Here is a 144,179-nt window from a genome sequence, read left to right as displayed (position 1 = left end):
GTAATATTCTGAAATATTAACTTACAGCTATAAAACATTAGACTATTATATACCAAGAGTTATCAAAACAAATACTGATCAGCCAAAATTATCCCTGCTAGCATATGAATTTGCATCAGACTGGTAAATACATGTAAGTCTGAAAACTGCTGGTTTTGCAAAGCATGAGTGGCTTAAAGGTCTTAATCTGACATCAAGCAGATTGCCACTGCACCTTGTGGTACAGCAGCAACAGTTAGGATGCCACCCATGCAATAGGAATTAAGGTTTAAGAGCCAAGGACTGCACTTCAGAAATGGGGTCCCTTTTGCATCAAAACCCACAGGTTCTCCATCTTTATAAGAAAGAAATTAGTAATGAAAAAAGAATAAATTATAATATTTAATTGGGGGTAAAAGGATTTCAGCAAAATTTCTTCATCACAAAGGCAGGGATAAAGGAGAATTTAATTACAAAACTTACTAATCATATGTTAGCTTTACTATTCTCCCTCTTTCTGTCATATTTCTCCATTAAGCATAACAAAAAGGTTTGCAGACCAGATACTGAAATGAAAATGGCCATTTATCAATATATATAAGCTACTGAACACACTGAACAGTAATTTTTCTTAATTCTTCTTTTGTCTCAATGAGCAAATTATTTCTACCCACACTTACATTGATAGGCTAAGTACTAGGCTCCTAAGCATTGCAGCTTATCTTTGGGTCTGGTTTAAAAGGATGCTTTCAAAGGAAAATTTTCGAGATTGCTTTTCATCTTATATCCTTTCATTAAAATTAAACAGTTAACTGGTTCTAAAAAGTAAATGCCTTCAAACATGAATCTCTGTTCAGTAAGCCAAAGGCACAGTTATCAACCTACTGAGATTATCAGAAGCACCAGGAAACCCCACAGAGGCACCAGGACCTTTGAAAGTTTGAACAAAATGCCACTGGGGGACATCTGAGTAGGAACAACACCCAGAGCTCCCTAATTCTTGGTCTTATGAAGATGGCCATGAGCATGCCCCATTTGTTTCTGTAAAACTACAAGTGCACTGTCAGTTAAGTGTGTACTTACCACAACACCACGTTATCCATTGGGAATGCCAGCAAGTGGAACAGGCTGTCCAGGGGGGTTGTGAAGTCTCCCTCTCTGGAGATATTCAAGACTCACCTGGATGCATTCCTGTGTGATCTGGTATAGGTGAGCCTGCTCGGGCAGGGGGGTTGGACTGGATGATCTTTTGAGGTCCCTTCCACCCCCTAACATTCTGTGATGCTGTGAGTGAGATACTCAATGAAATACTTAACAGATTCAGTCATGTCACCAGTGCTATCCTAGAAATGGCTATCAAATATCTTTATAAATATCTTTGTTATGCAAAAGAGCCTGAGGTCGGATATTTCTACATAAAGACCACTCACTGAGTATTAACAGCCATTACTATGATTTAGCACACTGTTTCCTGTTTTGAACTCATTATGTAGGACAGAATACTTAAGTCATTTTGTATTATTTCTCTTCCCAGAGAGCATTCAAAATGGCTGAGTAGCATTTATGGAAGAAATATTTTGGGAACCACTCTGTTGCCAGGATATTTGATAGCCATTATTTTTTAACACAAACACAAGTCCTTTCTACAAACCTAGGAATACACTTAAAAAAATAAGGAAATATTTTCAAATCTAGCAGGTCACTATGACATCTTCATTTGATTTCAAGTAATAATTATCATAGATTAGTAACTACAGCATGAACAATAAATGTAAGAATCCTAGAAATTAACATGATAGTTGTGGGATGATGTGAACCAAAATTGGAGAGAGAGGGTATACTGTTAAAAAAACATTGTTCTAAGAAGAATTTGTTTAATATGTTATTTTGCACTTAGTATGGAAAAACACACACACACACACACACAAAAAAAACAAACACCAACAAACAGACAAAAAAAAAAAACATAAAAAAACCTCCAGAAACAAACCAACGACCAAAACAAACAAAACCCAAACAAAACCCAAATGAAACAAAACCCAAACAAAACCCAAACATTCGTCTCAATTCTTCCTTGTTTTTATTTCCCCCTGCTCCCCTGATGAGTTCAAAAACTATCTTCTTAGTTGGAACATTAATTTCACCCAAAGGAATGCTGTGTTTCAAATAAAGATGATTTAAAAAAATGAAGCCACATTTGGGTTTTATGAAGTCAGGCAAGATATTAATTAAAAATTACATTCTGCTAGCAATCCATTATGCTGCCTACAAGGTAATTTCGAACTGAGTTATTAGACTTTGGGAACACACATTTCTAACCAGTTCACAGTGCCATTTTTCAGCTAAACTTAGGAGACACATCTCAGCATAGTGAGAATTAAAATCACTTTAAAAGCCATGACTCTGGGAGTATCAGTGTTTCAGCACTTTCATTGCAAAATGGAACCAACTGCACACTATTCAAGACAGCACCTAAATAGATAAAAAAGCATGCAGAAGAAAGATAATATCAGAAACCCAACAGAAAATGCTGTAAAAAAAAAAAAAAAAAAAAAAAAAGAGGCAGAATGTGTAACTTGGCTCAGTTCAGAAATGAATAGCCGAGCTGGGAACTGAAAGCAGAAAGCAGATCTTCTGGCCTTAATTTTGAAAATATCTGTATCTAGCACTACCTTTTCCAAATGAGAACTGACAGAAAAGCAGCTGTTTGATTTCTTCTTCTTCCTAAGGAAAATCTTACTGTAAACAAGATGATAGAGCAAAGCAGGATCTAATCAGGACTAAGACCACATCTGGCAGGGCTATCAGTCTTGGTGCTCCAAGAGCTCTTCTAGGACTCAAGTGAAGTTATTTACTCCATAGTCCTTGATCCTGTCTCAAAGGCTTGTTTTGCCCAGCATGTGGTAATTGGATGAAATAATCCCTAAGGAAGCTGGAAAGGTGTGTTAGAGTGTGGGTGGCAGGGAATGATTTAGGTTCAGTAATAACTGATGCAGCTGGGCTTCGAAAGCCATGCTAATCTTCCCAGAAAAGCTAAAACAAAACCCAACAACTTTTATGAGAAAATAAGTTTACATTTTGAAAAACAAACAAACCAACCCAACACATGTAAAGGATGTCCACAACCAGTTTAAAGCAATCTGGTTTTGATGAGATTAAAGCCACCCTGCATCATAAAACAGCAAGAAGCCTAGCCCAGTGACAACAAAAGCCCTTAATGCTTGTGTTCCAGCAGGATTACACAATCACTAACATTATGATCTCACTCTAACAAAGCTACATCTGCCAGTTATGACACAATGAATCAAGATGCAGTCCGACTCTACTTGCAGTGAAGCCCTATTATCATGCAGAGAACTTCCCATAGGTTATCCCCTACTATAGCTCCTGCAAACAGCCTGTACAGTCACACTCCTTCAGTGTCCAGACGTATTTTCAGATGCTTCTGGTCCTTTCATCAGAGCCTGTTTTCCCCATGATGACCTTGTAGTCAAAAGCAGTGAGTATTAATAAAATAATTTTTAGTTAAGTAGAGGGGAAAAGGCAGGTAGATGGCATTATTGGTAATTCTCCTGCTGGCAGGTGAAGCAGAACCAATCTGCTTTGAGATCCCCTTTACTTCATTCAGGCTTGAAGGTGATAAACTGCCCTAGCTGCCAGTGATCTGAGTTGACAGCAGGTTAAACTCAGTGGTCACAGGGTGGTTGTGTTTTTCGGTTGTTTGGTTTGGTTTTGGGGTTTTGCTTTTAGTGTGAACAGTGATAGATGGCCAGTTGAGCAGGTGATGAAATAATCCACTGAGTCAGTGGAAACAAGAGGTTGGTGACGTCCACCAGTGTTGAGAGGGAGTTTCCTTGCTGTTTACAAGCAGTGGGAGAAGTTTTCTCCCAGCTCAACATCAACTGGAGCTTTTTGATCTTGTTCTCCATGAAAGCTTGTCATCTCTAGGTTATACCACACAGGGCACTTGCCTCAACTCTTCATTATGCCAAACCCTATGTACTTTCAAAAGCAAAAGGTAGCTGGCAATATTTCTTGAGTATTAAAATAGAACCTTTAACCTAAACCTGCATTTTTCCTTTCAGGTCTGTGCTAAGGGCTCATGAGAGTGGCAACCTTTTGTTCCTTCTGGTCTCCAATGGGCTAGGTACTCACCAGGGTTTGCCCTTTCATGGCCCCAGCGACACAGACTGAAGCAGGCAGTCATTCCACGTGGAAGAGAATATTGGCAGGTTGAATCACACCCCCATAAAATCTCTGTTCTGAGCTGAGCTACTGAAGCTTCCTTTTTCTTACAGAAAATCTGTGACATTGTTTTCCAAGCAACTGTAAAAGCTCTGTGTTGCTTAGGAGGGCTTGAAGCATATTCAGTCTTCCCTGGCACACTTTAATCAGTATATCCATGTAAGAATAATGTCCTATTTAAACTAAAGAATGGCCATAACCTGCAGATACGTCTTAGAAAAAAATAAGAGTAGTGCTGAAACTATTGTTACAGGATAGCATTTTGGCTAATGTTATAAAATGCTGGTGTCACAATTCAAAGTGTTTTCTCATCCCTGGCTGTCCTACTAAGGATTAGAAATGAAGAAGAAAATCTAGCAAAAGCTGCTGGTTTAGAAAGCTTAGATGTACAGAAATTCCTAAAAACTCTAGCCCCATATCATCTCCTGTTGAGGGAGCAAAACAGTGAACTTGTAGTGACATGTAGTGTTCTTTTGGGAAAAAAAAAAAAAAGAAAAAAGAAAAGGGCTAGAGATAAAATATGGACTGGGTCAGGTTGACAAGAGAGAAAATATGGAAAAGGTCCAGACTAGTGACAAAATATGGAAAGGGTCAGGTCAGCAAGGAGCTTCAGAAACATGTCCTCTTCTGGAGATCAGCTAATCTCTGCTGGTAAACCTGGAAAGGCTGATTAAGTAATTTTGGTGAACAGTGATGAAGTGAAGAGGTCTTTCCTAGCATTTGGATGTTCTCTATCTTTTTCTAGTTATTCTGATTAGATTTGATGTCTCTAGCTTATAGAAGCCAAGGGTTTGTTCAATGTTTAGACATTTCTGCTCCACCTAAACCAAAGTCAGTCACACAGTCCCTGTGCCAAGAACCACATTACACACCTTTTTCCTCCCTCAGCTTTATCCAGTATATTAACCTCAAAAATTGGTTTCATCAATATTTGTTATAGCTGATATCATTTGGATCATGAAAAGAATAACAGATCTTGTATGTTACAGTGGCCTCCAGTGTGCCATGACAATTCATCAGAGGAAATAATAAAATAAAATAAAATAAAATAAAATAAAATAAAATAAAATAAAATAAAATAAAATAAATAAAATAATAACCCTCTACTTCGAATTTTTTTCCTTCTGTTTTTCTCTTCTTGTTCTACACAGGTCTTTTAACTTGCCCAAGCTATCAGTCCTTCGAGCTTCAAATCAACGAAACACCCAACTTTGGTTCTACCCCTATTCAAACAGAGATACATAGATTTTGCATTACTGGTTTGCTTAAATCCTGTAGGTCTCAGAACCTTCATAATGTGTTAGACAAGTAATAAGGGCTTAATGTTTTTCCTTATTAATGACAGATCATTGATAAAAGATGACAACTAATAAAATAAATACAGGACAAAAATCCTTCCTCTTTTAATCAATCCTCTTTTAATCCTAGAAGTGATGATGCCTGACTTTTCTTACTAAAAAGGCTTTCCCTGACAGTGAGCATAGAGCACAGGAGTGCAAGCTTCTGGATTGCTTTTTGACTGCGACAATAATGATGTTGTTTAGCATAAGTCATAACAGTACTTTGTGATTTAAAGTTTGGAAGAAGTGCTTTACTGAGAAAGTGCTGAGATTCCATGATATTATGCATAGTTTGAGGGATGATACTATGAATTTTTCAGAGGTTATCCCAGTATTTGGCCTTGCCAAGGCCTCTGCCACTCTGGCAAAACATTTTTACTATCTTGGCTAATAACACATCTTTCAATACAATGACTTAAGACATGTTGCATAGACAGACAGTTTGGCATCTACATTTGCTAAGCCTATTATTTATTCTTGGCTTACTCTGTTACAGGCTTGTAAAGGACAATGCAGCTTTCTACCTGTGCTGCTTCTTGAAAGCAAGTGTTGTGTAGTTTCCTGGGGAGCTGAGACAATGTGACTAGAAACACAGGCATGCAGGATGCTGGAAGACTCTCCAGCAGTATCAAGGCAATAGCTGCCAGGCAGTGGTATAAATACTTCTGTAGCTGACCAACATCTATCTCAACAACAGTTTTTCCTCCACTACACTTACAGGAAGATTACTTCAAAATCTTGTTTTTCTGACAGCAGGATACCTTCTAATTTTCAGTCAGAATACATGTATAGCTAACAAACCCCCATTGCTTTTTCCATTACTCCTCTATTAGTGCAAACAGTTCTTTTCCATCCTGCTGCCTGTTACTCCTCCATCCACAGACAGATGAATACTCCCAACTTTGTGCCAGCAGCAAATTCCATTAACGCATTCTTACTTTTCCTGCCTATATCACTAAATAAATGAATAAATAAATGAAAGTAATTACAAAAGCAACAAATGAAGTTCACTTAGCTGGTGGTGGAGCAAGTGCAGAGGAGGGCAACGAAGCTGGTGAAGGGCCTGGAGAATAAATCTTATGAAGAGTGACTGAAGGAGCTGGTGCTGTTTAGTTTGAAAAAGAAGAGGCTGAGGGGAGACCTCATTGCTCTCTACAGCTACCTGAAAGGACATTGTAGAGAGGCTGGTGCTGGTCTCTTCTCACAGGTAATTAGTGATAGAACAAGAGGGAATGGCCTAAAGCTACGACTGGGTAGGTTTAGACTGGACATTTGGAAAAAATTTTTCACAGAAGGAGTTGTCAGGCATTGGAATGAGCTGCCCAGGGAGGTGGTTGAGTCACCAACCTTGGATGTGTTTCAAGGTGGTTTGGATGTGGTGCCTGGGGATATGGTTTAGGGGTGAAGCTTGTAGAGTAGGGTTCTGGATTGGACTTGGTGATCCTGAGGGTCTTTTCCAACATAAATGTTTCTGTGATTCTGTGATTCTTTCAAAACATCTTGTTACCTCCTCACTCTTGTTTTCTTCAGGACAACATCACATGAACATATCCAGATTGCTTTCCCCCTTGCATCTGTGCACCAATCTTTAAGGCTCATTTGCATCCTGGTTGTTCCTCTCAGCAGTGAAATTACACAACACCACTCAGTGTTATGCAAGTATTTTGAGCAACCGCTGACTCCACTGCACAATCTTGCTGATAAACTGTAGTGGCTCTAGGAAGAAATGTACCTTTGGCAATGCAAGACATCTTTTATCAACTTCAAACCATTCCTTAAAGACAAACAGTTGTTTGTGCCTGCATGCATTCTCTCCATAGGCCAAGAAATCAGACTTTTCCAAGAGTCACTGATTACATACACATCCATCAGTCCAAGATTTATTCATCCCACTATGTCTAGAGTTTCAGGAATGTCATCAACTAGCTACCTAGCAACTGAAAATCACAGGGCCAGATAATTTGTGCTGATCAGACATCAGCTGATTAGCTCCAATTCATCTGGAGTTTTATTTCTTAATTTTTCAGCCACCTGTTCCCAGGAAGACTTCAACACTCCTCACATTCCTCAACAAGGAATACCTCAGCTAATACCACTGAATTTTGCATAAATATCTTTCTCTCAGGAATCAGGATCTGTGCTGCTCATTACATATACAGGAGGAAGAGAAGAATAAGAAAATCCATATATGAGAATCCTTGGGCACATAAAAGCTTCTTGGAAGAGATGCAATACAGTGAACTCTGCAGCAGCACATGACATTCCTGTGCACACCAAGTAACAATGCTCATCAGCACACTGTTTTAATCAATAATTTTTCATCCTCTGCACTTGACCAGTTAGAAAAAGCCAAAGCACTGTATTTATGAATTTATCAAAAGGCTTTTTTTTTGCCATGCTTTGTATTTGGAAACAAAAACCCCTTTGATTCCGTTTGTACTTTCTTTATTGCTGCCTGTTTTTCCAGTGGAAATAATACATAATTTCTGCAGACAAAGTTTCAGAGCTACAGCAGAGAAGTGAAAATGGACAAAGAAGCCAGAGAAGTATTAGAAGGTTGGCATTCTTTATCCTCTTCTCCAAACGCTTGGAAAATGAGTGTAATCAATTCAAACTACAAATAATAAAATAGTCCAAAACTCTTACCATTACAATTCCAAGCATGACTCCCTCTCTAAAATGTTACAGTCCTACAATAAAAGGAGATCATATAGGAGAAGTTCATTTTTTTTTGGTTCATATCTATACAAGTTTCTTAAAATCATTACACTGAAAAAGATGAAGCTGTTTCAGTCATATATACAGATGCCATATGCCAATATTGGGCAGCACTGCCCATTATCATGGGAGAAAAAAAAATTCTCAACACACAAAAACCAAACCAAACAAACAGAAAATATCAAAAAACCAAGCAAACAAAACAACCTCCAAACCACGTCCTTTTAAAGATCCAGAAAGTTTTAAACTCTAAGTCATAGAGAAAGCAGCAATGCTTTATAGAGTTGTAGAACTGATTAGGTTGGAAAAGACCTTTAAGGTCATTGAATCTAACTCTAAACCTAACACTTCCAAGCCACCACTAAACCATGTCCCTCAGCACCACATCTACACATCTCTTTTTAATACCTCCAGGGACAGTGACTCAACCCCTTCCCTGGGCAGCCTATTCCATTGCTTGACAAACCTTCCACCGAGGAAATTTTTCTAATGTCAAATTTGAACCTCCCTTGGTGCAAACTATATTCATGGGTCATTAGGGAGAAATGTTCTGAAATGCAACCTTGTATGGAGAATGTAGGGTAGAGCTACCCTGAAAATGCACAATTAGCTGGGATACAGTTGCTTATCTATGAGGTCTGGTTTGCAGTTCCTCAACTCACAGTGATGAAAAACCACTTACACAGATTCCCTTTGAGTTTGGTATTGCCTTTTGGAAACAGGTAATCTGATTGAGCGAGGAGAGAGGTTTTGTTGCACTGAATTCTCTCAGGACTCAGAGAATTCAGCTGCCAACTTTGATCAGCCACTGTGCAGACTGCAACAGAGCCAGGACAATCTCAAAGCTCAACCTTGGTACAGGACTGCCCCGGACAAAACCAAGACAGCCTCCTTTTACCTCATTCTGGGAAGCAGGCTTTGCCAAAAGAGCTCCAGTGGTGAAAATATCTAACATGCCTTAAGCCTCCAGATTATTTTTCTCAGGATTGTGCCTCACTTGTTAGTGCAGACTGCTTGCTGTCTCTGTAACAGCAATCCTGTGCTAACACCTAGCTTTCCATGGCACCCAGCATGGAAGCACCAAGACCCTTCAACTTCCCACCTGCTGACAGAGAAGTCAAAAGGTGGCTGCAGACCCTGCAAAAAGAAATACCACAAAAAGAGTAGGAAAAAATAGACATTACTGTCAACATTGCCCTTGCCTTGTAAGCAGAAAGTGCTCAAAGCTCCTGCTACTTGCAGTCAACAAACATTGTTCTTAAAAGTTATATGGGAAAATGGATGGACATTTATTTCATTCTTAAAGAGGCAGAAGAGGGGCTAAATGATGCCCTTTGAAAAGCATGGGTATTAAGGGAATCTAAGGGTATGAAGACCATAGTCATACAAAATATAAATGCTTACATACCTATATAAAAATCTTTCATATCATTTTGGTCATGGTGAACTCAGAGTTTGACAGAAGCTGGGATCTGGAAGCCACTGTTTCTGAAATGCCACTAACTGCCTGGCTGCATCCTGCCTCATGATTCTCTCCCCACATTCCAAAAAACAGCCCTCAATCATTTTCTTCTGTTACCTGAAACAGCAGTATGATTTTCATAGCATAGCTTCATAGAGCATCTTGTTTTCAGCTATGTGTACCTACAGATAAAAATAGCTTAGGAGAGCAGAGTGAGGGAATCTTTCACTCAAACTTGTTGGTTTGTTTTTTAAAATGACTCAAGGTACAAGCTTACCACACAGCAAAAGCACCTTAGTCCTAAATACATACCAAAATACCACCTACAGGTGAAGACCACAAGCTGCAGGCTGTTAACAGACTCGTGGTGATATATATGCCTGAAAACAGAGGATTGGTTCCTGCTGGCTCAAGGACACAAAAAAAAAAGAAAGAAAAAAAAAAAAAAAGGAGTGCATTAAGAAGAGTGTAGCCAGCAGATTGAGGGAGATTGTCCTCCCCCTCTGCTCTCCCATGGTGAGACCACACCTGGAGTATTGTGTCCAGTTCTCGGCAGCAAGAGGGATAGGGAACTACTGGAGAGTCCAACAGTGGGCCACAAAGATGATTAAGAGACTGGAACACCTCAACACAAGGAGAAAACTTCTTTAGAGTGAGGGTGACAGCACTGGAACAGGCTGCCCAGAGAAGTTATGGAGTCTCCTTTTCTGGAGACTTTCAAAACCCACCTGGATGTGTCCCTGTGTGGCCTGCAGTGATTCTGTGATTCCATGAAAAGTGTCTATGATTTTACACTGAAAGAAATTATGCACAAGAGAAACACACACTAAGAAGTCCCAACTCTGCTGGGTTTCTGTATGAAGAAATAATGCTACTCCAATCCTTTCAAATACCCCATCAAGCTGTACAACAGCATAGTGGTGGAAGTGGTGCAACAGGCACCAGCAGCACGTGTGCAGTGGCTTCTGCAAATGGAAGAGTGAGCCAGGATGTCAGAGAAACATCTCACACTTAAAACCCCTGCTTACACTGCTGGCTGGAAGGACACCTCTAACGCCACAGGTACCATCCAGACATTAACAGAAGCTTGTCAGGGGCACAGTTCCTCCTGGGACCCTCCTCAGCTTCAGCTCTTCCAAGTGCCCAAGCAAAGCTGTGAAAGAAGCAGGCAGTTCCTAAGGCTGTGACACCATGAAATTGAACACTACTGTTCATTAAGTGCTTTTAGGTGGCTGAGGGCATCATCCAGCCAATGCTAGATTATCTCTAAAACAGAAGTACTATCACCACTCCAGGCAAACTCCTGCACATCTGCACTTCTATTAGAAAGGAAGTTAAGAAAGAGATATAAAAACACAGACATTTTCTGACTTCCTGCCAGCCAAATGCAAGAGGACGTTTCAAATAATGTTTTGGAAAAGAATTCCTGTGGTACTGTGGGAGGACTTGAAGAAAGATAACTGCTACTTTTTATTTCATTTCAGGAAAAAATATATGTTAAATTGTAGGAATTAATGTTCCCAGCTAATATTTTGACATTTCTCCAGTATATTTAAATTAAAATGACAATAAATGTGTTTAGCATGTTTGTCCTGAATGATGTCTGAATGTGTGCTGGCAGGAAGAGTGTGTCTATGTTAATTAGTGTTAATTTGCATGAGATGAAAGCATCAGTTGCTTAGCAGCCCTGAGATACAGGTTAGAATCTTATCAGTCTGATTTTTAATTCATACAGATTAACTAGTAGCTGTGTGTGTCACCAAGACACTGACTGAAAGCATAACAACTCCATCTGCATCCAGAGGTACACCAACTCACTTTGGTGTTGCAAATAAACACACATCTGATGAGGAAACACAGCTCCTGACCCTGACAGCATCCAGAGCTCACTAAAGGGAGCTAACACTTACAGGGAGGCTCTGTCCAAGGATGTGGCTGTTTCACCCACTTGTGCAGAAGACCCACATCATTTTACCAAAGGAAGTATATTTTCTTTTGATTTCTAACCCTGCTTGTACAGACCTGGCTATGAAGCAATCAAACTGTACACCTTCCTTGTGGTAAATTAGAGGGTTTTTTATACATGTGTATAACCACCAGTCTAAACCTTCCGCTTTGAACCAGGTGCAATGGCTGCAGGCCAGGGCTCAGGCTGGTTATAACAGTGGGTTTTTTCCATGCAGGATTATTTCAAATTATTGTTATGGCTCGTTTTCCCTCCTTAATTTATTGATTCAGCATCATCTCTGCTCGGATTATACTCTTCTATCTCTCTTGATGAAAGAAACGTGATTCCAGTGATTCAACTAAAAATTAGATCACAGATTAGGTGAGAAAAAAAACTAAAAATACAAAACGACTGCCAAAAATACCTCTATAAGCACTGTTACCTTTCCTTCTGAAGCCAGCAGAAATGCTGACATGAGTACCCACAGATAATGCAAACATTACAGAAAACCAGTTTCCCAGTTATGTACCCTAATTTGAGAGAAGCTGCTCAGCTTCTCTAAAGGGTTGCTGAAGTGGCATAACTGAAGTGGCACACTTTTCACTTTAGATCCTACAGATCTGACTGGCATGAGATGCTATCTGTTGTCTCCTACACAGGAATCTGTACAATGTCTTAGAGAGATTATCACCTTTTTTAGGAAACCTTCAGGCCTGGCTGCCCAGGTTTGCTTTGGGTTTTTTCTTTCTTAGACACATTTTAAAAAAAATGTTATTTAAAAAGAAACATACAGGTCTGAGGCCCATCCCAATATCTGCCAAAATAGCAATCCTAAACCTGACCATCACAGTCTGTTCTCTGCCTAGTCTTACCCAATAGCCAAGGTTCTGTGTATCATCACTACTGGATAATGGTCGTAATCTGATGGCCACTCACTTTATTTTTAAAGATCAGTATCACTTATACAACTCATTCTACCCTATACCCACTTACAATTAGGTCAAGATTAGAACTCATAAAGACATCAGGTAACTCACTCTCTTCAGTTAGTTTGGTCCCACAGGGCCTAAAGAAACAAGCAGCAGTAACAAGAATGAGTTTCCATCATTAACACCAGAAGACAACACAACAGTCACGAATGAAGGGAATGTCATATCTTACCACACAGCCTACAGACTTTAAAATACTATGGAGATGCCAGACTTCAACCAAAAGAAACACAGAAGTTAAATTCTGTAGGTATTGAATTATGTCTCCTGGATGCCAGGTAGCTGCTGCTTACTTTTGGCTTACTAGACTCAGGCATCCAACTGCTTGAGAAAACCAAAGGAAACAAAGTTTGTCCAGCAGGTTAATGAAGGAAATGTGCATGTTGTGAATTTTAATTCATTTTTTGCAATTGACTTTAAAGATATTTTATGCTTTGCTCATGCATTCAGAGGATGCATACATTTTTCAGTCATTATCCCACACCCGTTCAACCGTATGAACAGCTGCAGCATGTTATAACCACCCTTTAAGATAAATAGACACTAAGAAACAAAGGGTAGTTCAGATCATGACAGCACATTGCAAATGAGATTCTAAACTGGCAACTGGCAATTAACAATTCATAGAACACATTTTAATATACAATCAGATTGACCTAAAATGATTCACAAGGACCTGGAAGCATGCTAACTGCAAGTCTTTTATCTCATGTGATTTGAAATGTGATTTTTTTTTTTTTTTCTGATTTAGGCCCAATCCTTTAAAGAATTACCAAACACCATGTAAGGGCATGAACACTGGTGGATGCAAGTCAAGGTTTACTCTTTCACTGGCAACAGTAATTCTTGCTGCTGGCAAAACTTTCCTTCTTTAGCAGATCATTTACCAACAACCTAGCATGGAACTAACTATACCCAGTATAATTTTTCCATTCCATAAAGTTAAAAGCAAATATTAATTTCAGGTAATTACTTTTAAAAGTATTAAGTTTATTATCACCTCTGATTTATTGTCTCAGGTAGATTCTCCCTGTATGGAATTTAAATTAACTTGCATTTTAAAATTGCTGTAAATATTTTCCATATTTCCTCAAGCTAAAACTTTCCTGCTTTAATGATAGTCTTCTCTCCACAGCATGAAAGAAAGGATATATGCTCCTTCTCCTTCATTATCTCTTGGTAGTGAGATATTTAGGTGACTCCAAGGCATTTTAAAAGCTGCACTACCCACAGACATCTGGGGTGAAGAAAGCTTTTAAACTTGGTCAGAGACTTTTAAAAGTCATTATCTCAAATCATTGAAGAGCTGGCCAAGGCATGTCTTAGGACAGCATTTTAACACTTCCACTCTTGCCATAGCTCATTAAAAACTTACTTTAACTCTGACATTTTGAATCAGGCAGGGACAGAGTTGTAGGTGGCACAAATTCAGGCAGGGTCCAAGAGTTCAAGCAGAGGATTTATATGAGAAGTAGTAGTATTAGGATCAGAGAGTGCAGGGGCAAAGGAAACTAAAGAGTCATCACACAACTCTCTGAGGGGTAAGAAAACAAACTGATTCCTCTGGGACAGTGGTTGAGTATTTGTGTCACCATATAATCCCCTAAAGCAGTCAGATCCAAAGTCTCCAGAGATGGAGAGATGCTGTGCAGCAGACTCATATCATCCAAGGCAAGGCAAGTGACAACAAGGGGTTGTCTACCATCAGTACCCCAGGTAAACCTGGCCACAGATAGTGGAACAGGGTAAAAAAAAAATATTCAACAGAAAATATCAGATCAGAGCAAAACACTCTAACATCTAAAGCATATTTTTTTTCTTATGAGATGCATCATGAGCAGTGGGTAACTAATAATATTTGTTCTAAAAGTATAAAAGCATAAAGAAGCATATTCTGCTAGCCTTAACTCAGTCGAGTAATCCTTATGCCAGTGAAATTGATTATTCTTTTCAGAGAGCAAGATATTTCTTATAGAAAAGCTAGAACCAAAGCTCCAGGAATTTTCAACCACTATATGTGGACACACACTATTTGCCCTGGCATTTGAAAAAAAAAATATTAACAGTGAGACTAATGAGAAAATATGTTTGTTTGCAAGAGAAAACACAATCAGAGGAGAAGGAAGAAGGAAACCACTGATGCTTCTTAGCTGCATTACAAGGTAAAAAATACCTGCCAGCAGAATACTGCATTATGACAGTCAAAGTAGTAATTCTCTTTATCTATCTCCCAGGTAAAAAAAAAAAAAAAAAATCCATTTGCCCTAAGGAATGCAGCAAACATAGAAAGATATAATAATGCTAAGGTGAGAGTTACCGAGAAGGCGAAGCAGCCTGCAGAGAGTGTTCATAGCTTGTCTCTAACTGAAAAGCTAAAGAATACTGGATAGCCACGAAGCTCTGCAATTTCAATAAAAGCTGCACATTGTGAAGGTTAACTGGAAGAAATTTTGGACAAAGGGGCAGCAGAGGTTCACAGAAGCAAAAACTTTCTCCATATTAGATGCATTTCAGCATGGAAAATTATATGAGTCAACACCTAATTTAGTATTTAATATATCATTTGAACTTTATAAATATAAGAGGATGTTGGCATTCAAGGATGATGGTGGCAAATGAAAGCACAAATTACTTGTAGCAGAATGCTGCTAATTTGCACATCATTAATCTTCATGCCCCATAATTCAAACACATAATAATAGTAGTCTCTCCCGTGTTTCAGCAGCAGCTGAATAATGGTGCTCTACTCTCACATTATGCATTCAATTCTCTTGGAGGCAGGGCTGATAATAACAACCATTATTGAAATTGCTTATCTTTGCCTCCTTAGAGTTCTTATAGAACTCTGTCTGGTATTAGCCATCTAGATGAATATCAGGTGTCTTCCTTAAAGGAGTTTGGGTTTTGTTTTGTTTTGGTTTGGTTTTTTTTGTTTGTTTTTCAAATGAAAAGCTTGAGACAAGATAGTTCCCTTCATTCAAAAAATATGGGCTTGTGAATGGGAAATGTATTTTTCTCTACCGAGCTTTTTGGAAAGCTGAAGCTTTCTGTGTTAGGGTAGCAGCATGAACAGGGCAGTAGATGCTTCTTCATCATCCCATATTGTTCTTGCTATCAGTAGAACAACTATGATGTGAGAGCTAAACAATTTCCAAAAGCTCTGCCACATCACATCTTGTGGAGTTTCCAGGGCTGAGCAGCCAGTACATGAACTGCTTGCTTGGTGCTACAAAGCACATTCCCACCTCAGGAAGGTTTTACGCCTGTTGATGGAGCACAGACAAGCTGTGTAGATCCTGACTGTTAGGTTTGGGATGTGGAGCCTGGGGTGGGCTAAGTAGGAGTGAGAGTGCCAGTAGGAAGGCTGAGATGAGCCAAAAGAGGGATGAGTGCAAAGTAATGGCAGAGATGAGGGCTGGAAGTCCCAGACTCACTGTTTACCAGTGGGCATACCTCATCCCTCACTGGTTTTGTTTCACACAGAGTAACAACCCACAGCTGCTGCCTTTCATTACTATTGCATCATTATCCCTGGAGATCTCTATGGTGGACCCACAGCTCTGCCATGAGGCTGCACAAAGGAAACAGATTCTTTTCCATAACTTCAGATAACACACACATACATGCTAATAACAATATCATAAAAGTCAAAGAAGCAGGCAGCAGCTGGGATGTGTAAAACTGAAGGCATAGAGGGGGATCTGAATTCATCTCTATTACACATATACATATACACAAAGATGCAGCCTTTAAATACCTGATCACATGCAGGTTTTCCACAGGGTGCCTCTGAAGATCTCCATATGCAGAAGACCTTGCATGGATAGCCCTCCTGCTTCTGCTGCCATTGCCCTCAGCTCTTTTTTGCTACCCACTGTTCACAGTTTCTTCTGAAAACAGAGCAATTAACTTTCATATAGGGTCTCTGGGGTATGAGTGGCAATTATAATTTTGAATAAATAGCCTCTAGCTGGTGAACGAACACAAAAATCAATATATGCACAGAATAGCCTGACTCCAGCTGTGCTCAGTGTATCTGCAAAACCAGATAGCAGGGTCTCAGATGAGCACACAATTAGTGATCACCCCTGAAAAGCTGGCTTTACGTGGCCAAGTAACAGATAGGAATAGACCTGGGAAAGAAACAGTTGTTTGTTGCTTATTACTATTACTACTATATTATTATTATTATCCTCATTCTAATTATTATTATTATAATTATCATGTTTATATCTCAGTGATCAGAGCATAGTTTTCTCTCTGTAGATCAATATTATTTGGTTTATCCAAAAGAGATAGTCCGTATTTTTCAACAGAGGATCCCAAAGAATTTCCAGTCAAACTGCACCATTTCTCTCAGATAGAAACAACCAATTTGATTTTCTATCAGGGTGTTTTGCAGACCTTTTAAAAGTCATTTTGTATATGTCAGTTTTTAAATGAAAATACCATTTCACACTAAGAAGACAGTAAGTTTAATTTAAAAATTCACAGAAATCAAGCTCTTATGGGGCTTTGCCAGGGGAATCCGTACAAGCAGGGAAGAAATACACTGCCCTGACTAGGCATTCATCTGTTCATTCCCTAGCAAGTGAGGGACTTTTTAGGATTTCAGGTAGTGATAGTACTAAGGGGAATTGAGCAAAACTGGAAGTGGGTCGATTCACACTGGATGTTAAGAAGGAGTCCTTCACCATGAGGGTGATGAGACACTGGAACAGGTTGCCCAGGGAGGTGGCAGAAGCCCCATTCCTGGAGGTTTTTAAGGCCAGGCTGGATGTGGCTCTGAGCAACAACCTGATCTAGTGTGAGGTGTCACTACCTATGGTAGGGGGGTTGGATCTAGATGATCCTTGAGGTCCCTTCCAATCCTGACAATTCCATGATTCTATGAAATGCACAAGGGGCACATGCACAGTAAGTTCTTTTGCTGAAGGTTTACTGCAGGGCAAAGTATGCTGAAGAGATGGTAACAGCCCTTGTGTACAAAGCCAGCATGTCAGTTCAGCAAGCTTTCTAATCATGGCACTCCCTGACTTTTAAGATTTAAGACTATTTTGTACTTAAACTCAGTTTGGTGCATACATTGATCTCGCTGATAAGCTGCAGCTTTCTGATGAACTCTGCTGTTTCTCATAAAGAGCCTTGGCTAGTTTGATTTTGAAGCAATTTTTGATTTTGTAGGTAAAATTTAAACGTGAAACTCCATGATGAAAGAAAAAAAATGTATTGTCATAGTTCCCAACAAAACCATGAAAAGAAAGGCAACATATCTTGAGATGTCCATCAAAGGATAGTCCTCACCCTTCAGCACAGGTTTCTGATACTTGGTCTCTCTTCTGTGCCTCAGATGACTACAGACTCCATGTGAAGGCAGCCCAGGAAAAGAACAATTAGATGCAACTATAACAGCTGAAGTCAAAAAGATCTTACATTCCTACCATGTTAAATATCACTGCCTCTTTTTAAACCTCTTTAACCAAACACACTCCTCTTGTTCCAATACTTCACTATTTTCACTGAAAATCTTTTCAGAGGGGAAAAAAAAAACCACACTAATTGTATTTATAAAATTCCTTTTTCATGTATTTATACTTACATATATACAAAATACAAGCATGCATGAATACATGCATAAATACATATCCATGTTTGGTCACACATAAAGTGCATGCCATGGGCTTAGTGTCACATTCACCCCAACCTCTAGATTAGGAACATGATCATCTGAATGACTGCCAGGATTCACTCAAGAAATTATCACAGTGGTCATGAGAGCCTGAGATTTCTACCAGTCATTACTGGTGAAGAGATCTTGAGAATTTAGGGGGAGAAAGACCCCCATACCTATCATCTGATGTGTGGGCCTCCCAATTTAGAGTTTCTGACATTCAAACGATACGTTTCAGTATTCAAAAATGCCATGCCTCCTTACAAGCCACTTCTATGCAAAATTGCATCAGGATAGGGAGCTAAACCAAGATATTATTTCTGCAGCACGTTCACGAATACTTAATTCTATAAGACAGTGGATTCATAAAGCACTCCAAAGGATTGTCCCTGTTAAGACATAAGACATCACTGTGGAAATGTGCCTTTGGCTGATGAAGTAGTTTCTCTGGATTGCAACTGAGTGCATGCCAGCAAGTTGGAGGAATTCCCATAGCATGGGAGTGAAGTGTTTGAGGCATCTAAAGTTATGCTTTAGCACATGTTCCTTCTTAAATATATTCAAAAGGGAGTCCTTCTAGAGACGGAGAGAGAGCATTATTGATAGCACTGCAGAGATTGTAAGAAACCATCATTTGATAACTACCAGCAACACCTTTCACTTAACCATCATTTGATAACTACCAGCAACACCTTTCACTTAACCATCATTTGATAACTACCAGCAATACCTTTCACTTTTATCCAAGTGATACAGGGTTTGAAGCCCTTCTTGAGATCATCTAGTCCAAGCTCCTTCCCAGAGAAGGTTCCCCTAGAGCGGGCTGCACAGGACTGCGTCCAGGCAAGTTTTGAATGACTCCAGAGATGAAGACTCCACCATCTCTCTGGGTAGCCTATTCCAGTGCTCTACCACCCTCTAAGTAAGTAAGTTTCTCCTCATGTTTAGATGGAAATTTGTATGTTCCAGTTGGTGCCCATTACCTCTTGTCCTGTCATTAGGCACCACTGAAAAAAAGGACAAGCCCCATCTTCCTGACACCCACCATTTAAGTATTGATAAGATCCCCCCTCAGTCTTCTCTCTTCCAGGATAAAAAGCCCCAAGTTCCTCAGCTTTCTTCATAAATTCTTGTCCCCTAATCAACTTCCTAGCCCTTTGCTGTACCATCTCGATCAGCTCCTTGTCCTTCTTGAACTGGGGAGCCCAGAAAGGGACACAGCACTCCCAACAAGGTCTCGCCAGGGCAGAATAGAAGGGAAGGAGAATCTCCCTTGACTGATTGTTATACTCCTCTTGATGCCATTAGCCTTCTTGGCCACCCAGGAACATTGCTGGCTCATGGTTGTCCTGTTGTCCTCCAGGACTCCCAGTTCTTTATCCACAGAGTTGCTTTCCACACATCCTCCATACAGTGTCTGACACTACAGACACTACAGACCCAGAACGAGAAGTTATCTGACCTGTTTCTCTGTAGACTAATCAAGACTCCAGAGCTGGTGAATGTCTCCCACTCTGTGTACCAGGAAAACTCCTATCCTGCCCAGATAAACCCCCCAGGCTCTGTGGAGTGTGCTTCATGTGTAGATGCATAGGAGTTCTGTCTAGGAGGAGTTGCTTATGTACTGAAATGTCTTCATGTTCACTGTGCTCCTGGGATGTGCAAATAGCTTTCTAGTAGATGCCTTCAGTTCAGCTGAGCCTCAGGACACATCTGAGCCTCGCAGCCACTTGCTGTAAATCAAACCAAACACGCCACAGCAGACCAAACAATGTTAACCAGGTACCTTCATGAACATATGCCTGGTCAGAAGCGAGCCTGCTTACACAAGGAAGATGATGACGGCTGCGCAGGGAGGCAGGTGGTTAAGAAACAGGGGAAGGAGGGCTCCCAGATGCCGCCATTAATTAGTTCCTGAGTCAGGAAGCCACACCAGACCATCCCAGTCAAAATCAAATAAGGATTTGGGCAGCACAGAGCCTGAGTCACATGTTAACCATACTCACACTTCCCCAGCCACTCTCACCCCAGCACCCCTCTTCTTTCTCCATCCCCACCCACAGCTGGGCCCACAGGGACCTCCATAGCAGTAGCATCTTCCCAGTCACTGTGCTCCCTGAAGGAGTGATGCCTGGCCCAACCAGGGGCTGTGATGACATGCTTTTCTGAAGAGACCACCTCCAACTGAACCTGCTTGCACAGGGCACCTCCCCACCATCACTTCCCAGCAGTGAATGAGGATCACCTCATCCAGAAACACTGACTTTCCTTGCTATGAAATCAATGTAGCATGCAAAGCACCTTTTAAAAAAAAAAAAAAATTCCTCTTTAGGGGGGCAGCAAGCCAAAGCAACCATTAAAACACATCCGCACAGAAAGATAAATAAGAAATTAAACTCACTCAAATCATGGAAAGAATAAACTGGGAGAGGGGCATACCAGCAGCTATTAGTTAATTTTCCAGTACACTAAGTCAGGCTATTTGCTGATGGATTTTGCTATGTTTGATTCAGCTAAAAAACAATCCCCATCTCTGGGAAGTACTGGCTGTCCACAGCCACTTCTCCAAAGATACTGTGAGCAGAATTTCTATAAACTGTTTGCTTCAGCTCCCCGATAGACAATTAATTCTTAAACCACTAATACTGGATTTGCTTCTGCGCTTGGATGAGAGGAAATCCAGGATTGTGGAAAGTAATAAGGAAACATCCTTGTTCATTCTCAAATACCCTTAGCTACGTGCAAATATGGTTAAGCATGCAAAAAGGCTGATGCTGAAAAGTCACCACAAATGCCTGCAGTTAATCATAAATAGCTTATGAACAAAACTGAAGTGAATATTTCACGCTGCTACTAGGACTGGAAAGAAACATTTCTTGATTGGACTGGCTTCAGGCCAGGATTTTCTAGAGCCACCAAAACTATAATAAATTTTGTTCCACAGCAAAGGTGTGAGCAGGAGGTGGGATCACTTCCAACATGCATGTCCATAGCTCTCCCTGTAGGACATCAGCACTCAAGTACCCACACTCATCCCTCCCTTGCTTCCATTTGCATCCCACGAATAGAGTCTGTTACTCTCAAAAGCACTCAGCAAGAATCCTGCTTGGCCTGGGAGATGCTCTGGAAGGCATCCAGGCAACATCCCAAGAATGGCAGACTACATATTTTGAAAATTATTTTCTGAAATGCTCTAATTCGACTTAACTCCCACAGAATTCACAGTTAAGTCACTCGTGGGTGTCTTGAAGAAAGCCATCTATGGGACCCAGAATGCACAAATTTTGGACATTGTCAACGCTTCCTCTGGGCAGAGGGGAGAGAAGGGAAGGCATTGCCTGCCCTAGCACATGCTCCTCCTCACCTGAGGTATTTTCTTCTCTTCTCCCTTCAATACTATGTGGTCATTTTCCTGTGCAAAGCTGCCTGTTATGTGCTGGCAACATTTCAAACCCAGTTTCTGCAGGAATAAACTCACCAGGATCAAGGAATTGAAAAGTTAGAGAGTAGAGCACTTTCCAGTATGCTCAGCAAGGTTGCTTGCTGGTGGATTTTTATATGCTCAGTTACTGGTCCATCAAAAAATTTCTTCTGAAGTTCACTATCATTTCCCCAAATGACATTGTCATGAGCACATTGTGTAAGTTCCAGCTTTGCTGGTAGGGCCCCAGCAAGGACTCAGGTCTGAGAACACCTTTCTCAGGCAATGCACCAGAAGAAGCAACACAAGATTAGGACCTTAGTAGCTAGTATTAGCTACTATCAAATTAAATCAATCAACCTGCTGGCCACTAAACCCTCTAAGGGACCCAAACTTGAAAGTTCCTAGGCACACAGCTTGCTTCTGCTGGATCAAGGTTTGGGCAAATTTCTTGCCTGTGGCCTCCTACAGTCACGATCTCTTTTGAAAGTAAGACATGAAGAAGCGTGACACTGCTGAGAAAATACAAAACTTCTTTGTGAACCTTCCAGCTTCCCCCTTCCTAGCCAAGTCTCTTCCTCCTCCAGGCTACCTATGCCCCTTTACCCTCATTCCCCTGCGATGTCTTGCTGCCTCTAAGTCCACTTTGCCTCACTGCCCTGCCTTGACTCATATCTGTCATGGGGCTTTTGCCATCCCTCACATGTTATAGCCTCACAGAGATCACCTCCCCTCACCCACAGACCTGTAGACTCCAGGGAGGTTTCCCTCACCCTAGAATCCCTAAGAGACAGCAAAATCTGTGCAAAGATGTACTGAAAATCACAGTCCCCTCACCCTACTGGATGCACTGGCAGACCACTGGTAATAATGATAAACAGCAGTCAGGCTGAGCTAGAGCAAACTGGCAAATCATGATTAATAACAAAGTCACAATATAACCAAGCCAGCTGGCAACAGCATTGCCCATCAGCAAGCTGGATTTGTGGGGAGGGAACCTGCTGTCATCTTTCTTGAAAAAACATGAAGGCCTATAGGAATTGTGTATAGTGAGGATGCCAATGTACCTCCTTCTTCCCCAACCCTTGTCCACAAGTCTTACCTTGCACCTACAGACAAGTAACAGCATCTGACACAATGCTGACCACTACTTTGGCCAAGGTAGTGACTGGACTAGTGATCTGTAGAAGCAAAAATATGAGATTTAGGGCTCACACTGAGGAACTCAGTAATATTACTGACTTTTGTCCTCTGAGTTTGGCACAGATGAGTTCACAGAAGACACACGTTGGTAAATGGATTTCATGTGCAAGATGTTATACAAGCAAATGAAATGTGAAACATGCACAGTGATTCACAGCTATAGATATGGACCTTTTCTTTTAAAAATACCATTTTAAAGACATTACCATCCCTTGGAATCACATATAACCACAGTCTGCAGTACTTTAAGCTCCTCAGATATCACCCGTGAACACCATCTTGCAACATGGTCTTTGGGATGCTCAACATGCAAGTAATTTGACAATAGTTTTACATTGTCAGCCGTTCATCGGAACTAGAAAAGCACTACAAGAGCAACTCACTTGAATGTAAAAGCCTTGACCTGCTTGCTGAGCATACCAGATCAGTCCAGTTGACAGCAACCTCTACTAAGTATTTTTGCCTGGATTACACTATGATGTTTTTGAGAAACTGTTCCAGAGATGAGAAAAATAAGCAGTGCCATAGAGAGAGAGATCTGAAGAAGCAAATCCTTGCTAACCCTTCACAATACGAACATGGTTACTATGATCCAGATGTACACGTATACCTGTAAAAGTAGTTTAACATCCATGTTTGGATATGCTTAGTTCTTATTGTTAAGATTAAAAAATACTTTATTTTACTGAATCTGTCTGATCATAGCTGCAAGAAAACCTAAGAGACTATTCCATGTCAAAAGGTCAAAATTGTGCAGAGGTAGTATTATTTTTCCTGCAATAAATTCTGAGAATTTCTTGTTTCTCCCATTTTGAAATAAAGGGAGGAATTAATTCAAAAAGTATATCAAAAGAGAATTAAAGGATAATTTTGTACCAACTGGAAAGGGGCCGTTGCTTTAGCATGTGAATCAATTCCATGAATTTCAGATTTTTTTCATCTAGTCATACACTCAAGACTCCTTTCCCCACCTCCGCTCAGGAGAACAAGTAGGGATACAATTTCTAACATCTTTTTTTATTATTATTTAAGAAACTTTTGGTATAGCAGATGACATAAAATGTGTTAGCTGCCTACTTTTGCAGAGATGCACAATGAACCTCAATACTGTGCTATGAGCTGAATTAAATTGTCTGCTACAAGCAAGCAAACTTTTCTAGGCAATCTGTTATTTGACACACTCCAACCAGTAAAGCCTGTTGTACCATCTGCTCTGTATGAAGTGCATAGTACATGTTTTACATGTTCTAAACTTAGCAGTGAGGCAGAATCAACATTCCTAGAGTGGGGATCCCCAGTAAGAAATGCTATCAACAGCTCTTGCCCTTTTGGCTTCCTGTTCAAGATCCTAGAAAATCCCTATCCCTACATACTTCATTGCCCTTCCAGACAGACTCTTCAGTATCGGGAAGAAAAAAAAGAAAGAAAGAAAAAAAAAAAAAAGTCTTCTCAAAATATATCTTGCTGGTGAAATCGTGAGTAACTTCAAGGACTAAGAAAGCACCAGGGTCAAACCTGGGGCTTTACAAGTTCCCTAAGACTACGAGGATGCAAGCTTTACAGGTATTTGCACATAGAAATTACATGCTTTAATTTCTCTTACCTAAGATATGCTTAAGCGGAAGAGTCTTAGTGTGAGAGCTGTATTTCTCTACTCTTGCTGTAACTGTCCCAAAAACAGGCTCCAAGCTTTGCCTTAGCTGTCCAGCCTTCTGTCACTCCTTGCTATTGAGAAACAGAAGTATGTGCATAAAACCTGCAGAGTGCATGTAGAGCAAAACTGAAGTCTACCTAATTCTACTTGTCTACTGCAAACCCGAGACATCTGGAAGTTACTCTGCTACACACAACAGTACCAACTGGCGTCCAGAAACCCCATGCAAGTCCACAAAAAATCCCAGTGCACAACAACTGTAACAGAGGAGTCTAATCTGCTGGAGTTCTCAAACACTCAGAATTTTTCAAAACCTCCCTATTCAACATTTTCCTGCCAAAGAACACATCCTGGGAAACTACACGCACAAACGTAGACACATGTGTCCTGGCTGCCTTGCAGCCTAAGGTAAAATGAGAATAGCAAATTATCTCATTACTGTGATCTGGATGTACTTCTTCATCCCTAATACACTGGGTCAGTCAAAACAGTACTTTCTACCTTTGATTATTATTATTTAATTTTTTATGTTGGAGGAAGGGAAATAGATTTCTTCTTGCATACCACTGAGAAACATTTTAAATTCTTACACACAGTACCCAGCTGGTGTCTCCAGATTTTTTTCACAGATTTTTTGCATTGCAAATATAACTTCTCTAGATTTTCAGTGACAGCCCAACAGCTCTGAGTACAGAGAGGAGGAGGAGCAGGCACTGCAGAAGGGCAGCTGTTTGGCCACCTGGGCAAGCATTAGAAAGGGGGCACAAGAGGGAGGAAAATTGAGGCTGGGAGAACAAGGAGTCATAATGCCAAAGTGCAGGGGAAAGAACATATGAAAAAGTCAGATGCTAAGAGGAGTCTGTAAATCGAGGCTGACTCATTTTTTTCTGTGTAATTTTAGTTGGTGTGGCTGTAGAAGAACCTGACAAAATACATAGATCTGATGCCACTAAAACTTCTTTATATTGTTATGACAGTATCAGAATGTAATGTGGTCCAAACTATCTAAACTATTTTCTATTTCATACCAGAACTGCATGCTTTAGATGCATTTAGGGTCATATCATATGCTTTCAGAAGCATTTCTTGCAAAACCATCCACAAACAGAACTACTTTGAAACTTGTGGGTTTTTTCACTCCTATATATTTTATTTTTCCTGGCTTTTGGTTCCTAAAAGTCTGATTAGTGCTGTGCTTACAGACTTTAAAATATCTGTTATGTTCTCTCACCTAGGGCTGAACTGTCATGACTGCGTTATCTGACAGGTGGTCCTGAAAGACATCCAAGCCCAGGAACAATCCAGATCCCATCACCCCACTGCACATTACACCAAAAGTAGGCTCTGCAGTTTAGGTCCCTAAGACACAGACTACCCTGGCATGAAAGTGATAATTGAATATGGTGTTTAACATTTTTCATTAAAACAAAATGCTTCTCCAATAGGAAAAGTGTTCTTTAGACAGGGGAAAAAAAAAAAAAAAGGCAGGAAGCAGAGTTAAGTGCAGAAAAAGTGGAAAGAGATGGGAAAAGTACCATATTTGCACTACACCATTGGCATTTCAGTCTATTGATTTCAACTCTCCATTTACCATTGTGGGCACAACTCCAGAATCTGGCTCCATTACCGAAAAGAAACACAACCACACAGCTGCCATGGAGCTCCTATAGCATGAGGCCAAGCCCAGCACAGACTGCAGCTCTCCACAGGAAATCAAGCCCTAATGGGCACCCAGAATACAGGTGCAGGGGACACCATGAAGCACCTGAACTGCTGTTCCCCAGCATTTCATGACAACAAGCTTTTAGGACCCAAAAGTAGCTAGTTCCCATCCAAACATCCAGCCACTGTTCTACAGACAAAATTAATCTGGTTTTGGCCAAGGCCTTAATTTTTCATAGAATCATTTAGGTTGGAAAAGACCTTCAGGATCATTGACTCCAACCACTAACTGTACTCTCCCCAGTCTGCCACTAAACCATGTCCCCAGGCACCACATCTACACAGCTTTAAAACACCTCCAGGGATGATGACTCAACCACCTCCCTAGGCAGCCTGTTTCAATGCCTGACAACCCTTTCAGTGAAAAACATTTTTCCTAATGTCCAGCCTAAACCCTCCCTGGTGCAGCTTGAGGCCATTCCCTCTTGTGCTATCACTAGTTACGTGGGAGAGGTGACCAACACCCACCTCTCTCCAGCCTCCCTTCAGGTAGCTGTAGAGAGCAAGAAGCTCTTCCCCTCAGCCTCCTTTCTTCAGGACTCCAGTTTTCCCAGCCACTCCTTGTGACACTTGCTCTCTAGGCCCTTCACCAGCCTAGTTGCTCCTCTCTGGACACGCTCCAGCACCTCGATGTCTTTCTTGTACTAAGGTGCCCAAAGCTGAACACAATACTCAAGGTGTGGCCTCACCAATGAAGAGGGACATTCACCTCCCTGGACCTGCTGCCACACTATTGCTAATACAAACTAGGATGCCCTTCTTGTTCCTGTAACATTTATCTGTTATCTCGTATTATTTTATTGACTTCATGCTAATAATTCAGTAAATATAGCAAGTGAAAGGACATCTGTGGATGAAGTCATTAAAAATTTTAATTCTTGCCAGTAGCCAGAGCAGAATGGCTTAGGTGACTCCAGTTGTAATGGAATGACATGGAGGGAAAAAGCTTAGAAATCTGGAGGCTCCAAAGGGAAAAGTCAATGGCAAAGCTGCCCTGATGTGCTTTGTCCAAATCAAAATGTCAGAGAAATAGAGATGGTTTGTTGTGAGGTTTTTTTCATTTTAAAATTCCAGAGAATACCACTGACTGATGAAGACATCAGGGAGTACAGGGACATTCCAGTCTACAGTACTGTCCACTTGATTTCATTATTTCTAGTCTCAAAACTTACTTCTCCCTAGCTTACTCTGTGTCCTGGCTCACCTTGTCACTGTTCTAGACAATTTCAAGTGGCACAGGAAACCCATCCATCCCCACAGCAAGTAGAAGGGCTCATATACACTATCTTGTTTCCTCAAAAGTAACACTTTCAACCATTCTTTGTTATGGTATCAACTGACAGCAACAACAAAACCAAATATATATGATTTGTGTAAAAAATACCAATTACTTTTATTCTATGGTGAAACTTCAGAAGCCTGAAACAAGAAGAACAGCAAGATCTGGTCACACAGACACAAAACCACACATGCCCTTTGGTCTTATAGAGAGGAAGAATTAGAATCATCTGTTTTCATGGTTTGAAAGCCTAATTGCCAAAGAGACTTTTGGAAGTGACTGTGACGATATCTCCCTGCAAGAAGCAACAGAAAAGAAACCATAGAAAAAGAAGAAAAGGAGAAAATGAATACAGGAAAGAAAAGGATAGAAATCAAGAATAGGCTCCACCTCATAGGAGTACAGGTGCTGTTCCCAGCTGTCAAGTGCATTTGGGGGCTGCCAGCATTTTCCATCTGAAGTCTATCTGCCCAGTTTTCAGAGAGGCACAGCAGCAAAGTTTCAGCTTTGCTGGAGGTCTGTATCCACACATAGGCACAAAGAAAATGTAATCCTAGAAGAGGCATCTCCTGAGAAGGGGGATTTGACAGCAGTGACAGATTCCCAGTTTGCTTTCCCATGCTTCACAGCCAGTACCTGTGTCAGTCCTTTGATCTCATTAACAAAACTTCTGTGCATCTGCCACTTGCCTTAAAGTGATTGTGGTAACTCTGCCCCTTCCACCCACACTTCTCTCCACACAGATCCTTGCTGTTCTGCCTCTGGAAAGACATCTTTCTAGTCATAAGGCTGTGTAGTTTGGAAAGGCAGGAGATCAGAAAGATGATAGGAAGCAGGAGTTAGAAACCCTTCAGCCCTGTTCCACATCCCGGCTTTTGCCTTGCCATGAAAACTCTGCACCACGTATTTTTGAGACAAAGAAAACAACAGAAGCAGCTGTAGGGCTCTTCTCTGCCTCAGAAATACTTGGACCATTCACTAGCTATTTAAAAGATAAACAGACTGCATGTTCTTCCTTGGAAACAGAGCACGACACACTCAGTCAATGACTTGGAAAACTCAGCAGTCACCACAGTTAAACCTGCAAACCTGGCTACACAGCACTATAAATAACCCTAGCACCTCAATAGTCCACCACTCACAAACACCTTACTAGATAGTAAGGACTTACACATGGAAATGGTAAAATTAATTGTGTCAATGCACAGGACCACATAGAACGAGGTTAGCTTATTCAAAATATCATAATTTGCCAGCTTAAAGCAGCTTTGGTTTTCATTATATTTATATGAAGAAAGTGAAACAGCTTATCCTGCTGCAAGGGAAAAGTAACACCTGAAACCAATAATATATATTTCTTTTTTTCCCCAGCTTCTAATGATCAGAATATTCTTTTCAGCTTTTTGCTATTAAAAGTATGCCAAGGCCATGACTACATCTCAGATGTAAATAGTGCACTTGTATATTCTACACCAATTTCTGGTGTGATAGATTAGTAAAATCCTGTACAGTTTAGGACTTAAACACAGGCTCTTAATCAAAGTGTTCAGAGACATTAAGCATGTTATAAATTGGCTAGCAATATTAAAAAACAAACAAACAAACAAAACCAACACATTCATTTTAGGGCTTGATGTATTTTTGATTCCAGCACATTAGCTGCCACTTTTTTCCCCTGTATGTTTCCAGCAGAATGACTTGTTCATAACAGGTTTAAGTAAGCTGGTGTTGGGAAAGGAATAGGATACTTTCATTCATTACATACCAAACCCTAGACTTTCCCTGCCAGGACTACGCAGAAGTACAAGCATGTGGATTTACTTAGTCAGAGGAGTGGACCATAAAACTCACAAGAGGCAGAGAAAAATCCAACTTGAGCAGTAATAGCCATCTGACCAGGGCAGCCCCAGCTAATCTCCCACCCACTAGACATAGCCTCTAGATTATGTCTAAAGTCACACACTGGGAATGACTTCTCAGAAGCACCAGGGAAGAGATTTAGGCTGACGCCCTTCGTGAAAAAGGACAGGCTTCCACTTCATTGCCTCCAAATGCCTTCCTGCCTCCTTGCTCTTATTCTCCACAAAGCACATCCTGGTTTTACCTGCTCAGTGATGATTTATTCCACAATCTGCAATAGCTACAGGGATTTGTGAAGCAAGAACAAACTTTCCAGGTCTCCCAGTCAATCATTTGAAGCCCATTAAGGAATAAAGCAAGGTACCTACGGAGACTTGCACATGACAAAACAAGTATTCTTTACTTACATGATTCAAAACAGCACATGCAACTAACATTTGCTAGGCAAGGAAGCTGGTCTTCTTCTAGCTCATTGGCACCACACATTGGATTTTTCTTCATAAAAGCATATCAAGGTAATGATTGATGCCTGATCTAGGCTCAGGGCAGTTCACAGAACTCCCTCCTCCAGGAGCTATTCAATATCACCATTTTCAAAGGCAGGACTGGAAGGTTTCTCAGCATTGCTATCCAAGGATCTTTCTTAGGCTGTGTGATGCAGATGTAGACACAACAAATCCTCGTCTGTAAATGCCATTCCTCACACGAGGCGAGCTTTGGTTTCCCATTAACATGTAGATGGAAGATCAGACCAGAGATCAAATGTCAGAGTCAGTGATGACAGGAAATTAAATAATAGAATCATGGAATGGTAGGGGTTGGAAGGGATGGTTGGAGATCATCTAGTACAACCCAAAGCAGGATCACCTAGGGCAGGCAAATAGGAACACATCCAGGCAGGTTTTGAAACCCACCAGAGAAGGAGACTCCAAAGCCTCTCTAGGCAGCCTGTTCCAGTGCTCCATCACCCTGACAGTAAAGAACTTTTTCCTTATGCTGAGGTGGAACTTCCTGTGTTTCAGTTTGTGCCTCTTGCCCCTTGTCCTATCACAGGGCACCACTGAAAAAAGACTAGCAGCTTCTTGACACCCACCCTTCACATTTGTAAACACTAATATGATGCCCTCTCAATCTACCCAGGTCTCTCAGCCTTTCCTCGTACAAGAGATGTTCTGTTGCCTTCATCATCCTTGTAAGCCTATGTTGGCCTATCTCTAGTGTTTTCCTGTCCCTCTTGAACTGGGGAGCCCAAAACTGGACATAATACTCCAGATCTGTTCTCACCAGCACAGAGCAGAAGGAGAGAAGAACCTCTCAAAACCTGCTAGACGCACTCTTCTTAATGTACCCCATGATACCTTCTTGGCCACAAGGGCACATTGCTGACCCATGAACACCAGGACTTCAAGGTCCTTCTCCATGGAGCTGCTTTCCAGCAGGTCAACCCCTAATCTGTACTGGTGCATGGTGCTGTTCCTTCCCAGGTGCAGGACTCTACACACACACACACACAAAACCCAAAACAAACAAACAAACAAACAAAAAAACCACACCCACAAAAAACCCCCAAAACAGAAACATCTCTTTTAAAAATGACATCTCAAGCTTTATACAACATGAACACGACAGAGTTTTCAGGTCAAGTGAAGGTTTTGAAGGAATTCTGATTTTAAACCCTTGAGAGAGACCAAGAGTGACAGCTTACATAAACTGCAGCTAGCCTCATCGCATCCAGTGGGAGCTGCTGGGATGCCTGGGACAGCTGCTGGACAAATTCAGCAAAAAGTCTTAGAGGAGTTTGAGAGTCCCCATAGCACAAGCATGCTGTCAGAAGTGACAGAAGCTGAGAGTTTCACTACTACTTCCCATGATGGCCTCTACTACCAGCTGCAGAGGTCAGGATCTACCTACCAGAGAGAAAGCACAGCAGCATTAGTTACTCCTACAACGTGCTTGATGCAGGATCACCATTCTTATCAGACAGACATTATACTACGACTGAATAGGCTGAAGCTGGCCATAGTTTGGCATTAGCTTAGCAAGGAAATAACAGCAATTTCCCACAACTACGCAGGAGATTTCTCCGTTACTGCACAGTCTCACATCAGCATTGTTATTCTGGATTCGTTTTCCATAGTTGAGCAGGCAAATTGTGAAACTTTTATCAAACAATTGATAAGCTTAGATTTCATTTCAGTTATCTATTCATTTGATGACCAGTCCACGTGTGCTTTGCATGACAAAGGCTGGCCACCTGTGCAAAGAAGGTTTTGAACTTGAGCTTCAAGCATGTCCACAATCTTCACAAAGATGCTGTGGTGGGTCCTTCACGTCTCTAGTTTCCAGTGTGAATCAGTAGCAGGGAAGGGGAGTGGTTGCAATAGCAGCTTCCAAATTAATCTCCAGAAGCAAATAATCCACAGTCCAGATGAAAAACACATTGTACTTTGCTGCAGCATTAAGGATGCTCAGAAAGAACAAGAGACAGAGCTGGAGCAAGAGCTCCAGTCACAGAATTACACAGTACACTGTGTAACTCAGGTGGTGCATGTGAAATTTCACATGAATACATACTGGTATATACTATGTAATACAGCAAGTATCAAACACAGGGTTGTGCACACAAACAGCAGTAAACAGAGCTGGAAACTGAAAAGTCAGAGCATGATTTAAAAAAAAATAAAAATTAAAAATAAGAGGAAAAAATAAAATAAAAATAGGCCCAAGATCTTGGCCTTGCTCTTCATGTTTCTTTGGTCTTATATTTGGAATACAAGCAATAGAGAATCCGCATTGTAGACTTCAGATCTCCATTCACAATATCTGTAAGACCCAGAAGAAACAACAAAAGCAGATAGGAAGTATGAGCAATCACTAGAACAGAAAGATAGTTCAACTGCCAAAGACAATCTTCCACCTCCTTTCCCCAGTTATAACATGAACTTAGACGATCTAAAAAGAAGAAACATAGGAACTATAGAGATGGTAAATTATGTACTTATTAAATTAAGGAAAAGGGTTGTTTGCTGCACTGTCTTGCGGGAAGTCTGGATAAATAATGCATAGCAAGAAATAATTATTCACTAGCAGAGGACAGATTAGATAATTTAATAGGTCTATTATAGCTTTAATTTTTAATGCTTCTTCTATGGCAGGAATCATGTTGGGAATTACTCTTTTGTTGTTGTTGTTGTAATGTTTCCGTCACATTATGCTGCTCTTGGATGCTTTTTGGTTGGTTGGTTTGGGTTTTTTTCATTTAGGTTTTAGCTTCTGTGCTCTTGGCTAAACAAACTGCACTTGTATTTCATAACTGCAATAAGAGAAGCTAACTGATTTAGAAGGTTTACTGTTGTTCTTACAGTGCTGTAAATCACTGGGAGAAAGACTAATAATTAAATACTAGTAAATGAGATCCTTGAACTGCCTAAATACTGTAGCTGTATTAAGTTCCCCTAAATCGTACTAAATTCAGTCACTACCTGAGGATTATCCTGGTGAAGCTAAAGGACCTGTGGATGTTGGAACCAATATTTTTGACACTGATCAGCTCTGTGTCTGAGGCAGTGCAGAATAGCCAGAGGAAAGGAAAGAAAGCATGGGTTTAGCTCCTTTCATACAAAAGGTGGATCTCAGCAGGGAGACCTGAGCACACACGGATTATTCTTTTCAAAGTGAACATGAATAGCTTTCCAAACTCCTAGCTCTGTGTAGTATAGCAAAACTCCCACAGTTCATGCGTGCCCATCATGCCAACTGCCAACATCATCAAAGCATTTATAGAAAAAGAAAACAAAGAAAAACCAAAGTCCTAAACTGTATCCTTGCCTCTCATATGATGTACTAAACTCATGCAAGAGGAGGAACATGAATGTACATTAACTTGGCAATGAAAGCATTGCTTGGATGTAGGAGATCAACACTTACCTCTCAGGTCTGAACTAGGCAGAACAGCAACTTAAAAGCTCTATATTTCACATTTAGGAGGCTGACCCACCAACTCTTCTGGGTTAGAATAGAGTGGTCAGTGTTTCTGCTTTTCAGAACATATTTTGCAAGATGTCTTCCCACACTAAAGAACTTTTGTCTTTATGTGCTAAAACTTTTAAGGAGATAGGAAAAGAGCTTTCCTTCCAGTTCGGCTGCTGTAATTTCTCTTGGAGTTTCCACTGTTTTAAATCTTTAACAAATACTGACTCATTATAGAGCTTAAGTTTAATGTAAAGTTGCTAAAATTATAATACAACATTTGCAGTATAGAAATATTGTTGAAAATAATTCTCAGCTTTATCACTATTCATTCTAACTAAGGAGGTATAAGGCAACTGTATTATTAAATGTGTCAGTGTCACACTGCAGAACCTACTTCCTTTAATTACTCCACCTTTCGTTAAGCCAGGATATTAGCAATTCCATTCCAGACAACTTTCATGTCATGGCTCACCTTCAGAGTTCACAGAGAAGTCCAGAAGACCTCCATCCGCCAGCAAGTCCAATGCAAGGTTAACATTGTGAAGCTGTTGATGAGAGAGAGAGATTGATTACCATAACAGAAAACATATTTCACCCAACAGTACAGTGGCCTGAAGATTTTGCAAAGTATTTCTCTAGTAGCTGAAGATACTGATTCATATAATATATACTCATATTCATCTCCTTAGTCTTGATGGAGTGCTTTTCAGAATTTCTACCAATTATCATATACAACTGGATGCAAAAATCCATCTCCAACAAAACATCTCCCATGAGGTGAGCAGAAGAATCCATATATTTAAAAATAGACCTTGCATATGAAAGTCTTGTGGTAATAGATGTTTCCACAGGGAAAACAGGCTGGACTCATAATTGGGTCTAATAGATGCAAGGAATTTATTTCTATATTTGCTTACCACATTTGGAACACATAAAAAAATACAAAAGGAAAAAGTTATACATATTAAATTCAGAATTGCAAAAATAAGAAATCTTCCAATCAGCTCTACTTGTGAGCTAGAATTTTATGCTTTAACATATAAAAATGTTTATGGATAACAACAGAAGTGATGATATCTTTAATATTCATAGAATGGCTTGGGTTGGAAGGGACCTTAAAGATCATTTAGTTCCAACCCCCCTGATATTGGCAGGGACACCTTCCACTAGACCACGTTGCTCAAGGGCTCATCCAATCTGGTCTTAAATACCTCCAGGGAGGGCACATCCTTGGGCAACCTGTTCCAGTGTCTCACCATCCTCACTGTAAAGAATTTCTTCCTAATATCCAATCTAAATCTGCCCTCCTCAAGCTTCAATCCTTTTCCTCTTGTCCTATCACTACAAGCCCTTCTTGGCTTTCTTGTAGGCCCCCTTCAGGTACTGGAAGACCACTATAAGGTCTCCCAGGAGCTGTCTTCTCTCCAGGCTATATTACTCATGATAAATTAAGCACACATGTTTGAATGAAGGCTGAAGTTTTTTTTTCCCTGATTTTTCCTCACTGTTTTTTTTCTCTACATTCCCCACATCAAAGCAGCACCACACAAATGTGCTGTAGTTATGAATGATTTTAGGGTGGTAGAGCAATGGAACAGGCTGCCAGAGAGGTAGTAGAGTCTCCGTCTCTGGAGGCATCCTAAACCTGCCTGGATGAATTCCTGTATGATTTACTCTAGGAGATCCTGCTCTAGTAGGGGAGTGGAACTAGATGATCTATGATTCTATGACCTTTAGAGGTCCCTTTCAAGAACACTCTTCTGTGATGTCATTACTAGCTTCTAACAGCTTAAGGGTAGTGATTTACTTGGCTAGCAATTAGCAAGCTCCTTACCTCTAATGAAGTTACAAGATCTGGACAAACTTCATATTGCCTTTTCATACATCCCTTAGGCTACTGAGCAATTTATGCTTTCGGAGGTACGTCATAACTGCTGCCATGCTGTTCCCTGTCGTCTTCTGACAATAAACACAGGAATCCCCCATATATAAGCTAAGCAAAACCTGTGTGCTCCGAAGTGAAGCAATAGGTTTATGTTTTACCTGGTTCTCTGGATTTTGAGTAACTGAGACTGACAGTTTGGATTCAGGCTTGTTTTCTTCCTTTGACAGTCAGTAGTCAGGAGACCTTAAGCTCATACAAATCTACCAAGGACCCTTTATCATATTTTTCATCTCCTGTCTGCACAGTTCACCTCTAATTTTTGACTATATTTTTTGCCTCAAAACACACAGTGGAGCTTTCTTTACAGTTACTTCTGTAAAGTAAACTTTTTTTTTTTTTTTTGGTAATAAACATTAAAAAAACCAGCCACATGCAGTGTTGTCATCTTGAGCTGGTAGGTGGTTCGCATACCGAATTTCTGCTCCCACTTTCCTGACCCCTTGTCCTCCTCTAATGCAGATGGCTGCCCTCCTTATTTCTTGTTCCTATTCCCTCCTCAGTATCACTGTTTCCATCCCAACTTCCTCTCCTTGCAATTCATTAAGTCTGCGTACCAGCTCTGACACACAAGCTTTCAGCATCAATGAAAGCTGATGCAACACACCGATCATAACAGCACCCTTTTTATAACACAAATAACGTGCCTTAAATCTCACAGATCATATTCTCATGTTTTATTACACCAATTAATGTCTAAAGTGACAAGGAGTTAGAAAGCACAGGGGAACTGGAAGATGTATTTTACGTACAAATGACAGTCGAACCATGGTGACTCAATATTTTAAGTTATACTGTCATCCCACTTTTCATCTTGAGATGAGTATCACAGGAGAAACAAATGGTAAATACCAGTTTGGCAAACTGTTGAACAGTAAGTCCAGTACTTGGAAGTAACCTTGCTAAAATGAAATTACCAGAATGCGGGGAACTGCAATGAACCAGTACCCAAGCCTATTATATTCTTCTCTGAGGCCAGTGACCAGCATGTACAGGGTAAGAACTAGAAAGTCCAAGCTCTGATTTGTACCTGAAATGTAGGGGTATATCATCTCTTTATGAGATTCTTGAGCCTTCAATAGGGGCTGGTGCAAAAAAGAAAAAGGTTATCTATGAAATTTTAAATTAAAAAAAAAAATCACTTCCTATGAATAAAGTTAATGGAAATATTAAACATTTATTTCCAAGTCAACAGAGCAGAGCAAACAATTTCAAAACCGAAGGGAGAAGAAGAAAGACAAGAAAAACAATTTATAGGAAATGCCTTGACTTTCTTTGATTTGTTCCTAGACCGATAAAAAAAAATTCCTAATGCCTTAAACAGTCATTAAATGACAGCAGTGACTTTTTTGATTAAATTTGAACCTACATCTCAGACAACTGGGATTTTAATAGTTTGGATGGATGAAAAGCTCCACAAGACTATTTATTAATTAGCATGGCATCTTAAAGAATCTTCATTACAAAGAAATATTGTTCAGGGAGATTAGCTGCAGTGAGACTGGGAATGAAATGAAAGCTTCACCTGTGTAGGGAAGCTATAATGCAAACCATACCAGAGGAGGGATTCCCTTCTCAGGCTGCTCTCAAGCCAAAAAAAAAAAAAAAAAAAATCTGACTCTTTATACCTTCACTGAAGGTGAAATGTAGCTACAGCTGCAAGTGACCCAAATGAAAAATCCCTACCCATGCCAGTGAGAATTTGAAAATATATCAAATATTTCAAAATATTTCAACATCTTAGGTCTGTGGAGGAGGCATTTACACTGGCAGCCCAGCATGCACTACCTCCAGGCTGATGCTACCTTTTTCTTTTAAAGAACAGATGAAATCTGCCTGGCAGAGGTTGAAAAAAAGAAGCCAAGCAAGTCTGGATGTGCAGATTACAGCCTTGGGGGAAAAAAAGACATAAATTCTCAAGAGCTTCCTGAGTACAGGAGGAGTCTTCAAAATGTTCTGGTCATGTCTTGATTGAGGTATATTTTTACGACAGCATAAGGAAACCTACAGGGATCCAGTTCTGCTATGTAAGAGGTGTCATCCACTTAGAAATGTAGTTTGCAGGACAGACTTTTAAGAGATAGCATGCCAATTCCTCATCACATAGAGCCTCTATATTTCACTAGAAGGCTTCAGAGGTATGTATCTGCCAAATAAATGCAAGCAATAATAGCTTGCCTCCCTTGAGATAACAATTAATTTTGAAGAAGATACCAACCTGTTCCAGGATATTTTAACAACATCAAGTACCTGCATTTGTACTGTCCCAAACCACTACCCTGCAAATACTGTGCACACACATGATTTCATACACAGCAGCCGTTAAAGCAAGAGGCAGAGCTCTTCACCGACATATGGAAGATGTTTGAAGCCTCAGGCTCTAAGTACTTAAATAACAACCTACCATCTCTGCAGTGCTGGCTGGAGTCAGGAAGAAATCCCTTAAATTCAAAAAGTAACCCTCCAGTTGTCCGATTAACAGAAGTAAGATAACACCATCTGAAAACTAGATGAAGAAAGATCCATGTATTATTTATGATGTTGGCTTTCAGTGAGATACTCCAATAAATGCCATTCTTGTGATAAAAGAATTTAAATGGCAGTCTGGCAAGCAGACAGCCTAATGACTCCAGTCCCTCAAACTCTTTTACAGTGAGCTCTGCATTTAATTACACAAGACTCCCAACTTCATGTTAGTGAAAATATGACCTTGTAAAAGGACAGCTATTAAAACACACAATTGCAGATATGAAGAAACTTTAGACAACCACAAGCGGCAAACACATACCTATGAATAAAAGAGAACTGTGCCTAATGCCTGAGATTTATGACAAAATGCTTGCAAAACTTCCTTTCTCTGAGCTGCCAACCGGTAAGACCCAGAAGAGCACTGGAGCACAGCTCTGCTTTTCATCCTCACAGCATAAATCACAGGGACTGTCACTGCACCAAGGTTTTGAATGCCTGGAGCAAAGCAAGAGCTGTGGGCTGTGTGCAGGTTTGCAGAAGCAGGGTGTAAAAAGGCACAAGGGACATCCCCAAGCTCATTTCCCACCACTCACTCACCCCTGGGAGAGGTGTGGGAAGGATGTTGCAGATCCCTGGCTCCACGCAAGCAGCTGTCCATCCTCCCCACAGACACTGGCAATGGAGGAGGATGATGGAGGGGTGGCTGGTGCCTCTCTCCGCTAGTGCCCAGGAATGTGATCCTGAGGTGCCTAACAAGCAGTTCTTGTGCAATTTCATGAGCACTAAAGCAGGTCAGCACTCAGAGGATTTTGGAACTTTGAAATATAATGAAAATTAGGTCTTCCTACCATGAAGCAAATCTAGAATTAAAAATCTCTAAGCACCAGCAGTCAACTTGACTTTTGGTTGAATTGTCAGAACGCCTTTATTTCTATCTCAACAGAAAGAGCATCCAAAGGAGTTGGGCAGAATCTGAAAATTACTCCCTGTACCATTATGGAGGCAGCATTCAATACAAAGTCAGAGACTAAAGTCTCACACCTGTTGTGTGAAGTGAAGGGTAAATACAGGAAGAGATTAATCCCCTTGCCAATTCTAGCCAGGTCTGAGAGATCAGAGCAGCTAGGGGCAGCTGGAATTATCTCTTAATAGGGATGCCAATTAAGATGTGTTGTTATGGGTTTGACACCAGACAAACAAACAGCCTAGTTTTGCAGTAGGTCTGGTCACTATATAGCTCTAAGAAAATTGCAATTACAAGCATAATTACTGAGGTAAAACGCACACTCAGTTGTAGCCAAAGCTGGAAATGCTCCCAAAAGGTGTCCTCTCTGGGAGGGGCAAGGAGGAAAAAGCCCCTCATCCAGCTCCTGTGGCTTTGATGTTGAATTCTCATCCATAAATTGGGTCCAAAAGGGCTAACATTTATACTGCAGTTTTCTATTATTGCATGAAGTGTGGGAGTGGGACTGCAGAAAATCATTAAGTGAGATTTCCAGCTGCACAAACATTCCTTGATGGGCCTTTCAGCCTTGATGTTCTTCTGCCACAAAAAGTTGACTGTGGCCAGCAACAGTTAACTGCTGCAATAAGCAGGTAAAAGGGAAGACCAGGACCATAGTTGGCCCCAATCCACACTTCTCCTCAATGTCATCACAACATGGATCACTGGATCTTCACCCAGCCTCAGTGCCTGTTCTAGCAGAAAATAGCAAAGCTCATCACAATTGTTTGTGTTTCCAACAACCTGAAGCTAAAAATAATTGTTGTGGTGCCAAGTTTCAAATTACTACAACAAAAAGGAGAAATCCTAATGGTGAGATGAAATACTCAAATGGCTGACAAAACATGGTTAACATGCAGCTCAGAGCAGGCTACCTGAGATTCGATGTCTGTCAGATTTAATCCTAATTTTCCAACATGCTGGTTGACGAACTGCAAAAATACCTGAAGAAAACAGAAGAGGAGGAGAGGGTGGAAGAAAAGAAATTTTTTTGCAGTGAAGTCATGAATTGCTTTACTTTACAAATTTTGATGTGTGCTAGAAAAGTAAATTACCTTTTTTACAGCATCCAGTTTATCTGGAGCATGGCTAAATAATTCATCAAAGGCATCATCCTCTGTAACAAAACAACATTAATTAGTATTATTTGGAATAACTGTCAGATCAGTTGCTTCAGAAGGATAAAGTTGCTCATACCTTTCAAACCAAGGAGATGGGGAAAAAATTCAGATTTTCTGTTTATCGGAGGACAGGGTGAGAGGCTTCCCTTCAGCCTGACTACATCAGAGAAAAGAATTTACTTCATTCAGCTCAGTAATTTTCACCTGCTGAGGTTCTCAAGATTTGTGTTGCCACCAGAATGAACAATGGCCAAGTTTCACACCTCTCCAGTTTGTCTCTTCTCGGTTATGCTTTTTAACCTTGAACCTCTCGGCTAAAATATTGTGTCCCGGGTTGAGCCTCTGGCTCAGGACTGAATGCAGGATTTACCCCAGAGGCATAAATAATGACACTCGTACAGAATTGGAAGTTAAATGCAAATCCTATTTACAAAAGTAAACAAAGTGCAAAAGGTATGAAGGGAAAAGGATGCATTCAACCAAAATCGGCTATGGCCTAGCGTCCCCCCGGGACTAGACCCCGACGGAGGCCTCGTGAGGCAGCAAAAAACAGATTCCTGCCAGCCAGGACTCCTTCCCACATGGCTGAAAGGGGAAGCAGCAGCCAAGAGCCAAAATGCCCAGAGCCAAGAGAGGTCTGCTCCTTATATAGGGATAACAGAGGAAGAGGAATGGAATAACATAATACAATACCCGATGCTTCCCTCTGGGGCCTTTCCACCCCCTCGGGGGAGTTCCATCGCTATGGTGTAACAGTTAATCCTTACCCTACTACATATTGTAATCAGAGACGAGGAGCTCTCCCCCAACAGAAATGTCAGCTACATCAAATTTGCGGGAAACCTGTCCCCCTCCCATACCAAACCCACAAAGTGTATTTTGGTTTGGCAACACTGTCCTTCCTCTGACAATTCACAGACCTCAAAAGCGACTGCTGCTGCCAGACAGCTTAAAGGCAGGCACCCAGCCAGTGCCAGAGAGCCAGCGAGGAAAGGAGATTCACTCTGCAAATGCCCACCCTCACCTTCATGTTCAGAATCACGGAATTATTGAGGCTGGGAAAGACCTCTGAGATCATCGAGTCCAGCCTATGACCTAACACCACCACATCAGCTAAACCATGCCACCAAGTGCCACATCCAAACTTTTCTTAAAGATCTCCAGTGATGGTGACTCCACCACCTCCCTGGGCAGTCCATTCCAGTGCCTGATCAGCCTTGCTGTGAGGAAGTGCTTCCTAACCTAACCTAAACCTCCCCTGGTGGAGCTTCGTACCATGCTCTCTTGTCCTGTCACAAGTTGTCTGGGAGAAAAGCCTGACCCCCCCTGACTACAACTTCCTTGTGGGTAGTTGTAGAGAGTGATAAGGTCCCCTCTAAGTCTCCTCTTCTCCAGAACACCCCCAGCTCCCTCAGCCTTTCCTCACACAACTTTCCCCCCAGCCCCCTCACCTGTCTTGTCGCTCTCAGCACAGGATTAGTGAGAGAAGACTACATTGCCTCACTAGCCCAGCCACAAGACTGCTCTGATTCAAGAATGAACCAAGTGTATGAAACACACTTAAAAATCAAGGGCATCTGGCAGCATAACTAAGCAGAGAATCGATTTCTGTAGTGCAGGAAAGCTAAAGGTAGCTTTGCTTGGGGAAGATTCCTCTCAAAAGTCAGAGAAGTTTCCACTGTGAAAGGGTTTCCACAGGTTTCTCCATTCTCCCCATCAAGGGATTGTTGCAGGAGCAATGTCAAGGAAAAGGTGAATGCATCAAACAAATCACTGAGGAGCAATCTGAAACCTATGACAGTTCTCCCATCCTAGAATACCTTCTTCTGGAGGTGGACATGTTTCACCTCAGGTGTTTCACAGACCTTAAGAACACCGAGGGTAAAAACTCTGGGGACACTGTTTGTACTGAGCTGCCATCCATCATCAAGTACCAACAGACTTCAAAAATCGTATTTGTAAACTGTGGAAAGGAAAGTGCCTTGAAACTGGTAGCAACAAGAAGCTCAGTTCTCAAGCAATTTTGCTCATAAGTAGTTCCAACAGTTAATGAGGTCAATGTGTAAATCCAAGACATAGAATTGTTTCAGTTGGCAAAGATCTTTAAAGATTGAGTTCAACCATTGTCTGACTCTACCAAGTCTGCTGCTAAACCACATCCCTCAGCACTACATCTCTGCCTCATTTAAACACCTCCAGGGAGGGGGTTCAACCACTTCTCTGGGAGATTTTTCCAGTCTCTGAGAATCTTTTCAAGGAAGAATTTTCTTCTAATAGCCTACCTAAACCTCCCCTTGTACATCTCAAGACCATTTGACCCCCACCAGGTCTTCTCTGTTGGTTCATCAACCCAGTGCTTCATTTCTTGTTTTACCTCCCATCTGTTGCCTGTAATTCATGGGCAAAGTCACCACCCAATTTCCAGACTCTGTTGTGCTGGTATGAACAGATATTAGCAGAGTACATTTGGAGAAGAATACTAAGAGAACACCATGAATTTCCATTAATTCTAGTGGGAGCATACTGATTTTATCATGAGGTAGAAATGGATTAGAGTATGGTGTATAATAGCAAAACACTGAACTTGGCAACAACAGTACTTACTTGACTGAGCTTCTAAATTCTCTCTAGAAGTGCAAAAAAAAGCAAGAATTAGAAAAAAACCTTCAGTAGAACTAATCTTATTCATAAGCACAGCTTATCTGGGTCACCAACTATCTTGTAAAGCAGGAGATACAGCACAAAGCACCATTAACTGTGTGTCAGAGTAACTTTCCAGGAGAGATTTTTAAGTACTGTGTATATCTGCATAAGCTCCTGAAAGTATATATGAGAGTTTAACTGCCCCACAGACCAATGAACATTTATTTTATAAGCACAGTTCACAATATCCTCTTCCACTAAACTGCTCATAATATTAGAGTTTGAAGACGCTCTAACATATAGAAGATGATAGTAGAAAAATTACTTTCTAGTTTCTGGAATGATGTCCATATTTTCTCAGTATATAAATGGCATCCTACTACTTACCTCCTTTAATCATTGCAGTATATCACAAACTCAGCAAAGTCAAACCTTTCTTTCACAGTAAAATAAGAAAAGAACTGCCTCGTGACTCTTTGTTATGACACTAGAGAAATAAATTAAAAGTAGATTTAAACCACTGTGACTTTGGAAAGTTTCCAGTTTAGTCTGGGAAAGGCAAATTTACAGTACTCAAATTTTAATATTATATTTGCTATTGCATTCCACAGTAATGACAATCAGCCTCTGAAACAGTCATACACATTACTAAAATATAGATAGAGATAGAGATAGAGATAGAGATAGAGACAGAGATAGAGACAGAGATAGAGACAGAGACAGAGATAGAGATAGAGAGTAAAGAAGGGTATTATCCCATAATCACAGGATCACAGGATGTCAGGGGTTGGAAGAGACCTCTGAAGATCATCGAGTCCAACCTCCCTCCCAGAGCAGGACCACAGAATCTAGCACAGGTAATACAAGAATGCATCCAGATGGGTCTTGAAAGTCTCCAGAGAAGGAGAGTCCACAACCTCGCTGGGCAGCCTGTTCCAGTGCTCTGTGACCCTCACAGTGAAGAAGTTCCTCCTCATATTGAGGTGAAACCTCCTGTGCTGTAGTTTATATCCATTACCCCTTGTCCTATCACAGGGTGCAAAGGAGAAGAGCTTGTCCCCTCCCTCTTGACCCCCAGCCCTCAGACATTTATAAACTTTTTTTAAATCCCCTCTCAGTCTTCTCTTCTCCAGATTAAAAAGCCACAGGGCTCTCAGCCTCTCCTCATAGGGCAGTGCTCCAGTCCTTAATCACCCTGGTAGCTCTCCATTGGACTCTCTCCTGTAGATCCCTGTCCCTCTTGAACTGGGGAACCCAAAACTGGATACAATATTCCAGGTGAGGTCCCACTAGGGCAGAGTAGAGGGGGAGGGGAACACACACTCCTCTTAATGCACCCTAGGATCCCATTTGCCCTCTTGGCCACAAGGGCACATTGCTGTCCCATGGATAACTTGTTATCCACCAGGACTCCCAGGTCATTCTCCATGGTGCTGTTCTCTAGCAGATCGCCTCCTAACCTGTACTGGTGCAGTTTATTATTCCTTCCCAGATGCAGAATTCTGCACTTATCCTTATTCAACTACATTAGGTTCCTCTTTGAAGAGAAAAAAAAATAAAGAAAAAGAAAAAGAAAAAGAGTTGGTATGCACATGCATGCCTGAGCTTTATGCTTTTGTCATCATCATGATCCCAGCTACATTTTCTAAGACAGAAAACACCCACAATATTTCCTTTCTGATTGACAGTGTAAAACCCAGATATATCCCCTCTTACTTGTTTTCTGTGATGTATTCCACCGCATTTGCTGTCTTTAATCCTCTGGAGGTGTTCTGTTGAAAACACAGTAAGTATTTTTGGTTCTATTACACAAAAAAAAACTATAAAATAAATCTGTAAGCATTAATAAGGCTTTCATTACTTATTTACTGCCTTAATAGGATTACCAAAAGGCATTTATTCAAGAAGTCCTGTACAATTAGTACAGGCACTTTGAGATGCTGCTGCTCCATTCTGCTTTCTTCACTTTTCAGCTAGAAGTTACCAACTTCCCCCATCAGTGGAAGTCAAAAGAAAAAGCACATAGTCCTTCAGCTGGTGAAGTTCAGAGGCTGGAATGTTCACCTGGAGACCTGGTGAAAAAGCATCAAGCTGCTCTGGGCAGGCAACAATTTCCTTGATCACCTCAATGCATTAAGAAGCCTTCAGTTTTACAGCACTGGAGATGGTCAACTCTGCCTTATAATAACCTCACACCATGATCTGCCACCCATGGATGAATCTCCGTGCAGAGGGCTTAGGTTTTGTGGGCTCCTTAGATATAGATTAACAAATTGTACTATTTCTGAAGCACTTTGGGACATGGTGGTGTTGGTTTAACGTTTGGACTCCACCTTAAAGGGCTTTTCCAGCTAAAATGATTCTATGGTTCTATAGCATGCCACAAAAAAAACCCCAAACACTAGTGCTTCAACTCAGCTGACAGTCTGAAGAAACAGGAGAGCTTGGGCATGCCTGCTGCTTTATTCAGACACCTGGCAAGCATTTCTCACCAAAGAAAATCTTCAGTGTTTGCCACTCTGCTTTCAGGCAGCAAAAAATGGCAAGTCCTTCCTGAAGTCACATTTTGCAAAAAGACCAGGCCTTCTCTGGTCTCCTTTGGGCTTCCTCAACATTTCCCCCTTCCTGCCTTTGACCCTTTCTCCAAGCTATGCCTTCATGGGTTTTCATTACTTTTCACCTAATGATTACCATTCCCATGAGAGGCATTGATTTCTCCCTCGGGGATTCAGCTCACTACCACAGCCCCATCACCTCCTTTGCATCTCCTCTCTCTCAGGGTTAACAGCTTTATCCAATGCTGTAGTCTCACAGATAATCCCTCCAAGCTCTGTGCAGCCACATGGACTAGGCACTAGAAGGAGGGCTGCTCTCTTCAGGTCTGGTTTGTCACTGACCACAGGCAATAAGGCACAGCATGGTCTTCCATTAAGTACCAGAGTGACCACTCCTGCTGAAGTGCTCAGATGGGACAGAGCCACAATGGCTACCATTGCAGAACCAAAGCCAAGCTGTCTCTCCATGACACTTTTAAACCTCCTAAAGTGACACACATAGCTCAAGGGTGTGCCTTGTTTCAGCTCCAGCTATGATCCTTCAAGTTAGATCATGCCATACAGACCACATGCTGGACTCCCAACACCATTGAATTGCAAACCTTCTGTTAAAACTGTAAGCACAGTGGTGCTAATCTTTTCAATATATCCCAAGCTGTGAGATATTTGATGTTGTCCTAAAGTCCCAGAGCAAAACAAAAGAAAGCACATAGATCTCGGCTCAAAGAGAAAAATACCAAAATGTGACCCCAATGGAAGAGAGGTAAAAAATTCCCTTCCCCTAAAGAAATAAGTTCCCAGAATTAAACCAATTTTATGATGCACAAGTGCAGGTTTCTATTTTAAAACACTCAAAGATAGTAACAGCAGAATGTCTTTTTTCTTCTTTGCAAAGATCAACAGCTGTTTCCCGTTTGGACTATTCCTTCTTTTGATGAAGAAAAACCAGCACAGTTTTTCTACCCTTTTAAAGACGCAACATCTGAACTGTGAACAAGTGGTAGTCAAGTCCAGCAAACTCAGAAATTAAAAGTCACAGTTCACAGAAAATTCCAGCATGTCTTTCACTGACGAACACACATTCCTCCCTAATTCTAAGCAAATGTAACAAATACAGAAATTACAATTACCTCGATGGTGATTGTTTCCACTTGAACACCTGAAGGTATGGGCAGGTTGGGTTCAAAGTGTTTTGCTATTGCAACCAGAAGATGCAATGTGCTCAGTAAGTCCTTTGTCAAGATAGCTATGCCATGTAAAGAAAGAAAACAATCTTTAATGTGCAAAACAAGTAAACCTTACTCTAATATCATAAATTCCCCCTGTACAGAGGAGAATCTTGAAGTCATGCAGGGCCGTAACATAGGTGGGACATCTGATTTGGGTTTCTATAATATCACAGTTCAGCAATACCACACCTTGTAAGTCCTTTCTATGAGACACACAGAGATGCTGAGAACTGTTACATGGTCCACAAGACACACACTTGCACACACAGTGCAGCTTGCATGACCCAGTCAGGATCAGATATTTCTATCTCACTTCTGATGGAACTAGTAATTGAAAATGGGCTGCTCAATTATGGTTCTGGCACCCTTTTGCCTTACAGCAGAGGAAGCCCCACAATGGATAATTTTCTCCAATTTCTCTTTCTGCACCTACATTCCACACTCCACTTCAGCTGGCTTGCTCCTAGTTGCAAACACTTAGCCACAGCTTCCAGAATCACAGAGAGTTTTTGTCGCTGCTTTTTTTCTGTTAACGCGATCTTGTCAACATCCAGTTTGAGAGATCCTAGGTTTTCTTTTGACAAAGATTCCATGGGAAGAAGATGGATGTATTTGAGCACCACCACAGGAAAAAAATTAAAAAAACTCATGAACACAACATGACAGCAAAGCACACAAAGTCTTGCTTTAAACGTTCAATATCACTTCAATATCACTAAACAGCTTTCACAGACCCACATGCCCTGAGCTCTTTGAAAGCCTCAGTAAAATCAGTGAAGCTCTGCAAAAGGGAGAGGACTCAAGTCATCCTCTGCAGCATCATCCCCCAACCCTAGCACTCCATGTTCCTCCTTTTTCTAGTGTAAGCTACAGGAACCCAACAAATTAATCTTTTCTGTGGATACAAAGCCCATATAAACTCACACACACAGAATAAATCCCAGCTCATTACTTAGGCAAGTAAACCACAAAAATAAGCCAATCCTGCTCACAGTGCTGCCTTCAACCTCAGTGAAAAAGATACCATCTGAAAGATATCCCCAAACAGAGTGAAGGGGAAAATTAAAAATAAGTAGGGACAGGAGAGATGGAGAAATAAAATTAGATCAATAGGCTTTTCCATGAGGTCACATCTTTATACAAGCATTCCGATGTGCAGAGAGCCTCCTAGATTTTCATCAGTTCCAGTCTAAGTGCTTTAGAGCTCTGTAATTTCACACTTCAGTGTTAACCTTTCTATTATGTTAACCATCAGGCAAAAGGACTTTCTTAGAAGAATCATATAAAAACCATAGTGGATCATCAGGCATTTGTTCAGAATTACAGTTGTCACAGATGGCTCACAGTGCAGTGCTTTCTCTTCCAGCAGGAAGCAAGACTCCAGCAGCTCACTACTACTGTGATGCATGAGGTTTGTTCTATCATCTGGAAGCTCCTCCAGGATGTTTGTGTGAGCTACACTCAAAGCAGCACCTTACCCAAAAGATGATGAAGTACAAGTCCATCATACAGATCTTCTTCCAGACTTTTAACTACTATGTGCTCCTCTTTCAGAGTTGTGTTAATCCAGTCAACCAAAAACTGCAGAGAAAACAAAGTGGCAGTAATTATATTCTTGCTGCAATTATACCCTATCCTGTTTCCACACTATAGAACCTAGTGCTCTATTGCATTTCACCTTACTCTTCAGTCCCTTATCTCACATCTTGGATTGTTCTCTGCCTCCCCTTCCTTCGTGCTCTTGGCTGTTTTTTGAAAGGGAAGTTAAGTATTGGTTAGTTCCCCCAGGTTTTGAAGTGAAATAGAAGTCTCAGGTTATATTTCTCTGAATTTTATAGAAATAGTTATACAGGCTCTGTTCCCATTGCCATAAAGAAAAAGGCTGCAGAGTAGACTTCCAAACCCCTGCCTTTGTTAAACATCACAGAATTCACACAAATTCAACTGTCAAATAAAACTTTGTAAGAAAAGAGGCTTCACTTAATCTATTGGTTGTTTCTTGTAGGAATCCATGTTACTAGCACTCCTCCCCCTCCTCTCCTAGTTTTGTTCTCATTTTCTTTCTGCAATTTCCTACTAATCTGTCCCCAGTACCTTTTCTGGGAGGAAAGGGAAAACAAAACAAAACACAAGGGCATTTTGTTTATTTTGCTTTCTTAGGTGGCAGCCGCCCTTTCCAATATCCTTCCTGCCTTTGCAAAGGGAAATTGCTCAGGAAGCCAAAGCCTGGCTACAACTGGAAATGAACCACATTCCCAGTTATATCCCGTGGCCCCACAGCCCCTTTCTTGATCACTGTGCTCCTACACTGGTGACCAAATTTGCTTCTCAGCACTTCCCCAAGCATGGTTTCATCCACATACACTGATAGAAACAGAAGATGAACCAGAAGATGAACTGCTGAAACAGAACTGAAAAGCAGTAGTTCCAGCTGGCTGTTACGAAGAACCTCTCAAAAGAGGGATAGGTATAGCTTGTATTGCTACAAGTGAGTGTCTGGATTTTCTTGGGTGGATAATATCCTTTTCACTTGCTGTGAATAGCAGGTCCTGATAAGTCACCCAACACCAGCAAAAAAGTAAAAAGAAATTTGGGGGGGGATCTCTAAGATGCTTGAAACCACCACAAGAAACAAGATTGCCTGGCACCAGCATTACCCAAACTGAGAATCTGTCAAAGTGTTTGTAACATACTTCCTCAGCTAAGAAGTAAAAAGAATTTTCTGGGGCAGAAAGCTGTGCTCCTCAGCTAGTGCTTGGAAGTTAAGACCTGGCAATGCTTTAGCTGTGAGCGACAAAGTGGTATCCCAGACATAAAGGTACTACCAGGTGAAGCTGGAAAAGCAAAAAATTCTGCTGAGTACAGATCTAGAAGATCTTTCGTTTGCTCTCTGGGCTCTAAACAACCACAACCTGCAGCTCACACAACTCTGCATTCTGTCCTGTGGCTGGGACCCTACTCAGCTGCACAGCAGAGCATTGTGTCTGAAAATGAATATATAGGGAAAGGAGAGGCTATTGGCCTCTAAATGTAACCATTTTCTATTTTTACATGCAACTGATATTCTAATAAGTACAGCAAGCCATTTCACATTCCTTGGTTTCCCAAAGGCACCTGATAATGAAAATGCAGTGCAACAGATTCTTTCTCCCAAGCAAGCTTCTTTCCTTTCCTTACTCTTTCTTTTGATGATGCCTCCCTGTCCCCTCCTCCATCCCAATCTCTTCTCTAGAGGAACTATGACCTCTTTAGGTTAATGGGCATGCAGATGACCCTCAGAACCCAATTTCCATCTCCTCGTGATCTGAAGGAAAGAAATTAGATGGCAAAAAACATTGAGGAGATTGACAGGAATTGGAGTAAGCACTGAAGCTCACAGAAACCTTCATAAACTAAGAAGAGCTCTTCACTTTTGGCAGTCTGGAAAGAATAAATTCACTGTCTCTGTAGACAGCATAATTGCATTTTGCAGCTCCACCACCTTTCAGATTTTCTCCTTTGTATAAAAACATTGTGAAAGCCTGACACAAAAAAATTAAATCTTTGTGGTCAAGTGTGCATGAAAATTTAAGAAAATGCAATATAGAAATGCACATAATTATGGATTCAGGAATGCCACATAATACACACATCAGCACACAGCCTAAAATGTTTTTTATTATATTTACAGCAATTTTGCTATCTCCCTAATGCAAGAAGTGCTGGTCTCTTCTTGCATGCCACTTTTCTTCCTGGAAATGTCACTATTCTAGGCTTTCCCTGGGCTGTGCCAGCAGAGAAATGCAGTGACTGAATGCACAGGGGAGATTTTCAAAATCACTTGAACATAAAGCCATGAAATTGGATTCTTCCTTCAAAGTTACCTCAAGCAGACAATTACAATGAAGTAGCAGCTGGGTAGTTCTGGTGTGGCTCATCCATATGTCCCAAGTTAGGAGAGGTGTCATATAAGAAGAAACTCAATTTTTAACTCTACACTTCACACACAGGAGTGACCACTCTTGGGTGATGCAGGCATTCGAAGCTTGGTCCTGTATGGCTCCAGCCCCCCTGGCACTGTGCTTAAGCAAAAGCTCTGTTTCGCTTGTGTGGAACCCAAGTACCAAAAGCAGAGTTTGTCCCAATCTGTAGAGTGGAGGACTGGAGCCAATGAGTTGGGTAATTTGCAGGGCTGAGCATTAACTCAACAAGTTAAAGTAACTTGAGGTGAGGCTTAAGCAATACAGTAAAAGAAGCAGTACCAGTTTTAATTCTTCCAGTTTGGGATTTTTGCTTGAGGTTGGTTTTATGAATTTCTTCTCGCCTATGAAAGGAAGCAAACAAGACACGTTACAAATATTAGGTGTGACTGACAGACATTTGCCATATAATCTGCTATCAGTTTAATATTATTCAATATCACCAATTGCCATATGTAGAAACAGTTTTTTCCTTATAATAACTGTTTCCTTATGAGAGAGAAAATGGTATTACAGACTACTAAGACTGCTGTTGAAATTAGCTGATTTGAATTACACTGAAGCATAAGATCTGGATGGATAATTATTGAGAGAGGAAAACAAACTTAGTCAGATTCTTGTGTGAAATTTGAATTTCAGCTAGGGAACCAGATAGAATTTGTGTTGCTTCCTCATGAGCTGTCTTTAGAGAGTCAGCAGCCAAATTGCAGACCCAAAGCTTCCTCACTGCTGGTCCCTCACAGAACCACTTCAGAAAAAGATACAATTCATTTGTAGAGCACATTTCCTGATTGGTTCTTCAGTCATTCTTTGGGCCTTTTTCTGTCCTGACTCATAAAGTCCATACCTTGAGCGATGACATTCTCAGCTAGGAATTCATGAAGTTCAGGAGGCTGTATAAATGCATTTAAAAAGTCTGGATCCATTGTCCTCACTCCTGGTAAACTACTACAGAAAAAAAAAAAAAAAGGAGGAAAAGGAACATGAGTAAAGGCATGTAAAGATCAAAACTATGAAGAATACAAAACAAAGCAAATTGAGCAGGCTCTTTCAGCTACTACTTCATGAGTGATGGATTGCTTATTTTTAAAAAATCTGAAATTTAAATGTGCATAAAGAAAAAGAAGATAAAAAGAACTCTCCTTTTTTCTGTTAATTGTCAAAATATAGGGGAAAACCCTGACGTACTAAAACTTGCCTTAAGTCCATCTAATTCTGTTTTGTCTGGATTAGTAAAACCCCATTTCAAGTGACACAGCTTCATTTTCCAAGGTATCAATAGATTGCTGCTAGAAGAGTGACCAGTACTTAAGTAGCATCAAATCAAGTTAAATTACTGAGGTGAATTTATAAATATAAGCTGTGCCCTTTATTAGACCATCTTGTACAGCTGTTGGGAAACAAAGGCATATTTCTGGGTAGACAACACCATCTTCATGTTGGATTAAATTGAATGGCAGATGTGATTGTTTAATTTTAAATACATATTGGAGAATGACTTACTTTCCCAATCCAGATGTCTTCAAGCAAAAGCAAAATGACAATACACAATATAGTGGCGAAAATACCTCATCAAAACCCACAAAAGTATGGGTGAGGTTTTCCAACAGTCTCTGGAGCCAAACTGTCCCTGTGGCAGTTCAGCAGAGTGACAAGGCTTGCTGGACTGGATCTTTACCCGAAGCTGGGTTACACATGGCCATGTAAACCACAACTTACACCAACTCAGCTTTTCTGCAATACTCACCTTGCACTATCTTGCACTATTTACATATCAAAGCAATGCATACTGCCTGCCTCAGCCCTGGTGTGTGTTTGGTGAAGGAACCTAAGCACCACAAGCCAGTCTAAAATTTCTGTAAGAAAAGGCCTGAAATGCAGAATTTGCAATAGCATAAGTTCATGTTCTAAGGCCTTAATCCTGTGTGTCCTACTCAGAGTGTTAAAATTGCTATACTGTGTAAGACAACCTTGCCTGGAAGCCAATCCCTTACAGTACCCAAAAGCAGAACTTCAGGAGAGGGAGAAAAAAAATACACAAACAGAGCAAACAAGTTTAGATACTTCCCTAAAACACTTCCAACAGCCTGCAGTTCAGCCTTCCTAAATTGAAACTGACATCCTGCTAATTAGAAACTGTCAACACATTTACTTTCCAAGAACTTCTCCTTCACCCCTTGAATATGCGTAGCCCCCACTACTCAACAGTGAAGAGATGATGAGCATGGGTCCCCCCTGCATGAAATACCACCTCCTCTTGCTGCTTAGACCCACCACATGGCAGCTTCTCCTGAACATCCCCACTATGCATAGTGCAAAGGACACCAGCTGATTCACATTACTCACATCATTGTTACTACTCTATGTTACTACTGTATAACTATCCTACACCCTCAACAGTCATCTCTCTCCAAAACCAAAGAAACACAGCTTACATCTTACTTGTCCTTCCCAGGGAAACCACTCTGCTGCTTTCTGAACTGTCTCCAGTGCTATCCCATGGTTTTCTTAAGTGCTGGGAACCAGACCTGCAGGAAGATGCATTGCAGCCTCTCATCGTTTGCTGCACTGTTCCCCATTCCTCTTCTCATTCCTAAGATTGTTTGATTTTTTAGATCACAGTTTAAGAGATCTATTATATCCCTAAGATCTTATTCCTAAATAGCAATGCTCTGCTAAGAGACCATCTGGAGAGCTAGAGTTGTTTCCCCCCCCTCATTGTTCGCTTCACATTTACTTACCTTGATTTCCCACCTCTCAGAACCTGAGAAGTGCAGCTCCTTAGCATTTAATAGATTCATTGCTTATTACTAATAATCAGTATTCACAAGCAGGTTTTCATAAGGCAAGTTCAATTTTTGTGAGGCTTGACACTAGACAGCAAAAACAAAGGGGAACACAACTGGGTTGGGCCTCAATCTTGGGGTTAGGTGTTTAATGAGAAACAGGAAGTGATGAACAATTTGGTTGTGGATGTTTGCCTTCCATGTTTGCCTCATTCAGTCTCTGCAGCCCACCTTCCAAACATGCTCTTCAGAGCTGTGATTCACAGGCTGTGTTTCCCAGCTTCCACGCTCCTGCATGTATTATTTATCAGTATTTGGAGAAGAGATTGTTGCAGGAGACAACAGCTTGAATGCACTTCACAATGGCATTTCTAAATAAGACTGATGTTTAATTATTGGCTATTCACATGAAACAGTATCATTTGATCCTTCACTCTCTGTAAGTGAGACAATGTCACAAACAGTACAGGCTTGCCTATTCTGAAGTCAGGTAATGTTTTACTTCTCCTCTGTCACCTGCTGAGGCAGCCAACAAGCGAGTATTTCTTAGGTCAAGAGCTAGACTCTCACACAACATTGCAACGCCACAACTACTATTAAAACAACTAATTCCAAGCGGGTCAGATCAGCTCACTTTTCCTCAATGAGTCCTCATATATTCTGGCTCCCAAATATCCCCAATATAAAGCACTAATGAGCTGCCAGGGGTTTCTGGTATTTCACCTGCTGTAGAATACACACAAGGCGCTTACCAATGATACCAAACCATTTCAACTATTTTATTTCCTGTTTGGAAAGACAAACCCCCTGCTCCTGCCTAGTAATGCATTGTCCTAGCAAAAACTGTCCAATAAATCTCACAAAGCAGAAGAGAAAACCCAGCTGGAAATGTTAAGATTAACAGTAATATTTCTGCCTTCAGAAAGCCCGAAAGAAAAAGAAAATTATAAAACACACATTGTGTGCCTGTGCCCAATTTAAAACCAACTTTTACTTCCTTGTTTAGCACGTTTCAAGAGCCATTTTTGTTCATAAGCATCAGAAGAGATGTCATCTTAGCAAGAACAGTCCATGTGACACAGAAAGTCTTGCAGTTTAATAAATAAATAAATAAATAGATAGATAAATAAATAAATAAGGACTCCAAAGAGTTCCTTTCCCCAAACTTACAATTCTTTCCTTCAGTAATTCTCCAGCAGCTCTCCCAAGATCTTCTCACAGCAGGTATGATGAAACTTATGGGGAGAGGAGACTGACTGCCCAGGCTGAGTGTTGTGCACCGAAGCTGCAGCCTCCCATGTGGGCTGGTGCCAAGCACACAGAGTATGGCAGAGGGAAGCTGTGCCGCGCGGTACTGACTGCTCTCAAAAACGAAACCTCAGCCGCATCCGGAACTTAATTGTCTGTCTGCTTGCTCCCTGCTGGAGACTAAAATAAACAGAACTACAAGCACAGGAAACATGCAACTTTACAACTCCTGAAATACATGCTTGTTCTTCCACGGTACTGCAGGGCATAAGCTGGGGCAACACACAGTGCACTTTTTCTTTGCATACGACAGCCAACAGATGAAATCATCATGCTCCATTACACCTCTCACTCATGATTATTTGAGCATTTTCTGAAGCTGATCAGCATTACTCTTCATACTTACTATAAGGAGAAACCTAGGCAGAAGATTAATTCCTTTGTCCTTAAGGAGCTAATTAGCCACACCAGGACCCAAAATAACTCACCCAAAACAGGAGTTGTCTCCACCAGGCAGCATCCCTGCTCCTCCTTGCCTTTTCTATCATTGAATGAATAGGGAAAGTTCCCTATAACAACTACTTTACCTGAACATTTCTTTCAGGTACATTCATTAACTCCTTCAGAAAGCAAAAGTAACTCTGCAGGCCTCCATGAAATCTCTGAATGAGGCAGTAGGCAGTGATACTAATTAGGCTGGTCTGGTTTAACACTGTTAAGGGACCAACCCCTATGCTGAAGGTCCACACAACAGACAAGAACAGATAGTCAAGCATGAGCTAAACAGGACTGTGTTGGGGACTAAACTCTAGCAGCAGCTCTATCACACCTCCCCAGCAGAGAAGGGAGATCCAGAAAAGGAGAGAAGACCCACATGTTGAAATGAAAACCGATTTAATGAAGTAACCAAACTGGTATCTATGCCAATGCAAGATATATAAATCCATACTCAGCTCAGCAGAAGTGCAGCAGTCAAAATACCCAGGAAGGCAGTCCTCAAGACCAGGAAAGGGAAGAGGGGCAAACTGAGAAGAAGCCCCACCAAGAGACTCCCCTCTTCACAGCAAACTTCCTCTTTTATACTTAGTGTGATGCTCATGGTCTGGGATAGACCTGTGAGCCAACTCAAGCCATCTGTCCTGGCTGACTCACATCTGGTAATGGCATGCAGCCCATGGCTGGCCTTGTCCTGGAATTCTGGCCCAGCAAAACCAGGACAGGGGTACAGAACAGTGGTTTGAAAACAAATTTCCATCTGTAACAATTTCTCAGTAACTGAGAACTTGTCCCCAAATCTTTAATTAAAGAATAATCTTAACTGTATTTTCTGAGCAGACAACAAACACAATATATCAAATTAGCAAAGACCCAGAGCTCCTTCTTACTTCTGCAGAAGTGGATGCCACAGCCTAGAAATGTAATAAGCAAAAAAAAAGGAAAAAAGGAAGGTATAGTTGGAGATGCTATTGGGAACTTTGGACAAATCCAGTTTCATATCAGCAGGCAGAAGGAGCAGGAAGAATCAAATGCTGGAAAATCCATCAGTAATTAGTAGGTCTCTCCCTACTTAACTGGCAAATCAAAAGACTTCTTTCTTGAAAGCCTCGTTCATAGGCTTTCAAAGCTTTTCAAGGCTGAAATATGTGATGGACAAGCATCTTTTTTCTACAAAAACTGAGGCTGTCACCAGTGTGTGAAGTATCTAGTCCTCTGGCTGGAGTGTTGGGCAGGGAGAAATTGAATGAAGTTCAATAGGGCAAGTGTAGAGTCTTGCACCTGGGCAAGAACAACCCCATGGACCAGTATAGGCTGGGGACTGACCTGTTGGAGAGCAGTGAAGGGGAAAAGGACCTGGGGGTCCTAGTGGATGGAAGGTTGACCATGAGCCAGCAATGTGCTCTTGTGGCCAAGAAGGCAAATGGTATCCTGGGTTGTATTAGAAGGACTGTGGTCAGTAGGTCCAGAGAGGTTCTCCTCCCTCTCTACTCTGCCCTGCTGAGGCTGCATCTGGAATAGTGTGACCAGTTCTGGGCCCCTCAGTTCAAGAACGACAGGGAACTGCTTGAAAGAGTCCAGTGCAGAGCCACAAAAATGATTAAGGGAGTGGAGAGACTTACAAGGTGAGACTGAGGGAGCTGGGGCTTATTAGCATGGAGGACCTTATTAATGTTTATAAATATGTAAAGGGTGAATGCCAAGAGGATGGAGTCAGGCTCTTCCAGGTGAGTCCAATGACAGGACAAGGGGCAATGGGTGGAAGTTGAGGCATAGGAAGTTCCATGTAAACATAAGGAAAACGTTTTTCACTGTGAAGGTGAAGGAACACTGGAACAGGCTGCCCAGGGGGTTTGTGGAGTCTCCTTCTCCAGAGATATTCAGGACCTGTCTGAATGTGTTCCTGTGTGAATTACTCTAGGTGATCCTGCTCTGGCAGGGAGGCTGGACTGGATGATCTTTCAAGGATCTTTCCAGCCCCTAACATTGAGTGATTCTGTGATCCTGTAGAACAGCACTAGCAAATTCTGTCAGAGTTGCATTTATTTCAAGCTTGTGTGCATATCTTCCTGCCAGAGTCTTTGTCTACATTTCCAAAGCACATCTCATGCACACAAACACACACCTGGCCCTTACATAAAAATAGCCACTGAGAAACAATTCAAGGAATCAACAGCACTCCCACCAGTAACATGTTCTGATAACGCATTTTCCTGCTTCTCCACATGGCCTTGCTTTACTGGAGAGCCACTGGATGCTCTCTCCTGTCAGAGCATAGGGAAGCATATAGGTATCTGAAGAGCAGAGGTCAAGTGGATGGGGCTGGACTCTTTTCAGTGGTGCTCAGTGATAAGACAAGGAGCAACAGATGCAAGCTTGAACATAGTTTTGCTTAAACATAAGGAAAAACTTCTTCACATTGAGGGTGCTGGAGAACTGGAACAGACTGCCCAGAGAACCTGTGGAGTCTCCTTCTCTGAACAACTTCAAAGCTTGCCTGGACAGGTTCCTGTGCAATGTGATTTAGGAGAATCTGCACAAACAGGTACGTTGGTCTAAAGGATCCCCAGAGGTCACTTCCAACCCTTACCATTCTGTGATTCTGTGTGATTTGAGTATCACTCCTGATTTACTTGGGCTTCTGGCTTCCCAAGTCCTCTGTAAACACTTACAGGACTGGCTTTGGCATGCCAGGCTTCCCTCCTGTGTGTCTGTGGAAGAACTGGGCCCTAAGTTTTCAAACATTGTCAGAGTGTAATTCAGCTAATTCTTGTGGAAGGAAAAAAGCAAACAACTTGACCAAGTCCAGTAGCTGAGCAGTACGAAAAACAGAAGTGGCTGATGAAACCACTCATTTGTGTCTGCTCATACAACCCCATCACCTGTACCAAGCACCAGAAACCTGAGATCACTGCTTTGCTCATCATATATCTAGGATCCTTGATGACGAAGACAGCTGAAGCTTATTTTTCAAGAGTTCTTCCCATGGACCTGTCCATTTAGCTAAAAAAAAAAAAAAAAAAAAAAGAAACCCAAGTGATATTTATTTATTTATTTGAATAAATAGCACAACTGTCACAGACCATGCATAACACTCTTGCTGTGATTTTTAGCAAACATAGCATTGCATTTTAACTTGCTTACAGTACACAACTCCTGTCACAAAGGCTATGACAAGTCCAGAATTTTATCTGCGAGGCTGGTTTTAAGTAGTTAGAAATCCAGAGTAAACACTGTTAAAAAGAGTAGAAAAGACTCTTTAAAAATACATTAATACTGAAAGCACGGGGCTGTGAGGAAGAGGAGTAAAAAGTCCTATAATGTTTAAACTGATTTCTAAAAATCTGCCACTGTTGGGTTTTCATCTTCAGAAACAGGATGAGGAGCTGAGGAGTATCTGTGCTGCTTCCATGCTAATAAAGCTCACTGGAACTCAGCATGTCAAGCAGATGCATCTAAAAGGCAAGTTCTATGGACTGGAAAAGACAGACATTCCTTAAGTACTGACAAATGTGGAAGCTCTAATGCTGCAGAGCATTCAGCATTCCAGATGAACTCAAGAGCCTTCAGATCTATCCTACTGACTCACTGGGAACAGATATAAGACTCCAGTAACACAAAGAGTTTTTCAATAAAAATGTTCATACTGACTTAGATTTTTGAGAGGAAAAAGTATCACACATGGGCCACAGAAAGGCAAAGAAAAACAGGAGTTTAGGGCAGCTTTACCTACATTGCTCTTCCTGGAAACAGGATTGATCAGGATGAAGCTCCAGTTCAGTTAAATCCACCCTGCTGTGAACCTGGTTAACAATAAATGCAGCACCTACACGAAGAGGGACCTGGCTAGACAGCAGGGAGCCAAGGAATGCAAAATGTATTTTCCCTCTGCAATGGGACTTTATCCACAGACTTTTGTCTAAGTGATCTCTAACACAGTCCTCACAGACCAGGAGAGAGTATTCTGTTCTCCAGACTTTCTCTCTTACCCTCAGGGACTGGGATTCCAGCCTGTGCTTATCTAACCAGTTCCTGACTGAGCTGATTGAAGCTCTATGCTTAACAGATGACAGTGGCTCTAGCAAATAAATTTCTCCTAGACAGGAGATGAAATAAAAAGTGAACATCAAAAAGATTAGCTGCTTATCCCACTGCAAGAGATATTCTGTGTAAACACTGAATGGACATAACACTGAGTAGCATAAGGTTAATACAAAAACTGAAGCTTTTGCCATTAGCTTCAGACAGTGCCCACTCACCCAACAGCACATACAAAACCTTCTTTTTAACAGAAAAGGCTCAGCTTCCAAATAAATTTCAATGCTGACTTTCTATTGCTAACAATTAAGATGGGAAAATCATCAAACACCAGTTGCAACCAAGGAGTATGCAAAAGAAAGTGAACTGTAGGATCAAAGACTACCCAGCCATGAGGAAGGTCTCACGTTTTCCCTGCTTAGTGGTATAGTGGTTAGTGGTATATTTCCTTTATCAAGAGAACATTTGTTGATCACAACATACAACAGAACCAACAATATGTTTGGGTTAAAAGCGTGAAATACCTACACATTTTCAAGTGACCTAAAGAATACACACGTATTACATTTAGTGGGAATGTCAGGCAAACAGCTACAGAGAGACCACAGCTGTAGGAAGAATGCATAAGTATAGAGTAAGGCACAATGGGAGCATGCAGAGGGTGTTTATTGTGATTTCTGCCTAAGGAGGTTGGAAGAATGAAGACCTCAGCAGCTTCCAGGATCATTCAATGTTCTTGTACTTTGTGAACAAGTTGTATAGAACCCTGAGGGTAGACTTCAGATCCAAGTTGACAACATCTGGGGAAGAAAAGGAGAAATTCTTAATTTGCTTTTCATTCTCCTTCATTTGTCTTCAGAGGAACAAAAGTCCCCACATGTCTGAGCCAGTGAGATCAGCAACAAAAATCTCCAGAGTTCTGATCTCTCCAAACCAAGCTTCTTAAATGTCCCATATGATATACTCCAAACCAGCTTCATGATAACACAGCCACAGCTAACTTGAATGAAAGAACAAAAGAAGAAAGGTAATTCCCCTCCTCATCTTAAATTGGTTACAGAGAAAGTCTACTTTGGTCTGAAACCTGGGATAAAGACTTGAGGAAATACTTTGACTGACTTCACTGGCCAGAGGAGCAGCAAATAGCCACATACATATGAGATGTTGGATCTCACACATTCACAAGTCTGTAATGTTACAGTCTACCAATAAACAAAGTCTAAATTCTCTTAGCAGAGTCAAAGGTTTCTATTATCCAATATCCCTTCTTACCCTCCTAGGCCAGGGAACAGGTCTGGAACAGTTCTCAATAACAAAAACGCAAGACTTTTCTGCCAGCACTTCCCAACCTATTACTATAATAAAATGCCAGGAAATACCACAGACATGTAATCCAGAGACTATGGGGGGAAGCATAGCACAGAGAAGGCTGAAGAAGTAAAACAACTGAATATAATGTTGTAAGGAAGGAGGAGGAAGAGGAAGCAAAAAGACCATTGTAAATAATATATATGGAATTACAAGTAAGGAAGGGCAGACAATTAAATCATTCAAAGAACTAGGAAGACATCAGTTACCAGATGAAGTACAATGAATGTGAGATCCAAGGTAAACACCTACTGCCTGTTTTGAAGAATCATTGCCAGGACCTCTCCACCCTTCCCTCCCACCCCATACTAACATGCTAACCCCCACACTTTATCTGTTACTTTCAATAACCTCTCAAACTTTTCTTTCTCCCCTTTTTCCTGTATAATTTTACATATTTCATTTATCGTATTGTATTTTGACTTTGTGAAAGGTTCTTCTCCTGCCCCAAAGAAAGGAAAGATCCTAACTACTGTGAGGTAATACTCCCTGAAAAAAAGAGATGCCTTACCTGGCTAACTGAAACACAAACTTCTCATTTTTCCAGGTATCATAAAGAGTTGCTTACAACCATAGCATTCCCAGTAAGGTAACACCCAGAATCAGCATTAGTATCTCTTCTAAGACCTAGTTTATCTTTTAAGACCTAGTACATTTTAAATCCCCAGATGGATATAAAATGTAAATTTAGCCATGAGAAACAACACTTTGCAACAGCCATACATTTCTAAAGCTGGGAAATCAAGGCAAATACCTGGAGAAGAGACAATTATCAGCAGATTTTACCCACTGATGCTGGTTGGATAAACAATTAAATGCCAAAAAAAAACCCTGCCCCAGACACTTAGGTTTGTAACGGCCAGAGATTTGCAGTGTGTGCTTGCCCCATTCCACCCAAATAGTTTTCTATTCCCCAAGTCTGGAATGCTTCCAGAGATGGAGACTCCACAACCTCTCTAGGCAGCCTGTTCCAGTGGTTTGCCATCCTCAAAGGGAAGACTTTTTTCCATATGTTTATGTGGAACCTTCTGTGTTCCAGTTTGTGTCCCACTACTGGACACCACTGGCTCCATCCACCTGACACTCCCCCTTTAGACACTGATCCCTCATCAGTCTTCCCTTCTCCAGGCTAAACAGCCCCAGATCTCTCAGCTTTTCCTCATAAGGCAGGTGTTCCATAGGAGTCTCCAATTCTAAAAGAAGCAATAGACCCTCTTCTTTCATGTGGCAGTGCACTGGTATATAAATTTAGGGTCAGAAGAAACTACTGTCCTTAGAGAACTTTATCTTGGAAATCCTGCATTAAGCTTATGAACCAACCTGAGGCTGAATTAAAATACATGGTTAATGTTGTATGGTTTGGGTTTTGGTTTTTCACTTTTTAAAATCTTCCAGTAGGGGAAATTCCATGTCCATCCCAGACTGACAGAATCACAGAAAACATCTGGTTGGAAAAGACCTCAAAGATCATCCAGTCCAACCTTTGACCCAGCAGTGAAGGGTCAACACTAAACCATGTCCCTAAGTGCCAGGTCCACACACTGCTTGAATACCTACAGTGATGGAGACTCCCCCACTGCCCTGGGCAGACTATTCCAATGTTTGAGATCCCTCTCTGTGATGAAGTATCTCCTAGCATCCAGCCAGAACCTCCACTGGAGCAGCTTGAAACCGTTTCCTCTACTCCTGTCACTTGCCACCAAGCAGAAGAGGCTGCCTCCTCCTCACTCCAACCTCCCTTCAGGTAGTTGTAGAGAGTGATGAGGTCTCCTCTCAGCCTTCTCTTCTCCAGACTCTCTAACTTGTATTGATAATTACCTTTTCACTCAATAAAACACTCAGACATGTTCTGCTGCCTACCGAATGTACACACCTTATCCAGAGCAAATAAAAGATCTGCTCCTTTGTTATACCACTGATGATAGTGTAAGGATTACCTTCTGGGAAGGAAATCTACTCTTCTAGATCAGCCAATTAACCAATGAAAATAAAATTAAAAACCCACCAAAAAAGAGGACAAGCTTTCACTAGAGAAGTCTTCTCCTGGTTTTTTAACATTTTCTCTCTCTCAGAAAAGGCTTATATAGCTTACTTGGTCTGTTACTGCAATCTCTTCAACCATTCTACTCAAAAACTGCCACTCCTGACTGTGCAGTTGCATTTCACCAGGTTCCTTGTCTTCCTCTTATATCCACTGACTCAGCTCCAATACTCAGAACACTCCTTTACTTTCCCACGTTAGTGTCTGGTTTCACTGAATTTCTCAGAAGGACTTTTCATCCCCAAATTTAAAAGAACAGCACTGACAGGGTACATAACAATTTAATATTATCTTCTGCCTTTTCTCCCCACCATAACCAGCTTCACTACCTGTTAATCTATTTATTCATCTCATTTTAAGTCAAACTGAACATTTCTTGGGGGCTCCTCCTTTCTCTTTATTCTGCATAAGCCTCTAACATATGTAGTTTGTGACATCAGGAATAAAAATTGCTCATTTAGCAGTCATAAAGTTTGAATTCCTCTTTTTATTCCTAGCAACATGTCCATACCTTCAGGGCGAGCTTTTGGCTTCTTCAGTCCTCCATCTTGCATCAGCTCAAAAGCAAAGGAAACATTATGGACCTGAAAGAGGCAAAGTGTTACACAGGCATTAAAAACCTCCAGTCAGATTTTATACATGCTTTATTCCCTCTGCACTTGACACAAAGAATGATAATTCTATTTAAATCAATATTAAACATTTAATGTTTAAGCATGGCAGAAAATACGTATCAGAGACTAAGACACTGAAGTTTGTATCTTTATAGGGCAAATATTCACTTTTTGACACAAAGGAAGTAATTTAAGATTTCCAAATTTAAAATTAATAGATGTGAGTAGGTACCATATGAAGCAAGAAACTCTATTAAGCACCGATCTCAGTCTCTACAGCAGAGGCCAGAGAGTTCCCAGTAACAACTACAACAGAGATGAATTTTGTTGAGTTCTTCCTGCCTGTACTCAAGACCAGAATTTCACACTACATGGGGCAAGAGATCACTTGCCATCCAAGCAACAAGGAATTTAACAGAAGTGACCTAACTGAGCACCTATGAGAAAACGTATATAAGTCTGTAAGAAAGAAGACCACTAAATGGAATTATTTTCAAACATTAGTCTTTAATGCATTATCCTCAGCTGCATATCAGACAGCAACACAACATCAAGGAGCCAGGCTGCATGACCTTGTGCTTCTCCCCCAGTCTCTTGGTGCTCTGGCTTCCTCTACTTGAAAACAGAGATAAAAGTCAAACTAAGTTTCTCTAATAAAGTAAATGTTTTAGCAAATGCTTGACGGTACTAGTTTCTAGACTTCCTAGTGCAGTGAATCTGTAAAACAAGCTAAGTACAACTCTACAGAAAAAGCTTCCTGACTAAGCCACCAAGGATCACACAAGAACATAAAGCCAGAGGAAAGAAAATGAACCAAAAGGAAAAAATGCAAGAAAATGGGTGTCTTTTAATCTGTCCTTTGAGAAGCAAACCTTATGGTGTAAAGAGATCTGCACAGCATCCTTCTCATTCATGCTTACTAAAATTTAAGCAAGGTAATTTGCATTATAAAATCTGTGCATTTTTGTTCCTGCAAATGACAGTTCTGGAAATACATACCGAGAGGGAGAGATTTAATTATAGCTACCCATCTAGAAAATCAGAATTACACATGCTCCCCCATTGGCACTTACTGCACAGGACTTCACTAATCCCTATTTACTCACCACAGTCCCTCCTCATTCATTGTGACAAAGCCAATCACTTTAAAGACAAAACTATTTATTCCTTTCCCCAAAAACCTAGAGTCTGCCTCTCCTTCTTTGATTTACAAATCCCCTTTCCTCGAGGCAGAGTCTCCACACAAGAACTACCACATTATTTCAGGAATACTGGATATTTATGAATTCATGCCATTAACAACAAAATCATACGTGAACAGATATTGGCTACCACTCAGCATCCTCCATTTCTACAAGAGTGAAAACTCGAGGTATTAGGATAAAAAAGCATGAGAAAGCTCTAAAGGAAAGCTTCTATAAGACATCATAGATAATCATTTTCCCATTATTCTGTCAAGTTCCTGTGCAGTATATAACATTCAGAAGGAACTAATTCCTATCCTGTTCATAAACTCAATGCCTAAAGAAGCTTAATTTCCTGCCTTCAGGGAGCCCCTTTAACTTCCACACAGCAGCTGGTCACCTCCTGAGGAAGAAAACAAATCTTGTGTAACCTACAGAACCAGCAGACTCAGCACATCAGCCTGGGTCAGTAATGGTGCTCATTTGATGTAGCTCAATCTTCTTGTAATGCTGCTATGATCCACCCAGGCAAAGTTGGGTTATCCTAATGATGAAGTCCCATTCCTCAGACAGGATTTACCTTTGCTGAGGGTTGCTTCACAGTAACAATCTGCACAGAAGTCATGATGAAAACCCCACCATTTTAAACAGTCCTCGCCTTACAAAGCATTTCATCTTCTAACTTTTGCCAGGGTTTCCACCACTGACCTGTCCATCTCCTGCTCCAGCTCAGCTAGCACAAGACTTGCATCCTCCCTACTGCAGAATCCGGCAGAATAAAAAGCAGGGGCATCACTCCAGCACAATCAGGCTCAGAGTATTCTGATACCAGGCACCAAATACACACAGGTGTGTGTGCATGTCCAGGAACAAGTGCAGAAAGAGGCAAACTTCTGCTTAAGACTAGAAACTGTGTTCCTCTCATTGTTAACACCAGGAAGAACACAGGACAATGGAACAAGTGTGGGAATTAGATATTTATTTAATTTCCTTCTATCTCTAATACCCTGATTTTAAGTAAGACAATCTGAGGCTGTGAAGAATCCGCTCTTCTGCCTCCTCAAATCTCATTTTGTGTGAGGCGCTGCTAGGCAGCAAGTTATTCACTCCTTACCAAATAGAAGGAAATAGCCACAAAAGATAAACTAGCACATTCTTTCAAAAGTTAAAGACAGCAACACTGGCAATGATTCTGATTCTGCCAGAAACTGGACACACAACTAGATGTCTGTGCTCAGCAACTGACTTCATACAGGCAGTTTTTTGCAGGCTCTTCCCCAGCAGGATCAGGGCATCCATTTGGCTTTAGATCAGCTATAGCTTCTAACTCCAGATCAACCAACATCTATGGCCCATATACTATTTCTTCTACTAGAGTATCTCATTTATTTATCAAGTAATTATATTTGCTTTGTTTGTAGGAAGGTTAAATAAACTACCGGAAAAGAACTAATGGGTATTAGGCAACTGTGATTCTGTGAAGTATACAAATACAAAACACTTATTACTGATTTATTAATTATAGATATTTGTAAACTTTAAGTCTCATTTGATGGTGGTAACCAAATATCTTTCTCCCTTAACTGTGGTAAATTTACCCATCTATTTCACTAGCAACTTCAGTCACATTAACTATCAGCTGTCACAGCCAGTGCATCTTTGCTAAAGCTCCTGAAGAGAAGAATATACCAGGTTCTGATTTACTGGGCACAAAGAGAAAGGACACAATGGTTGGAAAACATGATAACAATGAAAAAAGGATATAGAGATTCTACCCACCTTTTGATCAAAACTTTCAGGTGTTAAGTAGAAGTTGTGAAGTGGAACAAAATAGTCCTCAAGGAGACCCATGAGCAAAACCAGGTAAACACCATCTGCAAACTAAACAGAAATACTGATGACATGCCTGGGTGAAAGCATCTGTTTTCAAATGAGCATTCATAAACAAACAGAACAAAGAATGCTTGGCCCAAATTATGTACCTTGATTTCTATCACTGTTGTTTGCTAGTACAGAAGGGTAAGATAAGTTCAAGAGTCAAAGACTGTTCTTTTCAGGCATAGGAAGGATAGCAGTGTTAACAAGTATTTAGGGCTTTGCTTCATCTGTTCCTTGGATTCACCTATACCATTGCAGCATTTATCAGTAAATAAGTCTTTTCTTAAGAGCCTGATGATCCAACTGCTTTAATATCAGTTCTCTAAGAAAAGAAGAAAAACAGAGGATACAAAGCTTTCTCCCTACATCTGGTAGCATTATTTCCACTACTCTCATTTCCTGAGCAGAACAAGAAAGCCCATCAGTTATTGCTATAGCATTAACCCATGCAAGATCATAAGCCAATGACTAAACTGCCTACAGACAGTAAATACCTCTAAGCAGAAGACATTAAAAGCAATTCACCTGGGAGTTATTTACAATTTGTACTCCGTAGTTGTGCAGAGTATTTGGTCTGAACTGCTAAGGGCTGAAAACAAGCCCTTTATCCCCAGCCAGTTATCTATTTACTGGGCTACTGAATACTTTGGGGTGAGGATAGAATATGTCTCTACGTTCTTGCTTTTCCTCATCTTCCTTTTGTTTGCTAGAGGAATCTTACCAACTTTGTCACAGTATTTATCAAAACGTTTTTAATGTGAAAAAAAACAACAACAACAACCCAAAACCAAACAAGTCAACAAACAAAACAATCCCATGACAACAAATCAAACAAAAAACTTCTTGGGAAATGTGTTTGCACATTACATACTCCCAGTTCCACTATTACAGTACTTGGTCATTTCAATCAACATTCTTTTTAAGTTGTGTGTGTTGGACATTCAAATCTCTGCCCTCAATCAAAACTTGAAATTAAGTCACCCCTGTCACAGGTAGGAAATTAATAGTTCACAAATGAACTATTTTTTTCCAAGTCAAAATAGATTGCTAACCCTTTCAGTAAATACTAGATAATATCTTAAATACTTTCAGCAATATCATTCAGTATTCCTTGCAGATAGGACAACTACTCCTGGCTAAGGGGGGGTAATGTTGTGTATTTCTAACAGGCTTCATACTTGTGATCCTCATATGGCCTATGTGACATTCTCTAACCTTTTCAAAAATAAATTGTTAGGTACTTCCAAGGCATTAAGCAACAATTCCTTACATCGGATTTAGCCACCCATTTATTTCAGCAAATCTATAAAATAGCAGTGAATGATTGGTATTAAACTAACAGCAGCTTGGGTTCAAACCAATTACCCATATTCCTGATTTAATTCTTTAGATGTTGTGCTTATTTTATATCTGGGTCAATAAGATAACCATCTCTCCACAGTTCAGCAAACTCTGGACAGACTATCTGCTTCTGCTTAGCCAAGCCCATCTCTGAAAACTGCTTTGTTTTATCTTTAAAGTGAGAACTACCCCACTGACACTGAAATTCACACTTAAGCATATTCAGTACCCAGCTGTGCACTAGAGACAGGGAACTCCTCAGAGGAGATAATGGTTGTTGACAGTCACCTCCACTAGCTTTAAACAGACCTGGATGCTACTGGCAGTCAAGCCACTACAGTATAGGAGTTCCAAGACATTAATCCACACTGCTGAGAAACAAGCATAGTGCATGTGCTCACAAGATACAAAGGTAAAGAGGAGGATATGAAGGCCTTTGCTTCAACAGCAAAATTGTTTCCAGTCCCACTCTGATGTGATCAAAACTCACACTGGTATCTCTACAATGAGCTGCATGCTGCAGTCTACACTCCTCCCAAGAGCTGCAGGCAGCCAGCTATGAAGAGCTCACACCAGTCCATCACCACAGCTAGAAAAAACACAACCCATCATCCAGCCATAACTGCACCAGCTGCTTTGCAGCACTCCTTTTATCCAAGAGACAATCTGCCCTGAAATCCACACGTATTCTACAGTCATTAATAGGACCCAAGAATCTCACCTTATAATACAAATCTCTACAGTCTTTAATAGGATCCAAGAATTTCACCTTGTAATACAAATCTCTACAGTCTTTAATAGGACCCAAAAATTTCACCTTGTAATACAAATCTCTACAGTCTTTAATAGGACCCAAAAATTTCACCTTGTAATACGAATCTCTGCAGTCATTAATAGGACCCAAGAATTTCACCTTATAATACAAACCAACAGCAACATGAAGTATGTGTAAAGACAAGGAAAGGAAGCATCAGTGAATGTCATTGTTACTTAAAGAGAGACGCCTGATCCCGTACATTAATGTGCCCCAAGATAAACATTTCCACAACAAGGTTTTATGAAGCGAGGGCCCAGGCATGTAATTCACAGTCAAATACTACTACGTACAAAAAGACAAAGGTCTCCTACCTGGGTTTCTAACTCTGTTACTTCCAAATTCAGTTTATTCAAGTGTTTGTTCACAAAGGTGATCAGAGACTGTAAAAGGAAACAGCAGAATCAGTGATGTTAGACACGACAGTCAGTGCTTATGTGAAAGGGTTAACATCAAATGTTAAGATTTTTAAATGAACCTGCACGTGTGCTCTTTGCTTTTCTGAAAACAAGCACGTAAACCCGAAAACAACTCAGCTGTAGTCATTTCATTGCACCGTATGCCAGAAGTCACCAGATGGTGCTATTGCATGCAGCTTACTAGCACAAAAAGCCTACTTCAGCGCCATGGGAAAAAGCTGTGATGACATTGGCTCTTTTGTAGGTTCTTTGTGAAGAGGAGGCAAGCGGTAGATGCATTAATTGTCCACGCTAATCTCTTCAGGTTCCTTGAGAAGATGCACTGCCTGGCAGCAAGGCATCTGCAGCACTGTGCTGAGACTCCCAGGAGTCAGTCTCCCAAGATGCTAACACTGTCCTTCAGGCACCTCTGTTCCTGGGTGATGTGTGCATAGCAATTAGCAAATTACAGTCAGGATATAAACCAAGTCTGGCATTTCTATCTCCTCACAAAGCAGACACATAAGGTCCTGTTGCTATTGAGCCAGATACATGTTAATATATCAAAGCACAGAGACCTGCCAACCTGGTTCCAACATCTTCAAAAGGGTCACAGGATTAACACTTCAATTGCATGGACAGAGTTATCTTAATTCTCTATCAACTTTCAAAACACTTTTCAAGAAGATACCTCAGACTGGCAAGAAAAAGTCTTCCAGAAACTTCAAAGCATTATTTTTCACACAAAGAGAAGGGGCAAATTAGAGCACTGATCTTCACATACCACTCTTCTAATAAAGAGCTCAACAACCATGGTGGAACTAGCTGATGGAACAGTGTGAAGTCTCTTCTTTATGTGTTCTCTAAAACTAAAAAGCTGTTAGAGATCAACAGCCACTTTACCCCTTTACTCTGCCTAGCACAAAGAGCAATGTCAAGAATATATTTATAGGTGTGCTTTGCAACTATGCACAGCCTTGGAGCAGAGACCAGAGGTCCATATGAATTAGTGTTAACCAGAAAAAGCTCTGTGACAAAAGCAACTCTTCTGTAACAGCTTTATACAAACATGAGCCAGCAGTGTACTCAGGTGGCCAAGAAGACCAATGGCATCCTGAATTGGATCAGAAATCACACAAACAGCAGGAGCAGGAAAGTGATTTCATCCCTGTACTCAGCCCACACCTTGAGTACCGTGTTCAATTTGGGGCCCTTCAGTACAGGAAAGACACTGAGGTGCTGAAGCAAGTCCAGAGAAGGGCAGCAAAGCTGGTAAAGTGTCTGGAGAAAAAGTCTTGTGAGGAACAGCTGATAGAACTGGGGTTGTTTAGTACAGAGAACAGAAGGCTGAGGGGAGACCTTTTTGCACTCTACAATTTCCTCAAAGGAGGTTGGAGCCAGGTGGGAATTGGTCTCTTCTCCCCAATATCAAGTGATAGAATGAGAGAAAATGGCCTCATGTTGCACCAAGGGAGGTTTAGGTTGGATTATTAGGAAAAAATTCTTTACTGAAAGAGTGGTCAGGCATTGGAACAGGCTGCCCAGAGAGGCTGTGGAGTCACCATCCCTGGAGGTGTTCAAAAAATGTGTAGACACGGCACACTGGGACATGTCTTAGTGGGCATGGTGGTATTGGGTGGATGCTTGGATTTGATGATTTTAAAGGTCTTTTCCAAATTAAATAATTCTGTGATATTTAGCAAACCTGTTTACAGGTGAATCACATTTCAGGGTACTGTGGAAAACATCTTCCAGTTGTGGACAATCATCTTAAGTACACGAATGAGCTGAAAACCAACCAGCAAGTGTCTCCTGGGGAGAATGAGGCTGAAGACACACACAACCCTGGCTGCCAGAGCCTAGCAAAGGGGTCACTACCACCAGCTGCTCAAATACTCGCAGAGTAGTTTTTTTACAACCTGCATCATTTTTATTGCCTTTAGCAGCACTACCTAGAAAAGCCTTGGCCAATAAACCAGAGTAATGAGACAAGCCTGACCGAAGATAATGAATCCAGGTATCATCCAGCTTTGAAACAAGTCATCTTTGGGGGATAAACACCATTTTCACTATATCAAAATCCTCTTCTGGATCTTTCTGGATATCTCTCCAAAGCATAAGGAAGGAAAAAAAAAAAGTAACATAGAAAATAAAACCTGAATTATAAATTTTTACCTTTTTGACTATGCTGAGTTTGTCTGGAGCATGATCAAAAAGTGTGTCAAAGGCATCGCGCTCTGGTTGTAGGGGAAAAAATAAAATAGAATAAAATCAGTATGCCTCCAACATATGCTTCCAAAGCTTAAAGTTTTTTCTCAGAAAGCCACACAACAGAGACTCCAGCTAGAAGGTATCATCTTAATTTGGTGTCTGTCTAAACGCCAGTGTGAACTGCCCTGGGAAATTTAGAGGTAACTGAAAATAAACACATCATTCATTGATTTCCTTCTTAGGCCATGCATAACAGATACACAAAATATGCAGGTGGAAGAAAAATGGAAATGAAACACAAATTTTGAGTATGCCCCAATCCTAACTTAAACAATGAGCTGGGTTTTTTTTAAAAAGGGCATAAAAAATGCTGGACTCTGACAGTTTTTCATAGTTTGAATTCTTTTTATTTACAGAACATATTTTTATAGTTAAATAGGCAAACATATTTACTATCCAAATTTCTTTGGTATCTGATGTTATTTATACTTTCTTCTCTAAGTGTCATTAATTATTAATATAGATACTCTGCAAAAGGGAGAATGTTAGAGTGCACACATTTTAACTGGGGAACAGAGAAGCTTAAATGACTTGTTCCTCATCACAGACAGTCCTTTACAGGACCCCACTTCCCTCTCTGGTGGGAAGTGGCTTCATGTCACTAACAAAACTAAATGCAAAAAGAGCAGTCTCTCAGCTTCAACAAATCTTTTGAAGATCTGTGATTGATAAGATCCAAAATCTAAAATCTAGTCAAGACAGAAGAGACAAGATACTCCATGCTAAAGAATTAGAGAGGGTTGACTGGTCATGGAAAGCGGGCAGATAGGCAGAGCTTTCTTAGGTCTTGTGCCATAGACATTTACTTCAGTAATTTTCATGTATTCATTTCTACATAAATCAAGTGGTCACATTATGAAGAAGGTGTTATTCTTATTGCTGGGGCTTACAAAGAGTTTTACTTAAAAGCTATTAACAACAGCACTAGGAAATACTGCCCTGTGATGTATTTTTCCTATTCATTACATTGTAATTAAAACAAATCAGCAGTGACCAGTCCATAGTAGCATACTGGATGATCTGGTTCCACTCATTATGCTCCACAACTCTGTGGAGCAGCAAAATCTGCCCCTGTAATGCATTCCACCCTCACAGAATTGCTCAATCCATTGTCTTCATCTGCTGATGGAAAACAGACAAGATTTCTTTGCCTGACATAAAAAGAAATTTCAGAGACAACTTTTTTACTTACCGAATCTTCCCATCATCATCCTGCAAGTGAGAAGATGCAAAAATATTGGATTAGGTCATGAATAATGGCTTTGAAAAGACAAGACCCCAGGCTTAACAGACCTCTTCCTACAAGATGCCAAGGGCTAACCACTCCCACAAAGTCAAGAGGCTGAGAATGTCATAGATCAGACCCAACATGCTGCAGAACGTCCCCAGCAGACCACCAGTGATGTCAGGGAGATACATTTGAAATGAATGGATGTGCATAATTACATTTTACACATAATTATGATTTCTTATGCATAACTATTTTAACAATGAAGAGTGAATGAACAAATGTACTTCTGTGTACAGTTTCCACACACAGAGTCATAGAATCATAGAGTGGTCTGGGTTGGAAGGGACCACCAAAGGTCATCTAGTCCAACCCCCTCTGCAGTCAGCAGGGACATCCTCAACTAGATCAGGTTGCCCAGAGCCCTGTCGAGCCTCACCTTGAATATCTACAGGGACAGGGCCTCAACCACCTCCCTGGGCAACCTGTTCCAGTGTTCCACTACCCTCACAGTAAAGAACTTCCTCCTAACATCCAATCCAAATCCACTCTTCTCTAGTTTGAAGCCATTGCCCTTCATCCTATCACTATAGGCCTTTGTAAACAGTCTCTCTTCATCCTTCCCCTAGTCCTCCTTCAGGTACTGGAAGGTCACTATTAGGTCTCCCTGGATCCTCCTCTTTTTAAGGCTGAACAACCAAGGCTCCCTCAGCCTGTCCTTGTAGCAGAGATGCTCCAACCCCCTGAACATTTTCATGGCCCTTCTCTGGACCCACTCCATCAGGTCCATGTCCTTCCTATATTGAGGGCTCCAGAGCTGCACACAGTACTCCAGGTGAGGTCTCACCAGAGCAAAGTGGCAGAATCACCTCTCTGGATCTGCTGGCAACACATTTTTCGATGCAGCCCAGGATGTGATTTGCCTTCGGGCCTGCAAGCTCACACTGCCTGCTCATATCCAGCTTCTCATCCATCGGCACCTCCAGGTCCTTTTCCCCAGGTCTGCTTTCTATCACTTCATACTCTAGTCTGTACTAATAGTGAGGATTATTCCAGCCCAGGTGTAGAACTCTGCACTTGCTCTTGTTGAGGTTCACCTGGGCCCCCCTCTCCACCTTGTCCAGGTCCCTCTGGATGATATCCCATCCCTTTGGCATATCAACAGCACCACTCAGCTTGGTGTCATCTGCAAACTTGCTGCTGGTGCACTCGATCCCACTCTATATATATCATTAATACAAGTATTAAACAGTACAGGTCCCAGTACGGTCATCAGATGTTACACCACACAGCTCAGAAGGAGCAAAGACATCCATCTATCTATCTATCTATCTATCACACTTTAATCTCTTTTCTCTCAAGAAAGAAACTACACAACATGTCTGGATATTATGTAACTAAAACTGCCACGTATTAATTACATACACAGCTAGTGACATCACCAGACATACACAGATGTTTATCAGCTGAGAATCAGGCTCTGATTTGCACAGAGGAATCTGAAAATATTCAATGAATGTTGAATTCTGCTGACCACTGCATTGTCTGTAGCTACCCAAACATTAAATGATAAAATCTCTTAATAGTGTGTAATATTAAATAATTTAATGAAATACATGTATAAACACTCATGCAAATCTGGAAACATGGTTCTTGCCAACAAATGTCTAAGCCCCACTCCACAGTTTACAAACCACATCTGAAGGAGAGGACAAACTAACTATATAGTTCAAGAGAACAGGAGTGAGGGAAGGAATTTTGGCCCACAAACCTCAGGCAGAGCTCTCATCCTACAAAAACCACTATGAGATCTTTAATGTCCGTGCAGAGATGTTATGATCTCATTTGTGAACATTTCCATCTGAAAGATCACCCCCACTGAGCTAGCCACATGGTACTTCATTTATCTTCAAAGTCATGAAAAGCTGGGCCAACTTTACAGGGAGCCAATACACTGATAAACTGAAGGAGGGCTCATGTAAGCCCCTCTTAGATGAGTTGCAAAGGAAAATCTCAGCTTTTATTTTCAGCCAAAGTGCATGTCTAGCCTTCTCTTTATAAAAAGGACTGTAAACACATAAAACAAAGTGATCTGTCACAAAATCCAGAGAGGAAAGGGAGTAGGGAGGTGATTGTCCCCTTGTACTCAGCTCTGGTGAGGCCACACCTCAAGTATTGTGTCCAGTTTTGGGCACCTCAATACAAGAGAGATGTGGAGGTGCTGGAGCCAGTGCAGAGGAGGGCAAGGAAGCTGGGGAATAAATCTTATGAAGAGTGACTGAAGGAGCTGGGACTGTTTAATTTGAAAAAGAAGAGGCTGAGGGAAGACCTCATTGCTGTCTACAACCACCTGAAAGGATGTTGTGGAAAAGCTGGTGCTGGTCTCTTCTCATAGGTAATTAGTGATAGAATAAGAGGGAATGGCCTCAAACTGTCACTGGGTAGGTTTAGACTGGACATTAGGAAAAATTTTTTCACAGCAACTCTTGGTCAGGCATTGGAATGTGCTGGCCAGGGAGGTGGTTGAGTCACCAACCCTGGATGTGTTTAAAGGTGGTTTGGATGTGGTGCTTGGGGATATGGTTTAGGGGAGAACCTTGTAGAGTAGAGTTACTGGTTAGATTTGATGATCCTGAGAGCCTTTTCCAACCTGAATGTTTCTGTGATTCTGTGAAAGAGGTTTATTTATTTATTTATTTTTGCTGAGCTCTAGTCCTGAGGTACTATAAAAAACAAGTGATAATCTCTCCTTACAATTTTAACAAGTAGAGGTATTTCAAAGAAGCACATTTTGTCAGACTAATTCTTCCCTAAAATATCTACATTGTCCCTTCACTTGACAGGCAACATCACTAGGTAGAAATTAGTTTCCCCTCTAGAAGGAAAGGGGAAAAAGAAAAAAAAAAAACCACAAAACAAAGCAAAACAAAAACAAACCAGAAGGCTCACAAAGGTAACTTTCAATGAACAGTTAAAAGCTTCTGTAACTGAAGACTGTCAAGACCACAATTTCTCCCTCATAACACATTTCCAGAGAACAAGTTATTTCTGTGTATTTCTATTAAGTGTTACATTAAGGGATTCTGTTAAATTTGGCAGGGGCTGGGGGAAGATTAAAAACTCTCAGCTTTGTAAATTGTCTCACATCAGGCACCACAGACATATTCACAAGCTGAATTGTTTTGTGCTTACTCTGTTGTAGTCGTCAGCTCCTCTGTAACATGAGTGGTCTGAAGGAGGCCTTCACGTTTCTGCAAAGGAAAATGGAGTTAGAAACTGAGATGGCATTGGTAAAGGAGAAGATCATTAGGGGCTCTCTAGCATTCAGCATCTTTCAGAATCCCAGAGTTGAAAACTGGATAATGCTTGCTCACTAAGTTTTGTAGAGTTAGAGGTGAAGCAGCTGACACAGGAGGGCTCATTCCTGCTATGGTTGCATTTAGCAGGCTGACAGCCAAATGGATCTTTGGAATATAGATATATAGATAGAGACAGAGATAGATAGAAATATCTCTAGATATATCTAGATATAGATATTTGTAGCACACAAACTCACTAACAATTCTCTTCCTGAGACCAGAGCCAACATCACACTGGAACTCAAATCAGAGAGAGTTTGTCAGCCCCATCTCCAGTTCCTGGAGGGCACCCATTCATCTCATGATGTCAACCAACAATTTTACACAATTGGCAGCCTGTCTCTCTGGAGAGATCTGGAGCTGAACTAACATGGATGGCTGCCCCACAGCAGGGCTCTGGTGTGCCAGCAAAGCTTTTCTGGCCTGAGGGCAGCTCTCCTGGAGCTCTCCTAGCACCTACAGAGGCCACCAGCCACATGCCTCTGAGGAATACATCCACCAAGGAGATATAAGGAGCATAAAACACCCAACTAGTGATTTCACAAGTAAGATTTTCCTGTTAATGGGTTTTCTCTGCTTGGGATAATTTTCTGCATGAATAAGGAGTCCCTTACCAAACAGAGATAGCATGCAGTGAGATTCAGTCTGAGATTCAGGACTTTTAAGACACAGTCCCCTGACACAGGTAGGATCAAAAGTCTCTGAGCCTCTCTAGAATTTTGGAGACATAGCATGTGCCTCTCAGAGGCAGGAAGAGTTTTTACCTGAGTCAAAAACTCTCTCAACATCTCTATGGGTGCCTTCCTAAACTATGGGATATAACTTTATAACTGAATGGAGGGATTTCTGTGCTTCCTGATCTGTGCTTAAAAAGCTGACACAAATTGCTCAAATCTCAGCAGCTATCTAGGAATCAGATCTGTCATAATGATTTATGGCAGGGCTAATAAAGCTGCTAGCTCAGATAAGCAGGGAAACCACACCTCCTGTCAGGCACAAGCTCCATACACATAGGACATTTCAATAATTTTTCACCAGCTGAACCCCAAACAAGAACTTCTTAGGGAGAATAGCTTTGAAGAGAAACACATCCTTCCCCAGAAGCAATCCAGGAAATAAAAATTGAAATCTAAATAGCAGTAAGAAGAACTCCTGCCCTTCCCTCCCTACTCAACAAATGAATGCAGCATTGTTTTCTCAAGCCACCACCCAGGGAGCCTGGCTGAAAGCACAGTGGGAGCCAGTCTCCCATTGCTGTGCTCTTACCGCCCCTTGCCCGAGCTGGGCCCTGTGCTGGATGCTGCCAGCTGGCCATGTCTTCAGAGCCTCTCACTTCCCTGCCATGCATACAACTCATCCTGCTCCCACGAGGGAACCATGGGAATGGTACCAGAAGGTTTAGTGAAACAAGCCAGGATGGCAGCATGGATGGAAAAACGAAGAAGCATCTGACAGGGCAACGTTTTCTTGTATACAAAGCAATATTGTCTTTATTCCATCCCACCACATCTCTACTTTATTAACACAGGTTTCTGGACCTTCCAAGCATCATATACTCAAGGGAGAAGATCCTATGAACCGTGAACAAAAACTCAGTAAGTGGTGACTAGTGAATAATGTCTCCAAATGCCTGACTTCCCAAGAAGTGGACACAGCAGCATTTCTGCTTATCCCCCTCCAAAGCAGCTGAACATGCTGCTCACACAGCAAGCTCAGATCCCCTGGCCTTGCTATCCAAAAGCAAATGTCATTCTTTGATAAAACTTTGAATCCTTACACCACTGCCACCAGACACATTTATTCTTCACCATGTCTTGCCTCTGACCTTTCAGTCTGCAACTCAGACTACAAGGGAATTATTGTAAAAATACCTCAGATCTCCCAGCAGTACCAAGGCAGGACATGCTGCAATTAAAAACATTAGGCTGAGGAAAGCTAAGTGCAAAAGATGGCAGTTCCTGAGCCCTGTAAGAATAACCAGGACAGTGAGCCTTAAAAACAATTTCTATGTTTATTTACACTTGGTTTGGTTTTCCCCAATTAGGATATTTCTTTGTCATGCAAGTTTACATTTCAAATATCAAGCAGTGGTATCAGCTAGAAGAAAAACCTCAAGATTTTTCAGTTCTCACTGAGACCATGCATTGAAAGCACAAAGTTTCTCTCTTCCCTACCCTCAATGAGGAGAGCTGGAACAGAGGCACATGCCGAGTGACACCAGCATTAAAACATGCATCATCTTAGACTCTGCACTTAGCACTTGGAGTAGCTATCAACAGGATCTTAACTAGAAGACCCACCTAAACCCTTGCTCTGCTAAGACACTCTAAGTATAACTTAGACATATATTGACATGATTCAAAATTTTCTATTTCACACAAAAGCCACCAATTCTAGAGGCTGATTTCAAAAAGCATGGAGGGTAACCAGGTTTCAGGAACTCTGCTCTTGAGTGGGGCTCAAAGTGTGCTCACAGTGACCATTACAAAAGAACATAAAATTATTTTTCTGCTGGGTGAGTCTTGTAGATGTTCTAAGCAATATTGACACACAGAGATGTAAAAGTTCCTCCCACCTAGAAAGTCCTCTCCAAAATGCCTGTGGATTTTGAGCAAGCTATACAGTACAGGGACCAGAAAGAGATAAGTGTATTGTTTGACAGACACAGATCCAGCTACAGATGTTTCTCAGACACTAAATTAGCTGGTTTTAATAAAAAAAAAAAAATAGTGCGACTTAGGAAAGTTTCAGTCTGTCACCACAAGTTGCTGAAGCAAATGAAGAACAGAAGGGAAGGATAGAATCAGCACCAGGTCTGTGGGGATCTTGATAGATACTTTCCATGTAGCAAGTGCTCTCATAATATATCTCTTTTTTTTTTTTTTTTGAGCAATACACTACAAATTAGAGAAGAGCAAGCCCACAACAGTTACACAAGCTAACACAGTATCCTGCCTTGCTCTGGGATTGGCTATGGAAATGCATACAACTTGGCTAAGCAGTAACTTGCCAAACCAGCGTGACTTCTCCTATTTTCACAGTGTAAGCACAGCCTTTTGGGCATGAAACACTTCATATGTCTGCACAGTGTGAGGATGGCTCAACAAATTTGATAATGATAATCCTAAGTCACCAATGAAAGTGAGGCTTAACTAGTTTTGAAAATTTCAGAGTGGCTGTGTTCTTGCACAATACTTCAACAGCATCTTGCAAGGTTTTCTTGCTGCAGGGTCAGTTCTGCAAAGCTTACAAAGAAGTCACTTAACGAACTGTTGATTAATCCCTTCTTTAAATGTATATTCAAGTAAAAAGAGACATAAGATGTCTGCTCTGTGAGATTTTTGGGTTTAGTTTAATAAACCCAAAATCTCACAGAGCAGACATCTTATGTCAGCTGTGATCTAGCTTGACAAAACCCTGATGATCACTTGGATCCATAATAAGAGATCATCTAACAATAAAAAATAATTATTATAAGAATCTTCTAATTTTCTTCTAATAATTTGGAGGAATATTAACTTCATTACTACTCTTCTATTTGTCATTAATAAAGGCTAAATAAAATCAGTTTAAAGAGATCTGTGTTACAACACCAGCATGTATTTTCAGATTAATTATGGGTGCTGAACTACAAAAATTCAATTTACCAAACTATAAAGCAAAAGTTATTGTTCAGGCAGAAACATTACTCAGTTTATTCTGTGCCTTGCTTTTCATTTAAATAAAATCTTCAAAGCTGCAAGCTTTTTCTAGCAGTGGGATAGCAGGGCCAAAACAAGACCTCTTGTGTGGGGCCAGTTGAGGTAGGCTCACAGCCAGCAGCTGCCATTACCATGTCCAGGACTCCAGGCTTTAGCTCTCACAGCCATTCAAGCTTAAATTAATGGGGACACAGGAGCTCCTCTTTCTCCTTTCTTTCCCTATTTTCTGTCAGACTTTATCTCATCCTTCCTTCACCTCAGCCTTATCTAGTCACAAGCAGTGACTCTGGTGAACCTGATGCTGTCAGTAGGTATCTTCTCTATCCCTCCAGCAGGCAAAGATGTGAAAACATCTTCTTGTCAGCCTTCCATCTCTTCTAGAGGTGGAAGGTCCTGAAGCTTGAAATAAGGACAAGGAAAGGGAAGCTTTATCTCTTTACCTAATTTTTTTTCCCAATTTACCAGTTACAGAAGACACTTCACTGTACTGGGCAGGAGGAAATTCCTAGCACCAGGGTGTCAGAGGACTGTTGACTACCTTATGTTTACATTTTCCTCCTTATCTTTCCAAGACATTCAAAAGAAACTAAAAAAAAAATAAAAACAAACCAAAACCCAAGTAGTCTCCTATTTACCTTCATGTTACTTTATACCTAACTGATCATTCTTTTAATGAATCAAATACAGAAGCCTAAAAGCAGTTCAAAATCACCTCTTAAAGATTATACATCCATTGACTTTGAGCCATCAGTTGTTCCTTTACATCATACCCTGTACCTCTAGAGCATTCAGGCAGGGAGCCTGGAAAATGCCATTATTTAAATGTAAAACAAAATGAGGCTTGCATTATCAACCACTATGCAATCTCATCTTCTGAGGAGAGACGCATTTCCAAAACAGTCTGAGATCACTTTATCTTCTTTGCTCTTGAAAAGAAACCCACTGCAGCCTGACAGCTCTCAGAGTAAATGACATGAACAGAAAGCACTTGCACAGCCTGCTGCCAGCAGCTGAGCTTGCCTTGCAACAATGGTGCTGAGCACCACAGCAGGCACAGCATGATCAGTGCTGGCTGGAAGAGCTGTGCTTGGTGTTTCAACAGCTGCTGAGAAAAGCTGGGTGTGCATGCTACAGACTGTACTGCCACAGGAGTTTCAGCTGGGATAGAAGGCGAGATAAAAAGCAAGAGCACATCTGCTCCAAAAGTCTTTGCAGAGCGAAAGGAAGTGTTCAACACCAAGTACAGAAAGGAGTAACTGCAGTGGTATCTAGGGCAGGAGGCAAGAAGTCAGGGCTCTTCAGGTCAGATGTCTTCTCCATATCTAAGGAAAGCTAACAAAAACACAATGCTGTGAAAGAAATGATGGAAGTCTATTGGCATGCCAAGGAAAACAACATTTCTAAGTCTACATAATCAGCCACTGAAGAAAAATAACATTGGTAACAGTCTCCCCAGACTAGGGAGATTCTACATGCTGAAACCCTTTCCTGTGCTCTTTGTGTTTCAATGACTTCTCTGCAAAAACTTTCCTAAAGTTCAAGAGATTACAGATACAACTCTCCTACAAAATCCCACCACATGTTTTTAGCTGGATCCTGCAATAGCAAATGGTGGTCCCAAGCATATTACAGATATGATGTTCCTGGGATTCACGTTGAAGCACACCAGTAAATACACTCCTAGGACTCAGATTAATTAAGCAACTTGGACAAGAATTTTCTAAATGACAAGAGATTGAAGTGCAATGGATGGAAGCAGCCCAGTACTGCAAAATCAGAACAATAGACAATGATTATGCTGATCAATTTCTCTCATGAGCTCATACTCACCCGCACAACTACCACTTGTACAGACACATGTTCAGGCAGTCGAATGGGAGCCCGGAAATGCATTGCCAAAGCTACCAGAAGGTGAAGAATGGAAATCAGATTCTTGCCATGGATTGCTGCAAGAAAGAAGGAAAATGAAACAACTGAAAAATTACTGAAGCCCTATCTTAAACAGCTCTGGGAAAAGTCAGCAGAAAGACAATGAAAAATGCCTTTGGTGAACATCAAGGACTGCAATACAATTTTACTGGTAGCAAAGCCTAGAATCAACCCTCTCTTTAAGTTACATGTCTAACTTAGGAATCCAAGCAGTTAGGCTCCCTATCTAACCTATGAAGACAAGCAGACTCAATCACTTGCCGTCCACTGTACTGGAGAGTATCCTTTTATCCTCACTGTGGTGGTCTGAAGGATTAGACCACCCTTCAGAATTTAATGGCTAACACATTGTTCATATCTGTAGAGATATATCACATTCATATCACATGCAGAGATTCAAATTCAGAAAGCAAACAAAAACTTCCTAATAAAAGCACATCCTTAAAGGAACAAATAGCTTCAATTATCCCATGTACAGCCATGCACATCTTAAAGACCACATAAGAAGACATCATTTACAATCCATACATGGATGTGGTGACACTGTCTACACAAATAAGTAATGATCCCAAGCTGGGTGGCTATGTTGATCTGCTAGAGGGTAGGGAGGCTTTGCAGTGGGACCTGGACAGGTTAGACCCATGGGCCAAAATTAATTGTATGAAGTTTAACAAGGCCAAGTGCCAGGTCCTCTGCCTGGGTCACAACGATCCTACAGTAAGCTACAGACTTAGGGATGTGTGGTTGGAAAGCTGCAATTCGGGAGAGGGACCTGGAGGTTCTGGTTAATAGTTGACTGAACGTGAGTCAGCCATGTGCCCAGGTGGCCAAGAAGGCCTCCTGGCTTGTATCAGAAATACTGTGGCCAGCATGAACAGGGAGGTGATCAGTCTTCTGTACTCAGCACAGGTGAAGCCACACCTCAAATATGGTGTTCAGTTCTGGGCTCCTCACTACAGGAAGGACATTGAGGTTCTAGAGTGTGTTCAGAGAAGGGCAGTGGGGCTGGTGAATGTCCTGGAGCACACAGCCTACAAGGAGCATCTGAGGGAGCTGGGGTTGTTCAGTCAGGAGAGGAGGAGGCTGAGGGGAGACCTCATTGCTCTCTACAACTACCTGAAGGGAGGTTGGAATGAGAAGGGCAGCCTCTTCTCCTTGATAGCAAGTGACAGGAATAGAGGAAATGGTTTCAAGCTGCCCCAGGGGAGGTTCAGGATGGATGCCAGGAAATATTTCTTCACAGAGAGGGTTCTCAAACACTGGAATGGTCTGCCCAGGGCAGTGGTGGAGTCCCCATCCCTGGAGGTGTTCAAGCAGTGTGTGGACCTGGCGCTTAGGGACATGGTTTAGTGTTGACCCTTCAGTGCTGGGTTGAGGGTTGGACGGGATGATCTTTGAAGTCTCTTCCAACCAGATGTTTTCTGTTGATTCTGTGATTTAAAAAAAACTCATTGCAATAGAAAGAGTATAATCAACCTATTGATTGTCATGCCCTCCTTGCCCATGAAGCTGAGTCAGAAAGCATAACAGGGTCCTTACAGTCAACATTCCACTTGATTGTCCAGCCATGGGGTCGGAGTAGATCATGGACAGCTTCCAGGACTGTCTGCAACTTTTGTTTCTGCCCAATTTCAGATTGCGTCACTTCTGCCACATTCAGTTTACGGTCAGCCAATTTTTCTGTATTTGAGAAAAAGGACAAAAAGAACAGGCAACATTAGACTGAACAAAGGTTTGAACAGGAATAATAAGCACAGAGCACTGGGCAGAGCTGGACTCTGCTAGAAATTTTCCAAGAGAATAATTTTCCTTAGAACACAAAATAGCTGAAAGCAAGCCTTTAATCCAAGTGTGTCAATTCCAAAACCTGTGATAGACAACTAATGAGGTCTGGCAGAACATGCTTAGCAGTCCAGAGTCAAAATATGTAACAACTTTCAGACAGGCATCAATTTAGTACTACTACTTAATTGTACTTCCCATTTTCTTTCGCTGTTGCATGTTGGCACAACACAGCCACAGGGTTTAATGGACTGCACAGGTTTAATGGACTTCTCTAATAACAAGTTAACTTAGGACAAAAAGGGGGGAAATATTGTGTTACTTCAGCTTGATAAGCTTTATTGCAGGTTAGTTGAACACAGGAATTTAAGCCAAAGTAAACCTTGCCTTCTCAAGCCATCAAGTCAAAGATTTGTGTTACCCACAGATTTTTACTGGCTTAATGGAACTCATAAAAACCAATAATTTGGTACAATCTTGTCATGTTGTTATGACATTGTCACATCATAGTTGATTACTTCTAAAAATTAACTAATGCAGGAAATTTTGCAAAATGCTGATCTTGAATTTGAATTAAATTCCTGCAATGCAATTACTTGTTGCCAAGGTTGATTGACAAGTCATTCTTCAATTCCTTTGCTTCCATTCCTTTGCTTCCATTCCTTTGCTTCTAAAAATTAACTAATGCAGGAAATTTTGCAAAATGCTCATATTGAATTAGAATTCTATTCCTGCGATGTAATTATTTGTTGCTAAAGTCACAGACAAGTCATTCTTCAATTTCTTTGCATTGTGGCCCTTGCCAAAGACAGAGGAGCTGAATTTCTCTTAAAAAAAAAAAAAAAAAAAAAAAAAACCGAAGAAGAAGAAAGAGATCTGAAGAAGTTGGGGTAGAGTCCTCCAGACAACAGAGCAAACAGCTGATCTCTTTTCTCCCTCCACCCTCGGAAAAAACAGTCAAGCTCACTCTCCTGCTAGGACTAAGAGATCAGGACTTGTTGAACATAACCCAAGTATATATTGTAATTTCAGACTTTAAAACAAAAAAACATACTGCATCAAAACTGTTTTCAGGAAACAGGATGGCCTTCAACTCCAAAGATTCTTTCAGAAACATTTCAGAGTTGTCAACAACTTACTATGCCAGTAATGGAACTATTTCTGTTGTCAAGTTCAAGATTCTTTTGGCCATTTTGCCTAGCTGAAGATATATACATCTATCTAAGAAAAACAAAAAAAAACAAAAAAAAAAAAACCAGAAAACCAAAAATGTGACAGAAATACAGAAGTCCTTTAATAACTGAAACAGAATAAACTCGAGGTTATCAACTCACAAATACTTTGAACATTTTGACTGTTTCTACCCATGTACAGAGGGAAATTTTTACTTGCATCTGAATAATATTCATGGGAAAAATGTTCTTTAGGCAAGATGTCTCTGAGTCTTCTTTAAACTGACTAACAATGCAAAACATGCAAATATTATTTTCAATTACTTTAGATTTTTTTAAAAAATATACAGGAAGATGAATTTTTTTGGTCCCTATTGTGGCTCCTATCTATTCTCAGCTCAAGTTAGCTGCCAGTCAGTAAGGGCAAGTTTATTTCTTTTCCTAACACCATGTGTACCAAGCCACTCCAACCTCTGTTTATGACACTGCTTGTACCTTGGTAAAATTAACTAAATAAGGAGCTCCACCTCAATCGGTCATTTGCTAATTCCTTACTCCAAACTGCTTCAAAACAAACCCACTGACAAGCTGCTGTCTTTCACCTTCTTTGTGTGCGGCTGCCTACCAAGACAGATCTTCTTGAAACATCTCTCACACACAAGGAGTGATTACTACTTCAAGTTTAATGTCCCTACTTTGTGGGCCATTCCTTCAGGCCCCAGAAAAGGCAACTTGCATGCCAGAGGATTGACTTAGTTCTGATGCCTCAAGCATCAGGAATACCACCACAAGCATGACATGCTCTGCCTCTTGCGTGAAGAGACAACACGCAGGTGGATAGACCCACCAATATAAGTCTTCCTCTTGCTGAAGAAACCAAGGCACCACTGAAGAACAACATCAGATTGGGGCTGAGCTGTGATAGCTTCAGGTTAGGGGGAGAATCTTTTGGTCTCCAGTTAGAGGCCCAATAGGAAGAAAATGAGGAAAAATCAATCCATTTGAGGTCTCAGGCTGCAAGACGCACACACCCACCTCTCCTCCTGTAAGATATGCTAAGACCAGCTGAGCTGCAGATCTGTGTGTGTGTGTATACACAACTAAGGACTTTGTAAATGAATGCAGGTCTGAGGATGGAACCATGGCCTCCACAGGGAGCAGTGATACCCACAACAAATGGCAATTGTAAAGTGCACCACCACCTTCTGAAATAGTAGTGTCTACATGCCACAAAGTACAACTGCATTCAAATACTCCCCAGCTAAAATTAATCCTACACTCCTGCTCCCCACCATGTCTAGAGGGTCCTCACTGCAGTCTAACTAAAAGTACTCTTCTTTTACTCCTCGAGTTATTTTTGAGGAGTTCTAATTGCACACAAAGCTAATTGTTGTTAACAAAATGCTGCAGACCTGCTATTTAAGGGGCATACAAAGAACACTCAGTAAGCAGCACCAGTGGAGTTAGCACCACTAAGGCCTCTAGCCCCGCTCTGACACATACATCCCACATCCCAGCCCACTCTTGAAAACATGTCATAAGTAACCTAAGAGCAGCCTGACTCTCTGCCTCCGAGAAACTGTGCATTTACAAAGCCCCTTGAAGTCTCTTTGTTTGCTACAAGCACCCCCATAAATCACTGCATCATCACAAGGTTTTCTCCACTGAACACACATATTGCAAAGATGTAAGGGGGTTGCAAAATGGCAGTTGCTTAACTGAGTGTATCCTTTAATGAATCATTCACACGGAAGTGCACATTATGAGTATGTGTCTGCTGCTATGCATTCTCCTTTTATTTTTCCCCTAAACACAGTTCTGTCAGGACTTTAAAAAAAAGCTCTCAGGCCAAAAGTTGTCAGAAACAAACTACGCAGACAAAATTTTTGACCAAAAGGCTTCTGTTGTAAACATGAATTTCTTTATCTTTTTTTCTGCCACACATTTCAGCTGTCTGGACTATACTTAGTCCATGAAAAAGATACCTAGGAATCATCCAGATTCCCTCCCCTTTTAGCAGACAGCCTGAGAAGAACAGATGGAGAATCTGACACTGTAGCTATCAGTGAAACAATTTGTACCCTTAGTGAGATGGTGGCTTGCTGCTGTCTGCAGCTTTGGATGACATCAACTTCAGGGCCCTTCCAGTCCCTGGGGATGCCTTCCCTTGCACGAACTCACCTAGCAGCTTTTGCAGCACCTGCCCATCATAAAGGTCTTCTTCAAGTTGTTTGACAATGATTCTCTCCTCTACCAGCACATCATTAATCCAGTCAATTAGAACCTGGAAGTACAGAAAAAGAAGGCAAATGTCTAAAACCAACTGATATATGTTCCTTCCACTCAAGGCAGTGATCAGGAACAAAAACCAGAGCAATAGTAACTATACTTATGTATATAGTAACAAAGACATGCTTTTGCTCTATTGTCTTTAGTTCAGGTCTTGCAGCATGGCAGTTACAGTGACCTCTATTTTTTCTCATTAAAATGTTTCCTTATTGCAGCAATTCTAAAGCAAGTACCAATCAGCAGCTCTGCAACATTAATCTTTGCTAATATCTGTGTTCTCCAGGTCCCAAAACTCATGTCTTACCTGGTTTATGTGAAGAGCAGACCTGCCAAAAGATGACAACACGTGCCCACGCTCCCACCATGTTCTCTGCCCTGAAGGGGTGTGAGTGGTGTGCCGGAAGAAAGAGCTTCAGGGTGGAAAGAGTGAGATGCTCCTACTAACAGGAGCTGAACAGACTCATCACTAGCTAGATTTCTGCCATTACCACAGGACAAAGCATTTAATCTTAACCTATTGCAGTATACAGAAGTTTAGCATTAAAATTTTGGTCAAACTGGCCAGATAACCATTCTACACATATCTATTAGTCTCTATATGCTGACTACCGTAACTGGAGAAATCATTCAATCACCTGCAAAACAGCAATGAACATAAAGAACCTTTCAAAAAAAAAAAAAAAAGGAACTGAGTTAAGTTTTCCAGGTGCCAAAGATAATAATTTCCAAACAGTCACAGGAAGAAACAGCCTTGACCATTTGAAGTTGGCAGTAGTGCTTTCCTCCAGTTTGTTATTTGAAAAATGAAATTACTATCTCAAAAATAATACAATTCTGTGAAGGGAAGCAATGTTAAGTCCTGCTAAATCTTTGTTTCCATAAGAGGCAAGAGTATTGCCAATCACAGACACACCAAATCCATTACCTAGAGTGACCCAAAGCAATAAGCCTTGTTTAAAAATTCTGCAATTAAAAAAAAAAAATCATATAAAATTGTGGATTATTTACATGCACTTTTGATCAGAGAGACTTGGACAGACTGGAGAGCTGAGCAAAGAGTAACCTAATGAGGCTCAACAAGGATAAGTGCAGAGTCCTGCATCTGGCAAGGAATAATAAACTGCACCAGTACAGGTTAGGAGGTGATCTGCTAGAGAGCAGCCCCGTGGAGAAGGACCTGGGAGTTATCCATGGGACAGCAATGTGCCCTTGTGGCCAAGAGGGCAAATGGGATCCTGGGATGCATCAAGAGGAGTGTGTCTAGCAGATCAAGGGAGGTTCTCTTCCCCCTCTACTCTGCCCCAGTGAGACCACATCTGGAATATTGTGTCCAGTTTGGGGCTCCCCACTTCAGGAGGAACTGGAGCATGTGCCCTATGAGGAGAGGCTGGGGCTGGGGGCTTTTTAGCCAGGAGAAGAGAAGACTGAGAGGGGATGTAGTAACTGTTTACAAATATCTGAGGGCTGGGTGTCAAGAGGGAGGTGACAGCCTCTGCTCAGTTGCACCCTATGATAGAACAAGGGGTAATGGATATAAACTACAGCACAGGAGGTTTCAACTCAACATGAGGAGGAACTTCTTCACTGTGAGGGTCACAGAGCACTGGAACAGGCTGCCCAGAGAGCTTGTGGAGTCTCCTTCTCTGGAGACTTTCAAGACCCATCTGGATGCATTCCTGTGTGACTTGTGCTATGGTCCTGCTCTGGCAGGGGGGTTTGGACTCGATGATCTTCAGAGGTCCCTTCCAACCCCTAACATCCTGTGATCCTGTGATTAGATCCCACACTTCTGCCTTTTCTCAGCAGTCATGACAGCTCAAGAAAGTTTGCAGGGGTTAATACACAAGATACTGTGAAACAACCGCAAATAAACAACATACAGACAGAACTGCACTGGGAAACACCCACCTTTGCCATCATAGGAAACACAAGCATTTGAACATATTAGTCACAAGGGCATTTAAATAATTCAGTCTGGCTACCGAGGTTCATTGAATTTACCAATCTCAAGCAAGCCTCGCTAGGCTTAGTGTCCACAAAGAAGTTTATAATCCAAATATGATATATTAATGCTTCCTGTACCTCTAATCTGTATCTCTAGTACTTCCAAAGCATGCTGGAAATACGCAGGGCTGAAACTCAGCTCTAAAAAAAATGTAAGAGGCAAATCTTAGTTGGGTGGCTTTAGAAGGCAGCCAGTCCACTGATGGAAAGCAGGAATCAGCATCAGTGCTCCCATATGTAAATCTCTTCTTCCCTCTAAGCTGCCCAGAGGGATGAAAAGCTTTTCTGAGAAGTTCACTAGTCCATACCAGCAGCTTGTATCAAAAATAGTCTTCTCTAGAGCAGGTAAAGTGGAAGTGACATTCCAAGACAGAAATGGAAACACGAGGATGTGCACTGCACCAGTACTACTAATCTATTGCTCTGCTGGGAATGCAGAAACCTTTTCCATCACTCAGGCTGTTCCCTCAATTAAATGGCCTCTGCTGTGCAGTTACAGCTACCACCACTGTTCCAACACACGCTGCCAACTTCTTCCACATTCTCACATCCACCTAATACTACTTGTTAGGCAGGAGGGTCATACAGCTTCTCCATCTCCTTCCCCTGCCTCATGGTCCCCTCCTGCAACACCTTCATGGTTTGCCCTCACAATAAACTGACAACTGCACTTTGTCTTGAGCAGCCCAGCTTGGTGCCACATTTGCTACCTTGTGGCACCTGGGGTCCTAGATTGCCATGGAAGGTACAGAGTCATCAAATTTGAACAGCTAAATTAGTTTTGCACTTGTCATTTGGCAAATATTGGGCAAAGAATAAAAGCAAATCATATATTTCAGATATCAGAAATGGATGATTTTGTGATAAATTATTTCTACATATATATATACATACATATATATATATATATATATATATAAAAAAAAATGAAACTCATCTCTTATTCCCTGATCTGAATTTTCAGCTTTAGTGCTGGTTCTGCTCAGCCGTCTACCAAACCGTGCTTGATTACACAACAGAGCAAATGAAGTGAGGAGAAAAAAGGCTGCTGGCTGCAGATGGAACTTAACTGAACACTTCACAATGACAAATTGTGGCCAACTGTTTTTAGAATACCATTGGTGGTGATAACAAACAATGCTTTGAGGCATAATTCTGGTTCCTGACAAATTTCATATGTGCAGGAGGATTTAAAGTGGTTATTTCAGCACCCCAAACTAAGCAGCCTTCAACAACAGGTTTCACTATATCTTTCCTTGAATAAGAGTGAGGAATTAGGCTTTTCATTGTTGCTTTTTTTTTTTTAATTTGATTTTTAATTATGTATATTTTGGGTTTGGTTTTGTGGTTTTTTTTTCTGTTGGTGTCTCTGTGTTACCACAACACTATACAACCTGTGTCTCCAGTGCATCCCCAGAGTTACAATGGCTCTGTCAAAATCACTTCCAAACATTCACATGAGCTCTCGCTGGTCAATGCACTATGCTTATAATTTCTATGGCATGAGGCTAGCAGAAACTAAAACAACATTTTGTGGAGACAAAGAAATATTAAATCAGTGTCAGCATCACATATTTCTGCTGCTGCTTTGCGCCGAGAACCGTTTACCTAACTTCATGTGACTATGGAACAGAAACCCTCAAAATCAATGATAGAAAACCATTGGCAAGTCTAAGCAATGCTGAAAGTGATTTGGGTTGGAATGAGTGAAACTAACTCATACTGCCAAATTTCAAAAGGCACGAGGCTCTTTTGCTGCTATTGACACATTCTTCTCTAAGGGGAGAAGAAAGAGAACAACTTTGAACTAAAAAACCCTCCATCTATTCATCTCCTCATTCACTAGTCTGTGGAGATCTTGCATTTGAAATTCTGTGGAGCAAACACTCTCTTCTGCTGGCTGCTGCTGTATAGCACTTAGCTAATTCTCACCCATCCCTGGGGTTCTTGGAAAATGTTATTAACCACAGAAAACAAGGCATAAATTGCTCATTTTTTTGGCATTATCCAAACTCTGGTTTTGCCAACATAACTCAAAGACTTACACATTCATCCCAACATAGTGTTAAATATTTCCCTAGCTGAATTTCTGTAAGAACTCTTAATTGCTGAGATGTATCCAAATTATCAGCAATTCTCTAAATGACATAATTTTCAAGTAGGCACTCTACAGGACACATCTTTGCTTTGAGGATAATCTCACAGAAATAATCTCCAGTTATACGCTCTTCCCTGCACCAGCTGCTCCAGTTCAGCTGGCATTAAGTCACTCTCTCTTCATGCAAGTGTAAACTGAAGCAATGAACTGAAGTCTGATCCTGCAACACACTGTAAGTGCTCACACATGTTCTCGAGTGCTCCTCTAGCCTTGATTTTCATTCCCCCTGGAGGCTTTCAAACTTTTAAACTGGGAAATACAATCTTGATTGAATATGACATCCAGGGAAGACTCACCAACTCATATCAAATTCAACAGCAAAATTTGCAATTTAAAAGCAATTCCAATCTCAGTATAAAGTTTCCTGCATCACAGAGTGGTTCTCTTTTTTTCACTGCAAGGACTCTGGTTCAGCTGAATTATTCATGCTAAAACTGCTGCTCCAATAGCAAAGAAACCACAGTCCACTTTGCAAGAGTGGTGCAAGACCACTATACCTTTTGAGAAAACTAATGGGTTTAGATACTAACAAAGAAAGAATGTGCAAATTCACTGTATTTAAAACCCTAATGTACACCAGGTGAATTAGAATAACAAAGAAATTTAAGCAGAGCTCCTTGATAAACTTGGTTTGATGTGGGTTTGTAATCCCAGACATGTTATTGCAGAGTAAATAACAGATCACTGGGCTTGTTTTAAAGATGTACTAGATAGCAGCTTGCTGAAGCGTTCTGTGAAACTGTACATTTGCAGCCAGGTTGCAGAAGATTTCCTGAAATGAATGTGCCACAGCTCAATACCCTATCTGGAGCTAGTATACACTACCCAAATTCTTCACATTCACCCTGATAAAGCTGTATCTTTATTTCTAACAAAAACAGGTTTTAAAAATAATAAAGAGGAAGTGTAGTGGGAAGTACAACACAAGCACAAAACTTTTTTGGAGAGGGATCACATTTATTGAGAGTTGTCATCCCTTCTCTTCCTGCTCCAGATTTCACCATGTTAACCTTAACAATTTACTGCATAGAACAAGCTCTCAGAGACACTATTCCCTCAAGGTCAAATCCTCCATCACACCTGCCAGAAACTATGAGCACTGCTGAGGCAGAAGCCATACTTCACAGCAGCACAGTCAGGAACACCATTATCAACACCTTGGGTAGTGTCTTCAGTGACAATAAGATTCAGGATGATCTGACCCCTGTCACAGTACACAGGTAAACTGAGGACTTTTCTTTGTAAAAATCAGCAGAATATAGGGCAAGAAGAATCCCATTTCCAACTTTCCTATAATATCAGAGGTCTCCCCATTGTCCCCCATCATGCCCTTGCTCATTTCAGTCCTACTTCTTCCCCTGAAATCTCACTAGTGTTTTCCACAACTCCTTCCTTGTTTTGATAAACAGAAGGAATGCAGGTTATATGTGCAGTGACTGCAGGTAGATTCAAGCTAAGCACTGATCCTCACTGTGATAATCACAAGAATATAAATGAACAGTGGAACTTTACTCCATAACTACCATGAGAACTCTGACTTCTAGGCTTTACTTGCTTCTCTCATTTTCAGCCTTACCTTGTTGATGATCTCTGTTTTCACACATATTTCAGTAACAAATTATTCCTCAACAGTGCTCTCAGTAGCTATCTTGTAATGACTCCACCTCACTAGGTAAAGGTTTGAAGAAGGACATAATAGTGATTTCCTACCTTGGTAAGTTCCTTGAACTTGGGGTCTTCTTTTGAATTAGGATCAATCATTGTGCGTTCCTCATTCTCCTCTGTCCAAGTAAAATGGGAAACTTTAGTGAGATACACTTTAAATGCACACTGCTGAAATACTGCAGCAATTCCTAATCATGAAGTGGCCTGTCAGCTGATCAAGAAATGACAGTGACTAGTCATCAGCAAGGGACTATCTGATGACTAGACGATCAAAGTGTTAGGCATATTTAGAGACACACAGGAAGACAATGGAGCCTTAACTTCCTAAGAGAAGATTGTTTCTACTGACCATTCCCAGCTCACACCCTGCAATATGCAGAATACCTCAGGAAAATCACTGCCCTCTATAACCCTGTGGGACATGTTAATATTAACATGCCAAAAAGTGCAGTAAAGTACCTTTCTCCCTCTCCTCCATTTGTATTTCATTTCTATTTGAAAATATCTGCCCAGGTTACACCGTCTTCAAGAGTTCAGCAAGCTGATGGCACTACACTCAGTGCCACTGCTGAGACTCAGGCTGACAGCTTGTGCCTCCACTCCCTGGTTCCCTGAAGTTTGACCACGCATGCAGCCCTGAGTGCATGAATTCCTTAAGCTCTGGTTAATCTGGAGAATAAAAATTACTCCAACCTGTATTTGTGCATGTGGGAAAAACATAAACTAGGTCTCTCAGATGCAAAGTATTCTATTTCTTCTTTTGCTAGGAGATGAAGAGATATGGAGAGCGTTTAGTCAATGGCCAGCAGGACAACCACAATAAGCATGAATAAGATTAATTTTTAGAAGGGATGATTTGCTACAGAAACATTGGTAGCAAAATCAACTTAAGCACAGTAAGGTTAACAATGAAAGAACCTTTGGGAGAATTATCTTCACAGCAGCACACACAGACATGCGTACATGGTGCTGTAGATGTGGACACTAGTATTTAGGAAGCAGCTGGAGCAAGTCTGGCATTCTAAATTCTGGAGCTTGCTTTCAGGTAGCATATCTCTCTTTCAGTGCCCTTTATTTCAGCTCTTTTAGTAGCCCTGGGGTAGCTGTGACCTAGGTTAGATTTGTTCCTTTCATTGGAGAGCAAAACTTGGCTATTACAGAACAGGAACACAAGGATGTGTGAGAGCGTTAACAGCTACGTGAGGAAATTCCTTTCAGCTAAAAAATTGCTTATAAACCACATGAATTTATCCTCAGCTGCGTCTTGACAGGCCACAGAGAATCCTATTTTCCTACTGATTTCTCAATTCTTTCCAGCATGACAACAAAGGAGGGGTTTTGGTATGACCGTTGGTCAGGCCGTTGCCATGTTGCATAGAGGATTGTACCATCTAACTGCTTATCTTAAGACTTCCCTGGACATTTGGGTTCAGTGTTGTCCAGGCTCCCTAAGCTTTATAACAAAAAACAAGACCCTGCTGTTTGAACATACTTGACAAACTTCTACAAACCTACAAAACCCATGAATTTCTTTGCTGCTCTTTTTAACTCTTTTCCTTTACTTCCTCCTTACTGCCTAGGATGAGTCAGGCAATCTAGTCAGAAGGAAGTGACACCCACTACACACCCAAAATGCTGCTAACTGAAACCCTGAACCAGATTTGACCCATAACTGTAAACACCTCTCCACAGAACTCTGCTTAAGGTTCACTGATGGCTGTGTTTTGCATGACAGGCCTTCAGTAGCAGTCCTACATCTTCTAAACTCATACATACTTTTAGTGGTACCCAGAAGAAATCACTTGGGGACACTCCTGATCCATATATACACAGAGAGCAATCAACACTTTGCCCACATCTCAGAACAGTACTTTGTATTTCCCACTACTTTTCTAATTAGAAAATCTAAATGACTAATGCTTTTTCTTTTTTAATCTACTTTTTTAATTTTTAATTTTTTTTTATTATTTATTTCCATGGCAGCTTGCTTCAGCTAATTTTGTAGAGTAAGAGAGACATGTCCGGGAAAAATAATTGTGTTTTAATTCCGTCAAGTTTTAAACACTTTTTGCTATTAAATTACATTGTTGTTCTTGTAGGGAGTTGGGGCAAGGGGCAACAGAGAGAACAGGAATTTGTGTATGTACCTTCTTTCTATATAGCACTGTTTGTTTTACATACTTCTATTCTAATCACATTTAATTCCTATTTACAGCAGCCTAAATACTCATAATCGGTTCTTTCAGTATCAGATTCTGTTTTGTTGTTATTGTTGCTTGCAAAGCCACAGCAATAACCCACCAAGGAACATGACAGAATCCCAGAAGTGTTTTGGTTGGAAAAGACCTTCAAATCATCAGTCCAACCATTACCTAACTCTACCAAGTATGGTGCTAAACCATGTTCCTCTGCACCATATCTCTGTGTCTTTTAAACACCACCAGGCACAGCGATTCACCTCTCTGATGAGCTTATTCCAGTGCTTCAGAACCCTCTCAGTCAAGAAGTTTCTTGTAATACCCAATCTAAATGTCCCCTGGTGCAACCTGAGGTCATTTCCTCTCATCCAATCATTTCTTACTAGGGAGAAGAGACTGAGCCCCACCTCGCTCCAGCCTCTTTTCATGGTTGTAGAGAGTGAGAACATCTCCCCTCATCCTCTTCTTCTCCAGATTAAACAACCCCAGTTCTTGCAGCCACTCCTCAGAAGACCTCCAGGCCCTTCCTCAGCTTCACTGCCCTTCTCTGGACATGTTCCCACACCTCAATGTCTTTCTTGTAGCGCGTGCCCCCACAACTGATCCCCACTCAAGGTGGGGCCTCACCAATACAGAGTACAGGGGCACGATCGATTCCCTGGTCCTGCTGTTCACACTATTCCAGACAAAGGCCAGGATGCTGTTGGCCACCTCAGCACATGCTGGCTGTCAGTCAACATCCCCAGGTCTTTCTCTACTGGGCAGCTTTTCAGCCACTTTTCACCAAGCCTGTAGCACTGCAGTGTAGTATATACATTGAGGCAAGGCAGTTAAACGGTTCTGTGGGAACCACAACACAGATTTCTGCCACAGGCTTTCTGTGAGTTGGCCCTTTTGCACTTCACTTCCCTCTCTATACATAGAGAGAGAGATGCCAACACTTCCGTACCAAAGAAGGACATCTGAGGTGCACTTGGCCAATGGGTTAATGGAACTGAAGTACATCTTTTGTGGACAGATTCAGCAGTATTTTCCATCTATTTCTTTGAAAGCCTCAACTTTCTGTCTCCTTTTAGGATGACCACAGATGAACTCAAATTCTCACTCAATTCAAGTCGGTTTTCCCATAAACTATCTAGTTTAAGTATCAGCACAGTTGGAGCTGTTCTTTAAATGCCATTTTTGGCCCTTCTGATTTCTAGCCTACATTTGACACGCAACAGTTCTCAATTCTCATGCCAAATTCTCTCAGTTTCAACTGAGCACTCTGCAATCAGCAGTAAAGCAATGGATATGGGGGTCACAGTGGCCACCTTCATTAATAATCACTTAGTTGAGGTCTGTAGCACAAATACTTTACCTAATAGTGTGTCTTCTGGATGGATGTCCACAGTGCTTGGGTTCATTGGTGCATTGATAGCATTTTTACCCTCTTCTTGGAGGTCGCTCACTGAATAGAGGGGGGGAAAAAAGAAAGAAAGACTGTAACAAATGCAAAGTTTGCAGATATATAGGGGTTTGTATTCATAAAATGAGAGAGCATCTGGTAGATCCATCTCAAAACAGGCCCACAGTTTATGGAATTAAGAACTGCAGCCACAATGGAAAATAAAGTCCAAGTAACACCTTTTTATAGCTTCTTATAAAACTGGGCTAACAACTTGCTGAAAATATTTTGTAAAAAAAACCCAATTCTGTGGCAAGAGCAATCTCAGAGTGCCTGTTGTTTGCAGGATGGCCCAGATCTAATGCAGACAGCAAACTGTATAAACAAACTCCTTTTCTGGTAGCAGAAAAAATCAGAACGCCAGGAACTGCAACCTGCTGCTGGTCTCATAGACAGCCTCAGAGAATCACAGGGACCCATGCCACAGAAAGATGCAAATGTGTTTAACTCTAGCATTTACAATAGCTAAAAATAGAGTATGATCAGGAGAACACAAATCTGGAATTTGTGATTTCAAGCTCATCTTAAACTTAGAACTCTCATTAGGGAAAGTACCCTTCATCAATAAAAACAACTACTAAAATACCTCTTGATACCCTGCCACAGGAACTGAACTTGAGGACAAATACTGAACAGTTCTTTAGTATCTTCAGAGAGCTTGACAGTGAGAAAAGCAGTAGCAATGCTATAATGCTTTAACATTCTCCAAGGCACATCTCCCCTAAACTCAGATAATTATTATCTTTTGTAAGGCAGGCTATGGAAATAAGAGCATCTGAACCAGGAGATACAAAGACACCACAACAGCCCCGGCTATTCAGTGACAGCTCTGTGTTAGCATGGTCAAAGATGGCTTTTGGCAGCATTTGTGGTGTTCTAGTCTCCTTTGGAAGCAGTCCAAGTACCATAATCTTTTCAGGGAAAACCAAGGACTTCAAATAAAGAAGGTCTGCTAGACAAACTTTTCTGGGGCAAGAAAAGGAGGAACAGTTAATAAATAGTTACAGTATCCCAACAAGCACTTCCTTCAAGAACAGTCACTATTCCCCTTTCCCACTGGAAAAATCAAACCACAGGCTAACCATTTGCACACAGTTCTTTTTTTTTTTTTTTAATATACAAATGAGCTCCACTCTTCCTAACAAAAAATACCTTAGTTTTGAGAAATTTACTAAACTGAAAGAAAGCATTAATACGAATGTATGTATTAAGCTCCCAATCCTCACAGCATGAAGAGCCACATAAAACCCTTAACATTTGCCTTCAGATCCAGTGGGGCTGGGCCAGATCCCACAGGACCAGAACATTGTGTTCTACAGCTACCCGAAAAGCATGGTTATGGCAGCATAACCAAAAAGGCTACTGCCAAAGGAGAGCCCTGCTTACATACAGCTCATACACCAGGTCCTAGGCAGACAACTTAGAAAGAGATTCTTGCTACAAACATATTGTTTCATACCTCCTTTTTTGCGCCTCTTACACAGCAGCCCTGCCATCCCAGCTCTGGCAGCCCAAAGAGGTCACAGACGAACTGCATGGACTGTCTGGATGATGAAGGGGCAGCAGCAACTGCATAAGGGGCTGCCACCTCGGGACTGCCAAACCTATGTTAATTCAGGCATGGTGACTCAGGAGGAGGTACTAAGATAGCCTCCCAGCTGCTAGGTGGAGGGGGAGGGAGGGAACAGCACTTGGCTATGGACTCCCAGTCAGTAATCCCTCCCTATCCCTGCCACTTCTGCAGAAAGCTAAGTGCCTCCCTTGTCCTGCTGCTGGCCACCTAAGAGCAGGCACCACAAAGATGGCATTTTCTCTCCAAGAAGCTTCCTGAGAAAGTCATCTCGACCCTCTGACCAAAGCACCATTGGGCTCCCCACCTTGACAGCACAGGTTCACACACAGCAACAGCCAGCAAGCAGAAAAGCAATTGCACTCAGGAACATAAATTTGCCAGGGTATTTCCAACTCCTGTGGCACTCCAGGACCCTTTCATCTTGGACTTGAACAAATGCTGAGGACTCTTTCCCTGCTTGCTACCCCACAGCAATTACTTATCACTACTGAGCAAACAGACTCAGGAAAAGGAAACCAAACCACAATGCTGAATATATTTAAAAGAAACAAAAAAACCACACCACCAAACCACAAAAACAGAGAACCCACAAAGGAGCAAGTGGAGACAGTTAAAATAGTCAGGATGGAGCACCATTGCTGGGAAGAACCAAATTTACAACAAAGAAGTGCTTTTAGCCATGCTTTCCCAACCTCAAAGGTACTGTAAAAATTTATGGCTATTAACTGATTGTCAAATACCATCCTCCTCGACTTTGTATCAGCAACAGCAGCCTTGCTGTAAGATTTATAACAGATCCTGACATCACACAAGCCAGCCATGGAAGACAGCGTTTCACCAGTAGAGCAGAGCTGTGCTTGTGCAACAGGTTATGAGTCACAGCAGGTCTCACACAAGGTATTACTGCTCCTTGCCTGCTCTACCTCCATCAGCCCATTCACAGAAGGTCCTCTTCCCTTTCCCTTAGCCATAGAAAACATTTTCCTCTGTTGTGCTAGCATAGTCCTTTGCTCTTTAAGTAAGATCTGTATGAAGTACCTTCCTCCAAAGCCTTTTTCTATTTAATGTCATAGGTTGGTCAGAGGAAACCTGCAGTAGGAGAAGACAGGATGGGGCAGGAAATTGAGTACAGGCTGAAGTAGTATCACTTAGTCCAGGCTGATCTCCATCAGAAGCTTTCCTGCATCTCTTGCCCCAGGCTGTTTTGTTTGCTCCTGCTGGCACTCCATGCCATGCCAGGGCAGAAGTCTCCCTCATATGAGCAGCACCAACATTCAGGGAATGCTCTCCTGCCCACAAAAAGAGTCTGCCCCCACCTTTTCCTACGACACAGACTTTGCTAAATGGTTACAGCCTGAACACAAAACTTGCTGATGGTCTAAATGATTCAGCTGTGAATTTACACAGGATGAGTCAGGCGTCACTACAGGCACAGAAAGATGATGCCTTGGAAAGGTAACTGGCAGAATTAGCTATGACTTCTGATAGATATCTGGAATAGCCTCCCTCTCTTCTAGCTGAAGATCTACTGTCTGAGCAGATCCTGAACTAATAAGCAGCACTAGTCACAGAATCACATAATGTTAGGGGTTAGATGGGACCTGGAAAAATCATCTAGCCAAACCCACCTCTGCCAAAGCAGGATCACCTAAAGAAGGTCATACTGGAACACATCCAGGAGGGTTTTGATTGTCTCCAGAGAAGGAGACTCCACAACCTCTCTGGGCAGCCTTTTCCAGCATTCTGTCACCCTCACAGTGGAAGTTTTTCCTTATATTTACATGGAACCTCATATGCTCCACTTGCACCTCTTGCTCTTTGTCCTCTGAACCACTTCAAGATCGCATCAGCAAATTCTAAATGTACCAAAGGATGGGGAAGTGGCCAAGGTATTCAGCCAAAACCTGAGTATTTCTCTCAACCAGAAATTTAAATTCAAAAGAAAAAGCGACCTCTCTAACAATCCCCAGGAAAGCAGTTCTCTGATGCTTGATAAGTTTCTGGCAGTGTCAGCAGTCAACATGATTTAGTCACACTGGAAGCTGTGATGGCCTTTCAAACACAGTAATATAAGGAATGAACTGTGTACACACAGGCTGTACAGCACTACATCTGTAAGCCAGGGAGTCTGTCTTGCTGCATGAGAGAAAACTGCACAGAACAGAAGCAATTAGCTGCAGAAGGTTGGAAGTGGCACCAGGGCTGTCAAGTATTTCTCACAAGTCAGGGAATGGCTTTTAAAGTCATCAGGAGCACTATAAAAAGAAGAGATGCCCCCGCTTTCTCCCTTTTAGAAGAAAGAGCAAGCTGACGTCAGCAGTTTGATCCTTTCTGCCTTCACTCTTCACAGTTTTAGTGTAATTTTCAAACATGTCAACGACAGCACAGTTCACCTCTGAAGTCTTTACTATTCACTGTCTTATTAAGAAATGGACTGCAAGCCACTGCCTCTCACAAAAACAGATGGCAAATGCTACTTAATTTTAGCTCTAGTTGTTTCTGACTGCAAGGCTGAATGCCACACAGCAGAAAGCAGCAGCTGTTGTGACGCTAATCAGGGGTTTCTGGACACGGCGCATTCCTTTGCATTCAACAAGTGCCAAGCTGGCTACTCAGCATCACCCAACCACTATTTCTACACAATGCACTTTATCTCATGATTAAAACCTAACTTTGGAAAGCTACTAGACTGTTTTGTTACCCTTGGCTCCATTACAGATGGCTTGCTTAAGTAACTTTGTCATCCTCTTTGGTCAGAGCAGCACAGAGATGGGAAACATGCCGTGACCACGTAACTTCAACTGCACAGGAAGTCCTCTTCCTGCTTGCAATGTCTTACTGCTTCCCAAGTTTCCTTGCTCTTCTCAAAGACAAAACCATGACTAGCTGCACTTTTTCAGACAGTGACTCACCTGCCTGCAATTCATATCCCAAGAGTTCAGATAATCACAGGAAAAAAAATAAAAATAGAAACTCCATATTCAAGAATATTTCTATTCCATTCAGACCATAGAATGGTAGAATTGTTCTAGCTGGAAAAGACCCCAAAGATCATCAAGTCCAGCCATCAACCCAAGATCACTATGGCCACCAAACCATGTCCCAAAGTGTCAAGTCCTGACCTGCCTGCAATTCATATCCCAAGAGTTCAGATAACCACAGGAAAAAAAAAAAAAGAAAAATAGAAACTCCATATTCAAGAATATTTCTGTTCCATTTAGACCATAGAATGGTAGAATTGTTCTGACTGGAAAAGACCCCAAAGATCATCAAGTCCAGCCATCAACCCAAGACTATCATGGCCACCAAACCATGTCCCAAAGTGTCATGTCCACATTTCTGGAACATCTCCAGGGACAGTGACTCCACCACCGCACTGGCAGCCTGCCCCAATGCCCAACCACTCCTGAAGGAAAGAGACCAGTGACACAACCTTCATTCACTCACACCTCAGGTGAGACATGGCCAGGAGAAATCCCCCTGATGAAGCAGCCAGCCCTTGCATAAAGGACCAAATGTCTGCTGAAGCTCCCACTTTCCACAGGAGGCAACAGCTTTCCCTGGTGGGAAAGACCCTGCAGTTCTATCTCCTAAGCTACTCCTCTGCCTATGCATATAGGCAGACCAACACATGCAGCCACACACATGCAGAATTTTCACCTGACACCTACAACTCTTTCACAAAAAAAAAAAATTGTTTTCAAAATTGTAAGCCTTCAAGGAACATTAAAGAAAATAAAATTTACAAAACCTGGCATTTTCCAAGAAAAAATGTTGTATTGAAAGACTTCAAAACCAGCCCCAAACCTAATGCATGCTGATATGGTGGGATTCTAGTGGGACTCTGTCTCTTTTCTAGAGACAAACCACACACACAACTCATCAGTCTGCTACTGCATTCATAATTGCTTAACATTTACAAAAGGCTCCGAGATCTTTTGATAGAGACTGCAGGAGAAAGACAAAGCCTCCAATAATTATAATAGAGAATTAATAATCCCAGGCAGATCCAAGACTTGATCAAATCCACATAAAGGCATTCTATCAAAAGACTGCATTTAAAGCAGAACTTTAAGTGATGAGAACCCTTTGTGATGAGAAAGGAAATTATTTATACATCGTAGTAGGCAGACAAGGCTCTCAGAACAGCCATGGACCACACAACAGCCAGCAAAGCAATACCAACTAACCATGCTGTTACACTGCTGGAATAACTGAACAGAACAGATAGATCCCTGCTCTGGTATTAATCTGGCAATGATAGCAACCAGCACAGCCAGAGCCGATCCACAGCTGCCTGGGCATAAACAGATAGTGATAAAAGCCAAGCTGAGCTCACAGTACCAAGACAGAGCCATCATATCAGCAGTAGGCTGGCCAACTTAAGTCAAGAGGGCTTTAAACTGAAGGACACAGGGGATGAGGTCCAAAGTGGCAATGCTTATGCTGTTGCATTCAACTGAGGAGTGAGCCGGGCAAACCACAGCTGCAACAAATGCTGCTTAGCTGCCTTCCACAATGAGAGTCAGTGAGCAAACCATCTGAAGGCTGGGCACGACTGTGGCAGCTCCTCCTGCTCCCTTCCAGGGCTGCCTGTCTTTCCTAAAGAGCTTGTATCTATCCATTCCCACCTGCCAGTCATATGATCCATCCCACCACGTCTCAATGATGCCTGATGTCATAGCCCTGTAGGCATACTGGATTATGTTTTGGGGCCCTCACTACAAGAAAGACATTGAGGTGCTCGATCGGGTCCAGAGAAAGGCAACAAATGTGGTGAAGGGTCTGGAGAACAGGTCTGGTGAGAAGTGGCTGAGGGAAGACCAGACTGAGGGGAGATGTAATCACTCTCTACAACTACGTGAGAGGAGGTTGGAGCAAGGCAGGGGCTGGTCTCTTCTCCCTGGTAACAAGTGATAGGATGAGAGCAAATAGCCTCAAGTTGCACCAGGGGAGGTTTGGTTCGGCACCTAGCAACTACAAAAATTCGTTAACCAAAACCAACTCCAGAGAACAGAATCAACTCACTGCTTAAGGTACCCATGTTTGATGCATACAGCCAAAGCAAATCAAGGGAGAAACAGCAGAAGCTGTCAGAGGCAGAGCTAATTGCATTACCCTGGAATAGAGATATTTAGTTCATTCACACAGCTCTTGTGTTCTGCACCATGAAGAAATCTGGGAGAAATTAGTACTTCAGTTTATTGCCTCCTACAAGCCCTACCTCTCAACCCACATACAAACCTTACTGTGCAAACTTTGCCAAGCAGAACACATCACATCAAAAAAGTCACTACGGAGGCCTGTGGTAACATGTTTTACAACTGAACTGGTTTCCATCCCTCCCCCAACTTCTTTCCACCTCCTTCTCATGGTTTTTTTAGGCATTTTAATGTAACCCCCTTAGGTAACTGCCCAAGCAGTTTTACCTGCCTCAGCTTACTGCTTTCCCATATCCTTTCCTCCCGGCTGCCACTTTCCAAAGGTATAAAGAGGTTAACAACCACCACCAAAGGCAGTCTGCTGTGCAAATATGGAAACATTTGATGTTGCTTGGTCTTCTTAACATGTCAAGAGAAGTACAGAGTAACCAACTCACTTCTGAAGGCAGCGATGGCAGGTGAGCACAAGATAGAGCAGAAAGGCTCTGTCTTCTCCAGGCAGAGCTCCCAAGTTCAACAAACTTCACACAAATGCAAACGAAGCTACAGCTATGACTTGCGAGTCAAAAAAAGCAACATTTTCCTTGTGTAACATGATTCTACAGGAAGAATAAGCTGAGATAAACAATACTGCAAACCACAAGAAGTGCACATGCCTAATTGCTGGAGTTGCCCAAATGTCACCCAGAAAGACAAGGAAAACCCTGAAAAGCAAACCCTATTTGCAACACACATGTTGAGGGTTTGCTGGGTTTCAGTTAACTTGCTAGTTTTCATTTCAACAGAGAACAGAACCAGTGGAGGGATAGGCAGCACTCCAGACTACAAGCTTTAACCTAAACAACACACAATTTTCAGAGAACCATCTACTGAGGTTGCTCATGCCTAGCTCCACCTTTCCTGAGTCCTACCTGCATTCAAGGCAGTAAAGCAGTGTATTGAAATGTCTCCTTGTTCAAGTAGATGCTGCAAAATATAAAGAAGTTTTCTCAATGGTTTCCAGAGAAGTAATATGTGAAAAATTATTTCAGACCTTACAGTAAAAGAAAGGCTGGAACTCAGAGCCCACCATCAGACAAAAGCCAGATCATGAGGGAAAGGTGCAATGATGATAGCAGCTGCCATAAAAGCATTCAGATATTTAACTCTGAAGGTCTAAGTATGAAATAGACACTACCACATCTTAATAGAGCTGCTGAAGAGGAGAGTTCACACATCTGATTGCCATACCAGTCCAGTCTCCCAAACACAGCCCTCAAGGGATAACAGAATGCAATCATAAAACAGCCAGCCCAAGAGTCAAATGAAAACAATTCCAAAGGACAAGAGAATGTCACATTTCATGAGGTATCAAAAAACCCTGCAGCTGTTATTGTTTGTTTACCTAGTCAGCACATGGATGTTTTACATGATTTGCAATTCTAGCTTTCTGTGGTCTCTTTTAAAGCCTTTGCACTGACAATACCAGGACCTATGAGATACACAAGGTAGTGTTTCAGTGGTGCTAGACATCTTAAAGACTTTCAAGCTCAGCTATTGGTCCATCCTAAAGTTGCTTTCTAACTACACAGCCTCCCTGACTCATGCTCACCTAAAGAAGCAGCCAGAGCAGCAGTCCAGTGGAATCCAATCTCTCTTCCTCACTAAAAGATTAGACAAGCAAGAAAAAACAACCAAGCAACCAAACAAAAAGCCCAGAAAAAAATTTGTAGTCTTACCAGTAATCTCAGTGCAAAACCAATAAAATTACCTTGACGAGAAGCACAGTTCCACTGCACACCCTTGCATTCACATCATTAATTCACAGACTCCATGATGTTTAAGAAATGTTCTTACTTTAGCTGTTGAAGGGTCTAAGCTTCCAAGGAGCCCTGTAAGATTCTTGGATAATTAAGGCTGGAAGGGACTTCAGGAGGTCTCTAGCTGACCTCCTCCTCAAAACAGGGTCAGCTCTAAGATCAGACCAGCTCACTTAAAGCTTTATTGCGTCCCATCTTCAAACTTTCAGAACAGAGGCTGCACTAACTCTGTTGGCATCCTGTCCCACTGCATCAATAGTCCCCAGCATGAAAAAGTGTATCACTTTATGCAGACTGAATTTTATTTCAGTTTGTATCTGCTGTCATTCTACTCTGCTATGCACAACAGTGAAGAACTTGACTACATCTTCTCAATAATCTCCTGCTGTTTTTTCAAGATGTCCATGAAGCAGCCTCTTCCACAGGCTGAAGAAGATCAGCTCTCTCAGCTCTCAATGCAGAGACCTGGCCTACTGCTGAAGGTACTCCAGTTTAGCCATGCCTTTCCTGTATTGAGGAGTTGGACTCAAGTGTATCAGACAAGATCTGAGAAGGGGTGAGTAGAGTGGGATAATGACTTTGCTCACTTTACTGACTGTGCTTCTGTTAATACAGTCCTGGGTATGGTTGGTTTTCTTCACAGCAGTGGCACACTCCTGGTCCATGATCACTTCACTTCCCACCAAGGACCCCTGGGCCTTTCCAGCATTGCTGCCCACCAGGAAGACAATCTCCAGCCCACAGCATTGCAAGAGGCTCTTCTTTCTCAAGTGCAGGACTTTTCACTTGTTCACATTGGATTTCGAAGGTTCCTATTAGCTCATTTCTCCTGCCTTGTGTACATCTCCCTGAAAAACAGCCCTGCCCTCAAGTGTATCAGCTGGTCACCCAGGGTAGTGGCATCTGCAAACTGTATGAACAGGCACTTCATCACTTCATCCAGGTCATTGATGAAGATGTTAGAAGACACATGCCAGGACAGACCACAAGACAAACAGATCACAGAACACAGGGGCAGTGCCACAGGTAGCCGTAGAATCACTGAGGCTGGAAAAGATCATCGAGTCCAGTTGTAACTCAGCTACCATGACCATGAAACTACATCCTGAAGCACCACATCTACAAGCTTCTCTAACACTTCCAGGGATGGCGACTCCACCATCACCCTGGGCAGCCTGTTCCAATGCCTCACCATTCTTTCAATAAAGAAATTTTCCCTAATATCCAATCTAAACCTCCCCTGGCACTACATAAGCCCAATTCCTCTCGTCCTATTGCTAGTTACCTGGGAGAAGAGACCAACACCAGCCTCACTCCAACCTCCTTTCAGGTAGTTGAAGAGAACAGTAAGATCTACACTTAGCCTTCTCTTCTCCAGACTAAACAACCCCAGCTGCCTTGGCCATTCCTCAGAAGACCTCCAGGCCCTTCACCAGCTTCATTGCCTTCTCTGGACACATTCCTACACCTCAGTGTTTTTCCTATACTGTGGCACCCAGAACTGAACACAGTACTCAAGCTGTGGCCTCAGCAGGGCAAAGTACAGGGGCACAATTACTTCCCTACTCCTGCTGGACACACTGGTTTTGATACAGGCCAGGATGCCATTGGCCTTCTTGGCCACCTTAGCATGCTGCTGGCTCATGTTTAGCCAGCTGTCTAACAGCACCCCCAGATCCTCTTCCACCAGGCTGCTTTCCATCCACTCCTGCCCAAGCCTGTAGTATTGTTTGGAGTTGTTGTGACCACAGTGCAGGACCCAGCACTTGGGCTTGCTAAACCCCATTCCATTTGCCTCAGCTCATTGATCTAACCTGCCCAGATCTCTCTGTAGTGCCTTCCTACCCTCAAGCAGATCAACACTCCTGCTCAATTTAGTGTTGTCTGCAGATGTGCTGAAGGTGCACTTCTATCCAAATCACTGATAAAGATATTAAACAGAACTGGCCCCAGAGAGCCAAGATCCCTGTCAGACTAAATTCAGTACAGATTCAAGATATACCTATAAGTGATAGCATTCTTGCAGCCTGCCTAATTTTCCAGTGAAACCAATTCACTGGAACAATATTGGGAGCCACAGAGAAGACACAGAAGAAGACAAATGATAGTCCCTAGGGCAATTTTTACAACTCTAATCCTAAGCAGAAAACATAAGCTTGGATGCCCTCGTACTTTCTCCTATTCTACTATTTCTGAAGAAAATCTCAATTTTGCAGAGCCTCTAAATCCATCTGCTGGACTAGGCAAGTGAGAGAGCAAGCAACACTATTCTATTTTAAAATGACAGAAGTGTCTGCATCTGTTTAATAACACACACACATACATCTGCCAAGCAGAACCAGTGGAAAGACACTTTCTGAGGATTACACATTCTTCTATTTAAACAGTAAAAAGCCACCATGCCTCTACACAGACATCAAAATAGCTCTCCTCCACATCCAGCTCTCACAGTCTCCTTCCTTACTCTGGATAAATTGTGCATGCAACCTCTTCAGCTAACTCAAAATCAGCAATAAGGCCATATGGCAGCTATAATGGAAAATGCACTATTCTTTTTTTTAGGGGATTTCATTATGGTTCAGCCACACACTGAGAAAAGTACTAAAGAAGAAACTGGAACTCCAGAAACCAGAACAGCTTGCGTGTTTTATAACCAAAATGCAGCATACACTGAAAAGAGATTTTTTTAAGAGTTTAGATCTGACCACCAGAAGGGCCTTGGGGACTATAATGAAGCTTTTTTAAACTTGGGAAATAATCACTGAGAGACAAAACTGAATTCCCAAAGGTGCTGTTGCTCACCACTAGCAAAATCAAAATCAGTCTCCTCTCTCAGCATAAGGGTTGTGGAGAGAGGTCTGCAGTGAGTGCATGGAAACAAACCATGTGTACAGGATTTATAATTAGAAACTTCACTGTGTGGATATCTGTTCCTCCACAAGGAGGAAACAGTGATTTAAGCAGTCACTGCTCTCAGCCAGTACACGTTGCCAGGTATGCTTGTTATCTCCACATCTGTTTTTCAGAGCAAGACTCAAGGAGATTCAAATTACAAAACCCTAGAACTATGTATGTTAGCCATAATATTTTTCCAGCTAAACCAGACTTACACCACAGAAGTCATGAATTTTGGGTTGCAGCTTTCTACGTAGTCAACAGAAGAGTACAAATTAGGAAATCTACACCTGAACAGAATACACTTCACCCTGGAGAGATCACTTGGCTGTGACCAACTAGTTGTGCAACACAGAGGTTCCTGTTCCTGCTTCTCCTCCATGTTCAGCTCACCCCCAAAGAAAAATGGGAGTCACTGCCACCCAGACAAGAGCTGTTGGTTTAGATCACCCGCACACAGCCACTCCCATGACAGCGGGGATGGCTTCCACCACCACCGGGCAGCCTGTCCTGCAACAGAGGTCCCAGGATCCAGCACTGCTCCTCCTGATGGCAGCCTGGAAGAACCCCCTGAAAAGCAGGGGCTTTCCCATTTCTCACCCTTCACCTCCCTCCCTTCCACTTCCCTCCTCCTCACCACAACACATACCACACTTCTCTCCACCCCTCAGCCCAGAGTGAGAAGTGCCCATGCAGCATAGGACAACAACCTGAGGCAGGTGCACCACAGCCACCAGGATGGGACATAAAGCAAGGACCAGTCCATATAGACCCCAGAGAAAACCTGCTGCAGATACACATGCTTTGCAAGTTAAACAACTCTGACGACTTCATCAGCTGATTTTGCTGTGCCCTGAGGAAAAACCCCAAGCTTCATCAGTGATAACTCACATATATAACACATTTCACAGAGCAGGCAGGAGACATACAAGGGAAAACATAAGCAACTACCAAAGTCACCACGCAGAAGAGGTCAATTAGAGGGTTATGCAGAGTAGGGCATGTGGGCAACCTGACAGCTGACCAGAACAGAGTCCGTGCCATCAGTCACATCCAGCTAATAGCACTGACTGCATCTTTTTCTGGAGCCACCTGGTTTGACCTTCAAGCAGCTGACTTCTACAATAAAAATACCCAGATCCCATTGGGTCAAATAACCTGAAAGTTTGCTGTCATGAGTGTTACAATAAGCAGAAGTGAGCATAAAGAGAAGCCTTTCTTGGTGGCCTCTTCCTTCTTTCTTGGTGGCCTCTATATCTCCAAAAATGACTGTAAGGAGTTTGAGAGCTGGCCTTTACCCTGCTGCTGCAGTGAAGACCTTGGCCCACAAGCATAAGAACATAGACTGAAAATGCTGAAAAGGGAACAAGACTCCAGGGCTAAGGCAGCATGCACAGAGCCTCCTGCATTACAGCAGCAGCAAGGGCAGCAAGGATCACAAGCAGGCCCAGGACTGGGGCCAATTCCCTTCAGTATCTTTATCAATGACCTGGATGAGAGGATTGAGCACACCCTCTGTCTTAGATGACACTAAGGTAGGAGGAAGAGCTGGTAAGCTTGAAAGTAGGAAGGCTCTACAGAGGGACCTAGTCAGGCTGGATCAATGGGCTGAGGTCAACTGTATGAGATTCAACAAAGCCAGGTGCCGGGTCCTGCGCTTGGGTCACAACAACCCCATGCAACACTGAAGGCTTAGGGAAGAGTGACTGAAATCTGCCTGGCAGAGAAAGAGCCAGGGATGTTGACCAGCACCTCGCTGAACATAAGCTCCTGTGTGCTCAGGTGGCCAAGAAGACTAAGAACATCCCAGCTTGTATCAGGAACAGTGTGATCAGCAGGGCCAGGGAAGTGATCGTGCCCCTGGACTCAGCACTGGTGAAGCCACACCTTGAGTACTGTGGTTAATTTTGGGGCTCTCACTACTGGAAAGACATTGAGGTGCTGGAGTGTGTCCAGAGAAGGGCAATGAAGCTGAGGGTCTGGAAAACAGATTTTATGAGGAGTGGCTGAGGGAACTGGGGTTGCTTAGTCTGGAGAAGAGAAGGCTGAGGGAAGACCTTCTCACCTTCTACAACTAAGAGGAGGTTGGACTAAGGTGGGAGTTGGTCTCTTCTCCCTAGTACAAGAGGAAATGGTCTCCTGTTGCACCAGGAAAGGTTTAGATTGGGTATTAGAAGACACTTCTTGACAGAAAGGGTTCTCAAAAGCAGGAATAGGCCCTCCAGAGTGGTGGTTAAATACCATCTCTGGAGGTGTTTAAAAGATGCAGATGTGATGCTGAGGGATGTGGTTTAGCACCAGACATGGTAGAGCAAGATAATGGTTGGACTTGATCTTGAAGGTCTTTTCCAACTGAAACAGTTCTGTGATTCTGTGATGTTACAGGTGAAGCATAAAACTCCTTAAGATCCACGTCAGTGTCTCAGTCATATGACCCTGTCACATCCATCACGTCCCAGGAACTCTGACACAGACAACCCCCTCAGGTTCATACTTTCAGGCTAAGATTTCTGATGGTGCTGAAGAAATTTGTACACCTGACTTCCTTTGAAAACTAACATTAATTGGGCCTTCAGATCTCTCAGAGCAGCTCTGAAGTACTAGCTACACTGGCACTTCCACAGCTAGTAACTTTATTATCATCAGCTGTGTCCATGGCACTTGTATGCACCAAATTTCCTTCCCAGCTGTAACTGCTGAAATGCCTCTTCCTGCAGCTAGTAGTCTCTGCCCTGCACTGGCCTTGCCATAGACCACATAACCCTGGATCCCTTAGCAACAAGATGTTCTGACATGCTTTCACAGCGGATGAAGCTTGCCAGCTAATCTCCAAAATCTCCCAACATCAGAGTACGATCCAAAGCTCAAAGCAGCCCATTAGAACGCTCCACCAGCTTCATCTGTTTTCAGATCAGCTCTTGATCTGAAACAGTTCAGATCTTGATCTCTAACAGTTCTTGAAGTATATAAAAAGACATTTGGCACTGTTGTGCCTAAATATACCACATCTTCTGTGCTCCTACATTGCTGACATGCAAATCACCAAGATGCATTTATCTTAAAGAAATCTAACTTCCACAACTCTTAAAAACCCAAGCACTGAAGTCAAGATTAATGCATTTATGATAATGCATCACGGAACACAGCTTGATCTCTCTGCACAGACCCACCAGTGGGACCAAGAATTCCCCCTTCACATCATCCAGCAGAGAGCATCTGCACAGACTTTGCCTCAAGTCGTGCCTTCGCAGCTCTTTCCATTCCTATCAGCTCCACATGCAGCCCTTCATGCATGAAAGTCTCACAGGTCTCACCCACACACTCCTCCAAACAGAAAGAGCCAGATGCCTGCTTCTGGAAGTCTCTCCCAGTATGTTAGCATTAATAAAAGCCTTTAGAAAAAAAATGAAAACAGGTATCACTGAACAATTGCTTTTAAGTAAGGGTAGACTTCAATGAAAAAAAGGAGTCCCTTTCCAAATCCTTGCATTTGTATTTTTAAGAAAAATGAGCATGGAAAATACCACCAACGTGAGTGATACCCTCAAGGTGAATGATGATTGAATTAAGGATTCCTTACAGCTATACATCTTTTTAGGATCTATTTAACAGGCATCTTTCAGCATCATTTTAAAGCTAAATATTTCTGTTGGAATCCTCAAGCAGCCACCAGGCAACAGCTAAAGTGAAGGTGTAGCATGCAGAGACAGAGAAGTTTGAATTTTTGCAGTTTGTTCACACACATACCCCTCTGGAGATCAAATAACAGACAGCATTAAAAAGAGATTTTAACTATTTTCAGTATATCATATTCAAATGAAAGTTGAGATCCATTTTCTAAGTAATTCTCCTATCTAATTGCATCCAAGGGGATGTCTTACAGACTTGAGATCAACTCATCAATACAAAGCACTGAAGTAGATCTGGTTTTGAACCACATTTCCCTAAAGAGAGGAATGACATGCACAAGCAGCCCCATCAATTTCGAAGGAATGATAAAGAAACTGTTTCCTCCAATTTAATTCTGCTGTTGATCTGATTTCATCATGTTCTCCCCTCCAGAAAGTCAAAGTGGATCAAGCAACATGAGCATTCCCACCTGAACAACTTATAGGTGGGGTTTAGAATATGTAGAGCTGTGGGAAGTGGGCAGATTATGCAGCACCTTTGCCTAAGGACCATGGCACCAGAGATGATTCAAGGAGATACAGTTTCCTTCCTGGGCTTTGTCATTGCCTTGCCAGATGACGTTGAACAAGGCACTTCACTTCCTCACCCTCCATCTTTTCTCCCAGCAGAAGACAGGCACCTACTGCCATCTTCCTCTGGGATTAAAACTTTGCCATCTACTGATGAGCATCTACCAAGCTATTTGCCAAAGTGGTGTGTCTGCAGACAAATGCAACAGCAAGCTTTTCACAGGCACTCCATCTCACTGTGACACTGAGCCACAGACCCCAAGAACAATGCTTCAACCTCCCTTGATATGCATAAAACCTTTGTATTATTCAGCTGCTGTTGCAGTAATTCTACCTCCTGCAGTCATGTCCCTTCTTCCTTCCCCTCCTATTGAACACAGCAGGAATAATAGATGACTCTATTCTGGACCTGTTTCCTCACCCCTATGCCCAACCCCAATCATGTCACTGAGAAACAACACTAAGCAATTAAGTCTGTTGTATTCCCCTCACTGACTCCTCCATATAGACTCTATAAATACACACAGGTACACAAGATACAACAAAAGCCAACACCTGCTGCCCAGATCTGTTACGAACTGTGTGATGAGGAAAAGAAAAGAAAGCTTTGCAAGCAGGCTTGGAGCAAAGATTACAGAAAACCCCCTCCTTTATTTCAGTACAAAGGCATCACTCTCACCAACAGGAATGGGGAGAGGTTTATAAATTTGGCACCTCTGAAACTACCTTTTGCAGGGTCTGAGAAGAAGCTATGGGATCACCTACCTTACAAACACCTGCTATGAGCCCTGCCAGCACCCCAAGAGCTTCCTGAGGTATTCAAAGCAGATTTTGAAGCTCCTGAACATTATTAATCACATTACAGATACAGCACATCTTGAAAACCCAAGGTACATGAAGACAGAGCCACGCCACAGTAACATCAGGCAGACTTGGATTTTTGCAGATTTCCACATACTCTGATGAAGGGCAGGGTGGGAAGTAAAAATCAAGTGGTCACAGATCACTAGAATTAACACATCCCACTTTTTTAAGGATGTGTGTCATGACTGGCTGCAAGATTAAGAGTGCACATCTTCATGTAGTGCTCTACCCACAGACAAGTCCTTTCTCCAGCTGTGTCCCTCCCATATAGGCCCTCAAGTAGCACATAAGGGTTGGGCTCATCTGCAAGTTTTCCTTCTGTCCTGCTGCAAGACTTCACTAAGGTCTTTCTGTAGTCATTAGTGACCTATTTTTGACACAATCCACAGTCACTTAATAATCCCTAAGACTAGTAGTTGCCTTTCAGGGGCATTTTTAGCCAAACTATGGGTTAAAAATATTCCTGAGAATGAAGAGGAAGGGAGGAGACAAACAGACAGTGAGACACCCACCCTGTACTTCCATAGGAAACCATGGTAAAAACGGCTTCCCCATATGAACAACAGTGGCTACTGCTTCTTTTAAACCACATCTGCCTAATACATCAATTCAACCACAAAAATTCTGAAACATTAATGTAAGGTGCAACAGCATAAAGCACAGGTTTGAGGTAGAAATTCAAAGGCTTCTTCAAAGAGTTTAAGCAAACTATAGACTTTTACTTAAAATACTGATGAATTTGACCTGAGCTTTTAAACCTACCTCACATTCCAGCACTTACAAAGCACTATGTCACACCATGCTGCTAAAGCAAGAACAGCAGCAAAGCTATTTACATGCCACAGTAAATACTTTGGATGCTGCCACAATGACTATCACCAATGTACCTAAGAACCTTATCTAACCTCCTGTAAAAAAGCAAGGGTATGAGCTTACAGTGTCTGCCTTGATAAGCCTATGAAACCTTCCTCTCCCAATACAGCCTTTCTAAAAATAGATTGCAGTTTGTTATGAAGTAGTCAGCCCAAAAAATAATTATATTTAGTTGTTTCTGGGTTGGCAGACACACCTTATAGTTATTTACTGCATGATTGCCACTCATGATTGAAAAAAAGAAAATGGCTTGGGTAATAAATTAAAACTTTTTCAGCATCTGTATAAGGATCTTTGAACTGTGTGGCTCAGAAGCTGTGCACAAAGGCAAAAAAAAGGATAAATATAACTGGATTATAGCTCTTGCAATGACTGGGTTAAAGGTCATCAGATGAATACAGCTGACATGGTGACAGCAAGCCCACATTTATGATGCAAGACAGGCTGTGAAAGCAAGAAGTAGGTATAAAAACCTGCTGGCTTGCTTGCACTTAGAGGCAGAGTATGCAAGAATGTTTTTTTGTTGTGGCAAATCAGCAGTCAACATTTACATTTGCTGCTGTGAAGTAGTTAGTGGAGAAGGCAGTATTTACTCACGGAAGATCACTCTGACCTCTGCTGGGCCCCTCAGAGAAGCCCAGCAGAAACCACCTGAGGGGAGGGCGGGAATCCTCCATGGGCAGAACGATTCCTAAGCACACAGGGAAAGCTGATCGCATGGCTCTTAGACGGTTTTATCAACCGATTTGAAGAACCACTCAGAGGAGCTTCCAATTTCTTTCTGCTTCACACTCACATACAAAGATTTAGTTTCTATCCCTGAAACTTGTTCCTGCAGCTGCCCAGATCCTACCACAAGTCACGGACCAGCCTATCTCCCCACGCCACCACCTCATCACTGCTTAGCCCTTTGCCTCCTCCTGTTTCACAGCCATGGTCTGGACAGCCTGCATTTGAGAGCTAACTCACAAGGAAACTGCAAGATATAAAAGGGTAATAAGCAGTTTCTCCTTACAACAAAGGGCCAAAGCTACCTGCAGCATCACAGCGTGTCACATCCAAGGGGTGGCTCCACAGGCCTGCAGATAGCCTTTCCTCTCTTCACACCTTCAAACTGGAAGAAATACTCATAAAGCTGAGCCACATGCTTCAGTTTCTTCCCCATTACACTGACAGAAGCATGATTGTTGTGCTTTACATGACCACAGTAACGGTTTCCCACTAAGTGCCAAGGGTAGTAACCAAAACAGGCCCTTGCGTTGCCAAGAGGAGCTGTGGCCAGCGCAGCAGGAAAAATAATGGGAAAACTCAGCAAAACGAGTGGGTGGCCCCTGATGAAAGTGGTTACCTCAAAAACATCACTTAGTAATGCCAAAATCTCTCATATAAGAGAGACACTGTCGACTTGTGTAAGCCAAGAGGTCACTTTTGAATGAAATACACTCTTTGAGAGCTTTCCCCACCATCTTTCTTCAGAGCAAATGAGATCACAAGGAAGACACGGTTACTTCTGCTGCTCCTCAGCAGAACCACAGTGGAGAAACCTGATTAAACATAAAGGGAATATTAGTAAGCCACACCAAAACATCTGCTTGCTCAACAGCCAGATGAAAGGAAGCTGAGGCATGACTTATGTCCCTGCCACATCTATCAGGCACTAGAACAAAATCAACACCACTTTTAGTCAGCCAGAAAGTCAAAATTGCGTTAAACCTCAAGGCAAGGACAGTCAGATTTCCTGCTAGCAGATGGCAGCAGTCTGGGGATAATGCAAGGGAAGTTTCTCCACAGAAACCAGTATTCTGTGAGTCAGGGACACAGAGGAGGACAGAGTGCACCATCCTCAGAGGAGACAATGCTCAGTAGAACAGTACACTTCGTGTACAAAGAGCTAAACTTTCTTTATCAAATCTAGCAGCAAGACGCTGTCTTCCTATCTACAAAGAGGGGAAAAAAAAAAAAAAAAGAGTTGTGTTGCTTCAAAGTAAACAGTGCTATCTCCACACAGCCTCTGGTGTGAGCAGACTGCCTTGCATGCATACCCATGTGAGAAGACCGCTCCAGGCGTGGGGTGCCCAGGCACGTCCAGCCAGGAATGGCTGCATGGTGATGGCTGAGACACCCTGATATGGGAGCTAGTCCACTGGGCTTGGAGTGAAGCTCCTCCAGGTACCGCGCACTGAAGAGGGAGGCTGATAGCTCCCTACCTGGCTGACACTGGCAGTGACAATCCCACTGAACACACTCTGGTATACCCCAATGAAAGCATATTCATTTACACATAAACTTACCTTAGCAAGTGTACCTTGTGATCAAGGGCTAAGCGGTTTTGCTGAATGTATCTGGCTATGAGAAACAGTGTGAGAGGAATACCCATCTTAACATAAAAGCCTATGCACGAAGTGGGCTTGGAGTCCTTCGTGGCTCCCTCAACTCCTAGGCTTGAAAAGAATGATGCTCACAGTCTCCATGGTCACCAGAACTTTATTTGACAGCAAGAAGTGTGTTCTGGGGTTCCCTTCCCAGCTGTGGGCAAGCGGATATAAGAAAAGCGGAGCTAGGAAGCAGTAGTGCAAGCAGCCAAGCCGGTACCCGGTCCTAAGGAGACCCTAGCTCAATGAATGGCCATCTCCCACCTGTTCCCAGGCGCAGCTACCTCCCAGCAGTCCCTCTGCCAGCCGACTCCCTCGGAGCTCGCCCAGGGCCCTGGGGATCCCGCGGGGCGCAGGAAGCGCTCTCCCGGCGCGCTGCCGCCCCTCAGCCGGGCTGGGGCGGGCGAGGTCCCGTTCCCAGCCGGGGCCGGTGCGGAGGCAGAAAGCAGGCACATCGCCCTCCCTGCATCCCCCTCCTCAAGCGGCGCAGGGGCTGAAGAACAAAAGAGAAGTTCTGCCCCGCAGCCCGCCCCCACCGTAGGCTTCCCGCGGAGGGACGGGACGTGGAAGCCGCTGCCAGTCACGGCGGCTGGGTGCACTTTCCTTCCTCCGCTCCGCGCAGGCGAACTCACCTTCCTTGGCTTTCTTCTTCCTCGCCAGCGTCCCGCCTAGCTTGCCTAGGAACGACTCGTCTTTCTTCATCCTGTGGGGCCTCAGCGTCGGGGATCGGACAGGCGCGGCAGACATCGGCTTTGTCAGAGGATGCCCTGCGGCTGAAGCGGCCGGCCGAACAAAGCCCGGGAGCTGCTGGGTCACCCGGGCCCGCCGAGAGCCAAGGCGGGGGAGCCGGCAGGCAGCAGGAGGCAGTAGGGTGGGCAAGCTGGAGCCGCACGGAGGGCAGAGTAGGGGCCAGGAGCCACTGCCGGCGGCCACAGCGCCCTGCCACGGCCTGGAAGTCTGCGGGAGGCGGGGGCGGGCCGCTGCACAGAGCCGGCCCCGCGCCCGCCGGCGCGAGGGGCCGTGGGGCGGTGGCCGCTCCGAGCCCAAACCCTCGGGCACCTAAGCTGGCCTCAAGCAAACGCTAAAGTTTCACCTGTAGAGAGCCGGTTGTGCTTAGATGGCCGGGAAAGGAGCCAGTCCGTAGCCGTGTATGTAGCAGTGACAGCCTGCGGCCCCATGCACCACAAGACGAGGCATCCGCCAGACCCAGGAGGGTGGTGAGAAAGTGGGTAAAAGACTGCAAAAAAGCAAAACCCCGCGTCCCGGCATAACCACACCAGAGGGCAAACTTGAGGGCAAACTCTTAGCGCGTGCCGTTTGACAAGGCTCTGCGTTGCAGTTTCTTGCTGGCTACAGTCAGATTTGCCTTCTAATTTTGCAGCCAAGCACCACTTATGTTTAGCCTGGCTTCTCCAGGCACGTTGCCTGCTTGGTTTAGCATCTCTCCTGTGGTAAAGTCGAAGACCTATAGACTCTGTCAAACTCGCATGTTCTGAAGGCCCACATGCAGCTCCAGGAGGGAAGCCAGCAGCTCCCACATCTCAAAGTGCTGCCACCGCTGTAAGCATAACTTGTGCACACAAAAACGTCCAAAAATGGAAAGCTGGGTTTGATCTCACAGCATTTCTTACTATTTTACAGCACTGGGAGCATGATAAGGGCTTTGTGGAATACACAATTAAAACAGATCCTGAAGAGTTTATAGTGCTAGGTTTGAACCCTGGAAAGCCTTACACACATCACAGAATGGTAGAGAGGGGAAGGGACCTGTGGAGATCATGGGGTCCAACCTCCCTGCTAAAGCAGTTTCACTTCAGTCAGGCTGCATCTACTTAACTTTAATCCCCTGAAGCAGTCCTATTGACTTTAATGAGACTTGTGGGTACCTAAAGTCATGCACAGCCTTGGGCCATGCTCTTACAAGCAGCTCCCTGTCAGCTGCCCTAACAAAGAACCACACTGAAATTAACGTGACTTGGCACAAGGACTTGTACACCAAGACAGATTTTCATTCTTGACCTGATACAGAGTAACACTACACAATACATCCAGAGCAGATTTAACCCAAAATAATCCCTTGTCAAGAAAAGCTATTATTGTCCCTCACCTCCAGTTACTTGCTGCTTTTCTTGTAGAACTTAGGCAACTAGTAAAAAAACACAACCCAACAAACCAAAACCACCCTGCCCAGCTTTCCGGTGTTACTGAGCATGAAGTGACTTGAAGTGACTCAAGTGCAAGTGCCAGCAAAAGGGAAGCAGAGAAAACACATGACTGTTGTGAAGATCCTTTCAAATAGCAGTGCAGACTTCCATGAATTTAAGATTATAATGACTTTGCAGCCTGATACTATGATGGAATGACTTTTTTTTTTTTAGTAGATATTAATTCTTCATAGAGCCAACTCTAAGTGCATTCAAGAATGAACACTAACTTTTTTTTTTTCCTTTCCTCCTCCCCCCCCCCAAAGATAATGCTTTCAGAGGAAGGTGCAAGATGGGACAGGCACATTTTAATACAGCTTTGCAATTGTAGAAGCACTCACAGAATCACAGAAACATTCAGGTTGATTTGCTTTGCAGGAGGGAGTTCTTACCTGTGCTGCTGATATTGGAATAAGTGAATGAGCGTACCAAAAGCTTTGTCTATTCTACTTTGTTCTGATACCTCCACCTCAACTACTACACTTTTTTCTAGAGAATATTTCAACCCTTGGAGTTGTTAATGAGATACACACCCAGTTTGCCATCCAGATTCATATACAGTAAGGACACATATCTTTCACGCAGTTCTGCATCTAGATACCCAAAACCAGCTGCCACATTCCTTCAATGCCAGCTTTGCCAGTCAAATATGTTGTTACAGCACTTAACAGCAGTAGTGTCAGTACAGTGAGTGTTGAAAAGCTACACCATTTTTTAAACAATTCAAGTGGAGCTCCTCCAGCTTTTTGGAAGAGCACTCTCAAAACCTTCTTAGAGTGGAACTTACATGACCTATAAGAACTGCATGAGCAACATAAGCACTGACGGCAAAATTAACTCCCACACAGCAAATGTACAGAGACAACTATTAGGCTTACATCACAAGAACAGTCACTGCAGTTCTTTCTACAGTGTAAGTTAACATCATAATCAATACTGCAGGAAATACAAGGGGGGAGGGGAATGGGAAAGGTAATTAAAAAATAGAGTAGCCTTAATTATGCTGAGGATGTACTTAGAAAAACATTCATTGCTTAATTTGCCCATTTAAGGTTATTACATGCTTTTGCAAAATTGAATAACTAGCAAGGAAGTCAGCTGCATCCCTCTGGTACAGGCCAAATAGGACACAGAACACATGCAAGCTTCATGCTCAATGCATCAAAAAATAATCTGAATCCACAGAGAATCACAGAATGGATTCTGTTGGAAAAGACCTTTAAGATCATTGAGCCTAGTGCTAAACCACATCCCTCAACACCACATCTCTGGTGTCTTTTAAACACCTCCAGGCATGGGGATGAATTCAACCACCGCTCTGGGGAGTCTCTTCCAGTGTTTGAGAACACTTTCAGTCAACCTAAACCTCTCGTGGTGCAACTTAAGGCTGCTTCCTCTTGTCCTATCCCTTGATATTAGGGAAAAGAGACCGAGACCCACCTCACTCGAACCTCCTTTCAGGGAGTTGTAGAGAGCCAGAAGGTCTCCCTTCAGCTTCCTTATCTCTAGGATAAACAAGCCCGGTGCCCTGAGCCACTCCTCACAAGAACCTCTTCTCCAGACCCTTCACTAGCTTTGTTGCCCTTCTCTGGACACACTTAAGGACCTCAGTGTCTCTCTCCATCCAATTCTATTATAGTAATAACATCACTCATTTTTCTAAGATCACAGAAAACAGTTAATTTTTCTTTGTGGTTACCAAAGGCATTAAAAATGTGTTTTGGGGTGTGGGGGGATTGGTTTTGATAGTTTGCTGGCTTTTTGGTTGGCTGATTTTTTTGGTGTTTTGTTGAGGGAGTTGTTGTTGGGCTTGTTTCTTTGTTTGGGGCTTTTTTGTTTGGTTTTGTTGTTGTTGTTGTTGTTGTGGTAGTGGTTGATTGCTTGGGGTTGGTTTGTTTTAAGTAACCTTACTTACTTGATACTGAGGCAGAAACGTACCACTTAACTGATGGCACTGATTCACTTCTGTTATGTATTCTATTTAAAAAAATAAAAAACCAAACAAAAAAAAACCCCAAACTTTTTAAAAGACCATTTATTCCATGCAAACAACAGCTCAACCAGCTGCAGACACTTTGCATCTTTTGTTTGACAGAAGAAAGCCAAATGCTCTGACTAGCAGAGAATGCATCCAGCATAAAGTCTTGTCCCAGTTAATTTAAAAACATCAAAGAGCACTGCTGTTAGCAACAGCAATTTATCAGTGTTGTTATAAACCATATGTTCAATTACACTATTTCAAGAACCCTTCCAAGGTAAAGAAGTTGTGTAAAAATCTTCCTGAAAATGATCACTATCACTGTGGGTACCAGATTCCAGCCCTTTTAAACAAAAGAATGGTAGAACAAACTTACAATCCTATAAAAAATCTGTTACTTTAGGGTGGTATTCTTAGGTAACCCCATACAAGGTTCAGGATAATGTCCCAGACATCTCACCAACTCCTTAATATTCCCATGAACAAACAAAGGCTTTTTTCACCCCATGTAACATCACAGTAAAAATGTATCCCTTTTTGTGTGAGTAACTGCTCACATACCCAGGAGAAGGGAGAGGAAGATTCAGTATGTTTCCCTCAAAGGACATGACACAGGCAGCAATTTCTGCACAGATACTTGACAAAAACAACAGGTACTTTGAAAAGGCAGTCAGCATCCAACACCAGCTGCCACATCTCTGCAGAGATTTCCACATGTACTAAAAAAAGCACAGAGCAACAGCAAACAAACTTGTGCTGAAGTGTGCTTCTATGTTATAGAGGCCAGTTATTTTATTTTTAAAGCTTGTATTTTTAAATCCTAGTTACACTCTTAATATGATAGCAAACCTGATCCCTATGTGCCAGCAACCTCCTGATTTCCATCTTCCCCTGAAGCTCTCTAGCAGCCTACTCCTCAAGAGTTGCTAATACCAAATATAAAGAGCATCTTCAGTGTTTTGATGTAGGTGGAACAGCTCCAAGAAATCACTCACTGTCTTGCAGCTGGTGACACAAATATTAACCAAAATTCTGACTCATTATTGCCACCTCCTCAATGGCTCTGAGGTGCTCCCAACACAAGACTATAGCCCAGAAGCTCTCTTCTGACCCCCAGGCTTCCTTTAGCCCCTAGAAAGTGCTGTAAAGTAACAATGCAGCTGAAGAAATTCTGTGCTTCAGATGTACCTACAAACTCAGCACCATTCACATAGAATTAAAAAGTCCACAAGCACAGAGGCATTTTGGTCATACCATTTGGAGGCTTTTATCTCGATCTTACTGTTCCCTAATGGCAGGCATGGCTATAAAAGCAGTAACATTATGACTGTTCAATAGGTGAAGTGATATCTGAAACAGTTTAGGAATTTACCATACTTTGGAAACACAATTATGACTGCAGGACATCCTTACGCCTTTTATCCTGTCACAGACAGACTCTGGCCAAACACACAAATAAGCCACAAGGAGAATTGCATCTGGTCTGCCCAGAGCTGTTCTACCAAGTCTGCTTAGCACTAGAACAGCTTCTAGAGGGACACAGATTTCTGTCCTAGTGCAGTACAGGTAGGCAAACAGTAAGCCAGGTAAAGGTTCATGTAACATTTTTCTCCCTTTATTCTTACTGTACAATTTTGTAGTGTGCAGTACTGTGTGCTCTGTCAGCAGAAGGCCACTTCAGCCTCAGGCCACTCATCCCTTATTTCTCACAAAGACCACAGTTCCCTCAAAACTTATTTGAGGACAGGTTGCTTCACAGAATGCAGGCTGATGTTTACTTCTGCAGGCCTGCTCAACTCAGGAAGATTACTACACCTTCTAAAATGGACTGCTTAGGGCTCTCCCATGTAACATTGAAGTTCTACACTTGAGCAGCCTTTACTAACAATGTGCACAAAATAAGTTCTTAAGGCAACAGGATACATCTAATTTATCAAAAGGTTCATAATAAACTTTGAACTCCCAGGAGAAAATCCTAGCAGTATTTTGGTATCTAAACATTCCCATTATTTTTTTTTTTTCATGTCAAAATATAGATAGTGCTGGAGAAAAACTAGTAACAGTTGTTGACATTCTTAACATAGTGTCGTATCTTATCTCGTAACAAGGAAAGAACATGAAAAAGGCTTCGTTAGATATGTATTTCCTACAGCAGCTGGTAGATACACACACTGGAAAAGGCTCTTTGAAACAAACCTGACTTCTGTCATTCACACAATTTTCTGTTTTGAACACCAGTGAACCTGTTGCTACAATTTTTTAAGAAGGGAAAGATTTTTAGTCTAATGGAGCTCTGCAAAACTACGCAGAGCAGTTTCCAGCCTTTGTATTTCAGAAAGTGAGTTATCAACATAAATACTTAGTTACAGTATTACAGCAACAGGTACCAATGCTAAAGCAATGTATTAAACTGGAGTCTCTTTAAAAAGAGTGGAGTCTCAGTGCTAACTTGACTGGGAACAGGAATTCAGTCTGGTTCCTTGAAGCTGGCAGTTCTGACAGCATTCAGCAGTCAAGTAATGTGCCAGTAAGTCCAAACCTGCGTCTTTAGAAGAAATCAGGAGTATAATAGTTTGTACTTCTGTTCTACTCTCGCAGAATCTTATTTGTATTATGATTTTAAATTTTCCAACACTCAATAATAAAAGAAATTAAAAATTTATATGCAGGGAAAGTGGATTCTAGGTTCAGATTCTCTTAGGATGACAACTCAGGATTGAAAGAAATTGAAAAAAAATATATTACTATGTATCTTCAAAGATGAGTTGCTAGGACTAAACCAATGAATTAGTCCAACCCTAAAATACATGCCAAGTGATAAAGCAGAAGGTCACTTCTAAATGAAATTAGCATCTAAAGAAGTCGGCCAAGAGGCATGCCTCACACAAAAGCAAAGAAGGCAGTTAGTACACGATTGCATGGCTACATATTCCCTTTATGCAGCTGGTACAAAAAGATATTTGCAAGACCCAAATCAACGGCTTCACTGAGAGCACTGTAACACTCAAAACCATCTCAGAGCTGCGAACTCTGAACCCATTTCTTGTGCTAGACAACTGACTTCACTTTTTACAGTATGCAATTCAGATTGTAGAAGCCATTTAAATATAATTTCCACTCCAGTCAGACTCACACTTGGTCACCCCAATACCTGTGAGACTTGTGGTTGGAAGAGTGAAGGCTATGCAGGCCAATGAGAACTATAATCATGTGAATTGTATCCAAAAGCCAATTTTTGACACAAATCCCTACTATTTTAAGTAACAAATAATAACTAAAAGCTGTAAGTTAAGAGAAACTCAAATCCCACAAACACTCTTCCATCTTTGACAGGAATCAGAGTACAATGAACCTTTACAGCATAATTCTTTAATGTAGTTTCTGGTAGAGTCTGAAGGGTAAATCACTCCAATGTGTATCCATAGTTCAAGGAAAAAGTTAGACCACATCAAGCTATTTTATAGTCTTGATTTCAATTACAGAGCACAATTTCATATACTGATGTAAAATGTTTGTGAATTATAGAAATCTAATTCCTGCTCCAAATTGAACACCATCACATATCCTGAAAAGAAACAAATAAACATTGTAAGGGATACATAAGGTACTGGTTAAATTAAAATAAATTCTCCCTAGCTCCAGATTGCCAAGGTTTTCAGGCTTTGAAAAGTTACAATTAAAATTTTAGTTGACAAAGCTTTTTGTTAAATAAATGCTTTGCCAATCTGTCAGCCACAGGGAGAATTTACATTTGCAAACTAAAGCCCTTAATTTTCCAATTGCTATTATTCATTCACATTTCCCATGAATGACAAGTAGAAACACAATCCACCTCCTGTGCAAAATACAGAATATCTCACACAATACTCACAGGCAAGAACATGTCCACTGAAGCTTTGTTGTGTACTCCAGTATTTGCTTGATGTAAGATAATTGGTTGCTAACAAATTAATTTATCTATAGTTAAACTTGTTTTCATTTTTCAAGCAAAGACACTGAACTCAGCATTAATCTAATCACTTGTTTTGGGAAGACTTAAGCAAAATCCCATAAGCTGTTTGAGGGCTCATTTGCCCTGCAGAAATTAAACTTGCTACACAGCTATTCATACATTTCCACAACTGATCTTGAGTTCAACGAACTTTGAAACTTGAGAAGGAAATTCTTAAACCAAGAACTACTGTGAAAGCATCACAAATGAAGCAAGCTGAAGGAAGAGCACCAAGTGCTAAAAAAATCTCTTCATTTTGTTGATTCTATGCCAGTTTAAAGGCAGCAATTCTCTCCGGCAAAACCAGATAGAAGTGCAGTAATCTTTAAAACCAGTTACTACTAAAGAAATGTCTGTAAGACACAAACCTGTCACCAGACTGTACTCCCAGGGGGAAACAGTAGTTAAGTTCTAATCTGGCAATGTTTCCAAGTCGGAGCACGATTCCAGCACCGTAAGACCATCGAATATACTCTGCCAGTTTCTGCAGGTGAGCTCTGGGACCATCACCTGAAAGCAAAAGAGCAGGAGATGAAGACTCAAAGCAGACTGTAAGGGTGGTCAAAGGCTAACTGGATTTTCAGAGCTAGAATACAGTTCTTAGGAGCACATCCTGTAGATTCATAATTTATTTACTGCCTACAACTCCCATAAATGCCACGTACCTTGGACTCAAACCACAATAATTTTAGCTGGATTGCTGGCCAATCTTCATTTCTTACTATAGGGTACCTATTTGCATGAATCCGGAAATGGATATTAAAGACTTAAATATCTTTAGTGGGTCTCTAATAGTTTTAGTTGATTAATCTACTTTTCAATTGTGCATAAAGTGCCTCACTCCTATACAGAGGCCAGCTCTCTTCCACCAAGCGAGGCAGACAAAAAATTATCAGTATGTCCCAAATGTGATTGAAATTATATTGGAAAGTCATACACAAGCACACTCAAAGAAGTTTGGAATGGAAAAAAAAAACAAAAAAAAAAAAAAAAAACCAGCCACATCAGCTACCACACACTCATCCACACTGTAATGCCACCATTCTTCATTCAGTTCATCCTAGTAATGTCAGAATCTCACTAAAAGATCATCTTCCAATCTCCTTTCACAATGGTGTAAGATAAGAGATGTTAAGTACCAGACTGGACTGTGAACATCACCGATTCACAAGCTCTCTTTCCTACAAGTTGTGCTAGATTTATGGAGAGCTGAAAAAAAACAAATGACTTGCAATCTGCCAAATACCCAAGTTAATAGCAGCAGCTTTTTGACAGAAAACAAAATACATGAAAGTAAACAAAGTGCTTCTGAGTAAAGACATAGAACAATTCTCCTTTTTGATTTTATATATAGAGAGAAGCAGAGGTTTTGTTGCATGCAGTTCTACTGAGCCTTACCATAGTTAAGATTGCAGAGGTTTCCAGCATTAAGGAAAAAATGTGTTCGGAAAAGGTCTCCAAACCCTCCCTGGCCTGGCCGGAAAGGGAGAGGGGTATATAGATGCAAGCCACCAGCCCAGTAGGCTTCTCCTCCCAAATAATCACCTGTTGAGATAAAATGTTGGAATAAAAGCATTTACTGTGGAATATATTAAAAGAACCAGTTGTTTAAAGCACAAGAACACATCCTGAAGTTATTTTACATTGCATTTCTACCCTTTACAACTCTAGCCATTTGCTTCTAGCATTCTCCAACCTCAGCAGCTGTAGCACTTAGACAATTCTCTAAACCTTCCAAGAGAAGTGCCCTTTTATTTCATTCCCTCACCAGAACAGCCTGAGGCAAACACCTACTTGTGATTTAGAGACTACCTTCTCAACACCTCTGAAATACTTGCCTTAGTTTTAAAAATGGGAAATCAATACAATTGAACAATTAGTGTTAAAACATACTGAATCTATTGATAATGGCAAGTCAGCAGCAGAGCAAAGAACAGAACTAAGGAAGCTCTTGGTTTTCAAAACACCTTTGTTGATCAGATTACCTGAACATATGCTGTATCAAACAGATTTAATGTGATTGCTGCTATGACCAGCTTTTGGGAACTTTTTTCATCTGGAAGGTTGCTTACTAATTAAAGTGACATACAGGAAGTATGCAATTCTGAACATGGGCTTGGTTTATAAACTGATCTTATGGCTTAACTAAGAACTGCTGGGCTGTATTCCACTCTGAACTAATACACAAAGACAGATCAAAGACCTATGTTTTCTCCGATTCAAAATGCAGAATAAGTGCAATTATTTTTAAGCTACATAAAGTTTAAGGAGAGACTGACTCTGTTACACATGAATATTTACAGTATTGTCAGAGGGATGGGATTTACAGAATCACAGAATTACTGAAGCTGGAAAAGACCTCTGAGATCATCAAGTCCAGCCTGAGACCTAACACCATGACATCAGCTAAACCATGCCACCAAGTGCCACATCCAAGCTTTTCTTAAAGACTTCCAGTGACAGCAACTCCACCACCTCCCTGGGCAGTCTATTCCAGTGCCTAATCAGCTTTGCTGTGAGGAAGTGCTTCCTAACACCTAACCTAAACCTCCCCTGGCACAGCTTCATACCATGCCCTCCTGTCCTGTCACTGGTTACCTGGGAGAAGGGCCTGCCCCCCACCTGACTACAACTTCCTTTTAGGTAGTTGTAGAGAGTGATGAGGTCCCCTCTAAGTCTCCTCTTCTCCAGGCTGAACACCCCCAGCTCCCTCAGCCTTTCCTCACACAACTTTCCCTCCAGCCCCCTCACCTGTCTCGTCGCTCTCCTCTGGACCTGCTCCAGCACCTCAATATCCTTCCTGAAGTGAGGGGCCCAGAGCTGCACACAGCACTCAAGGTGAGGCCTCACCAGTGCTGAGCACAGGGGCACAATTACATCCCTGATCCTGCTGGCCACACTATACCTGATACAGGCCAAGATGCCACTGGCCTTTTGTGCCACCTGGGCACACTGCTGACTCATGTTCAGCTGCTGTCACCCAGCACTCCCAGGTCTCTCTCAGCCAGGCTGCTCTCCAGCCATTCGTTCCCCAGTCTGTAGCACTGCCTGGGGTTATTGTGGCCAAAGTGCAGTACCCTGCACTTGGCCTTGTTGAAAAGCTTCCTACCTTCACTCTGGGGCCCGATGCTGTACATACTGAATCCACGCACGCTTGTTGGTCCACCAAGGTAAAACCTAGTTGAATACAGTCAAATTTAATTTAATGCTTCTCTTGGACAGACATATTTGAAAACATCTAGCCATACTTGTAACAATGTTTTTCAGAGCTACAGGTAGCTTTGTAATAGATTTAGAAAAGAATTAGTAGTACAAGAACAAGGTGCAAGTTCAACTAGTATAAGGTAGTAAAAGAAATTACATCTACATCTAAATCTTGATGTATTTGGCCAATAAGAATAAAATGGAAGTATTAAATCAGTCTTACTTCACTTACAGATATCAAAGTAGAAGAATCTCCAGCACTAAAGAATCAGAATACTGTCTGACTCTGTTTGTTGTAATTTGAAATTCACACTTAGTATTTATTGCAAATAAATCTAAGTCTAAATAGTTTCTGCTAATGATCTTTAAACATAGGTGTTAGAGGGTAAAACTGTCTAAAAAGTCAACCTAGTTACAACATGGCTTTACTTCTAGAAGCACCTACAGCATTATCTATGCCTGATACAAAATTTTGCAGATGGTAAAATCCATTTTTCAACCATAAATTTTGGCTAGCAGAGCTACTACACCGCTAATTCTAGATTTATACTACCCCAGTATGAAAATCAAAACCAGAAAGCATGGCTTTGACTACTACATGCAGTTAAAGCTAACCAGAAATACTCTGTTCTCCTCAAGACCAGAACTGCTACTGCTCCTTCTCTTCTAATGTAGAGTTTTCTTTATGTATTTTCTGGGTTGACGGAAAACATTTGAGAATCATTTAGAAAAACTTGCCTGTCAGCTATACTGGATGGCTTGTCTCCAATAGGCACTAGTATTCCACCCCAAAGCGATGCTGAGAAAACCTTTGGGGAAAAAAAGAGAAGTTGTTTATGAATACACATTACTTAATTTTGCTAAAATTAGCATTAGGAAAATTTTGTGGCTCAGTAACAGGCAGAGCTCCCATGCACCTAGAAGAAAACTACAGCTGATCCATGTGTGTGTCTCACACCATCAGTACCAGGTATTTTCAGGAAACTCTTGACCACTGCTGCCCTCTTTCTTTTACGCAGTGTTACGCTCACCTAGCTCCTATTAGGAAGTTTTAAGTCTTGAAATAAGACAACTGCTGGCATAAATTACTCCTGGCAATTAAACCCACAGGAGGCTAAGTCCAAGAAATTGCTACCAAAAACGTACAATTATTACTTGTCTGTAAATTAGCCACCTTCTTCAACTCACTATATTGACACACACATACGGCTTTGCTGCTTACCTACACAGTAATTCTTAGGAGTCAAAGCACTGTAACAAACACCTTCAATCATTTGCTTGCTGCCTTTGTACCAAGTAGAAAGTGCTACTGCCAGACAGTGAGATCTGTTGTCAATATCAAGGGTAAAGGCATGAATGATGTCTTTAATTTTTACAGCATACTCTTGCTACCTTCTAAGAGTCCCCAGAAGCCTCCCCTGCCATTATCAGATGTGACCTCATCAGGCAGTACACACTTTTCTGGTTGCACAACACACTGCAACTGCAAAAGCCAGTTGTACACAAGCCCATGCTCATCAACAGTAAGTGCCACAAAATGATGCACACCATGTGATGAGATAGGCTTCACTTTCACTCACAGTGGTGGCAGACAAGCAGTCACCGGATAGAGCAAAGTCCTCTTTGCATAGCCATGAAGCCATTAAATTACTTCACAGGAAAACACACTGCCTTTCTCTGCTGAAGGTCAGCAGAATGATGCAATATGAAGTGTACTCATCAGGCAATGCCTCTTCTTCCACCACACAAAAAGTGCAAATATGATATAATACAAATGGTTATAGCAAACATCTTTTAAATACCCTTCTGTGTTAGCTTCATTTCACAGCTTAATTGCAGCGAGTAACCTCCAAGTGAAAAGTATGAAGCAGCAGTCACACAGCCCCATTTCAGGAGTATCTACAGAAGTATCTACAGAAGTTGTACTGGTGGTGTAATGCTAACATTCTTCCAGTATCCTAACATTTCTCCATTATTTTAGTACTTCTTAAAAAGCTGTCAAGAAGTGGATCATCTCTTTTTTTTTTTTTGTTTTGGTTAAATGATTTTTTTTTTTTAGTATATTGGGATGCAAAGTTTTATAACTTCTGATTTATAAATCACCACAGTGAAGTTGTCCTTTCAGCTATGAGACCAATTCTCCAGCTAGGAGACAAGAACTTACTGCACATCTCCATGTGGCAAAGAACTTCTTCCTAAATACAGACAGCATATTTCTAAGATATATCAAAATTCTTGTAGAAAAACTATTTCCACTTAATACTAGGCCTATCCTGTTAAAGCTGCCTGAAACTTAGTATCTCTATGTTCTTGTAAGAAGCTGAACTTCATTAAACATTAATTTGGACTGGAGTTACCCCGTGTTACATTCTCTGAAGGCCATCTTAGTTGGTATGCACAAGAACTGCTCTGCCAACCAAACCAGAACTTTAAGAGATGATGCTACAGGAATTTGTTTCAAAACCACACAGTGACTCCAAACTAAAATACCAACAGAGACCACACCATAAAATCCATGATGTGTTCTGCCAACAGGCTGGCAGACTGAGATCTCACAGAAAGTTCTCATGATACCATGTGTCTTTCTTACTGGAACTTAAATTGTTCAGTATGCAGAAAACGTTGCAGTGGCTTCACTACAGTGCTAAGCCTGCAGTCTTCTCATTCTTCCCCAGTAATTCTACACAGAAAAAATAATTACATGCTGTGGTATCAAAATTAGTGGTTATATGTTCATAATTTACAATGGCAAATGAAAACTAAACCTAAATTAGTCAGAATATTTATAACCACATGGAAGAGATGGAACAAAGACTGGAATAAGTTACTGAGATAAAAATAAAAATCACCCTTTTAAGAAAGATCACAAAGAACAAACATGCCCAGCATTGCTTCTGAAAGGAAAATAGTTCATATGATTAACTATCAAACAAGTAGCTCTTTCCAAAATGCCCACTTCAGGTGACTGTACATGGCAAGAATGTCAGGTTAAAATTAAAGAGCATTTCACTTTCAAAAAACCAAATCAAGGTATCTACACCATCTATATTCCACTTCCATAACCCTTTTCTAAGTGAAAAAAACCCTAAAGACACAGCTCAGATAACCTCACTTGTTAACTCAGAACAATCAGTAAAATATCTTTCAAAACTTTACCGAATCCCAGAGCAGTTGCTTATTCAGCTGAAACTCAAAATCCTCTTTCAGAAAGCTCACATCTCCACCTGTATAGCCAGCCAACTCCTGCAAAGACATAAGTTTATGGAAGTTTTAATGTGTATTACATGTTTCTTCCCTCTAAAAGTTCCTCATGTCTGCATGAGCAGAGTTTCTGTACAAGAAATACAGATGAGATGGAATGGAGAGACAACTGAATTTGAAACCAATGGAGAAACCATGCATGACCCTCAGAACAATGAGCTGCATTTTTCTCTCCCATGTATTAAACCAAGGTATTGCTTTCTAAGCAATTAGTAGAATGGAGCTGGTAAACCCAGCAGCTAAAATGAGATCTCTTACTGTATTTACCTACACCTGAGAAGATTTCACACATACTAAATCAGGGCTGAAGAACCAGCCAGCCAGTTGCATTACACCAGTGCTGGTCAAAAATAACTCTGAATTATAACCACCTTTCTCACTCAGAAACAGAATAGTTCACTGCTGCTTACAGGAACACTGACACTTCTAGTTCCAATGACATCCCAAAGCACTCTGCTTCTAAAGCACTGAAGAAGAGAATACTTCTAAAGTATTAACTCCTAGAGCAAAAAGCCAGCTTTTCTCAAAGCTCTGTAAGCAATAGGAGTGAAAGCCCTTTTCTGTACCATAATAATGTGTATGCTCTTGGCAGTTACTTTTACCTACTCTTTAATTTTTAAGACTGACAAACTTCTTAAGCTAGCAAGAGTACCACAGCCTGGTAGTCTCACCTTGCAGTGTTAGAAAGCAAGGACTAATACCTACTATAAAGGGTAATTACATCAGGGATAACATAACTCAGCTAACAAATAATTTCATGCTTATGGTGAGATAAAATGGCTCTGCTGTTTGACCAATGGTATACAAATGAAAATCTGCCACCATAAAAAAGGTGTAATGATTTTGTCTTTACACTGTGTGCCTTTTAAAAAGTAAACACTGAACATCACTGTCTCCTAGTTAATTTCAAATGAAATTCTAACTTCAGTCATGTTTAAACACACACATCAATGGGATAAGTAAAGCCTTGCTCAAACACACTTTGATATAAAATCCAATAATAGTGTAAGGTGGTTTAATAATACCTGATTAATTTTTAGCAAAGCACCTCGTTTTGGCAAAATCGAAGAGTTCCGGGAATCAATAACCATAGCATGCTGAAAAGAATCAAACGATTATGGTTAGGTTCTTGTATCTGCTGAATACAAGAGAGAGATACATATTTTCCTGCCAAAACTCTGTATGCAGTGGAAGAGAGCCATAGCTCCAGCTAAGGCTGCTGTAGCTCCATGGATCTAGGAGTAACGTACCTACAGACTAATGTAGTTCTGACTTTAAAAGCCACATACACACACGTGGCCTTTTGGCCATGGTACACACAAGAAATCACAGTAACCCACAAATAAAATCTTCTACAATTTGTTATCTAGTAGTTAAAGATGGCAAGTGGCCAAAAGCTGGTATGGGAAAAAAAGTATTTGGAAAGGGGACAGCGGTATTTATAAATATCTGAGGGCTGGGTGTCAAGAGGGAGGGGACAGGCTCTTCTCTGTTGCACCCTGTGATAGGACAAGGGGCAATGAATACAAACTACAGCACAGGAGGTTCCACCTCAACATGAGGAGGAACCTTTTCACTGTGAGGGTGACAGAGCACTGGAACAGGCTCCCCAGAGAGATTGTGGAGTCCCCTTCTCTGGAGACTTTCAAGACCCATCTGGATGCATTCCTGTGCAACCTGTGCTAGATTCTATGGTCCTGCTCTGGCAGGGGGGTTGGACTTTATGATCTCCAGAGGTCGCTTTCCAACTCCTGACATCCTTTAATCCTATGACTGTAGGATGAGAAAAATCTGCTGATCTTGTCTTGACTACAAAACAGTTCTGGAAAAAGAGATAGCAGATGACATGGAGGGAGGCTCTGCAGAAAGAACACATCAGCCCAAGCAACAGTCAAAATGCAACAGTCAACTAGGAAAATGTTTTCTAGCTGGACCACCCGGATGACTGTGTGAATGACAAACAGTGAAAGATGTCTGAAGTAAAGCTCACTACCTAATAAGACAAAAACTATCATTTTTAAGTATGAAATGACTCAAAATAATGTGCTTTAAAAAATGATGAGGAAAAAAGCCTTACAGAGAGAGAAGATTTAAGAGAGTGTCCACTTTCTTCTCGAACAGAAAAAGATGCTGTTCTAGCAAGGCAGCCAAGCTCTCTCCACACACCCTCCCACTTCAGTGTGTGATTGGTCTTCCAGATTGGAAACTACAAATAAAGAATTGAGTAAGACATGAAAAAAAAAATTACTACAAAACCAAAATAAACATTTCCCTGAAAAATCCTTCTCTCCAAAGTTCATTTATACACAAGTCTATGCTTTTTATTTCCAAACTTCTTGGATCTTATAGAAGCCCTTCTTCAGTTTAGAGTAATGCTAATTCTGCTACGGCCAAGAGAGTTTCTTCAAACAGGTGCACACTGCTTAACCCAACCCAAATGAAAAAACATCTTCAAGTGAACTGATACAGTGAGTAGATAACCAGTTGCTTCCCTGATATGATACCATAAAATGTTAAAAATGTGGATAAAAACCAGATTGATATTTTTATATGGCCAAAATAAGACTGAATTCTAACAAAAAGACTAAGGTGTATTATCTTTGCCATTTAAAAATTGTTGACTTCTTTCAAATGAGAACAAGTTATCCCTGTGAACAAGTGTTTCAACCAAAAATAGCAAACCAAATATTTGCAAAAGCCAGATGTGATCTGTATGAAATATAAATGAAGCTTCTGCTACACTTACATTAAATTCTGTGGAAATTCCTCTATCAGTTTCACGAAGAGAGCTCCAAGGAAACTGCCCAGTTACTTTATAGAGGTTAACTGAAAAACTGAAACACAGCATTAGTGGTAGGTTTGAAGTGAAACTATTTAAGTGGGTGGAGATTTAAATTATCACACAAAATGTCAGAGACCAGCTCTCCTACATTAACAGACTATCAAAGGAATAAAAATAATTCTCCATGGAAGATCTTATTAATTGTTTTATATTGCTTCATTGAAGTAAGAAGTACTCAAAAAGGCAAGCCCTACTTTCTTTCAAACTTTCCAGGCTGTGGTTTGAAGAATGACAGGCCGTAGGAAGTTTCCTTTGTTCCGTAGGAAAACTGGAAGGTTACCTTTTCTGCACGCCCAAAGAGATTTGGGAATTTAAGCCCAAGTACCTACAGAAGATAAATTAAACAAACAGACAAGCAATAAACTTAACAATATTTTATATAGTTTGCTGCTTTGCAGCTTAATCATATGCTGAAGACAAGCATATCTACCATGAGAAAAGAAGACATTAAAAATAGCTGTAACTGAATGTGATTTTAAAAGCCAATCTCTTTGTACTGCCAGCAAAGACCATCACAATAGCACAAGTTACAGTTAATCATTCAATGTTTACTGCTGTCCAGTAGCTGCTGACTAAATCTGCATTCTCACTGTATCATCAGTATTGCTATTATTTCAAGCCAAATCTCCCAGCCAGTCTCAAATTCCACGGAATAAGTCTTTGGCATAATAAGCAGCAATCAGCAGCTGCTCTGCAACTGCGTACTTTCCAGCTGATCATCAGGAAAACTACCTGTCAGGCAGGGTTCATCAAAACCACTGCAATAAGCCAAGGGAAAATTAACAATCCCGAGCTACCTCCCTATGTTAGTTTTGAGTAGGAAGATACTTTCACAATCAGTGCTGTTGGCAGTACAACAAATCATCGCAACTGTCTAGAAACTAGTTAAATGCTTTTGCCAGCTTTGACACAAATTCCTTGTACCGCTTTGGCAGCTCTTGGCCCTTCCGCAGAAAGGATGAAGGAGGTTTCCTTCAAGCAAGCCACTACCAGGATTGTTCTACTGTTGTGTGTTCTATTTTAAAAAGCTACCAAATCCTGATTGCCTTTGTCTAACACCTGTTGGAAGCACATCAGTCACCTGAACTTTGAGATAACAGCTACTATGCAATTATCCAACTAACCAGAAAGAATAGCATAAAATATTAGACCTATAGGCTTCACGTAAATTTAAGGGATTACAATAAATGTCAAATCTATCCAACACTTAAGGAAACAGTTTCTGTTGCCAATACCAGCATGTATAAGTCATACTTTTGGATCATTCACATGTTTTACTTCTCTGTAACAAATTAAAACCAAATAGAAGAGTACAACAAGAGAAACCCAAGTAGCTTTCAGAGTTTTTGAAGGCACTACAACCAGCAAGCGGATTCCCCACTGGTTTCATTCAGGCCACAACACCCTAGACACTGCTCTCAGCAGCAGAGCTGCCTATGCAGCTGTCAACGGACTGAGATCCTCTTCTCCCTGCACTTGTAAAACACCATCACCAGAGTCATGCAGTATCTTATCCAGGTTAAAAATACCCCTAAGTAGAAAAGGATGAGTCCCTTGATCTGGCTTATCTACCAGCCCCAGGCATAGCTGCACTGGGCACATGAGAAAGGAGAAGAGGTGCAGGAACGAGCACCTGAACATGATTTACTTATACCAGCACTTCTGTTAAAAGGACACTAAAAGAACAAGAGCATGGTTGTTATTTTTGGTGTCAAGTGGTAAATATTTTTCACACAATATTTTTATCTGATGCATCCTTAATTGAAACAAATAGAAGTTACACAGCTTGGTCTAGAAAACCTTGCATTTTACAGCACAGAACAACTGGGCCAAAATAGTGAAAATCAAGAACAGTTTCTCCATCACATATAAAGCATTTTGACTGAGAAGAAAACACTTGCAAATACATCTCACAGAAATGAAATGCCCAACCGCTTACTAGTCTCCTCAGCAGACAGTGTCGTAAATATTGCAAAGAAATAATTTAAGTTCATTTTAATACTTAAAAAAATAACACACTGAGTTGGAAGCTATAGTATATTTCTCTAGCTCAAAACAGACTTTGCTGAATGAAAGCCTGAGTCAAAGGTCTTGCAAAACCTTAGTAAAGCTGGACCAAGAAAATAATTTGCCTTGGGTCAAATTCCTTGCTAGGTTTGAAATGTGAAAGAGGAATATCAAAACAAACAATGATTTGAAATAACCCATACCATGCTGCCTTCATTGTTGCCAACCATAGTGTTATAGCTTCCAGTTAGTCTTCTCAATTCTGTTACTTCAAAGGTTACGTCTAAACCATTTGGAAGGGCATCATCTCCTACACAAACAAACAAACATATGTTAGCTCTAAAGACCTATATAAAAACCCCACAAACAGAAGATTAATTATTTCAAAACCAGTTGATTTTAATTAGCATCAAAGTCCACATCACAAAGCAAAATGGCTTGGGAAAGAGACACCATTTGGGTAATAGCGCACAATGTGGTTCAATCATAGTATGACTGGCCTTAATCATCAACACATTCATTATGAAATAGTGACATTTGCTTGTTACCTACCCACTAAAGATGTACACAAATCCTACCTCACAATAAACAGAAATTACAGTGGTCCAGACATGGCAAGAAGAACACTGTCACTATGGCCGAGCTCTCAAAGGGTCACTGCTGAACATGACCACTTTCCTCAGGACTCTGGCTACAGCAGCTGTTGCAAAACACAGCTGTCAAAGGTACCTAAATCTGCTTGCAGGAAATGGCACAGCATTCCATCACTTGTGGGACTACATTGCATTTCCTTCTCAGTAAAAACTTTTGTATGCTGAAGAAAACAGCAATCACCAGCTCAGGAACATCAAGTGAGCCTTACTATGAAACCTACACACATCCATCTGGCCCATATACAACATAAGCCAATTTTTAACCAGAAGCACTGATACAATTACTAGTCTTTCCTTAATAGTTAAGTTTCTGATGATATAGTATCAGTTATGTGATGTGTAATACATGGAAATACAGGAGGCGCTTTTAAGCTTTTTCTCAAGTGTCCCTCTAAAACTTTAAGAGATATGTACTGTAATTATTTTAGTAGTGGAAATTCACTCATTTTTTTCAAGTATATCACAAAATCACAGAATTAACCAGGTTGGAAAAGACCTTTAAGATAGTCCACCCTATCACCCAACATCATCTAACCAACTAAACCATGGCACTAAGTGCCTCATCCAGTCTTACTTTAAACACTTCCAGGGACAGTGACTCCACCACCTCCCTGGGCAGCCCATTCCAATGGCAAATCACTCTGTGAAGAATTTCTTCCTAATATCCAGCCTAAACCTCCCCTGGCACAGCTTGAGACTGTGTCCTCTTGTTCTGTCACTGGTTGCCTGGGAGAAGAGACCAACCCCCAGCCTGGCTACAGCCTCTCTTCAGGTAGTTGTAGACAGCAATAAAGTCTCCCCGGAGCCTCCTCTTCTCCAGGCTAAACCCCAGCTCCCTCAGCTTCTCCTCACAGGGCTTGTGCTCCAGACCCCTCACCAGCTTTGTTGCCCTTCTCTGGACACGTTCAAGCAGCGCAACATCTTTCTTGAACTGAGGGGCCCAGAACTGGACACAGTACTCAAAGTGTGGCCTAACCAGTGCTGAGTACAGGGGCAGAATGAAGTTTATTTAAGGACACTTGCAAATCTTCCGCGTAAGAATCACAGAATTATAAATCATTTGAGTTGGAAAAGACCTTCAAGATCATTGAGTTCAACCATTACCTACCTCTACCATATCTGGTGCTAAATCATGTCCCCTCAGCACCATATCTCTGCCTCTCTTAAACACCTACAGGCACAGGGATTCAACCACCTCTCTGGGGAGCCTACACCAGTGTTTGAGATCCCTTTCAGTCAAGAATTTTCTTCCAGCAGCAAATCTAAATCTACCCTGGTGCAACCTGGGCAATCACTTGTTACTAGGGCGAATGACCCCAACTCACTTTAACCCCCTTTCAGGGAGCTATAGAGAACAAGATCTCCCCTTGGCCTCTTTTTTCCCAGATTAAAGAACCCCAGTACCCTCAGCTGCTCCTCAGAAGACCTGTTCTCCAGACCCTTTACCAGCTTTGTTGTCTGTGTCTGGACCCACTAACACACACAGCTACATACATTTGTATACATAGCACAGCTACATGCACATCTGAAATCATACATATGCACGTGTCTGTGAGGTGAGGATTAATGAGGCAATACCTACCCTGACAGGTATCAATCAGAACGTCTACCTGTCTAAAGATTCCAAGGCGAAGCAAATTTTCACGAGCTTCATGCGATTTTCTCATCACCTAGAGGATGAGAGAAGTAGCTCAGCCATAGAATCACAGAATAGTTTGAGTTGAAAGGGACCTCCAAAGCTCATCTAGTCCACTTCAGCCTTTCTGTTTACCAAAAAAATAACTAGGATAAAGTAGGTAAATGCAGTTAAGGCATAAAATATTCACAGATTTTGTGTGTAAAGACACATACATGCACCTTCAAAACAGATCACAGTCACTTCAACACTTGATTATGTAATTAATTAAATAAATTAAATTATCCAGTTCAGTTCCTACCTTTTGTTAGCTTGCTTCCTATTCCTTGCAATACTCAAACCAACTATTCAAATAGGTTTCAGTAGTTAAAACTTATTTACCTATGGATAGGGCCCATGCTTTTGGCAAAAGCCCCAAACACCCTAAATCTTTTTGAATTTAGACCAATTTAAAGGTCTAACTGCCAGCCACATTCCAGAATTATTGTAACCCAGAAGTGCAAGGACATATAGCCAAACTCACACTTTGATACACTGTGGAGATGGGCAAATTATAATGTACTGAGATCCAATAATTTATCTTAATTTGCTTAAGTGTCATGCACAGTTAGCAATTCTCAAATGGGAAGACTAAGGCTGAAAAAATATCTGAGAATAGTCTGACATCTCAAAACATCTTTGAACAAATCAAAAAACACAGTATCTGCCAAGACTTCATGTTTAAGTTTGGCTTCTGTATCAGAAGATCAGAATCATCACAAAACTTGTAAAGTTGTCCCGTATCTGAAGGATCTAGCCCAAAGCAGGAAAAAGAAAAAAATGTAACCTGAATTTTTAACCAGTAGGTCTGGTATTCACTTACAGTACTTACATCAATGAGATTTTTCGCCTTGAAAACATCAGCAATTTCATACATGATAATATCATCTTTGGTCCTTCCAAGTCCATCAAAGTGCACATGCTGAACCACCACCTAAGCAGAACAAATGTTTGAACACAAACACTGAATTTGCATCTAGTAATGGGTATCCAAGTCACCAATGTAGGAAAAAATACTGCTGTTCAAGTGAAAACCCCTGAAAATTCCGAGGCTAAGTACAGCTAAACTACACTATCTAAAATCTTGGGAAGTTGGTCTCGTAACATAAAAACTGAAGAAAAAAGAACTCTAACACCAAAGCCAAGACTGGTTGTAGCAGAAAGGTTTTAACTGTTGTATGGACAAATAAATTACTGCACAAATCACACTGAGGTATTAGGATGTGTAAGACAAAACAAGTGGTTACTCATATTTACCTACTTCTTGTATGAGCTACACATAAGCAAAGAGTTGAAAGAAAAACCAAGCAGACCTACAAGCCATGAATATTTAAACTCTATTAACATTTGTAAAGTCATATAATCATTTTGGTTGGGAAAGACCTTTACGATCACTAAGTCCAACCATTACCTAACTACCAAGTGTGGTGCTAAGCCGTGTCCCACGGTACCATACCTCTGTGTCTTTTAAACACCTCCAGAGGTGTTTAAAAAGACACTGCCACTGGACCAGTGTACTTAAAAATGCATATTAAGATCTCTAGCATCGCAATGTTTTATGTTTTCTTTAAATCATTCAAGTAAGTTAAAATCTTGTTATATAATGATCTGAGATATTTTTGTCTTAAAAATCACAACACACTCCAGGTTAACTGGTACAAACAGACTACAGTGATGACATTTCTCTTACTTCTCTAATCTTTTCAGTGTATTATAATTTTAGAAGTATGCATCACAACCCCACATCTGCAAATGCTTCACATATTCCCATATAACAGAACAGTGGAACAAGAGCAACCTGGCATTACTGCAAATTGCTTGAAAAAACCTTATCAGAATATATATATAATGAACTAAACAAAAATGTTGTCACCAGCTTTCTAGCGAGGATGACTTTGAATAGACTAAGAGGAAGGAAAGTTTTAATAACATAACACATGGTATCTCACTCCTATAGCACAGCACAACATACCATAGGCCAAGACAGATATAGTCTGATGTACTAAAGAAGAAAAAAGCTACCATCCTCTGCTGAAGTTAACAATATAATTCACCTGGTGGCACTTTACACTAACATGGCTAATAGTGCACTCTAGGAGATTAGGAGCAAACCAAGCAACTGTACTTAAAAGCAGTGCTGCAGAAGCAATAATCTTTTATGAGAAGAGATGGGAAAGTAGCATCTGGAACAGGCCTGTTAGCTCAAAGTTGAATTTTAATAACAACTCTTGTGGCAGGGCAAAAAGAACAGGAAATAGACAACATCAGATTAAATTCATAGCATTAAATGTACTTCTTTCACGTCTCAAATCATAGTTTAGAAAGTTTCCTTAAGAAAAGCAAGCAAGCAAGAATGTCAAGACATTTGTCTTAAGGAAAAAAATGAGGATGTAGTTCAGTTACTTACATCTTTGTTTTCAAGAATTTCCTGCTTGGCCTCAGGTTCAACTTCAACCAGTTCAGCTTCCTCTCCCAAGGCACCAAAATCTGGCCCACCCATTGGAAGAGGCTCCAAACTCTGAAATCATAAAAGAAAACCACATGCATTTGTTATTCATGACTTCTGCAAAGGAGATGAACTACAGCCCTAATCAGATCCTAAGGGAAAAAAAGTCAAAAAGAACTAAACTGAGGGGAATCACCAGCACATCTGTTACCTTCCTGCTTGCTGACTTTTTTAATGGAAATAGCTTTCATGTTGAATGCTTTCTCAAAAAAAGGCATGTTTTGTTAAAGATGAATTCTACCTTCTTAAACACCAAAATCTAAAAATATCCCAGGGTGTCAATACTTAGTTTGGGAGAGAAGTGTAAATGTTGAGCAATTAAAAGACGAAAAAAAAAAAAAGAAAACCAAAATGTTTTCAGCATGTTACTTTGCTTTACATATAAACATACACCTTTATATTTTAATATTTCTTCTAAAAGTAATCTTCCAAGTAATGCTCAAGAACTCCAGTCCCTACTCACCAGAAGTGAACTTTTTAATCAAAATGGTTTCCACCACAGCATAGATATACTACATGTGAAAGAGTCCTAAAATAAGATTTATCAGAAGATAAGAGATTCATGCATGAGTGAATAAAGGGTTACCTTCAAAAGCAGAGGTCAAGATTGGATAACTCAGTAAATCTACTTTTAGTCTTAGGACACTAATATAGACAGCATTTGCTGCATTATTTAAGGATAGCTGTTTTGCTAGAACAACATATTGCTGTTAGAGATCAGAATCAGGTTAAACAAAGATAGAATCCTCTTTCACTCCCAGTAATTTTCAGGCAAGCATGAAATGCTCTGCATTTGCACAATACTGTCTATCAGCTTATGTTACAGATGAACACATAACACAGAAGGGGGAAAAAAACAAAAAGAAATTAAATTAGTCATGGTAATTAGATACTCTGGAGCCTTAAAAGCCCCCTGCAGCTGTTCCTCAGGCTACTTAAATGCTATATAAAAGCCTGTTGGTTTTCAACAGCTCACAGAAAAGAGGTATCCTACCAGGGATCTTGTGGAATCACTCAGACCATTCTTAGCCCCCCCAGAAAGTCAGTCACTCATTAATCATACTTGAGTTATCTACATCACAGTTTCATGGACCCCTCTGCAGGCTCCCCATGGCTGCTTTAAGGGGAAAGCAGCTTAATCCAAACCCACACGGTATTCCACCAAATGGCTGTAACGTTTGCTCTGTGATTTCTCTGCTTTACAGTCAACAGCAGCACTGACCTTTTCAGCACCACACAGATATTCTTACAGCTTAACTTTGTTATAAGCTATCTCGCACAGCTCTTGCACTTTTTCATAGGACTGCTCAACAGCCGACTGATCATCTGGACTATCCTGAGAGATGTTTCCCTAATCTCTTTTTGAAGCAAGGAGAATTCATGGCCTTCCTAAAGTATTCCACTCCAGGTGCTTCAGCCATGCGAGGCACATCTTTCAGCAACGCTGCTGTGTATCGGGGAAGTGCAAGCCTAAAACCTCCATTTCTCACCGCGCCTGCTGCACCCCTGGGGCACTTTCTCTTTGCTTTGGGCAGGGGCGGGGTGTTTTTTTCCGCTTTCCTTTACGCAACCTAGCTCTTTCGGTAAGGTCAACCTCGACCGCCACCACGGAGGACGTAAAGATCCGTGAAGGGAAAGCAGCGCTCTTCGGTGGATCATTATAGCGGCAGCTGAGACTGGCCCAGGCGCCCACCCCTGCGCCTGCCACCAGCCGAGCTCCAGGCATGCCCATGGCAAGACGCGGGTCGCCGTCCCGGCTGCCCAACACTAGGCATGTAGCCTCAGACTGCCACCGACCGGGCGTGCGCGGAGCCCTTCAAATAAGGCGGGGCACAGCACCGCACGGCAGAGCGGCCCGATGCTGATCTCGGTCCTATCCCCGGTGAAGGGCACTCTACCCGCCCGAGGAGCACGTCCGGCGCTCAACCCCCTCTCCACGCTTGTCGTGAAGGTCGCCGACCGGTCCCCCGGCGACCTTCGGGAGAGGCCCAGCGGGGAGCGCCGGGCGGGGCCTCTGAACCTCCCTTCGACGGGCCGTTTTCCCGCCGCCCCGCAGCCCGGCGCTTACCCGTGCGTGCACGGTGCCCATGACGGCAAAGGGCGGCAGCAAGGAGCCGTGCGGGCTGGACGGCTGCAGGTAACTCAAGGCCGCACCACGGAGGCAGCCATGACAAGCAGCCCCACCCCGACTCCCATTGGCCGGCGGAACGGGAAAAGGCGGGGCGAAGCGCGCGCGCTCTCCGGTTGCCCCAGCCCTGCAGGGGCGCATGCGCAGATAGGAGCCGGAAAGGTGGCACGCAGGGAGGCCGCCCCGGAACCGGAGCGTTCTCAGGGGTACCCTCTCCCAGGAGCGCGCTGAAGCCTAGGCACCGCTGCCTGTTGGAAGTGAGTGAGCAAGACCAAGCGCCTCTCGTCTGACAGGCAAGAGGAAACTCCATGATTCGCTGCACCCCATCTTAAACTGACATCAAACTTTATGTTTTAAATTACTTAGTAGAGTTATTTGGCATAGGTACCCGCACTGTGATAAAAATACTGAGTTTGTTCTAAAAAAAGGAAAGCATAAGAAAGACATTGAGGTGTCCAGAGAAGGGAAACAATGTTGGAGAGCAGGTCTTCTGAGGAGTGCCTGAAAAGAGGGGCAAGAGGAGCCTCCACTCTTTATTGGACGTGGAGGGTAACATTGTAACTAAGGATGAGGAGAAGGCTGAGATTCTAAATACCTTCTTTGCCTCCATTTTCAACAGTAAGGCAGGAGGACTTCAGGATAACTGGCCTCCTGAGCTGGTTGATGGGGTCAAGGAGCAGTGTTGTACTCCTGAAATCCATGTGGAATTAGTTCGAGACTTGTTGAGTCACTTGGATATTCACAAGTCCATGGGACCTGATGGGATTCATCCTAGGGTGCTGAAAGAGCTGGCAGATGAGCTGGCCAAGCCTCTCTCCATCATTTTCCACCAGTCCTGGCTCACTGGAGAGGTCCCAGAAGACTGGAAACTGGCCAATGTGATGCCCATCCACAAGAAGGGACGAACAGAAGAACCTGGGAACTACAGGCCTGTCAGCCTGACCTCAGTGCCAGGGAAAATCATGGAGCAGATTGTCTTGGGGGCAATCACTGCATACCTGAAGGATAGCCAAGGAATCAGGCCCAGCCAACATGGATTTAGGAAGGGCAGGTCCTGCCTCACCAACCTGATCTCCTTCTATGATCAGGTGACCCGCCTGGTGGACGTGGGAAAGGCTGTGGATGTAGTCTACCTGGACTTCAGCAAGGCCTTTGACACTGTCCCCCACAGCAAACTCCTGGCCAAGCTGTCAGCCTGTGGCTTGGACAGCAGCACTCTGCGCTGGGTTAGGAACTGGCTGGAGGGCCGAGCCCAGAGAGTGGTGGTGAATGGTGCCACATCCAGCTGGCAGCCTGTCACTAGTGGTGTCCCCCAGGGATCAGTGCTGGGCCCCATCCTGTTCAATATCTTTATTGATGATCTGGATGAGGGGATTGAGTCCATCATCAGTAAATTTGCAGATGACACCAAGCTGGGAGCAGGTGTTGATCTGTTAGAAGGTAGAAGGGCTCTGCAGAGGGACCTTGACAGGCTGGACAGATGGGCAGAGTCCAACATGATGGCATTCAACAAGTCCAAGTGCTGGGTGCTGCACTTCGGCCACAACAACCCCATGCAGAGCTACAGGCTGGGGTCAGAGTGGCTGGAGAGCAGCCAGGTGGAAAGGGCCCTGGGGGTACTGGTTGACAGGTGCCTGAACATGAGCCAGCAGTGTGCCCAGGTGGCCAAGAGAGCCAATGGCATCCTGGCCTGCATCAGAAATAGTGTGGCCAGCAGGAGCAGGGAGGTCATTGTACCCCTGTACACAGCACTGGTTAGGCCACACCTTGAGTACTGTGTCCAGTTCTGGGCCCCTCAGTTTAGGAAAGATGTTGAATTGCTGGAGCATGTCCAGAGAAGGGCAACGAGGCTGGGGAGAGGCCTTGAGCACAAGCCCTATGAGGAGAGGCTGATGGAGCTGGGACTGTTTAGCCTGGAGAAGAGGAGGCTCAGGGGAGACCTCATTGCTGTCTACAACTACCTGAAAGGAGGTTGTAGCCAGGAGGGGTTTGGTCTCTTCTCCCAGGCAACCAGCAGCAGATCAAGAGGACACAGTCTCAAGCTGCGCTGGGGGAGGTTTAGGCTGGAGGTGAGGAGAAAGTTCTTCCCAGAGAGAGTGGTTGGCCATTGGAATGTGCTGCCCAGGGAGGTGGTGGAGTCACCATCCCTGGAGGTGTTCAAGAGGGGATTGGACGTGGCACTTGGTGCCATGGTTTAGATA

The 144,179-nt window shown here is 41.8% G+C and overlaps 3 protein-coding genes across 4 annotated transcripts; all 3 read right to left on the bottom strand.

Annotated features, from left to right (window-relative positions):
- Positions 1-32,234: 32,234 nt before the first annotated feature.
- On the bottom strand, positions 32,235-51,310 carry PARVG (parvin gamma). Its single transcript, XM_054399791.1, has 12 exons — positions 51,232-51,310; positions 50,667-50,728; positions 47,904-48,006; positions 46,859-46,999; positions 46,327-46,442; positions 44,358-44,413; positions 42,603-42,625; positions 39,933-39,994; positions 39,753-39,821; positions 37,810-37,911; positions 33,936-34,008; positions 32,235-32,314 (listed from the first exon to the last, which is right to left on the bottom strand). Exons 1-12 carry the CDS (start codon positions 51,308-51,310, stop codon positions 32,235-32,237), a joined length of 966 nt encoding a protein of 321 aa, XP_054255766.1.
- An 8,353-nt stretch (positions 51,311-59,663) lies between these two features.
- Positions 59,664-116,276, bottom strand: PARVB (parvin beta). 2 transcript variants are annotated; one of them, XM_054399403.1, is made up of 13 exons: positions 116,162-116,276; positions 95,706-95,795; positions 92,193-92,263; positions 86,213-86,315; positions 82,617-82,757; positions 80,979-81,094; positions 75,281-75,339; positions 72,053-72,072; positions 70,765-70,826; positions 68,506-68,574; positions 65,938-66,039; positions 62,872-62,944; positions 59,664-59,751 (listed from the first exon to the last, which is right to left on the bottom strand). In XM_054399403.1, exons 1-13 carry the CDS (start codon positions 116,274-116,276, stop codon positions 59,675-59,677), a joined length of 1,098 nt encoding a protein of 365 aa, XP_054255378.1. In that variant the 3' UTR covers positions 59,664-59,674. The 2 variants fall into 2 exon arrangements, with proteins under 2 accessions (XP_054255378.1, XP_054255379.1); XM_054399404.1 differs by lacking the exons at positions 68,506-68,574; positions 116,162-116,276 and having other exon boundaries at positions 95,706-95,751.
- Positions 116,277-123,045: 6,769 nt separating this feature from the next.
- Positions 123,046-141,948, bottom strand: SAMM50 (SAMM50 sorting and assembly machinery component). Its single transcript, XM_054399599.1, has 15 exons — positions 141,919-141,948; positions 139,752-139,862; positions 138,177-138,278; positions 137,252-137,339; positions 135,220-135,326; positions 133,204-133,334; positions 132,914-133,001; positions 132,245-132,373; positions 131,193-131,264; positions 130,063-130,149; positions 127,645-127,715; positions 126,812-126,879; positions 125,101-125,247; positions 124,071-124,212; positions 123,046-123,276 (listed from the first exon to the last, which is right to left on the bottom strand). Exons 1-15 carry the CDS (start codon positions 141,937-141,939, stop codon positions 123,231-123,233), a joined length of 1,410 nt encoding a protein of 469 aa, XP_054255574.1. The 5' UTR covers positions 141,940-141,948; the 3' UTR covers positions 123,046-123,230.
- Positions 141,949-144,179: the final 2,231 nt, after the last annotated feature.

This window comes from Indicator indicator, chromosome 3 (genome assembly GCF_027791375.1).
Source record: "Indicator indicator isolate 239-I01 chromosome 3, UM_Iind_1.1, whole genome shotgun sequence".
Classification (NCBI taxonomy): Eukaryota; Metazoa; Chordata; class Aves; order Piciformes; family Indicatoridae; genus Indicator; species Indicator indicator.
This window is presented reverse-complemented; position numbering and strand designations above follow the sequence as displayed.

Excerpts from the sequence above, each read along its gene's own strand:
- PARVB (XM_054399403.1), bottom strand. The coding sequence starts at position 116,276 with ATGTCTGCCGCGCCTGTCCGATCCCCGACGCTGAGGCCCCACAGGATG. Across the intron at positions 72,073-75,280 it reads GAGCTGACGACTACAACAGA|GATGATGATGGGAAGATTCG; the intron begins GTAAGCACAAAA and ends TCTCACTTGCAG. Across the intron at positions 59,752-62,871 it reads GCCAAAAGCTCGCCCTGAAG|ATGTTGTCAACTTGGATCTG; the intron begins GTATGGACATGT and ends TTTCTTCCCCAG.
- SAMM50 (XM_054399599.1), bottom strand. The coding sequence starts at position 141,939 with ATGGGCACCGTGCACGCACGG. Across the intron at positions 132,374-132,913 it reads GAATTTCCACAGAATTTAAT|TTTCCAATCTGGAAGACCAA; the intron begins GTAAGTGTAGCA and ends CTTTATTTGTAG. Across the intron at positions 126,880-127,644 it reads CCATCCAGTATAGCTGACAG|GTTTTACCTTGGTGGACCAA; the intron begins GCAAGTTTTTCT and ends GTATTCAACTAG.
- PARVG (XM_054399791.1), bottom strand. The coding sequence starts at position 51,310 with ATGGATCCAGACTTTTTAAATGCATTTATACAGCCTCCTGAACTTCAT. Across the intron at positions 42,626-44,357 it reads GAATACATCACAGAAAACAA|AGAGAATTTAGAAGCTCAGT; the intron begins GTAAGAGGGGAT and ends TTGCACTTCTAG. Across the intron at positions 32,315-33,935 it reads CTTCTCTGTGAACTCTGAAG|ATATTGTGAATGGAGATCTG; the intron begins GTGAGCCATGAC and ends TGGGTCTTACAG.